A 144,179-nucleotide genomic window follows, 5' to 3' on the forward strand; every position below is an offset into this window, starting at 1 on the left:
CCAGGACAGGACAGAGCCTCCAGCATCCACTTAACTGTTGTGCGAAACTCATGTCCCCAGCATTTTCACCATGATCCAGGCTCTGATGGATCTCTTCAATGATGATGAAGACCTCATTTTCTATTAAGAGGCTACAAAACCAAATGGAATAGCCATATTACTCATGTTAGACAATGGAAGTTTTCCTCAAAGCTGCTTGCTTTTTTTTTTTTAAGATGTATTTTCCTTGAAAAGCCATATACAGAGAGAGGAGACAGAGAGAAAGATCTTCCATCGCTGCTTCATCCCCCAAGTGGCTGCAACAGCTGGAGCTGGGCCAATCCAAAGCCAGCAGCTAGGAGCTTCTTCCAGGTCTCCCACGCTGGTGTAGGGTGTCAAAGCTTTGAGCCATCCAAGACTGCTTTCCCAGGCCATAAGCAGGGAGCTGGGTGGGAAGTGGAGCAGCTGGGACACAAATAGGTGCCCACATACAATCCCAATGCATGTAATGCAGAACTTTAGCCACTAGGCTACTGCACTGAGCCCTTCATTTTTTTTTAACTCAGATTGTAAATGCATGAAAAATCATATGGTGATTCTTCATTTCTGTGAACATAAGGCTTTAATAAATGACTATGGACACAGTGGTTGAAAACAACCCCACATCTGTCGTTTCAGGGCACACCTGAAGTACAGGCTTGCGTATTTACATATTAAGAAGGCTGAATGTGGGCCATGAATAGAATGTTAAGTTCTTAAAACTAGCCACATGAGAGAAGGGAGCTATGTGAAGCCAAACATTCTTCTTCCTTTTCCACGCCTGCCTGTACTGCATGCAAAAACAAACAAGGAAATCTGGGATGTAGCTAGGCGTTCAGGCTGTAATGTTTATTCAACACTCTGCTGGTCTTGCTCTTGCTGTTTCAGGATGCCCTCGACCACAGCGCAAGCCGTATGCTTTCCAAGCAGGTATTCTGAGCTAGTCAAAGCCTCTTTGATCTCCACAAAGCTGACCCCAGATCACTGGGAACTGGGCGGTTCTAATGCTGGTGCCTGCAAGAATCTCCTAATCTGCCTGCATCCATCCACGGGCCTGCACAGCAATGAGGCCTTCTGGGTTTCTAGTCTACAGACTGTTCCATGGGAACTAGATGGACAGTGTTAAGGCTGGAGTAAATTTATGCACATGTACACGAAACAGAGCACTTCAACCATCTTAACTGGGCGCTGACGAAAGATGCTTAATTATTTTAAGCATCAAGAGGGATTTCATTATACCCCCAATACACGTCCCAGGCCATCAGTGTGACAAGTGTTAGGCAGTGACCCCCGGTCCAAATGATCTCTCCTGCCCACAGGATTATTTGCTTCCGGGTGTCTCTCTGGCTTATCTTGCTGCATCAGCCTGTACAGCACCCAGTGCTCTTGATTTAAATGTTCTGCTCAAAATTCACAGGTAAGACAACTCTGATTCATCCCATCCAACCCAGCCTGGACTTCTGCCCTGTATCTGTCCAGCTCCAATGAGAATGCGTACCGAGGCTGCATCCCTGTCGGTTGCTTGTTGTGCCTGAACAGGTGCCTGTTTTATGGAGGGGTGTATTTTCATTCCGTATGAGAAAATACTGTGACTTGTAGAAAGCAAAAACATTTTTCTATCAGATTTGGTATCAAACAGAGACATTTGCTTATCTTCACCTTTCTGTCTTAAAAAATCAGATTCATTTCCTATCTGGCAAACCCTCTAATTCCAGCGCTGCGGACCATGCTTTCAAAATATTTGCTGATGACAATCCTGCCATGTTCGTGGTCATACCTAACAGCTGAAGAATAAAGAACAATGCTGGTTGCTGTCAGTGGATGCCATGATTCTTAACAATTTTCAGGATGTTTTGTAAAAACAACAAAAAACACGTGAAGGAGTGGGAGCTGTGCGCAGTGGTTAAGCTTCTGCTTGAGACTCCTGCATCCCTTACTGGGATGTCCTCGCTATTCCACTTCAGACGCAGCTTCCCGCTTATGCGTACATTGAGTGGTAGCTGATGGCGTGACTAGCCGATTCCCTGCCACCCACGTGGGGAATCCCAGATGGAGTGCCAGCCTCCTGGCTGCAGTGTGTACTCGCCTCTGCTGTTCTGAGCATTTGGGGAATGAACCAGCAAACGAGAGAATTGTCTCTTTACTTCTCAGATAAATGCAAGCATTAAAAAATAAAATAAAATCTTCCAAGAAAACTCAGCATTCTGGATAAGTAGGTCAATGATGCAAATCATTGAATCAGCTGTGATCTCCACCTCATATCAAGCTGTTGCAACCCCATTTATTGGTCATGTATCTTCTGACCAAGTCATTCATCTGTTAAGTCCATTTGTTTTCCATTCTAACCATTTCCTCCAATTAGTAACCAAAGAAATTAAAAATATGAAACCAGATCACATGGAAAAGATTTAATAGCGATGCAGGGATGCCAGACTTTAGCAGTGGACTTGATCTCTAAATCAAATGTCAATGTCGTTTTCGTCTTTCATACTGCAGCAGGTGTCTCACCCAGTAAAGGCTCTTGGCCGCCGCCAGACCGCCCTGGCTGGAGTTCGTTTGCTTCAGAGGGAACCGCTGTGTAAGACGATCAGGCTGTGGAGCATCAGTGCCCAATAAGCTGCAAGTTCACACACGGAGCAGCCAATAACCGTCTTCCTTCTACAGCTTCCTGCTCCAGAGCACATAAACATTACTGGGATGCTTGGATTTGATCTTTCCCCTTCATGCTAGGATATCCAATCAACTATTGGTGGATTTTCGTTACAAGTGATTTCTTATTATCCAAAAAATATGAAGATGGCTGATTACTGACAGAACAAATGGTTCCACCCTCTGCAGCAATGGCTGTCACATGACCCAGGAGCCGTGATTTGAATCACTGAGAATCTGACAGAATGTCTCATTAAACAGTTGTAGGCCAGTAAGCCCGCACCTTGAGCAGAAACACCAATTATATACTACATGCCGTTTTACTTTACGTATCCATCAACTGCTGTTACACTTTTTCTGACTTCACTGAGGTGTAATGCACACCACTTGAATTAAGGTATAAAATATTTGCATCACTCTAAAATGTCTTTTTTTCATGTGTTTTTTAAGTGGGGCCAACACAATGGCACAACTGGCTAATCCTCTACCCACAAGCACTGGCATCCCCTATGGACTCTGGTTCATGTCCCAGCTGTTCCACTTCCCATCCAGCTCCCTGCTTCTGGCCTTGGAAAGCAGCGACGATGGCCCAAAGCTTTGGGACCCTGTGCCCACATGGGAGACCTGGAAGCTCCTGGTTCCTGATCAGCTCAGCTCAAGTTGTTACAGCCTTTTGGGAAGTGAACCAGAGGATAGAAGATCTTTCTCTGTCCCTCCTTCTCTCTGTAAATCTGCTTTTCCAATAAAAATAAATCTTTAAAATACATTTAAAAATATATTTTTAATTTTTATTTAAAAGGGCAGAGTTATGGAAAGAATCTTCCCTCTGCTGTTGGTTCACTCCCCAAATGACCGCAGCAGCTGGAGCTGAGGAACTTCTTTTGGGTCTCCCACAGGGAATCAAGAACTGCAGCCATCCCCCACTGCTTTCCTGGAATCAGAAGTGGAAAAGCCACTTCTCAAATGGGATGCTGGTGCGGGGGGAGGCTTAATGTATTATGCCATGGTGATGATCCGTTATTGTTATTTTAATTACTTTATAATCTGCTTACATTTATTATTTCTATTTATTTATTTTATTCATATGTACTCAAGGACTCAGGTGGTTCTTCGTTGCCTTTCCAGTCTTCACAGGGAGCTGGATTGGAAGTGGGCACTGGGACTGCTGCAGATTTGTTGCAATCTTCTATCTCCAAGTATCACAGATAGAGGACATGTTCCTTCACATACTGTAAATACTTGCGTCATAGCTTTTTCTTTCCCTTTAAAATGACTTCAAAATTGATAACTGTTAGACCATTACTGATTTTTTTATTTGAAAGGCAGAGACACATACAGAGAGAACTCCCATCCACTGATTCAGTTCACAAACATGGATGAAAGCTAGGGCTGGACCAGGTGGGATGCAGGAACGATGTTTGGGTCTCCAATGTGGGTGTGGCAGGATCTCAGATCCTTGAACCTCCCAGGGTGCATGACAGCAGGGAGCTGGGACTGAGAGTGGAGCTAGGGCTGGACCAGGCGCTCCAATGTGGGATATGAGCATCCCCAGCAGCAACTTAAGTGCTTCCAAAGGTTTTCTAAAAATGCTCTTTTCTTGGTTTGCCCAAATGAAAATATGTTAGATGTGGAGAATACAGCTGAAAACCTTAGTTGCATCACACTCGACTGATGGATACTCCAAGTATCTTGTTTCATCCTGCAGTACGCACAGGCTTCCATGTGAAGTTCTGAGCTGAGGGGCCCAATGACACTGTACCCTGCAGCGTGTTCCTCTGTCCCTCCCTAGGGCTTTGGCTCAACAATGCAGATGCACACACACAGATAGCCCAATAGTAGGCTGCATTTGCCAACTTCACACAGGGAGAGGGGATCTGCCCAGGGAGCCAGACAACACCTTTATTTTCTCAAACATTAAAGCACAAACAGGTGTTCCCAATGGAGGGACTGGGGAGGAAAAGCGACAATCACAACGGATAGCATCCTCACAAAAAGGGCTCAATATTGATTTCCAGGGAGCAGCAGGGCATCATCAACTCAAACTTGGTGATAACATCAGGATGAAGGACCCCAAGCTTCCCGATGCTTTGACCCTTGGCAAAAATCTCAGCACATCGCCCAGGGAAGAAGGCAGGACCTGAAAAACAGAGAGAAAAATCAGCACATCTTCTGGCAAAACTGTCAGACATTTAACCCTGAAAGTCCCCTAGACCACTTTTAAAAGGACTGCCATTCTTTAAACCGCTGGCTATGAAAACAGAGTGCTTCCTCAACTCTGTGAGAAACACAACATTAGTATTAGAAACATGATTAGAAACAAAAATAGTGGCGAATATGAAAGTAAGGCCCTGTGTCTTTTTAAAATATTTATTTAAAGGCAAAGTTACAGAGACAAAGGAAAAGCCACAGACAGAAAGGGAGAGAGAGCAAGACTAAGAGGTAGAGCTCTTATATTCACTGGCTAACTCCGCAAATGACTGCAGTGGTCAGGGCTGGGCCAGGCAGGAACCAGAAGCCAGGAACTGCATTTGGGTCTCCCAAGTGGGTGGCAGGGACCTGAGCCATCCTCCACTGCTCTCGCAAGCACATCAGTAGGACAATGAACTGGAAACAAAGCAGCACAATTTCAAGCAGTACTGTCTAATGTCACAGACAATGGCTTAACTCACTATGATGCTATCCTGGCCTCAAACCCTTTTGTCAATAATTTTATATATATACATATCCTGGCCTCAAACCCTTTTGTCAATAATTTTATATATATATATATATATATATATATTTATTTATTTATTTATTTATTTTAAAGGTTCAGTTAGAGAGACAGACAGAGAGACAAAGCCAGGAACCTGGAGCTCCATCCAGATCTATGGGGAGGCAAGGGTTCAAGTACTTAAGCCATCTTCTGTTGGCCTTCCCAGAACAACTGGGACTCAAATAAGTACTCATGGGATGCCAGAGGTGAAAGAGGTGGCTTACTCCACTGAGCCACAATACTGGCTCAATCCTGGCTATATTTTTGAGTAGGGAGGATAAAATAAAGGGGAATGATGAAATTTGGAGAACTCCTTGGGAAACTCAGCCTCCTCTTGGCACCAGTCCTAAGAAAGGCAAAGAGGAGAACAGAATGTAAAACTGATGAACTTGTACGGGAAGAACCTGTTTGGAAACAGGTTTCTCCATAGTGATACTTGCTGGTCAAGTTGAAATTCCATCTATTCACTATCCACATCACTCAGTTTCCCCTTTTTATATATAAAACGCAGGCAGAATGCCTTAGGCTGGCTATGGGGACCACAGGTCTGAAGAGAGGCCATCCATGTTACCAGAACACGACTCCGTGTCCCTGTATGAAAAGGGTGTGGAAAACCGTTCGGGAGCATCCACTGTGAAGCCACAGCAAAGACCAGTCCGAAGTAACTCGGGTTGGATCCCTGATTTACTCCACCACAGGCACAAAGTTCTCTCTGCATCTGGATGCCAATGTGCTGATCTGAACTTACCAAACTAGCAATAGTTCCTGAGGCTTAAATAAAACAAATATAGCCCTCCTCCCATATCTGCTAAATTAACCAGCTCCTTAGGAGTTTCTCAGTGCTGTATACTGACATCAGAAAAGATACTGACTCATTTCTTTCTCCAACAACTTGAAAAGGGACCAGGCCCACAGCTCCTTATTCACCAGAAATGCTTCCGGACACCGACCCAGTGGGGCAGAGCCACAGCCAAGCCTGCCACTTTAGACAGCAAACTGCTGAGTCAGCTAGGCTTCATGGTCAGCATAATTAAGGAAGACAGAATCAAGCTGGGGAGGAGGGAACCAGCAGCTGTCCCAATAGCATCACAGAGACACAGAACTACAAACAGCACATGGCTACCTGTTTATGCTTCTGCATCAAGACCTGACATTTTTAATCATTATTCTGATAGAATCCCAAAGTACTGATTAAAATATGAGGTAACACATTCTACATAGCCCTGCAGATTATCTATTAAAGCCAAAATCTCAATGAACCGTACTGAAGCGTAGTGTCTGGTTCCATGACATAATTCACACTTGGGGAGAGGTACAGGAAAGGAAATCAAATAAAATAATGAAAAAAACAAACAGGACTGATAAAGCACAACCTTAGAGAGACAGGAATACTAGTGGATCTGATAAAAATTATGAAAACAAAAACCTAAACCTGACTATTAAATGTTAAAACTATGATCCTCCCCCCAAGATAAAAATGGAAATGTTCAATCAATAAAATATGTGTGGAAGATAAGCAATATAATCAAGAAAAATGGAAATCGTGAGGGTGGGCCTGGTGCCATGGCTCAACTGGCTAATCCTTTGTCTAAAAGTGCTGGCATCCCATATAGCCGCTGGTTCGGGTCCCAGCTGCCTCATTTCCCATTCAGCTCCCTGCTTGTAGTCTCAAAAAACCGTACATGATGGCCCAGAGCCTTGGGACCCTGTAGCTATAAGGGAAATCAGGAAAAAGCTCCTGGCTTTGGATTGGCTCAGTTCAAGCTGTTACAGTGATTTGGGAAGTGAACCAGAGGAATAGCTTTCTCTCTGTCCTCTTTGTAAACCTACCTTTCCAATAAAAATAAACAAATCTTTAAAAAAAAAAAAACGAAAGAAAGAAATGTAGGGGCTAAGGATGTTTGACACTACTCAAGTCACCCACATCCCGCAATGGATTGTCTGGGTTTAACTTCCAACTCAGGCATTCCTGCTAATGCACACCCTGGGAGGTCGTGGACAGCTTAAGTACTTGGGTCCCTGCCACCTTGTGGGAGATGTAAATGAGGCTCTAGAATCCTGGATTTGGCCTGGCCCATCCCTGACTTTTGCAGGCATTCCGGATGTGAACCAGTGGATGAAAGATGGCTGTCTGTCTCTATGTCTCTGCTTTCTAAGGAAAACAGGTGGGGGAGAGGGGGCAGAAATCACAGACGTGGGAGAGGAAGGCTTCCCGACAGTCATCACTCCATCGCTACACATGGCACCTGTTCATACACCATTGTATGTGAATGCATCTACCATATCTGGAAAACACAATATCCTAGGAGAGAGAGAGAGAGACAAACACAAGGGCCGTGCATCTGCTGCTTCACTTCCTAGACAGCCACAACAGCTGGCAGCTGGGGCTGGGCCAGGTTGGATCCAGGAGACTAGACCTCAATCCTGCTGTGTCCCACATGTGTGGAAGGACCTAGGTACTGAGGTACTTGGTCACCTGCTGGCTCCCAGGTCGCATGTCAACAAAAAGATGGAATGGGAAGTGGAGCTGGCACCTGAACCCAGGCACTCTAATAGAGCGCAAACATCACAAACTGTGCCTTAATAGTCGAGCTAATGCCCACCCTGAAAACAGCCTACTTTCAAAGGCCACTGAGAAAGAAAATGTCCTAGTCCTTCCCTGAGAACCCTGTTACACTTAAGAATGCTTCTTTTTATCTAACCTCAACTCCAATTTGATTGAATTAATTTTACTGAAGCATAAGATTGAACTATTTTTCAATCTAAGCCAGCTGTGCTAATTCTAGCAATGTTAGCAAAATAAAGCCTAAGAGATAAGAACTTAGAATTTTTACTTCATAAAGTAACTTTTTGATTCAGCATTTTTTAAAGCAAATTATTGCATATGTAGGGTCTTGGAAAAGCTCACGGAAAATGCATTCTATGAAAAAAGTGATTAAAAAAATTTTTTTGCACCAAAATAAACTTATCTTTTAGTTCTGCTTTCCCACAAAATCTGGAAACATCCTGTTACTCTTTGGTACCTGTTCTATTTCTCTCCAGGAGTTTGGAGCAAACTTCACTTCTAGTTCAGTAGCTGTTAACTACCTGGTTGAACAAAAATACTTGTAACATTAAATACAAAGGTCCTCTTTTCAAAAGAATAAAAAGCAAAGAGAATGGAAATTCATACCATGTGCTGTTTAAAAATCCCAATGAGTATTTGCAATAGGATGTCAAAAGCATGCTTAGCACATGAACCCACTTGAGTCACTAAGGCACACTGCACCTGAGTGAGATGCCCTCACTGCATCGGAATGAAAACAGGCAAAGGGCCCTCTGCCTCTCATTCCATATTCATCCTTCCCTCCCCTCATTACCATGGTGTCCCAGCGTAGGGCTTCCACATAAATGAAACCTTGCTGAAAACTGCACTTTTTGATAATCTTAAACTAGTTAACTGGGCTTCCCATTTTTCATCTTTCTTTTCCTTCCAAGTAAGACTATGACATAAACACCTCTAATGATTTTCTTATTGACTATTGTGTTCAGAATGTCAAAAAAAGAAGGCAGCTCTGTCCTTCACATATCCAACTGAGAGGAATGCAAAAGGACCCACCAATCAGAAGTGCACAAGGGAACCTGCAAGATGTGCCGTCTGAGTCCATGTAAGGCACACACCTCAAGTACTACAAGAGCAGCTGGCTCTGTGGTACAGCTGATCAAGCTCTCAGTGCTGGTACCCAACATTGCAGTACTGGTTCAAGTTTTAGCTGTTCCCCTTCTGATTCACCACCCTGCCAATGAGCCTAGGAGGGTAGTACATAATGCCCAAGAATTCAGGTCACTGCCAACCATATGGGATACTCAGATGGAATTCTGAGCTCCTAACTATGGCCTGGCCCAGTCTTGATCACTGTGGTCATTTGGGGAGTGAACCAGTGAACAGGAGATCTCTGTCTCTCTCTCTCTTTCTCTGTCTTTCAAATAAATACATAAACCTAAAGACACCAAAAGAAAATATGCAATTACTAATGCACAACAGTTCCTAGTACTGTTTTTTTAAAAAGATTTAACTTTATTCATTTGAAAGAAAGAGAGAAAAAGAGAGATCTTCCATCTGCTGGCTCAATCCAAAAGGGCTGCAATGGCTGTGGCTGGGCCGGGCAGAAGCCAGGAGCTGCTTCTGTGTCTCTCAGGTGGGTGCAGGGGTCTGAGCAGTTGGGACATTTGCCACTGCTTTCCTCTGTGCATTAGGAGGGAGCTGCAGCTGGGACTCCAACACATGTCCCTATGAGATGACACTGTTGCAGGTAGCAACTTAACCCACTACTGCACAACATAAGGCCACCTAGTAATTTAAAACCTTCATGGTTCAAACCAAATTTTGCAGGCACTTGCTTCACTAGCCAAAGAGGACACACCCCGAGGCAGCAAGAAAGCCCAGGAGTTGCAGCAGAAGAGTGCCTCCCTGCAGACAAAGTAGGGTAGCACAGCTTAACACAGACAGGCGGCTGTAATCTCTAGGTGAGGTTAAATGCACCTTCGGTGGAGGAACTGAACTAAGTGTGCATCTTGGTTTGTAAAAGGTCAGATCTGGAGGGTAGCTAAAGCCTGCTTTGATCACGTCAGAGAGTAACATTTTTGGAGACACAGCAGCATGCTGTTCCAAGGAGGAGCATGTCGCCTTGTGAGGAGGATTCCTATAACCTGAATTCTGTTTGTGTATTTAAGTGCACAGTTTTTGGTTTACTGGTATATCAAGCAGAGACAACTTCCACATAAGAACTTCAATTTCCCACCCCAGCCCCAAATGCTGCACCATCGAGGCTCTCAGATCACTTTCCCTCATTCCTTACTGATTACTCTCCCCTCTCCCCGTGACCCATCACAGTAAGATGGCTTCCAGGAGAAAACAGGTTTGGAAAAAACAGTGTTCTCTGTTGAAATATATGTGGAAACTCAGACCAAAGAAAAACCAGTTAAGCACAAATAAGAATTTAATTTCCAAAACTTAGTGGGGTGTAAATAAATCTCTTAATTAAAGCTTTTGTAGCATCTCCCTGAGGTCTATAATTGTGTCTGTGCTCAAAGAGCAGGACCACTCTGAGGACTCCGGGGGTAATTCCTGGGCCCATAATCCAGCACAGCACCCAGTCGTTAGCACATTTTCTGGTTAATTGACCATCAAAGAGTTGGTGAGGTCCCTTTCTTGCTCGTTGCCAAACACCTTTCACAGTTTCTTTTTTTAGAGTAATATTATAGGCCCATAGTTTGGATAAGCAGTGCATAGAGTCATCCCTATAATTTTATGAAGCATCGGAAGCAGGTGGTAACTGAGCAGACCCCTAACCTGAAAGCACTGGGCAGTGTCATCAAGCACGAGGCTCTTTAGTTCTCACCCAGCATTCTGCCAGCGACCACCATCAGCTCACGCAGTGGGTACTTTCTGTGACCCATCTCATTGTATGTACTCACACAATTTACTTTTCCCTTCTTCACACCACTTGTACATAACATTAAGAGTTTACAACCATCATTCTAATTTTCTACAATGAAAAGGTAAGAAATAAATAGGGAATAAAGAACGCTGGAAAAGGACTTACCTCATGTGTTACAGCATTGAAAGAAAAGTATCACTTGTGAGCTTTCAGAAACAAAACACAAAACATAGAACTACCTAGGTACTGTGAGTCACTGGGGCTGAATGGAGGTATTTTAAATGTGTTCTAAACAGCTGATTATGTCATGTGGAATGCAGGGAGAAAATACTCATTTATTCTGGGCTTGGTTTGTCCCCAAAGCATTTCGTTCTACTTAGGACACACAGGAAACACTCTCCATGTTCCATTCTGGAGTAAAATTGACAGAGTGGACAATAGGGAAAGGAGTGGAGTGGGGCTGACCCCGTCTTTCCTGTGTGTCTGAGACTTCCTCCAGTGTCCTAACCGCTTCCTGAGAATGCACTAACAGTAATTGTCTACCTTGACTGCCAGCTCATCAACATCACATTCCTTTTCTAAACAATGCTGATTTAAAAGGAAGACAATGAGAGCTAGAGGGTTAATGAAACCAAGCATGCACATACCAAGCATGTGAACATGGCATCATTCTGAAAGGTATTGCTTCTCAAACTTATGATCAGCAGTTTTTTGAGGGCAACAGTGAAATTACACAAATGAAGTCATACACATTCCTGAGTAGGGAAAGCAAGCCACATAGGGAAGATATTAACTTTAAAAAGGCTTAGGAATGCAGGACAAAAAGCATCACTACCAAGACACAAACACAAAAACTTCCATTTCAGATATTACTACATACACCAGGTTGAGAGAAAATGACTCTGCAAAGATCATTTAACTTGTAAGTGGAGAGTGAATAACTTCCAACTGGTAATATAAAACACCCGTCTCCCCCCAGATGTATACAATTCTTCTCCCTGCATCTGAAGTGAAATATTTATGGTACCTCAAGTCTGTAAAGAGTGGAGACCTAATCCCTTAAATTTAATGGTCATCTTTCATCCCCTTCTAAAGATCAAAAGAAAGAAAACTCCCTCATACAACTTTACAGTGCTAATCCCAACACACCTGCAGACATCATTAACTCTTGAAGCAAAAGGCCATGAGTGCTGAGAGAACAAGCACCTACTTAACCCCACAGCACCGAACTCCGACAGGGAGCCGTGTCACAGGAACACTCCAGCCAGGCAGGGCATGGCAAACTCTGACCTGCAAATGAGGACAGAAACCACGGGACCCATTCCTCCAAACACACCAACCAGGCCTGGACAATCTAGTCTTCTAGCTACTGGAGAAATGTCTCCAATAAAGAATCTTCTCTTACAAAAATCACCATAATCTCCTAAAACTAAATATTTTGATATAATAAATTTCTCAGTCTTAATTTGCACAGAGGAATGCATTACTTTTTTTTTTTATGGCTGTCACTTTCTAGCATTTCTTATAAAAAAGGATTAGCAGGGAAAATACTAAATGACTAAACAGAAAATGTAGGACAACGTAAAACCTTTTTTTTTTTTTTAAGTATTTGTCTGTCTGTTTTGGAGTGGCAGATCAGATTTACAGAGAGAAGAGAAAGATCCTCCCCCTGCTGGCTCACTCCCCAAATGGCTACCACGGCCAGAGCTGAGCTGATCTGATCCAAAGCCAGACGCCTTTTCTGGGTCTCCCGTGGGGGTGCAGGGTCCCAAGGCTTTGAATCATCCTCCACTGCTTTCCCAGGCCATAAGCAGGTAGCAGGAAAGGAAATACAGCAGCCTGGACATGATTCAGCAATCATATGGTATCCCAGCATTTAAAAGGTGAGGATTGGGTCTGGCATGGTGGCCTAGTGGCTAAAGTCCTCGCCTTGAATGCACCAGGATCCCATATGGACGCCGGTTCTAATCCCGGCAGCTCAACTTTCCATCCAGCTCCCTGCTTGTGGCGTGGGAAAGCAATCGAAGACAGCCCAAAGCCTTGGGACCCTGCACCCAAGCCTTGGGACCATGTGTACCTGCATGGGAGACCTGGAGGAAGTTCCTGGTTCCTGGCTTCGGATAGGCGCAGCACCGGCTATTGCAGCCACTTTGCGGAGTGAATCATCAGAGGGAAGTCCTTCCTCTCTGTCTCTCCTCTCTGTATATCTGACTTTGCAATAAAAATAAAATAAATCTTAATAAATACATACATAAATGGTGAGAATTTAGCCAATGAACCATCGCACCAGGCCCTAAAATCTAGTCTTAACGTCTTATGTCTCTCTCGCACATTCAAAATGTGAAATAGGTTAGGAATGGTGAAGAGCTTACAGATGACCCAGCTAAAACTTTACTTTTAAATCAGTGTCTAATGATTTACCCCAAATTTTCACATTTCTTAACTACATACAAGGAAATCTTTAGCAAACAAATGACTCTATGTAGTCCCTCATTTAAGAAGTCTTAAAGGAAACTTTGTCAAGCAATACATGCATAAAATTGCTTCCTCCATAATCTCAAAATGATGATGATGATGATGATGATGAACACGGCACAGGATTAGCTACGGGAAGAATGCAAATGAGACTATGTCCAGGGACTTTAACTCACTCAATTGAGACTTTTGGCTAACCTGAAGTAAAAGTAACTTGAAACCTGGAATCATAATACACGTGTTTGAGCTTCAGAATTAAATTTTAGTTGACAAGGAGGGTGGGAAGGTAAAAATGAAACTCTGAAAACACACCACCTTGCTTTCAACTCCCACCTGCAGAAAAAGCTGAAAATTGTGTCAGAGCAGCCCTGGCCGGGTCCTCAGTGGGACAGCCAGGCTGCAGATGGGAGAAGCGAAACACAGGATTAGGACGCTTGCCTGGGGGAGCAACAGGATAGGCTGTAGAGTAAGCTGGAGGGGAAAGGGGGCCGCTGAAACACCCTCCCTGGGTGTGGCCCACAGGCACTTAAGGCTGACAGCAAATGTTCTAAGCTTTTGGCCAAGCTGTCCACTTTATGTGTGCAAACTTCTTCTAATTTAAAATTAAGTCAACTAGGACAAAACATGTTCCCTCTGGTCTTCCAGGAATATTTCACCCTAAAGGGCCTGGGCAGGGCAGAGGTTCTGATCCAGGGGATGACCGAGACGGTGACTCCACAAGTCTCATATCAGGGAGAGAGAGAGAGCTCGGGCTCTCTGGCCAAGGGAGCAGGGTGTCCACAGGGCACAGCCCCACGGACAGTTCTATTCCCACAGAAGAATGCAGGAGGAAAGCAGGTCACAGCAAGCAAACAGGAGTGATGGCGGCCTGGGTTTCTCACTATTAATGAAGAGCGGAACAAGCACGGACCAGGAGAACACAGGGATGAATACTGCGGTGTCTGACTGGAACTGAGGACTTCACCTTTACAGACATCGTTGGCCTTACCCATCCACAGATTCTGTATCTGTGGATCCAACCAACTGCAGACTGAAAATATGTCCTTTTTCCCCCCAAAAAAATTGCATCTGCACTGAACAAGTAGATTTTGTTGAAATCCAAGTGTTTGTGTGTGTGTGTATGTGTGTAGTGCCACATTCTTTAGCTCAGAGCTTTCAGATGGACTTGAAATAATGTCTCCCCACCCCCACAGTAATGGCTAAAACAAGACAGAAATTTCTCTTAGTCAAAGCCATTGTAAATGCTCCAGGGAAACAGAGCCTTGCCTCTGAGTGGCCATGTGCTTAGCAGACTCCACATCCTTACCTAGGGATTTATTCAATACATTTATTTTTCTATCTATCCTGCTAAGCATGCTGGGAGAAAGCTAGTTTGTCCACTTAACACATTTAGTTTATCAGAACACATATAATTTTCTAGGAATTCCCAGGCCAAAGACTCTTACCCAATATGGTACACAAATGTACCAAAGCCTGGTACTGCTAAATTACAGCAATGTGTAAAGCTTGCTGCTGAGGAAGGTGAAAACAGTCCTATATGCAGAAGATTTAAAAAAAAAATGAGTAGGAAAAATCACCATCAAAATCTTTTAGGACACAGAAGGATTCTAAGGTAAAAAATGAGCTTCTTCATCTCTGTATTTGGGCCACAACATCCTTTTCTCTGGAGGAGTAGAGGGCAATGTCCAGTTTGGAGGCTGGAAAAAAGAGAGTGCAATCTGGGAAATTAAGAAAATCTTTCCTGCAGGTGGCATTGAGGCATAACAGGTTTCAGCTGCCACTGGTGACGCCAGAATCCCATGTGCGTGCCAGCTGGAAGCCTGCAAATGCTCCTGGCAAGGCAGCAGGAGATGTCTCAAGCCCTTGGGCTCCTTGTAGCCACATGGGAGACCCGTAAGACGATCCTGGCTCTAACCATGTGCAGAGTGAATTGGCAGATGGAAGATACCTGTATAACTCCATCTTTCAAATAAATCTTAAAATCTCTTGCTCTTTTGTTTTTTTTTTGTTTTTTTTTTTTTTTGGATCAGTACATATAGTTGAATTTAAATAACCCTAAAGTATGCATTACGTTGTAGCATAAATTTTCAGTAGGAGTGAAATCCCACCTCGGGCTAAAAGGGGATATGAAAACAATTTAAATATTATAACAGTTTGGGGGTCCTCCAAAGCTGAACTTTACTCGACTGAAGTCTTGCTCCTCAGTATTTAACTATTCTCACAGGACTTTCCTGCTTCACACACAGCAGTGCAGATTAAAAATTAAAATACAGAAAACACGTGCAAGCACGGTGCTGTGGAACTGTGACAGCCGCGGCCTGCATCGTAGTACATCCATTCAGCTGTGGCTCTAACGGTGCCGTTCCACACGGGCGTCAGTCTGTGTCCCAGCTGCTCCACTTCCAATCCAGTTCCTTGCTAATGCACCAGGGAAAGCAGCAGAGGCTGGCCCAAACACCTGGGCCCCAAGAGCCACACGGGAGACTAGAAGTTTCTGGATCCTATCTGGACTGGCCATTGCAACCATTTCGGAAATGAACCAGTTGATAGCAGATTTATCTGCTTCTCTATCTAACCTTGACTTTCAAATAAATAAATAAATTTTAAATTAAAAAAAAAAAAAGACAACCAATGACTATCAAAATATTTCGTGAAGGAAGATTACCAATTGCTGGAAGCTGAAGTCACACCCGGGTGGTGGTCTGCCAAGCCCCAGGACCACGCGGCTGCCTTGCGGACACTGTTTATGTGTAATCTTGAGAACTCAGCTGTGAGGCTGAGGCTTTGAGAATAAAAATTTTTATCATTTAATCCAAAATGTATTTTTTTTTTAAAGATTTATTAATTTTTATTGGTAAGGCATATCAGATTAACAAAGAGAAGGAGAGAGAAACCCTTCCATCCACTGCTTCACTCCTCAAAAGGCTGCAGAGCCAGAGCTGAGCTGATCCTAAGCCACGAGCCAGGAGCTGCTTGAGTCCTGCCAACTGAATCCCCTGACCTATGTAACAAATGCTAAAAACAAAGCTACTATTTTAAAATATATATATAAAATAGATTCCAAAAGAAAGAAAAAAGTTTTAGTCATTGTTACTTTTACACTGAACTGCAAATAAGGTCTGTATTTATTTCTATGTATGCAGAATAGCTAATTATATAGTATTTGATAGAGACACAGTGTCTATGTGGTATTAAAACTTCGTGGAGGGACGATCAGCAATGCCCTAAAAATGTTCTTAAGGGAGAGAAAATTCAAAAACGTTGACCAGCATTGTTATCAGATGCAATGTGGAGATGAGCTGATCAAGCTCATTCGCTGTGGCATCTGGTAGATGGTATTCTAAAATTTGCCATGGGCGCTGACAAGCCAAAACACACACACACACACACACACACACACACACACACACACACACACACTGAAGTGGATGTAAATGAAGAGAACTTTGGCCTATGCACAATAAAGAGAGTGAGGCCAGGACAACCCGTGCACTCACAGAGCTGACGGGGTTAAGTGAGTCCTGGGGTGACTAACGAAGCCCTCATGAAGGCTGCACCCCATGTTTCCAATGTTCCAACTGTGTGGTCACCACCACTCACTGTTGTTCTGGATCTTTCGATTCCTCCCAAGAAGTTTATAGACAAGGCAGTATTTAAAAGTTTGTCTCAAACACAAAAAGAGGAGAGGAATACCTATTTTACTCACACAGTAATAAGGCCAGAAGTTTAAGAACTTCAGAAGCTTTTTAAAGCCGATGCCAAAAATAGGGATATGTCTTGGTTAAAGGTCACTAAATGCTAACACACAACACAGTTCTCTTGTTAATACAGTCCCATATTTGTGTAAATCAAACTGTTGAAAAGTTATTCAATTGACGTTTTCCTTGGATATTTCCAAATTTATACTACACTAAAAACCAGTGTGACGACCATGGAAACATCACAATTTCACTCATATTTTTTAGTGTCTCAAATCTTTCGCAGGTGCCCTGAAAGGGGGATAGGTCACAACCTTCAGGTCAAGCCAATGATGCTTAGCTGTCACTGTTACAACAGCAGGCACCTAGAGAACGACGCTGTGTACATATGGCATAGGATTAAATGTGCTCACTACTTTCAAGGTTATTTTCCATTTTAAAAATTAGTTCTGAGCACCATGAAAACTAAATTGTCAAAACTAAAATTTTAAAACTCCTGTCTCTCCATCATGGATATTATCTGAAGTTAAATTGACATTTTCGGTAGAATTGTAAATAATCAGAACTGAAATAGGCAGCAAAGTAAAGAGGGGGAAACCACATGCCCCAATAAACACGGCCAATGACATACAAAGCTTGCTGCATTCGACAAGAAATTATTTTCGCCACTGATTTGCCCAGCAACCACATAACTGCTCTAAGCACAAAAAATGTCAAGAATTTTCTTTGCCCAGAAGTGGTTTTTGAAAAGGATAAATGCATCTTAACATACATAATTTAGTTTGCAACAAACCACAAAGAATGAAAGAGAAGAAGGCAAAAAAAAAAAAAGAGAGAGAAGAAAAGCATGCTACAATGTACACATGCTACAATAATCTGATCAAATGCCACTGGAACATTCTGAGCTGAACCCTTCGGGAATCCTTCAAATACTTGGCAGTTGGCTAAGATGTTAAGGGTCCCCTTTCACTCAACAACCTTATTCTATCCTCAGCATTTTACCCTCTTTCACGGTTTTTAAATTGCAAAGATGCTCAGCACCTGAAAAATACGTAAGAGCATGGTTTTCTCTGCTGCCGCAGTCCTGGGCTTTCCTACGCACTTGTGCAGACACCCAACATGCCACAAGGGCTGGAGCCTGCAGAACAAGCAGCATCACGCTGCCGTGTCAACACAGCACGCTGAGATCAACACAATTACCAACCAAATGAGCCTCCGGATTTCTCCTACAACAGACAATGTTTCTCAAAAGGGAATCAAGTTCCGTTCCAATCAATCCATAACAATAAAAAGAAAAGGCAGCATAAAAGCAAAGCTGGTGTTAAAGATTAAAAAGAATGGAAAGAGGTTTATTTGCCAATGTAACTGACATGAGCAGGACTCTGTAATTGCAAAGCTACCACCGATTGTTAGATATGTTCAATATTAACTGATCCAGGCCAAACGAAGCTTCTATAATTCATAAGTCTTGGCTATTTCATAGATGTAAAAACTTGAAAACATTACAATATTCTATTACAAGACCCTACATAGATGCAAAAGGAAACACAAACCTGACCTGCAAGCAGTCACACAAAATCAAAACCCAAATAACAATTTAGTCCTACAAAACTGAATATAAATGTCTATAACCACACCACGGCTGCAGCAGCTCAGAAATGATTTTTATCATGAAACTACATATACTATGGGGCAGACCAGACCAGGCAGGGCTGCAACACCTGTGGGCTTCATGTGAGCTAGATCAGGGAAAAGCCAGGCTGGTGCAAGCATAGTTTAGAGTGGGTGAGGGTTGGTTGGGTTGTGCCGCAGCATCAGCTGGCAGAGACTGGCTCTGGGGGCTAAATCTCTCAAGTTAAACTCTTGAACCACCTGGAGAGTGCATAATTGGGGAGTGGGAGTGGCCTAAGAGGGAAATAGTGGGCACATCCCTCTTGGGGTACCACTGCCACTGAACAGCAGGACAACCAAGATTGGGGCAGGGGTGGCTAGTCAGAAAGGCATCTGTCAGTGTGTGTGTGTGGGCTGGATAATAGGGCAGGTTGGGTTGAACTAGGCTTCAATGTGCATTGACATGTGCAAGAGCTAAATGGGATGTGGGACAGACTGAACAAGTCGGTGGTACATACTGGCAAGCATGGGAACCAGGGTAGAGGGCAGGCCTGGTAGGGGTTATGTGGAGTCGCCCCAGCTACGCTGCAGCTCCCACTGGTTTGTGTGAGGGCTGAGTATGAAATGGGCAGGATTGGGCTGGACTGCAACACTCGCTGCTTCGCGTGGAAGACAGGGCTGGAAAGAGAACCGACCCAGCAACTGCCACGAACAGCATGTGCATAAGTTGATTGGGGCGACGGACGGACGGTGCCAGACCCTGTACTGGCAAGCACATACAAGAATCAGGTCTGGGATCACCTCAGATGAAGTTTCTGTGGAGAACCCTCCAACTGAACTGCTGATCTCAGAACCCCAACCATGAAGAGACTATGTCAGCCAGTGGATTCTGAAGAGAATTCATTGTGCTTGTAGCGGCGATACTGGCAGCAATTCAAAACTGTTGAACTATCAAAACTGCTTGAGCAGGACCCTCAGAGCATGCCCAACGTTGGGGACTTGGGATGGATGGGAAGCTGGATGGGGCTTCTCCTTTTGTTTCTCCTCTGACCCCAGAAACAGAAAAAAAAAAAAATTAGTGTGGAAACAATGGTCTTACCCACTTTCCTGTAACCCTTGACCCTTTGTGCCCTGATCAACTATGTAAGATTATCAAAATAAATAAATAAATATATATATATAAAAACAATGAAAGTACATATACTTACATATATTCTACACCACAATAGACATCTACTCACTCTACTTGAGTGCTTATATATGCCTAACATAATATCAGAAGTTTAGGGCCCCGGCAGCGTGGCCGAGCGGATAAAGTCCTTACCTTGAACGCACCCCAGGATCCCACATGGGCGCCGGTTCTAATCCCGGCAGCTCCACTTCCCATCCAGCTCCCTGCTTGTGGCCTAGGAAAGCAGTCAGGACGGCCCAATGCTTTGGGACCCTGCACCTGCGTGGGATACCTGGAAGAAGTTCCTGGCTCCTGGCTTCGGATAGACATAGCATCGGCCATTGCGCTCACTTGGGGAGTGAATCACTGGACGGAAGATCTTCCTCTGTCTCTCCTCCTCTCTGTATATCTGACTTTCCAATAAATAAATAAATCTTTAAAAATATATATATATGTACCTATATATATCAGAAGTTTAGAATTAACAAAAGTCTGACTTGTAAAACAGAGATCAAAACGTATTAGCCAGATCATATAGGAAAAGTTCCAAGTGGAACATCCCATAACATCTCGCATACAGTGAGTGCTGGACCACCTCCTCCCCTAGATCCTAAAATCAGTCTCTTCCTTAGCTAGCTACTGCTGCTGCATCACTCACTGCTTTGAAATACAGTATAATGCCTTCTATTTTTCTATGCTTTCTATTTTCTATGTAACTGAATCTACAAACTGCTGCCACATTAATCCCTCTACTATACAAATCCACCATCACTTGCCGGCTTTAAAAAAAAAAAAAAGACAAAGAAAGCTCAATTTATCTCTCCTAATTAGTTGAAAAATCTAGCATTTAAGAATTGGTACACTGCAGCTCCCACTGGTGTATGCGAGGGCTGAGTATGCGCTGGGCAGAACCAGATTGGAGTGCAACACCTATTGGTTCCAGTGGAAGTCGGGACTGAAAATAGAACCAATCCAGCAATTGCAACCACCAGCTGATCAGGGCGATGAACTGTGCCGGGCCCTATACTTGCTAGGACATACAAGAATCTGGTTTGAGAACACCTCAGACAAAGTTTCTTTAGAGATCTCCCCAATCAAAATGCTGGACTCAGAACCCTAACCAAGAAAAGAGAAAAGGCAGAACAGGTCAATCAACCATCTCAGCTATATCTTAGCAGCGAAATACGGGGCAAACAGAGACTGTATGATGGACTATGTCAACCAGTGGATTCTTCAAAGACCTCATAGTGCTTGGAGTGGCAAGAATGGCAGCAATTCATAACTGTTGAAATATCAAGCCACCTTAGCAAGAACCTCAGAGCATACCATACATGCGGGACCTGGGGAAGGTGGGAAATTGGGTGGACCTTCTCCCTTAATACCCCCTTTAAACATGAAGGAAACAACATGGGAGAAAAAAAATGTGTTACACAGAAAAAAAAAAAAAATGAGACCATTCCAAAAACAAAGAATCAATACAATGTCCGAGGTCCTTAAGAGTACACACCAACTGCTCCTGCGTTACATGCACAGCCCGCATGTCCCATTGTTTTCAGACCTGAGCAGGTGCTCGTTCTGGCATCCTGTGTCCACCCGCAAAGGACCAGCTCGCTGTGCAGAACATGGCATTTTTCTGCACATCCTAAGTTATACTGTCTCCTTTCGAAACCCCAAGGCACTCTTCTCAGCAGCGTGGTCTGAGATGCAGGCCGTGGAGTGTCTCCCTGACAGGTTCCTTGACAGCAGGGCCTGTGGTCTTATTTCTTTTAATCTTTTTGAAGTCGGCCTCATGATTGGGAACTCAGATTGTTCTAAAACACGAATATCTAAGGGACACATTGAGGCAGGAGGTCACAGCACTGAGATGTTAGTTTATATTGATGTTATTCATGCAAATACGGAGGAGGGCATTATGCTGGAATTGATCAGTTCAGTACTTTGTAACCTTTCAAGTAGGCAAGAAACCAGACCTCACTTACATGGCACAGCCTGCTTCTAGAAACCCAATCAACACATTGATAAGGTAAGATTTCTGAGAAAAGAATTTGCGTAAAAGAACAAATGCTTCACATTAGCTTACACATTTCCACTAACTTAGATGACCAGGTCTCAACCCAGAGCTCTAGAATGGTAACCCAGAGTACAAGTGCAAAAAGGCACAAGGAAGACAGACAAGGTGGTAATGGGAGAGGACCCTTGCTTCCAAGGCTGACACGACTTAACTCAGTTAATATGCCTCACTTTAGCTTCCCACTGGATAAGTGCTACGGTCCACTGGGTTATTCCTAATGAGAAAGAGTGAAAGATACCAATTATCTATATTATTTTTTTAAAGTTTTATTTATTCCTTATTGCAATGTCAGATATAGAGAGGAAGAGAGACAGATCTTCTATCTGCTGATTCACTCCCCAAGCAGCTGCAATGGCTGGATCTAAGGTGATCCAAAGCCAGGAGCCAGGAGCCTCCTATGGGCTTCCCACACAGGTGCAAGGTCCCAAGGTTTGGGCTGTCCTTGACCGCTTTCCAGGCCACAAGCAGGGAGCTGGATGGGAAAGCAGGCCCACCTGGATCAGAACTGGTGCCTATATGGGATCCTGGTGTGTTCTACAGCGCCAGGCCATCCCAATTTTATAAAAAAAAAAAAAAAAAATTTAATCCCATACACCTGCATACAAGAAAAGACTCATATTCCAGGGTTATTTTCAAAGTTTCAGAATAATAATGAAAACAGTAATGAAAACAAACCTTCAACGAGAAAATCTGGAAGGATGAAGAAAAGTAAATAGAAGCAGAGGCAGAAAAACACCCTTTCCCATGAAGCATCACTGCTCTGCGAATCACTGACCTAACACTTCAAATCCAAATAGAGTTGTAAAAAAAGCACCGCAGTAAACAGTAAGAAAAAGACCAGTACATTTTTCTCCAAGTTGTGTCTGGGTCTCTTGTCTAACAAAATTAATGTAAAATTCAAGCAGCGGGGATATGAATAGCAAAAATCTGTACAACTTTTGACAGTGAGAAACCAGTAAATCAGGAGTACAGACATCCTTCTGGTAGTTGACCTAACCTCCTGTGGGGATTTTACTGCACACGGGCTTTTCTCCAGGAGCACCCACCCTTGCGTCATGACCTTTCAAGGTCCCTTCTTGGACAGGTGACTTTGGAAAGCAAACCATCACTTTAGTTCTTCTTAGCTTCCTGCTCAGATCTGGATTCACCACACCATGGTGTTGGTGGCTTGAAGGTAACTAGTTATCGTAGCTCATTTGGACCATATCGTGCAGCAACTGTGAGAATTCTAAAAGTGTTTGCTAAATTTGCAGGAGGGAAAGTGGATATTTCTGAGAAATACTAACAACTAATTCAGATGAAGTTCTCTTTCTCCTCTGTACCCTTCGCAGCAGGGACAGCTCAGGAGGGCTCAGTGTCACCACCGTGTGACTCAGGACAGAGTCCACGTGTCTTACCTGCTGACGCTTTGATCACATATCCTCCCCTGTCCTCCCCAGCAGGCACCGCGAGCAGCTGCATCACTCTGTCCAGCAAGCCGTGGATGATCTCAAAGCCGGGGTTCTTGTTGTAATAAACAGCACAGAGATGCCTGCAGTTCCGTGCGCCTACGTCTGAAAAGATAAAATAACCGCTTACCAAACCCCCTTAAACTTCAACATTTGAGGCGCTTTAATAAACCCTGAAGACCGCAGCTCTAACACTTTCTAATGAAAGCATGTTGGCTCATTTTGCTTTGGAAATGAGGAAATGGCAAAGAAGGAACTGCTGTCTATCCCGGGCAAGGAGCTGGACAGAGAGCTGCTTCATGTCACACATGCTGAGCACAAGCTCTGCTTTCCTAAGATAGACCAGTGGTTTTTTTTTTTTTTAAATCATACTTAAGATTTTCATTTAAGCTTAATGAAATTAATTTATAAGTCATTTAAGTTCCAGTCACCAAAAGTATTCTAACTTATGGAACGTGACCAGCTGAACTTGTGACTGAGCAGACATGGAAGAAGTAACTCGCTCTTGGCATTCACAATGTTCGAGGTCCTTCTGTAACAGACATCCCTGGATCATGGAAGCCATCCACAGCACAAGACTCCCATAGACTAAGACCTAAATTATTTACTGAATAATTGCCAACAGCACTGTAAAGGAGTCGAGCACGCACAAGCAGCCAGTCCCAGGGCCAGGAGCAGACAGCAGGGCATATTCCAAGGGAGCGTAAGAGCCAGCGGAGCTAAGAAAGTTAGCACCGTACTGCTATCTCTCTCCATCTGAAAGCTACAATCAAAGGTGTGAGAACAAAAATCCACTGAAAACGAGGCAGGCATAAAATCCATTTAGTCAATCACAGGCATAAGCTAAAATGGGGGCCTGATTCCACTGTAAGAAAACAAACTCTCATTTTCTCCACCCCAACCTCCACCTCTCTCCCCCCCAAAGGGAAAAAAAAAATCTAAATGAAACAGAACTAAATTATCCCTTTCATACTACTGACTTGCTTCTGGGTATTTTGACCATGTGGTACCCATTTGTTGGTGTCACATGCTTCCACTTTGACACACAGGCACACACTGAAACTACTTTGTAGTTCTGCTTGGCTGTGAGAGAGCCCAACAGCGGGGCCACCACTCGGTGAGCTTACACACGTACACTTAGAGCTTTATTTTTGTAACCTTTGTCTGGAAATCCTTTTTCTTGATCTCTAAATTATGTAAAACTTATCTTTCTGACAAGAGTGACAGCATGTGGATTATAACCTTAGGATTTTAAAATGCAGTTAAGAGATTTTAGTGATAAGAGTTTAAAAACAAATCTTGAAAAAGTTCATCAAAATGTGTATTATTCATAGTCTTATTTTTTGCATCAAAAACTCAACTTTAGATTCCATTTCTCACAAGCTTTTTGAAGCACCTCACCCTACAAAAAAAATACAAGACTTTAAATAAATTCTGCTCAACTTCATGTAAGAAATGTTTCAAGGCATTTGCATTATGTAACAATGAACTACACAGCTCTTTTTTTTTCCAATTTTATAATATATTTTTTTAAAAAGCCACTAACTTAGGGTGTGATTTAAACCTACCGTAAGGATCAATCCCACCTCTTTATGTCTGTGTCCCTTCCCAACTCCACTGACTAGATAACTTTTCACATTTCCCGAGGACTACTGCTTCCTCAGGTCTACTGTTAACTCCCTCTCCTATAGCTGAACTGAATTAAAGGAGTAAGTAACCATCCATCCATTTCCACCTACTCCTCTCTGGAGAAACTGTTAGGTACAGTAAAAATCCCATTGCCTAGGATTTTGCACTGAGAGAGCATATTACATCACAGGAAGTTCAAGGACTGCACACCACAGAAAAGAACTATTTAAATTTCATGCCAAAGCTAGGGTTTGTTGGAAACGCCTCAGTTCTTTATAACTCAGTTAACAGACCTCTTGTGTCATGCCATCAAACAATTCTGCTTTTTCAATGGGCCTGCCAAGTATGTCAGCCTAAATTATCTATATATTCCACAGACTTCAAAGTACTGCCTGGAGAGGGCTGATGTAAACCACCCCAACAGAGGGCTCATCTAAACCCCCCCAGTGGAGAGCTGATCTAAACCCCCCCAAAAGAGGAGTGACCTGAATCCCAGCCCCCAGCAGAGAGCTGATCTAAGCCCCCAACAGAGGAGTGAACTGAACCCCCCAACTAGCTATGACTGTAAGCTGAAAGAACATGCCCAATGCTTTTGAAAAGAGAAAAAAAGCAAAGCATGGCATAATGTTCCCTAGTAGATGACTACTGCATACAACTAGTTTTGGATTTGGCTCCTGCTTGCTGTAGATTTTCTTTCATTGAACTACTAATGACCAGAAGCCAGGAAAAGATGATTAGTTAAAACATCTGACACAGTGTAAAACGGCCGAGTCTTCAAGACCCCAGGATTCCAGTTCTGTAGTTACCTGAGAATCCAAACAAAGATGCTGCGAGAATTCCTGGAAGACCAAAACCCTTTCTGAGTAATCAGAATCGATATTAGGGACTGATTTTGGAATCTAATAATCAGATACTGATCGTGAACTTGAGATTCACAGTCTAGCCAAGCTCTAAAAATACAACAAATCACCTTGTTTTTTAGATCTATTTCATATAATGAAGTTACTCTGGTACTTAGAAAATTGCAACTTACATTGCAAATTATGCTTAACTCTTAAAAATTTCAACACAAGCCTAAATGATTCACAAAAACTACACAGACTGAATGAGTGTTGCGGGGTGAGTCACAGCACTGGAGTCCTGGTTCCAGCCTGAGCCGGCATCTCTGACCCAGCTCCCTGTTAGTGCACCTGCAAGCAGCACAGGATGCTTCATCACTGGACTCCCTGCCGCCAACGCGGGATACCAGAATGGACTTGCTAGTTCTTGGCTTTGAGTCTGAAAAGAAGCTACAAAAAATCCCTTTGTAAAAGAATTTGACAAGTTGCCAGATATTTAGATGTGTACATCGATGGACTGATTCATTTTACTTCCAAAAATACATATTTGCACAAAGGTACAAAGATTTTCACTGCAACATTTCGCAAGAACCTGGTAAAAATCTAAATACTCATCAACAGTCTGAGTAAATAAATAACAGAGCATGTTGCATGTCTACAGCAGAACGCTATGCAGACATTTAAAGGAGTATAAGGGGGCAGAATGAGCTCAGAGATAAAAACAAGGTGCAGCACAGGATGGGGAAAGTGAAGTTCCATTTGTGTAAAACGAGAGAACTCGCCTCTAGCTGCACGTACACACACATACACTAAGCATACAGTGGCACATGCATAGGAGAGTCTGGAAACTAATTTTAAACACAAGATTAATGACTTTTTTAAGATAGAAAAAGAATAGAATTACTTGAAAATCAAAAATACACTGTCATGGAAGTTTTTGAAGATATTACAAGCATATTTTCAATTTTGACAGCTTTCAATTTTCTTTAAAATGCTTCTAGATTATACTATCAAAGTACAGATTTTTCTTTAAAAAAATGCTAAAAATTCAAGAAACAAATGTGAGGGGGAAAAAAAAAATCAATGACCTTTTCAATGCAAGAGGAAAAAAGTTAGGTCCTTGTAGGTTGGCTTTTATTTAGTTACCATAAACCTGGAATGAATTTTTATCTATTAAAAAAAATACAATATTCAACGCATGACAGAGCACATTATACTCACGTTAACAGATCTTAACTATGTGGAACCAAACATACTAAAATAACTTTCTCTATTAAAAATGATGTATTTACACAGCTAAGATGCCATCGCATATGCGAATGATGCTACTTCAAAAACTGTTCATGTCAATGCTGCTTACATCCATATTTTTTAAATTATTAATTGGAAAATCTACGTGCCAGAAATATGAAATAGTGAAATTAAATTAATCCAGACTGATGACATAAGCTCTCTTCAAAAAAAACCCCATTCCACATGTGGATGCTAGATAATCTTGCATTATTTGAGGGTTCCAGAATTATTGGACAATTTCTTAGAACTGAGGTATTCCATAAGCCCATAATAAGAACGCTTTTTATCAAGCACGGAGTTACACAAAAAACTGTAACGATCGGATCCTATGTTTTCATAGCTCAACAGACAGCTACATGAGCACTGACACACATGTAAGAACAAACCGATGATAACAGTGCAAGCAGTGTATGCTCTGCGGTGGCCGTGGCGCTCGAGGAGGAAAAAGGAGAGAGAATCTTAAATATACATTGCGAGTAAAGTTGTTTTCTTTTTCTTTCTTTTTTTAAATTCCAGATTTCCACATCCAAACTAGGCAGGGTAATGAAATCTATGTCGTTCTTTCCTTCAGGAAAGCTTCAAGGAGAATGTGAAACTTTGGAAAGTGATGAGTGGTGAGGAGTGGGGCAGAGAGAAAACTGGAGCTAGGACTGCAGCTGGAGGAGGCAGGAATGGGCAGGACAGAGCAGCAGGGAAGGCGCGGGGCGCGGGTGTGGGGCGTGGGGCCTGGGGTGTGGGCCTGGAGCCCTGGGCGTGGGGCCTGGGGCATGGGCCATGGGGCCTGTCTGAGGACCTGCAAGAGTCTCCACCAGAGGAGGACCATCTGCGGTAAAAAGCAACACACTGCATTTTTTTAATGTGACGGCTGATCAGACTTCTCCAAAGAAGTGTCAGACTGTTTCCTGCAAAACCAAAGTGGCCTTGGTACTTCACAACACCAACTTCATCCTTCTCAGGCTCTTGTTCCTTTAAAACTTCAACCCACCCAACCCAGTAAGGGGTTTTCTCTTGCTGCCTTGGTGGGATTCTAAGCACAGTGCAAACTCTGGCATTGTGATTGCAGAACTCAAGCTGTTTTTTATATATTTTTTTTAAAAAAAGAATATTGGCATTGCAGAATACATTTGTTTTTCTGACTGCAAAGATTAGTTAACACAATGAGGTCCTTAGCGGCCCCGAACTTTTTTTTACTGCTCTGTTATGATTTAGTTATTTTTGACACTGAACAGAAAAAAACAAAAAGTCTTGACTATTATAAAGCTAAAATATTTATCCCACGGCAGAGTCTGCATTCAACTTCTCATTCCAAACACACATGCCACTCTGCCCAACAAAGGGCAGACATCAGCTTTAGTTCCTTGAGTCATGACTAATTGTTGAAAATGTTGCAGTGGCTTCAGAGCCTGTGACTCAATAAATGCAGTGGCTGGCTCGGCCTCAAAGAACCTGAATGTGCCTGATTTAGAGTAGAAATCTTAATGTTTGAAAAGTGTGCCTTCCTCAGTCTCTCTGAACTGACAGACTGACAATCTCACACGACACACAGAGTTAAAAGAGCCATGAAAAGATAAGAAACTGTCCTATCAGGGCAGTCATGAAAACAAAGGCTGGCAGTGCTCTGGCTGCTCCTACAAGGAAGCAAGTTAGACAGCAGATTCAAATTCAGTCCAGCAACCATCTGCATTTCCACGTTACCAGGTATGCTTGCCAAGCGAGCCCAGACAGATGGGAGGGTGGAAGTTTGGGGCTGTTCCTTAGTACAACAAAACAAGCGATGGGGCACCATGTTATAGCAGGTAAAGTCACAGGGACCCCACACAGGTGCCAACTAAAGGATGTCCGATTTCTGCTCCAGTTCCTCGCCAATGGTTAGAGGGGAAAGCAGCAGAAAATTGTTCACGTGTCTGGAACCCTGATACCCACATGAGATACTCCTAAGAAGCCCTCAGCTCCTGGCCTCAGCTGCCATCTGAGGAGTGAACCAGTGGATGGAGAGCCACCCCTTCCCCCATCTCCCGTCTCTCCTCCTCTCACTGTAACGCTGACTTTCAAAATAAACAAAAAGATCTTAAAACTAGTAAGAGTAGCAGCTCCTCCACTCTCTGTTAAACAGGACACCATCACATACCCTGAACACAAACTCCAAGAATTTGCTTGTGTCTCCTCTCATACATTGCCAAGGTGACCCTAGCAAAGAGGAACTCAAAGGATACTTTGTAGCAATGTGCTAGACAAAACTGGCTGGCTTCACTGTCCATGGCGGCAATGATGGACATATGACAGCGTATGAAGAACTATCCTATAGTAATGATACAGGGAACTCAGTGAGGGAGAAGAGAATTGGGGAGGGGATAAGGGAAATCCCCAGGGCCTATGGAACTGTATCTTAAAATGATGATAATAATAAAAAGAAGTAAAAAAAAAAATGGAAAAAAAAAAAAGGACTGGCTGACTCCCTCCTGCCTCACACATCCACACATCCACCACTGCTCCAGCTGTGAAAACCAGACGTGCGCAGGACTCGGCACACTCCTCCATCACTTCTCTTCTGAAGCCTCGGGTTTTCTTCTCCAAAAACGTTCCACTGTTTCAGAGGAAATGGCTCAGGTAACTTCAACAGGGAAGTGGCTCTTGGTTTTAGAGACACTAGAAACATGTCAATTCATTGAGGAGTGAGTGATGCATTACTCAAAAAATAGCATTCCTAGGTTCTTAAGTAGACTCCAACATTACTATGTTTTCATTTTCTTACTGTAAATAATGATGATGATGATAAAGCACAGCAGGGGAAAAAAAAGTTAATTCAGAGTTTAAGGCAAAAATCAGCACCCAGATCCTTAGCAAGGTGAAACTAACACCTCACTGGTTAGCTGAGACTTTCACACCATTCTATCAGAAAAATTCTCATTCCAGAAGTTCTGGCCTTACAGACTGCTAACACCCTAAAAATAAGAGCTAATATCAAACAGTGCTCCTTGTAGGGCTAGATGTTTTCAAAATGTAATTTCATTTCCTCCTTGCAACAAATCTAAGAAGTAAGTGCTATCATTAACGCCACTGGATATATAACAAACTAGAAACGGAAAAATCAGATCAGATCAACACTGCCTGTTAGCCGTGTCAGCTGACAGGACCAGGACCCAACGAGCCACGCGGGTCACAGAGTCCACAGAGCCACGGCGCTGCCTCTCCTATAGAGCCTTCTACGCATGCCAGATGACGGGCAGGGAATCCACATGGACATGTTTAAAACAGTCCTTCAGAAAAACTCCGTTTGTTATGAAATAAAATCCAGGCCTATCTAAACAGAAAACATACTCCTATAAGTTAAAGCAAATCTAAGTTTTCAAGATGGTAGACTTACTGAGCACATTAGCCTCCCTTCATTCTTGAAATTCCACTGATATGATAGAAAATTTCAAAGCAAAAGTGTAAACCAGTACAAGACAGCAGGCGGCAATCCTATCCTACGGAAATGAATCAAGGGGGAAACGGAGTGCAGCAACGGGAAGAGCAGAGAGAGAAGAGGCTTGTTACAGACAAGAATGATTCTGCCTGATGAAGCAAAGTACCACACAGATGCACATCTTCCAGCCCGGAAGTGTACGGGCTGCACTTGCGCAGTGATCACTCAGAACAGCCACCAGCACCAGTCTGCAGGAACAGCATGTCTCAGCAGGGACGTCAACTCCAAGCAAGGCGTTGGGGACGGCTGAGGAGCAGGGTCCTAGCCCTTCTCAACACACAGGCACCTCTGCCCAGGACGAAGGACATCTACCCTACCACCGGCCTCCTCCTCCTGCAGATTCGAAGCCGCCTGCCTGTGAGCAAGCCCAGGCCTGCAGAGCTCTCAGGCTGCTAAGGAAAGAAGCCAACTGCTGAAACCATTTTATAAAATTCTTGAGGAAACCTATACAGTTAATCTAATCCTGTATTATAAACATTAGCATATCACCGGGGATCAAAATAATACAGAACTCAAAGAACTAAGACTAAATGAAATAACTTAAGGTTAACAGAAAAATTACACATTGGAATTGTGACAAATTCTCCGTTCTCTTGTAACAGTGATGATAATCCGAGTCACCTTAACACTGGGAACTATTCACAGCCGGCACCAAAACAGCCTTGCTTCTATCACAGCAGATGCACCACCAAAGAGAACTGCACACAGACTGACTTGGAATGAACTTCTCAGCTTGGTTCCACTTATGGCTCCTCTGCTTCCAATCCAGCGTTTTGCTAATTTGTACTCCGGGAGGAGCAGGCGACGGATCACAGATGTGGGGCGCTGCACCCTGGGTGGAGGCCCGTGTGGAGTTTGGGGATCCTGGCCTGAGCCAGGGCCAGCCCCAGCAGCTGCAGGTATCTGGGGGGAACCTGTGCAGGGAAGAGTACGCTCCCTCGCTCCCTCGCTCCCTCTCTCCCTCTCTCCCCCTTCCCTCCTTTTCTGCTACTAAGGCTTCCAGAAAAATAAAAGTAAATATTTTTAAAAGGAACTCAATGAACTTTTTTCTCTAAGGACACGTTACTGAGCTCCAATTCCAATCTTATGCAGTCCTGGGCAAACAGCCATTTTCCAATCTTCATTTCCCAATATGCTAATTAGAACAATGTTGGCAAACAGATCCAGCTTTGGATGAGAAATTTGCTACCGAGCCACATGACGGGCAAAGTGGTCCTCATCACATCTATTTCCTAGGATGGTCTCACAGTTGCTGCCTACTCTGGGTGGCTAAGAATGCCTAGTACTCTCTTCAGAAGAAATCAAGAGAAAGTCTTTCAAGACACTTTGAATTGCAAAATCACTGAATAAACGGTTAGGAATTGATTTGTACACTCCATGGAACCAAAGAAGCTTTCAGAAAAAGGATTTATTATTTTTATTAGAAAGTCAGATTTACACAGAAGGGAACAGAGAGAAAGATCTTCCATCCACTGGTCCACTCCCCAAGTGGCTGCAACGGCCGGAGCTGAGCTGACAAGCCAGGAGCTTCTTCCAGCTCTCCCATGCGGTGCAGGGTCTCAAGGCTTTGGGCCATCCCAGGCCACAAGCAGGGAGCTAGATGGGAAACAGAGCAGCTAGGATAACAACTGGCACCCATATGGGATCCCAGCGCATGCAAAGTGAGGACTTTAACCACTAGGCCTCAGCGCTGGGCCCCAAAGACACTTTGCCAGCAATTCAGTCAATTGACCTCCTGATTACCAAAGGACTGGTGCAGATATAACTCAGAAGAGGCTGGCTCCAGAAATGGAGTTCAAGATAGACTTTCCTGGCAACTCAGCTTAGGTACTTTAAATAACCACCATGTTCCAAGTGCTGCACCAAGCAATCTGCTGTATTAGTAAGTGCAAAGTATACTCAAAAGGAATAAAAACTAGTCAAATGTACCCATCATCCCTGGGACACCCACTATACCGGGCCGTGTGCCACTAACACAGAATGGCAAGATACTAGTACATTACAGTGATATGAATAAGGGGCTGGCACTGTGGTGTACTAGGGTAAACCTCAGCCTGTGGTGCCAGCACACCATACAGGCACTGGTTCGCATCCCAACTGTTCCCTTTCCCATCCAGCAACCTGCTTATGGTCTGGGAAAGCAGCAGAGGTTGGCTCAAGTCTTCAGGATCCTGCACCCGTGTGGGAGACCTGAAGGAAGCCCTGGCTCTGGCCGTGGCAGCCATCTGTGGAGTGAGCCAATGGATGGAAGACCTCCGTCTTTCCTGCTCTCTGTAACTCTGCCTTTCTAATAAAACCAGAGAACCCAACAACACAACATGAATATCACCTGTGATGAAGGAAAAGCACTTTCCGCGGAGACCTTTAGTAGGACTCTTCATAAACAGTATCAAACCTTTGTTCAACTGTGCTTGCCGTTTAAAGAAATGAGACACACGGTAATCAAATCTATGAGCACATAAATTAAATTAATCATAAAAAGCAATTTTATGAAAGAACTGGGAAAATGTAAACACTTTGTAGATATCTGATGAAAAGAAGGTTATCTAAAGCAACCAGGACAGGTGTTGGTGCAGCTGCCAGCCATCCATCTCCTGGGGCACCTCTGTCCCCTGTCAGAGTACCTGGGCTTACTGCCAGCTCTGCTGCCCTCTCCACCCTCCGGTTAATGCGTACCCTGGAAACCAGCAGGCATCGGTAACCGGGTCCCCAGGCTCCTCACTCCCAGCCTCAGCCCGACCCACTCCCAGCTGCTGCCAGTGGAAGGTGAGCCAGCAGAGAGGAGATTCCTCTGTGCTTCTTTCTCTTTCTTTCAGATAAAGTGCGTAAATATCAAGGAAAAAAAGAACCCAAGCTCCTATTTCAGAAATATAAGCCTGCACCATGGCTTAGTAGGCTGAGTCCACGTGTGGTGCAGGCATCCCATATGGGTGCTAGTTCAAGTCCCACCTCCATCATTTCCAATCTAGCTCTCCTGCTAACATGCCTGGGAAAAATACTGGAAGATGCCCTAAGTCCTGAGCCCCTGCAACCATGTGAGAGACCTGAAAGAAGCTCCTGCCTTCTGGTTTCGAACTGGTGCAGCTCTAGCTGTTGTAGCCATTTGGGGAGTGAATCTGCGGACAGAAGGTGCCAGGTGCTGGTAACTGCTGAAGCTGGGTGCTGGATCACAGTGGGAGAGACTTACGCTTCTCTACTTCTGTAGACTGTTAAAACTGTATGAATTAAAAAATAAACGCTTGCAGTACACAAACCAAAGATGACTCATTCTTACCTTTAGTAGAGTCTTTTATCACAATGTCAGAAATTTCAAAGAGTTTCAGAGGCAGAGGCATTTTGCGATTCGCTGCTATGGTCTTCAGGAGGCCAGGAAGAAGGGTAGTGCGCGCCACCTAGAGGAAAACACAGGAAATCGCACCAAGCAATCGCAAACCGGGCCTGGGTGAAGACGCAAGGCGGGCCGGCCTCCAGGCAGGCAGCGCAATGAATGCCCCACAAGACACCAGACTCCATGAAAACACTCCGCTCCAAGGCACCGAAAGGGTTAAAATACACTAACTTCCAAATTTATTAAATTAAAGATCAAATCTGATTTTTAAAATGTGCAAAGCGAAAAGAATCTAAATAAGACTACTCTTACCAGGATTGGCTAATTTTTCATTATTTTAAAACCAAAATTGTCTCCACAAAGATGTTAAACACATAAATTCTCAAGTTCTGTCTCGTTTCACAAAGTTATTGAACTTTGCTATGACAAGCACAAGCATTTAAAAAACTAAGAACAGAAAAAATTACAAAAGCAACTCAAATATGGAACACAAGATATTAGTGCGTTAGGTGCTCAGGACACCACCCAGCCGTGAGGGGCAGACTACAGCTACCGAAACACAACAGACTGCTATGCTTCATAATAAAGGTGTCTCTCAGCTCTTAAAAGGAAAGCTTCCTGTCTTAGAAACAATGGTCTCACTTTCAGCTGGATCACAGCTTTGCACACATCTCACAGCAAGGCTTTACAGGAAGCGACAGGACACTAATGTCAGGCTCGGCTGGCAGATTTCAAGCACCATTTTCTTTGGTCGGGACTACTGAACAATTGTAGGCTAGCTTCTGAGCCCAGTAGACATCTTCCATTCTCTTCTCAGAATGGTACTCTAAGACTAAAATCTCATCATGCAGCCCCCTACTCAAAAATCAACAGGGGCCTGGTGCGACAGCCTAGTGGCTAAATCCTCACATTGCACGTGCCAGGATCCCACAAGGGTGTCAGTTCACGTCCCGGCTGCTCCACTTCCCATCCAGCTCCCTGCTTGTGGTTGGGAAAGCAGTTGAGGATGGCCCAGAGCCTGAAGCTGAACCACAGTGCCAGTCCCTTCATATTGTCATCTATAACATAACTTATTTAACATTTACTATTAAAGAATTATTCACATTTTAATCTTCCTAAGCTCTGCGTGTAATTGCAAATAAATTTATACAATTATGAACAATGCATGAGCAACAGATTGAGAACTGATGAAATGGCTAATTGGAACAGGAATGACTTTTAGAAGTACTGGGAACAGGTTTTGATTCATTCATTCGAAATGAATGAAAAACAGATGAAATCTGAAAATACGATTTTATAAATCAATTATAAATACAAAGTTTAGTCAGAAAAGATTGGCCACATGGCATAAATGTTAAAAACCAACTTAATTGAGAAAAAACTTATAAAACAAGAGTTCACAACTTTTTCAGAACATTTTAAGAACCAACCATAAACTTATCCCAGAAGGAATTACACAAACATTCTAGGGCCAAGGGGAACAGCACTGTGGCACATGAACTAAGCCACCACCTGTGACACCGGTATGAGTGAGTTCTGGCCGCCCAACTCCTCATCCAGCTCCCTGCTCATGCGCCTGAGAAAGCAGCAAAGAAAAGACTCAATATCTGGGCTCCTGCCACCCACCTGTGAGACCCAGATTCTAGATCCCTGACTGTCAGCTTGGACCAAGACCTATCTGTAGTAGCCATGTGGAGCGCGAAGCAGTGGATGCAAGAGTTGTCTCACGCTCTAAGTCTGCTTTTCAAATCCCTTTTTAAGAGACAAACAACGTTCTAGGGGCAGACGTTTTGGGTAGCAATTAGGACATCACTTGGGATGTCCATCACCTGGGTTGAAGTGCTGCCTCCGCTCCCAGGCCCAGGTTCCTGCAATGTGCATCCCAGGCGGCAGCAGGCGACAGGCCAAGGTAACTGTCCCCATCACCACCCATGGTGGAGACCTGCGGCCAGGCGACGGGCCAAGGTAACTGTCCCCATCACCACCCACGGTGGAGACCTGCGCTGAGTTCAGCACTGGCTCCTGCAGGCATCTGCAGAGTGAACACCTGTCTGCCTCTCAAAAATAAATAAATAAAAATATTAATGCATACACTTCTATTAACATTTTTAAGTTGCTCTAATTTACAATCTGAGGTATAACTCAAGTGACTTTTCCTAACTCAGTCTGATGTACTCAGACTCTTCATTTTTTCCGAAATTCTGACTTGAAGTACTTACCTGAAACTCAGCTGTTTTGGGATTGCTGATGTGGACCGCCTGTGTGGCAGAGATGTCCAGACCCAGCTTCTCCGCAATGTCTTCCTGGGAGCACTGAGGGCGGGCAGACCGAACAGAGCAATGTAGAAAAGGAATGACTACATTCAACACAAAAAGCAAGTTCTTGACCAACTTAGCATGACATGACACCAACACAGACTCTGTATGAATTAGCAAGCTAAGACTAAACTAAGAATGAACATGTATTAAATTCAAGCCCACAGCAAGTTAACATTAGCGCTTCTTTTATGATCCGTCCTAATTATGAATCTTTCACTGACAGGAGGTGATACAAGCTGTTCCTAAGCTAGCCTCCTTCCCACCCACCCTTCCAGTCTAGTTTCCTCCAATCCCCCTAACTTTACCTAGCACACCCTCACAGCTCCCTGGGCTGCTCTTCCCATAAGCACATTCAACTGACATCTACCACTTACATTAAAAACACGTAAGAAGCTTCGTTTCCCTCTCCTATTCCCATGGCCTTCCACTGTGACCCATGGTCATTCCTGAGCAACTGTGTTAGAACGGTAGGACCTCGAGTAGAAATCAAGTGGTCTGAATTCTGCACAATACTCTTTCTATTCTGCCGTTTCATTTCTGTGTACATGCTTAATGAGGCTCCTAGTGATAACCCCCCAGAAAGGCAGATGTGGACACCCTGAAGAACTCAGACGTGTGGGACGAGGGAGTCAATGCATGAAATCTGAGACTGCCACCTGAGCCTCTGCTGTGACGCCGGTATCCCATCTGAGCGCCAGTTCAAGCCCCAGCTGCTCCACTTCCTGTCCAGTTCCCTTTTAATGCGCCTGGGAAAGCAGAAGATGGTCCACGTACTTGGGCCTCTGCATCCCCATGGGAGACCTAGATGAAGTTCCTGCCTCCTGGCTACAGACTGGCTCAGCTCTGGACACTGCAGCCATTTGGGGAGTGAACACCAGTCACTGGAAGATCTCTACCTGCCTCTCCCTCTCTCTCTCCTTTTGCCTTTCAGAAACAATAAATAGATAAATAGATATAGATAGATAGATAGGGCCCAGCAGCATGGCCTAGTGGCTAAAGTCCTTGCCTTGAACGCGCCGGGATCCCAAGGCCAGGGTTCCAGCATCAGAACAGTATATGCTGTTTAGCCTCCTACTCTGACTTCTGTACAGGGGGAAGGATCTTGTCCACCTGCACATGAAAAGAACACTCAGCCTGCCCCTGTGGACCAGATGAGCCCCTCGGATGCTGCTCCAAGGCAGAAAAGGCCAGTGGCAACGAAGATGTGGCGGGCACAGCCACAAGCACCAGCTACATTTCCATGGTTCGGGAGATGGGACCCTTGGAAGAGATAGGGTGAGATTTTTGAACCCAGGACATGCAAGGCCTACACCCTTCATCAGCAGGAAGTAGCGACAAGAGATGAGATGTAATTACAAGCTTCAACAACCCTTACGATCAGGGGTTGGAAATCTCAGGAGTGGGCCAGGCAGGTAGAAATGGAAGCCCTACCTCCCCTGCTCTATGGAACACACTCTACCCACTTGCCAATCAACTGGCCCCTCCCCTGCAGGACTGGCCCTCGCCGAGGCCTGGAGGGCGACATCACTAACCATTCCCCGTCTGACTTCATCAGAAGCCAGGCAGCAGGAAGGAGAGTCCTCTCCCTCCCCGTGGACACAAGACGAACGCACAAAGATCTCTCTCCCATCTTTCCATTCTCTGCCGGCTCTCTCTCTCAATGTGTTTCAGTGATTTCCTCACCTCTAAATAAACTCGATCAAAACTAAATTTGCACATAAAATTATTTTTTAAAAGGTCAGCCAGTTTCAAAGAAATTATAGCCAGGGACAGCATGGTAGCATAGCAGTCCAAGCCTCTGCCTGCAGCAACTGGCATCCCATATAAGCTGGCTACTGCCCATCCAGTTCCCTACTACCAGCCTGAGGAGGTTGGCCTAGATCCTTGAGTCCCAGGTCATCCTCCACTCCTGGCCCCCAGGTCACAAGCAAGAAGCTGGACAAAGTAGAGCAGCCAGAACATGAGCCAGTGCTCATAAGGGATCTGGGCACTTGCAAGGTGAGGATTTAGCCACTGAGCCATCACGCCAGGACTGTCTACTAACATATTAAACAAATACAAATACACTTCTCAGGGCCTGGCGCCATGGCTTAGCAGCTAACGTCCTCACCTTGAACGTGCCGAATCCCATATGGGAGCTGGTTCTAATCCTGGCAGCTCCACTTCCCACCCAGCTCCCTGATTGTGTCGAGGACAGCTAAAGCCTTGGGACCCTGCACCCATGTGGGAGACCTGGAGGAAGTTCCAGGCTCCTGGCTCAGGATCGGCACAGCACCGGCCGTTGCAGTCACTTGGGGAGTGAATCATCGAACGGAAGATCTTCCTCTCTCTCTCCTCTCTGTATATCTGACTTTCCAATAAAAATAAACTAAATCTTTAAAAAAAAATACACTTCTCAAAATCCCTTTTTTTAATTCAGCTTGCATGAACTTACAGAAGCGTGGTACTACACAGCTACGTGGGTGTGCATAGCATGCAGCACAGACTGAGAATCCACAGATGGGATGATGGAGAAGCAAAGCCCCTGGTCCCACAGGCCTCTGCTGGCTGTGGGCAATTGGTTACACAGCTACCCCTGTCGGCCGAGGCTTCATCAAACAGATGGCCAACAAACACCAAAAGAATGATGAATCAGAAAACTGGAAGATCTGCAGTCTCTAGATTCTCAAGACAACTGAGAGCTTCCAGGCTGGGCTTGACTGGGGAAGACACAACTCTAAATCACAAATCAGCTCACAGACCTGCACTGAGACTTCCCTGAACACTCCAGAACAGCACCGTAGGCACCACGGGAACTCGGCAAGAGGAAACAAAGGAACTACAAATTGCACACACATTGTATCCCTTCACATGGTCAGTCTGGCAGGGGAGGGAAGAGTGCTTTCTGATTTTGTAATAAAAGTCATTTCCTGATTTAGGCCTTTTATGTCAGCTTCTCAACTCAAAGCAAATGTCTGTGAATATGTTCAAAGACAAAGAAATAAGTGGAACAGTCTGCAAGCCCTTAACCAGGGCGGCATCTAGTGGGCACAGCCACAACCAAATTAAGACCAAAAACTCTAACTTAATAGATTGGGTTATGAAATTCACTGTGAACCCTTAACACTTACATGAAACTATTAAATACTTCATCTTTTGTTATTTAGACATTTTTTCTAAGACTTCATATTCTGCCTATGAAAAGAAAAGCTTAAAAACTTCTTTAGAACACATTGTATAGTCGCAAACAACAGTTTTTTTCCACAATCTGGAAATGTTGGTAGTCTAGGCTTTTTACATTCTCACAAGGACTCCAACAGTGATTCAAGGTCAAAGCAAGCAATCCACGGGCAGAGCGGTGTGGGACCTACCAGAGCGAAGGTAAGGGCTTCGGTGAATCCGGCAGCTGCCATATCGTGTCGGAGAAGTTCAGTGAGCTTATTAAGGGGAAACTGACAAAAAAGGAAATTCACTTATTTCACCCGTAAGATCTTTTTTTGACCAAAAAAAAAAAAAAAATGGATACAAGTCATGTCATGAAAAGGCACTTGCCCTGTTTCCCACACAATTAGCACCCCATCTTCCACCACCTTGTTACCACTCCACGTTTACATGGATGTACACCCCTTCTCCCTCCCAGCTTCTGACTTCAGCCCTAAGTTTAAAAATTGGATTCTGCAGTCGGACAGCCAACACGGGCTGCAAACTCAAAACCTGTCTTTCCTCAAAGACCTAGTCAGCGCAGGTTTTCAACTAACTCTAATCATTTGGGCATCTGTTTTGTATCCTTTCCACAGCAAATGCCTCCCAAAGCAAAGCATGCCCAAACACTGCTTAATTCCTATGTTCTGTTCTTCTCGAAGCCTTCCTGGCATTCAATAATCAGTTTCTAACAATAAGGAATGTTTATTTAAGGGTGCAATCTTACTTGATTAGCTATGGTGTATGTTTTCGGAAGAGCCATCTGAATGTTGTTATATCCGTAAGCAATGGCTGCATCTTCTACAATATCGCATGCGTGGATGACGTCAGCTCGGGTTGGAGGGATTTCAATCTCAATCTGATTCCCGTCGCCTATGACTTCTGACTTTAGATGCATCCTGGTCAGGAGCTTGGCAAGATTCTCTGGAGTTTCTCTGAAATGGGAATGTACAAGCAGTGACTTCCTCTGGACAATGAAAATGTTTACACTGGTTTAAAATATGCTACTCATGACCTGCAATAGCATTTCTTTTTGAATTCCAGAAAACCCCTGATGCCCAAACTGATGCTCTCACTCCTTGAGTTAATCTGAGAGGATATCAAACACCCATCCTAGCATTGTTTCAGGAAAAATTACTTTTGTTTGTATTTTGTTCTTCAATTCCCTCCAACAATAAGTAAATAAATGAAGCGAGAGCATACCTGATTCCAACTTTCTTGTTAATCAGATCAGCTCTTACTATCTCCTTGCGGTAAGCCAGTTCCTTAAGGAAAGAAACAATTGCAACAGTCAAAATCATTCCCAATCCCATATAGCTTTAGACTTTTTTTTAAGATTTATTTTATTTTTATTGGAAAGTCAGATACACAGAGAGGAGGAGAGATAGAGAGGAAGATCTTCCATCCAATGATTCACTCCCCAAGTGTCCACAACGGCCGGTGCTGTGCCAATCCGAAGCCATGAGCCTGGAACTTCCTCCACACGGGTGCAGGGTCCCAAAGCATTGGGCCGTCCTCAACTGCTTTCCCAGGCCACAAGCAGGGAGCTGGATGGGAAGTGGAGCCGCCGGGATTAGAACTGGCGTCCATATGGGATCCCAGAGCATTCAAGGCGAGGACTTTAGCAGCTAGGCCACACCGCCAGAGTCCCAGCCTTTCCTAATTCAGTGAGTTGTTGCATTCTTATTACTCACCCAACACATGGTCCTGAGAACCACAGACTGAACATAAGCTTGGGATTTCAAAATGTTCTTATGGAAGAACAATCTGATCAACTAGCTTCACATACACTTGTTAGACAATCTGTGCTTAGAAACAAAACAAGATCTTTTTTTCTCTTAGATGCTCAACTCCCATTCCCTACAGTGCAACACTGCTACATTAGATCATTACAAAGACATTTATACAACTTGCTCAAGATTTCTAAGTCTTGGGCCCGGTGGCATGGCCTAACAGCTAAAGTCCTCGCCTTGAACGCACCGGGATCACACATGGGCGCCAGTTCTAGTCCTGGCAGCTCCACTTCCCATCCAGCTCCCTGCTTGTGGCCTGGGAAAGCAGTTGAGGACGGCCCAAGGCTTTGGGACACTGCACCCATGTGGGTTACCAGAAGAAGTTCCTGGATCCTGGCTTCAGATCAGCATAGCATCGGCCGTTGTGGTCACTTGGGGAGTGAATCATCGGACAGAAGATCTTCCTCTCTGTCTCTCCTCCTCTCTGTATATCTGACTTTCCAATAAATAAATAAATCTTTAAAAAAAAAAAAGATTTCCAAGTCTTATCTCATGCAAGTAAGGGAGTGTGACCAAGCTCAGGTGCCTTGACCCAGCTCATTGAGTCTAAGAGTTCTAGAAAAGCATTCTTTTTCTCTCTTTTCTATCCTCTCCCAGGGGAAATGCAAGGCTGCTCCAAGTCCCATCACTCTGCTGCAGGAATCAGCAGAGACACAGCATCTTATAAATTGGTCCTCGTTCTTCCTCAAAGGGACCAGACGTGGAAAAGGAACACACTCAATACCTTTCTCACTAAATGACTCTCAAAAGCACAACTGCCACTAGCAAAGATCAAAACTGCAAAAGCCTGCTATGATCCAAGGCAGAGGAACAGTCAGAACACTGCTACTTAAAACGTGGTCCCCAGAAGAGAAGCACCAGTGTCATCCTCTGAGCTTGACAGCAAGGCGGACTCCAGGTCTGCAGAGCCGGCAGCTCCAGCTGCGCAGAGCCCAGTCCCAGGTCACAAGGCCTGCAGATGCAGTGAGCACTGAGAACCATGGCAGGCAGTGGGCAGTCACTATGAGCTGACCGACACAAGACACACACCCCATCTTCACAACTGAATGCTCTCACTTTACATTTTACAAGTCTAAGTACAGGTCACCGCCATGGCAAAGGCAAGAACTGCTGTATTCCCAGTGCTTAGACAAACACGTGTTAGATGATAAACATTTGGTATACATTTAAAGAGCAAATGTATGCATGCATGAAGTAACTCAGGAATAAACTAATGAATCAGTAAACAAATTCAGACAGCCACATTCCAAAGCACAGACCATCAACCATTAGTCTCTCGGCCCTGGTCCCTCTTCCAACCCCTTGTTCTTTCATTTCAAAACTTTATTCTTTTCTATCAATAACAAAAACTAGAACAGAATTTCCAAAGTGTTTGGGGAGAATCAGCTACTCTGTGTGAGGAAGACTAAGGCTCCCTGAGTGGACCCTTCCCTTCTTGCAGGACCCTTGAAAGGCTATTCCAGCTGAAGCTTAGCAGAAAATAAATAAAATGGCAAAACACTAGTGTGGAAGCCTACTGTTTGAAGATTCTGAAACTTCATCTTCTTACAAATACATGACTTGAGGGAACTGTCTCCACAAGACTGAGCCAAACTTTAAAACATATTCCCATTTTTTAACACTTGACAATTCTTCATATAAACAAAGTCCTCTCAAGCCATTTTAAAACAGACTTAAAACCTATCTCTGGCTACCCAAAATACTACCATGGTAAGTTCTAACAACCACAGCTGCTCCCCTGTCCAGTGGCCGCGGCCCTGCATGGGATGCTGCAGGCCCTCCTACAGGAGACAGCCTTCGTTCCTCCACCCCTCACCCTGTCCACAGCTCAGCAAGCCTCAATGCCCGAGCTCTGGGCTCGCTCTCCTGCTGCCAGGAACTCTGCCATCATGTAAAAGTATGCACCCCAGTCTGCCAGTTGACAAGGGACAGTTGCCCCACCGATTCCACTGCCAAGAAGACAGGTGGGGGAGGTCAGCCCAGCCCACTCAGCTGCTGGCCAAGCAGCCAGCTGATTTCTCATATTAAAGAACCCGGCAGAGATGAGCTAAACTGGCTCAGCCTACAAGAACCACTCACAACCAAGAGAGCCAAGAAGCAAAGAAAGGAGTTGGGTCCAACACAGCAGCCTCGAGGCTAAAGTCCTTGCCTTGCACGTGCTGGAATCCCATATGGATACCAGTTCTAATCCCAGCGGCTCCACTTCCCATCCAGCTCCCTGCTTGTGGCCTGGGAAAGTAGTTGAGGCCAGTCCAAAGCCTTGGGACCCTGCATCTGTGTGGGAGACCTGAGACAAGCTCTGCATTCCTGGCTTCGGATCGGCACAGCACCAGCCATTGTGGCCTCTAAAGGAGTGAATCATTGGATGGGAAGATCTTCCTCTCTGTCTCGCCTCCCCTCTGTATATCTAATTTTCCAATAAAAATAAAATAATCTTAAAAAAAAAAAACAAGTAAATAAAGGGGTGTTATTTTAAACCAGAGTCTTGAGGTAGTTTGTAACACACACACAAAATCCAAAGGAAAAAAATGCTCATCAAAGAATGGCCCCACTGAACAAAAATCACAATTAAATGATTATAATTCCACCATGATTTAAAATGGACATGATTATACCAACTGACACTGGGAGGAGAAACATCCAGTCAATTAAGAGTTAAGATTCAATTACTAAATGATTTTTATTAATAATTTGGAGTTATTCACTACAGTGATGGCCAAGAGCAAAAGTCCAAGCAGACTGGTCAGATGTCGAGAGCCGAGCAACGCTCTCAGGTGTCAAATCATACATTATCCAACTAACTATTCAATGAGAGAATAAGCCACAGCAGATATGGTCCTATTTGTTGATTATGGCACTTTGGCGCCTGAAATCAGATCGCTTCAACTTTAATCCTAGCCTCCCAATTAACAGTTACCAGGTAGGCTGAGTTGCACCTCAAGGTCTCTGGATCTCAGGAAAAAATACAATACTGCCACCTATGCTCACAGGGTTATTGTAAAGACGGCACCCACGTAATCAGAGCCTAGTGCCCAGTAAGCTAGGAGATATAAAGAGTAAGAGTTTGGCTTGCAGCCTAAGGGTGGAAGAGACTCACAGACAGGGAGCACAAGCCCTTGAGCCAGAAGCAGTACTGCCACTATCGTTATCATCATTAAGTTGTTTTTCAAATACTTACTGGAAAGATGTGAGATTTTCGATTAGGAAAAACGACCTCAGCAGCTTCAACCCTGGGGGTAGAAAAGCCAGAAATAAGATACTTTAGGAAAAAAAAAAAATAGTGCCTTCAATTCTAGAAATGTGTCTGCTTAGCAAATCTGCCATCTGGCACCCCAATGAGTCACTTTCTCACTTGCCAACCGTGCGGTTTGGAACGACCTTCCTATACCTCACTGCGACCAGTGCACCTTCCCTGACTGCCTCGGCCATCAGACATCGTTCCCTGGCACCATTCATCTCCCAGCACAACAAGCATGTTTCCCACATGTGCTCCTGCCAGTGTGACAGCACACTCTAAGCTTTATCAACGCAGTGTGCTATACAACAAAAGCTAACTGATACTCACTGAAATGCGAACCAATTCACAAACCCCAAATGATAGTGCCCATATAGCTTTTTACACCATATGCTTGTGACACTAACACATTTATTCTGACTCACCATGAACAGGCCAGCATAAACCACTCTGATGATCACACACACTAAGAAGCCATAGTGATTCGCTGAATAAATCTTTTAATTAAAAATATGCTTTGACGCACTTTCCTTTAAAAAAAATACACTTTGGGAAAAAATATCATCCAAACCTAAGGGATTCATGCCTTGCTCTCAACATGAAAATGTACTTCTCTTTGGCTGGTTGCTCCTTTTGCTGGTCCTCCGACTTCACGGTCTCAGACACAGCTTGAACTGCACCGCCTCCCGGCGGTCCACACTACCTCTGCTGGCAGGCATTTGCCCTTTCAGCGGGCCAGGGTATTAACAAAACACTATAGTTTGTATATATTATTTGTGCATGTTTATTGTACACATGTTTATCTCCCAAAACAGATACTATGCCTATTCTAGTTACAGGAAACTCTGTATTTTGTACAAAGCCTTAACACCTTCACAACAGCAGGTCATCAAGAAAAATGATGAGAGAACTTACGTAAATTGATTCTCACAATATTCACTGAACATGGTGACAAGAGTATCAAGAACTATTTTCGCCTGGGAAAGAAAAAATATATATTAATCTGTAAATATATTATCTTCTCTAAGTTGGAAATGCATTAGTATTTATATAATTTAGTCATCAAATGCTTAAAGGTAGGCCTTGTCCCATATATTTAAGTAAGAAAACTTGAGTAGGTCTTTAAAAGATCCTCAATCATCAGCAGTGGTATCAGTGGAGGCATGGGTCTGTCTGCACTCAGATCAGCAGTGGTATCAGTGGAGGCATGGGTCTGTCTGCATCATCAGTCACTCTGCATTTATGCAGTTCCGAGTCACAACCCATGACTGAAGTCACTTTGTCTCCTCTCTTCCAATCAGTCCACCAGCTTCAAGGAGACAAACAGCTAATTGTTGCAGCAAACCTCATCGGTCTCTCAGACTCTGAAGTTGCTTCACTTGAATGCTACTTACCCTCTTTGTATCTCAGTTTTTTTTTATCTGTTAAGTAGAGATAATTCCTATGGAGCTGGATCTGTGGCCTAGTAGGCTAAGCCTCCATCTGCCAGCATCCCATATAGACTCCGGTTCCAGTCCTGGCTGCTCCACTTGAGATCTAGCCCCGTGGTTATGTATGGCCTGGGACAGTGGTAGAGGAAGCCCACTTGGAAGAGGCACCTGGTTCCTGACTGCAGATCAGCTTAGCTCCAGGTGTGGCAGCCACTTGGGGAGGGAGCCAGCAGATGGAAGACCATCTTTCTGCCTCTCCTTTTCACTCTGTAAGTCTGTCTTTCAAATAAAAATGGGTAAATCTTTCCAAAAAAATTGCTACTTTTTTGATTATGAGGATTCAATAGACTTAAACATAAAACATGTAGATTGTACCTTGTAAGTGCTTAAGGGCCATATTAAGTTTGTTAGATTTAACTGAAAAACACATTCCTAGCAATAAAAGCCAGCAGCCTACAGAGACAGGTGCACTCCTTGGCTCATGTGCAAGTTCAGTGAAATAACTGTACAAGGCCTCATAAACATAAATTTAAATTTTCTAAAGGGTTGAATTACCCTATTTCTGAAAATAAATGTTACCATATCCAAGTTATCAATGAAAAATTCTCTCTCATTCTCCCAATAATCTAAGCTGCACACGAATGGCATTCATCTGACTGCTACATCCCAGCCTTCTCCTGCCATCTGAGTTTGCCCTTCTTAATCTGTTTAAATGCCAATTCACTCAATGCTCTACTTATCACGCATGAAGAACTCATGTGCCATAGAAAAAGCAATCATAAGAAGCCAAGCACCACAGCTAGTGAGTAAGAATGAGCCAGCATTCTACATACCTGGATACTGTGGACATTAATCCTTTATCAAAGTGCTAACAAAAAATTCACTACACTCAGTTCATTAAAATTCAAAGACACAAAGGTACCAAGTTATTTTTCATTTAAAAACAAGTCAACCAAGATAAGCAATTTTTACAGATCTCATTTCAGTACTTTCTGTTTGATAGTTGTGTCAATGACTCACTCTGGCATTTCTGTCATTCACTCAGGATGCCTGGAAGTAAGAAACCTGCAATTCACTATTAAGCCCTGGCACTGGAAAGGCATAGGGTGTTCATTCAACATCTGTCAAAAGCACCATAACCAAAGTACAAAATAACTACATCTTTTTAGTCTTCTAAATTTCTGAACCATGCTCGCACCTACAAAATGAACATATCTTAAATATTAATTGCATAGTCATGGCTGGGAAGTAAAATCTAATCCTGCCTTATAGTACAATAATAAAATAAAAGTTTCAATTACCTTAGTAAAGTCAGTTCCTGTACATTCGATAAACACATTTTTAGTATTTACGGTTAATTTGGAATGTTCCCCTGCAACAAACATGAAATATACAGTGTTCAATAAAACAAACTACATTTTAAATTCAAAACACATTATACAAGCTTTTTTATCCACTGCAAGTTGAAACCATAAAAACTAGCCTTCACTAAGTACATACAACACATTAGCTGCCATGCCAAACACCTAGTGCAGACTGCCTCAGTTAAGTGCAGTACAGCACTACGCTATGATCGCAGGCAGGACTGCTGAACTTCAGAGATGAAGCTGTTTGATCATGATTCCACACTATTAAATAGGAAGGCCAAGTAAGATCTGTGTCCAGGTCTCAATAACTCTGTGGCCGGAGTTCTTGCACAGTGAGAAGCAGAATCCGTGACGTCATGGACAGGACACTCCTCCCGCCATGAACCAAGCCAAACCTCCTTCCCACCTCCCTGGCTTGGTGCCGTTATACTCTGAGAGCGGATTCAAATGGCCTCATAGAAATAGTCATCCGAAAGGAATGAACAAGGTAAAATTTAGATGAAAAGTTTTGCTATAAACTACAGGCAACACAGATCTTGCTTTTGAGTTAACCAATTTGCTAAAACTAAAGTATTAATACTTTCTAGAGAAATATACAGAACCTAGAAATTGCAATAAGAAACATTTGTATATTGCAAAGAATAACAACTTTATAAATTACATAAAAACCCAGTAATGATGTTGAAAAATGAACAAGTGAACTACTCAAATGAAATCTACCAAACGTGGGAGATCTTGAGATTGAGTTCACGGACTGGATTGAGCCGAGGTCACTGGGAATGCTACAGGAGCTGACGGGCAAGGACCGACAGCCCAAGGCAGCTCACCGTTGATGATCGGAGGCATCGACAGAACCACGCCGTTGCTGTCGTAGATCACAGGGTACAGGGGCTTGTTTTCAATGATGTGTAAGTAATGCTTAAGGTGGTTGTCAGTCTGAAAAAATTCAGTTACAAACCTAGTTTACTGTCACTCCAATTAGCTTACATGTCAACCTAATACAAGGAAAAAAACCGAAAGAAGCAGGAAAACTTAAAACAACCCCAAATTGCAGTCAGCAGTTAATTCATAAGATGGTCTGATATAAATGAATAACTCAACGTGCCTAGACAACCTGAAATTCTACTGGGAAGATAAGAACACAGAATCACTTCTCAGGAGAGAAAACACATTTACACTGCTTTGCCCAATCACCTGAAACAAAACACAAGCTGTCAGGAAACCTGTTTACAAATACTAAGAAATCTGTTGGAACTCTGGCCAAGGACACAGCTGTTTTTTTCCAAACAATACCTACTATTTCTTTTTGTTATCTGTACTTGGTTTAAAGTGACTGCTAAATCCACTGTTTCTTAGGAATCTAAGACTAACATTTCAATTCCGTAATTCCAAGGCTTGTCTTAAAGTTTCACAACCCAAGCAAAAACATTACGTAAGCATTTACCTTGTATATGTTCATCAGTTCACAAGCTGTATATTCCTTCGTCTTATTGAGAGGCTTGAATTTGATACATGAAGGACGCTGCGCGGTGTAGGTGAACGGGCCTGCTAAAGTGTCCAAATCATGGGCGCCAATAGCAACCAACGCTCTTTTCCTAATCATTGACAGAATGACGGAAGTGAAGCAGACACAGAGGCATGAATATTTCAAAACAAAATTCTGAAGAAAACACAGACTACATGTTCAAGGTAATTATTTTAGACATTCCCCTAAAACTACAGCTACTACCAGGCATCTTCGGTGGAATACAATGAAAACATTTTCACAACGAAAAGTAACCAGAAGTTATAAACTCCTTGGAACACATCATTTCAGCAGCTGGCGCGGATCCTTGCCACCACCCCTTCCCAAGCACCAGTACCAGGACACCTTCCACATCAGCACTCCTCTCATCTTTTAATCTAGTTCTTCTTGGTTTATGAGAATAAACCATCAAAATTCTGTGTGGTTTGGCTGTGGTATATCCTAACTTACACATAGCTGTATTGTAATAGGGATTTTTCTGAAATAAACAAAAAACGAAGACCTATCTTGGGAAGGCACTGGCAGTAACGCCTTGCTCAGGACAGCTGGCACACCTGCCTGTCAGCACGACACTGCTCTGTCAGCCAGCCAAGGAGGAGTTCGCTACATGGTGTGGGCAATAACTGACCTCTTTAAGGAAAGCCAACATTAGCAGTAGCTGTGTGTGCCTGCGTAACCTAGCCACCAAGCAGCAGCAAACATCCAATCAAAACCATGCAAGGAAGTCAAAGAAGCTAAATGGGATAAAGGAGTGTCCCCTGTGGCTCAGTGTTTTGGATATGAATTAAACCGAGCCTCACGCTGCCATGAAAAAAGCTGCTTCCTACTAAACCCTTGGTTTCTCTTCTTCCTGTTCAAGCACCCCTATCGTATGGAAAAACTGATTGTTAAGAGCTGTGAAGGGCACTTCAAATTTAACATGGAAGAAAAGTTCAAAGGTTATTAATTTTAGTCCCACAGTTAATCCACATGGGATTTCCAGGCATTTTAGGAATTTGTATATTTATTATATTTATTTATTTAAATATATTTATTTAAATATATATTTATTTTATATAAATATATAAATTTTATATTATATAAATATATATAATTATATATATTATATAATATATTTATATATAATTATATATTGATATATTAATATATTAATATTTATATTTATAAATATTATATAATATATAATATAAATAAGTATATTATATGATATATAAATATATATTATAGATAATATATTATATATTAATATATAATTATATAAATATATAATAATTATATATTTATATAAATATATAAATTTTATTTTATATAAATATATAAATTTATATATTTAAATATATATTTATTATATTTATATAATTATTATATTTATATATAAATATATATATACACACACACACACGCATATCTGTGCCAGGAAATTTTAATATTAAATCAGAATTTAAAGGATCTAAGTCTAATGGCTACAGATACAAATTTGGTTCTCAGTTTTCTAGCAGTCATTTCAAAGAAAGAAATTTAATCAAAATTTGTGTTTTTAAGATTCCTGAGAACTGGTTTCAAAATGTTATGCACACATACATGTCTGACTAGTTATGCATAGTAACACATTCATGAAGTAGACAAAATGCATACTAAACTTGGGTCAGCCTCCAATACTAGTAAACTAGAACAGAATTACTGAGAAGTAAAAGGGAAGTGTTACCTTACAGAGTAACCTGTTTACGGAAGCTAACAGACCAGAACTAACGAGACGCAATATGAAGCTAAATAGGTTTTGATAAATTAACAATTCAAACATGTACAAGTAAGAAATCACATGTTTTCAGATATTAATACTATTCCTTCAATTGTAAAAGAGTATCTCAAAAAAAACCCACTAAGCTTTCAACCTTAAAGCAGTCACAAAGAAATAAACTCCAGATGAATCAGGGTTTTATTTGGGAAAAAAAAATGCACACACACACCTACACATACATAAAAGATACTACCAATTTATCCCAAAAACTACAGATGAATGTGATTAAATCTACTGATTCAGTAAATCACAAAACATAATAAAAATCACATAAGATTGACAACCTATATTCAAACTGAAAACCTTACAATTCAAAAGGCTTCAAATGTTAAAGACATAAAAAATTCCAGTGATAAAAGATTTTTTCCTTATGTATAGAAAAGGATTAATATGCTAAACACACAAAAATACAGAAAACATAAAAATAAACTAGTCTGATGCCAAGACGTTATCCATCACACTGGGAAAAACGTTCAAGGTCTGCTCTAACAGGCAGCAGGGTAAGCGGAAAGGCAGCGACCTGGGCGGCTGCCAGCTGTAGAGCTCTGGTGTGGACAGGCCCAGCGCCTGCAGAGTCCGAGTGGAGCTCAGCATTCCAGAGTTAGCCTGCACAGACAAAAGCTGCTCTTCAGGGAAGACAGAAGCAAGAGCCACTTCCATCCTACAATATTCTAGATGCAATTAAACGATCTGAGATGAAACATGGCAGTAAGACTCATATTCCAGTGCTCACTTCGGCAGCACATATACTAAAATTGGAAGATTAGCATGGCCCCTGCGCAAGGATGACACGCAAATTCGTGAAGTGTTCCATATTTTTGCAAGCATGGGAACCAGGACAGGAGTGGGCTGGTGGGGTTATTGTGGGTCGCTCCGACTAGGCTGCTGCTCCCACTGGCTTATGTGAAGGCTGAGTATGAAATGGGCAGGATCGGGCTGGACATTTTTTTTTTCCAGTGGAAGACAGAGTTGGAAACAGAACCAACCCAGTAACTGCAACCACCAGCTGATTGGGGCGATGGACTGTGCTAGGCCCTGTACTTGCTAGTGGACACAAGAATCTGGTCTGGGTTCACCTCAAAGTCTCTTTGGGGATCTTCTCAATCAAACTGCCAGACTCAGATCCCTAACCATGAAAAAACAGGGGACAGAACAAGTCAACCAAACACCTCAGCCAAATGTTGGCAGTGGAAAGCAGCAAATGGAGACCCTAACATGGACTGTGTCAAGCAGTGGATTCTGCAGTGACTTCTTCATGCTTGGAATGGTGAGATTGGCAGCAATTCAGAACTGTTGAACTATCAAAACCACTTCAGCAAGACCCTCAGAGCATGCCCCACATCCGGGACCTGGGATGGGTGGGCGGGTGGGTGGGGCTTCTCCCTTTACCTCCCTCTTTGCCCCAGATATAGAACCCCTTGAACCCCTTGTACCCCTTGTACCCCTTGAACCTTTTTACCCTAATTTAAAAAATAAAAAGACTCACATTCCATATAAAACCAGTCCATAAAAAAAACCCTAACATGGCCCAGATTGTGACACTGCAACATAGATTTTAAATGTTAAAATAAAGATTTGAGAATAATAAGAAAATACGCATAAGTAGATAATTTAATGTCTGCAGAGAGGAACTGCAGTCATTCCTCAGCAGATACCAGAGTCACAGATATTCAAGTTCCTTACTGAAGCGGGTCTAACTAGCTGCATAAAACCTAAGCACAGGCTCCCTTGTAATTTAAAATAGCCCCTAGACTGTTTATGCTACCTAACACAACGGAAATGCTACATGAATGTCACGTTCGTGTGGCAATGGGTAGAGAAGCCAAAGGTACTTCTCCCTCAAAAGCAGCAACTACTTGGACCTGCAGAGCATTGCTTATCAATGGAAAACAAGAAAATAAAGGGAAAAGAACAGAGAAAAATCAATGAAGCCAAAAGCTGATCAATAATCCTCATAATCCTTTAAATACAATGATCAAGGAGAAAGACAAGTGATATAGGAATGAAACAGGTGACATCACCAGAGTTTATATTTAAACTCTAAGCATTTTGTTTCATCCACACGTCCCATTGTTCTACATATAAAACACATACAATCACTCTCTGATGAAACCCTTGAAATAACCATAAAACCCTGGGACTTACTGGGTTAATATTAACATAGTAACAAAATAACACCCAGAAATACAATTTCTTTGTAAATTAAGAAAGTGAATAAATGCTGAGTTTCTGAAAAAAAAAATCACTTCTAGCATGTTAACACAGATGTTTCAGGACAAGGCTACTATTTTTTTTTAATTATTTAAGTGATCTTTGTTTTTAAAGATTTATTTATTTTTATCAGAAAGGCAGATTTACAGAAAGGAGACAGGAAGATCCTCCATCTGCCGGTTCACTCCCCAAACAGGGACACGTAAGCTAGGGGTTGAAGTTTCTCACCACTAGTTATCATCAGGGTTTCGAAAACATGGTGCTGGGCCCGACGGCGTGGCCTAGAGGCTTAAGTCCTCGCCTTGAACACACCAGGATCCCATATGGGCGCCGGTTCTAATCCCAGCAGCTCCACTTCCCATCCAGCTCCCTGCTTGTGGCTTGGGAAAGCAGTCGAGGACGGCCCAAAGCCTTGGAACTCTGCACCCGTGTGAGAGACCCAGAAGAAGTTCCAGGATCCTGGCTTCGGATTGGCATAGCATCGGCCGTTGTGGTCACTTGGGGAGTGAATCATCGGACAGAAGATCTTCCTCTCTTTCTCTCCCCCTCTCTGTATATCTGACTTTCCAATAAATAAAAATAAATCTTAAAAAAAAAGAAGAAAAGAAAAGAAAACATGGTGCTGGTGTAAGGATTTCCGCTGTTGCTTTCCTTAACCATCACGAGTTAACACAGATGCTGCAGGACAAACAGACTAGCATGCTAAATTACAAAGTGTACCAAGTTCAAGAATTTTATGAGTTTGAGAATCAAACATTAACAAAAGCCATGCATGAAATGATATACAGTAACGCAAAGACAGAGTAATTCAGTGACTTAAAGTCATTTTTGTCAATTTATAATTACACTCGTTTAAAAAGTGGCACTAAGCCAAAAAAACATCTTTCCATTTTTCAAACAGTATTCAAATTATTATGGATTACACTTAGTGTAATTCTGATACTATCAACAACAACAACAACAACAAAAACCACTAGACAATTCTTCTCTATGTAGTATTCAAAATATAGCTAGTGCTTAACCACGTATATACCATTTATAAGACTCTCCAGCAAACTTTCACTTTCATATATTAGTAGTTTAGAAATGCTTTGAGAAAATTTGCAAAGAAGAAAAGGAGAGATGGACAGAGAATGGAAAGGCAGAAGCAAGAAGAGGGAGAAGCCAGACAGGAAGAGGCTGGATGGAAAGAGTAAAGGAAGGGAGAGGGCAAGGAACGAAACAAGACTACAAACCTGCAAATGTTCTGATGTAACTTCTCCTGCAGTTCAATGAAGCTGTCATAGCGATCTTTAGTGAACTTTATATTTCGGAGAACTGCTGCCACTGCGTAGGGGCGTACTTTAGCTGTCTGAAACATTGTTAGAGGCCATAAAATTACTAAAGAGAGTAAAGAACAAGGCCCTTTGTAGTCACATAACAAAAGAATAGCTGGCGTCTTGGCAGTCGCAAGTTTTGATTCCAACGAGTATACCCATTTATCTACAATAAAGTAAATATAAAAGGCAATGTCCTCAAAGAATCTACATTTCAAAAAGTTTCTGAAAGCTTGCTAAGTAAACGAGAAAAACAAAACCCTATTTTTCAAATACCTTACTCATACTTCATTTGTATCAAAATAATCTCTTCCAAAATTTTATTATTACGGTGCCAGAGCTGTGGCGTGTCAGCCGCCAGCATCCATATGGCTGCGGGTTCATGTCCTCGATGCTCCACTTCTGACCCAGCTCCTGCGAATGTGCCTGGGAAGGCTGTGGAGGGTGCCCAAGTGCTTTGGCCCCTGCACCCACACGGAAGGCCCAGGAGCTCTGGGCTTCTGACTTCAGCCCAGTGCAGCCCTGGCTACTGTGATCATTTGGGGAATGAACCAGCAGATAGAAGACATTCTCTTTTTCTCTCCCTCTCCTTCTCTGTGAAACTGGGCCTTTTTGAATAAATAAGTAAAACTTTTTAAAAATGCTTATTAATATATCGCAATTTACACAACTGTATCTCAGATGCATGCATCTTAAATACACATTTGAATAATTCCCAAGAAAATTTACAAAAACAGATACCCTGTTCTTTTCATTATCAATAAAAACAAATTGACTTAAGAGCTAGACACTATGTATGCATCCATTTTAGCAAATAAGAGACATTTTGTAAGAACAGTCAGTTAATATCTTTTTCCACCCTCCCTTGCGTGTATGTACACACACACATACACACACAATCTTTGGAAAGGCAAAAATAAAATTACCTCTTCTGTGCAAATCAATTTTTGGATTTCTCCTTTAGGCATTACACGTTTATAAACTGGAGCTTTTATCCTAAAACATTATTAAAACAAAATTATTCAAAATTTTCTTAACATAAATTCTATGCTTACAAATAATAGACAAAAATCAATAGGACAGTGGGATGAGTTACAACAAATCAAATTTTGGCTAACTATCCAAAATAATTCTAATATTTAATGTTATCAGAAATAACAGGATGCCTAACGATGCAGTTTCCTATTAAGAGTCTGAGCAGAGGTTACAAAATCAGTAAGTAACACCACGTAAGGGGCTAAGTATTACTACAACCACAAAATTCTGAACTTGTATAAAGAAGAGAGTTTATTAAAAACACACATTCCCTTGCTCTATCTGAACCTACTTAACCAGGTAAGAGAAAGCCTTGGTAACTGGCACATTTTAGAGGTATCGCAAAAACAGTTTTTTTTTAGAAAGCGCTTCTCAAATTTCCCTGTGCTTAGAGAGTTGGTTAAACTTGAGGTTCTAACTCGACACACCGGCATTTTAGATGCAGGTGCTGTCATGAGCAGGAAGGCTTTACAGCACCTTCCTGATCCCGCGTGGGTACCATGGGCGCCCACCACACACACTGTGAATAGGCACACTTTGGGAAACATTTCCACAAAGACTATCCTTTCCTCCAAAAGCATCTACCTGCCATGAAGGGAACCAACTGGATCAACCTCAAACTTCTAATCATACTAATAAAATGCCTAATCATGATTCCACCAATATCTATCATTCATGTGACACTTTGACAAGTTCAAAAACTAGTCCAGTAGCCAGAGGCTTTAATTCTTTTGCCACTGATACAATAAACATATGTAATCAAAGACAAAAAACAGTAATTCTTGATACACAATATTTTTCACTTTAGATATTCATTACAGTCTTTATCTACTACATATAGAGTTAGATTTGTTATTGATCAGGAAATTAAAACTAAGGATGCCTATTAACTTACAAGAGATCTCAGACCCATATATATGAGATTTCTAGTCAGGCACTCGACTCCTCAGCTTCCCTAGAATTTTTTTCCCCAAGATTTATTTATTTTACTTAATAGAATTAAGGAGCGAGAGGGAGAGACAGAGAAAGAGATCTTCCATTCACTGGATCACTCTCAAAAGAGTAAAAGAGTAGCAACAGTCAGATCTGTGCCAATCCAAAGCCAGGAGCCAGGAGTTTTTTCTAGGTCTCCCATGTGTGTGCAGGCACCCAAGGACTTGGACCATTATTCACTGCTTTTCCAGGCCAGGAGCAGGGAGCTGGACTGGAAATGGAGCATCTGGGACATGAACCAATGGGATGCCAGCACCACAGGTTGGGGATTAGCCACTGGCCCCTAGAATTCTTAAAGTAAAGGGATCTAAAGTCGTGGCATCTCTCTTTCCTCCCAAACTTGAACAAATTCAATGACCTGTTCATTCCAATAAGATTACTTAAGGAAACAACAAACATTTGCTGAAGAATTTCCTAAAAAGCCATGGTATTGCTTCCAGTTTAAAAAAAAAGTTTTCCAGAGGATGGCCTTACGGCACAGTGCAGGAACTCGGCACCTCCAACAGCTGCATTCCATACACGCACTGGTTCAGGCGGACTCCACTTTTGCTCCGGCTCCCTGAGGGCCTGGGCAAAGCAGTGGGGGACAGCCCAGGTGCTTATGTCACTGCCACCCATAGGCTTCGGCCAGGCACCCATCTGGGGAGTGAATCAGCATATGGAATAACTTCTTCCTTCTCTCCCTGTAACTCTTTCATGTAAATAAATAAATCTTTAAAACAGATAAAATACTTTTTCAATGTTTGATAAATTTTCAAAATCTCCATTCCTCCAAGTGAAAAGTCACATATACATATAACAAATCTTTTGTTGTTTTCCCCAGAAACTTAAACCTGACTACAGATAAGAACAGGACAGGAAAGGAAGAGATCCGATGTGGTCAAGCATTTAGTGACCCTTACTTTTCTTTGAAGACCTGCAGACTCCGAACCAAACCTTCCAGACACAGCAGATCATATCGATTGGCAGGGACGTCGATTTTGTAAAGAACAACATCAGAGGCTCCCTTTGCCTTTATGTTTCCTTGCTCTTTACTTATTATTTCCTTCTCAGAAGTCTAAAATAAGCCAAAACAATTCAATGATATTAAATAAATCAAAATTACTTTTTATAAGAACAAGTCATCAGTCCTGTAAGGCAGTTACGTTATAAGCTATTTCCTACTGCAAAACAAACATGGGCTTACTGAATGTTACAAGTTTTAATCACAGTAAACAAAACAAACAAAAAATACTCTTGATCTATAGGCTCCAGCTACCTGGACCCTCACTCATTCCGCAGCAGTGCAAGTGCATCTAAATTAAATTTCAACAAACTATGGCTCATAACTGGCAGCTGCTTTTGTAAACAAAGTTTCATGAAACACTGCCAAATGCATTCATTTGCATATCATGTACTGTAACTTGCACACTGCCATCGGTGAGTTTTAACAGAAGCCAAGATCTACAGAGCCTAAAAGATTCGCCATCCTTACAAAAAGGTTTAACCATTCCAATCTAAAAAGAAAATAAAAACATCCCCCAAGAACATAGAATACCAACACCAAAAGAGCCCAAGAGGTCAAAAAACAATTAAGAAAAAAAAATATATAAATCCTAACCTAGAACCTGACACCAAACCTAGAAACAATATGAGAAAGTCAGTAACACAAGAACACACTGCAAACATTCAGGGAAATCACCATAAGTTAGGTTGAGAATCTGAAGGGCCTGTGAGTACAACAGGAGGTGCTCCAGCGACAGTAATGGCAGTATGCAGCAGAGTGAAGCCAGCCAGGAGGAAACCATCGAGAAGGAAACATGGGGTCTCATACCTGGATCCCACAAGCCCGCCATCATGTGCACGTGGTGAGCCGGGCCTGGGCCTGCCTGGGCTCCAGGGCTGCTCCCTTCAGGGTGAGTACACTGACCGAGGGGGGAGGTCTCTAGAGCGGGGCTAGGCAGGCCCACCCACTGCTCTCATTGGGTGGCAGACGGGGATCAGGGTGGGGTGCGACTTTGGGCCAGGGAGTTTACACTTCCTGCCGCCTCTCGGCTGTGGGTGGGTCCTGGGACAGGGCATCTCATGCCTGGATCCCACAAGCCTGCCACCATGTGCACGTAGTGAGCTGGGCCTGGGTGGCCAGTGTGCCATTTGGCGCCAGATTTCTTTGCTGGCTGCCCGGCAGGGGAGCTCTGGGATTTTGGTGGTTTGAATTGCTGCTTATGTAGCTCCACGTTAAACCCAGTGTTTCTGTGAGGTGAATATATGCTAATGATTTCTAATGACAGTTACTCTTCCTTTAAAGAATGTGTTATCACTTAGCAATGCTGACCACCAAATACCAGTTCATGCTAAAGCTATGGCACAGGCCTTGTCCAGCAGATGAACATGTGGGCTGGAATGGGGGCTACATTCTGATCAGGTAACAGTTGAAATCTCCCTTGGCACAAGTGTGGACTGGGACTGGACACACCAGGCTGGGCCAGACCCCAGCACTGTCTGGTGTTCCAGGAGACCAGGATAGACGTCGGACGGACTAGGCAAGGTCGCAACCCCTACTGAAACATGTGTGAGCCGTATGTGGGAATGGACTGGACGAGCCATGGCTAGGCTGAAACATCCAACAGCAAGGACCAGATTGGGTCAAAGGCCAGTCAGGAAAAGCCACTGTTCCTGCTAGGACAGGAGGTGAACTGAGTAGGGCTGGCTCTTGGACCCCCTGGTATGCGCGAAGTCTGGCATTGGGAGAGGTTCTGATGGAGGAGCCTGGGCAACTCCTCTGGCAGGACACAGACTCTGCGGGTAAGCGCAAGAAGCATGAATGGAAACAGCCCGGAGCAGGCCACAAGAAGTTTCCCACTGGCATACATTAGGCATGGATCGGGGGCAGACCAGGCTGAATCAGTTAATGTCATCACTGGCAACTCCGAGTACCAGAACAGATCAAGGGTCAAGCCAGGTTTGGTTGCGATAAAAACCAGCCCACACTACAGAATGCCAGGATTAGGTTGCAGTGCCCATCCAGCACACGTGAGAAACAGGAAGGGAGAGGACAGAGCCAGCAGGGGATTAAGGGGTGGTTCCCCTGCTGGACAGCTACTCCCACTGGAGAGCATGAACTGGGATGGGAGCAGACCAAACTAAGCAGTGCTACAACACCTGTACGCCTCATGTGGACTAGATCAGGAAAAAGCCACGCTGGGTTGATTATTCTTATGAGTGCAACCTACAATTAGAGTGGGCGAGGGTTGTTTGGGCTTAGCCACAGCATCAGCTGGCAGAAACTGGCACTGGGGGCTAATCCTGTCAAGTTAAACTGCAGAACCACCTGGAAAGTGCACAATCCAGGAGAGACCTGGGAGTGAAATAGTGGGTTCCCCCCTCTTGGGTTATCACTCCCACGGGTTGGCACAAAAACTAGGACAGGGGCTGGGGTGGCTAGACAGAGAGGCACTCACCAATGCCCGTGAGGGCTTAGCTGTTGAGTTGCTTAGATGGATCTAAGCTTCAATGCCATTTGCCGTGTACGAGAGCCAAGGGGGATGTGGGACAGACTGAACTGGTCTGCTACACATACTGGCAAACCAGGGCAGGGGTGGGACTGGTGGGGGTTATTGCGGGTCGCTCCAACTAGGCTGCAGCTCCCACTGGTTTATGCAAGGGCGAGTATGTGCTGTGCAGAACCAGGCTGGACTGCAACACCCATTGCTTCCAGTGGAAGGCAGGGCTGAAAACAGAACCAACCCAGCAATTGCAACCACCAGCTGACCAGGGTGATGGACTGTGCCAGGCCCTGTACTTGCTGGTGCATACAAGAAACTGGCCTGGGAACACCTCAGACGAAGTTTCTTTGGCAATCTCCCCAATTGAAATGCCAGATTCAGAACCCTAACCATGAAAGGACAGAAGATGGAACAAGTTAATCAACCACCTCAGCTATAGGTTGGCAGCAAAATACCAGGCAAATGGAGATGCTATGATGGACCATGTCAAGTGTCAATCAGTGGATTTTTCAACAACCTCATCGTGTTTGGAGAGGCAAGTTTCGCAGCAATTCATAACTGGTGAACCACTGAAACCACTTGAGCGAATATCTCAGAGCATGCCCCACATGCAGGACTTGGGGTGGGTGGGAAACCTGGTGGGGCTTCTCCCTCAATATCCCCCTTTACCTCAGATACATGAAGGAAACAATATGGAAGTAATAGTCTTACCCACTTTCCTGTAGCCCTTGACCCTTTTTACCCAAACTATGTTAAGATTGTCAAAATAAAAAAAAAAAGGGGGGGGGGGGAAATGTGGCATGCCGTGGCAGAGCTTTAGGATGCTAGAGCCACAGCCTCAGAGCATGGAGTAACAGATTTTCTCAAAAATACTCATTGCTAACCAAAGAAGTCACACCCCCCCACCAGACAGCTGATATTTCAATCACACACAATCTCTGAGGACGAGCTGAGGGTGCAGGGCCCTCCAGACTCTGGAGGCAACACCTCTACAGCTCAACAGATCCCTTCTTTAAAAGCAGCTGCCTGCTGGGGGGCTCACACTCCCACTGTGACAGACTTGTTAAACCCATCACCACCTTAGCCTCATAGCTGAAGAGATTGTATGTAAACGAGGCAGGAACGCCTTTTGACATTTGAGTCAAAGTGATAGATTCTTTTAGAAATGGAGTTTAATCCCCTGAAGAGAGAACATACAAATCTCCATGGCCCACTATGTCCAGCTATAATGTAGCAGAGACAATAACAGCAAACTCCTGAAAAAATGAGTTTATACACAGGACATGAGATAAACAAGTATCTTATACATACAATTTCATCGAGCTCCAGGCCAAATTCAAAACATAGTTCATCAAATTCTTCATCAGCTAGGAGAGAAAAGAGTTCATTAGTTCTTATCTATTCACCCTAAATTAAAATCATATGTAACCTGCACTTTCTTATTTATTTTTTATGCATTACATCTCATTAACTGCTTTACATCACAAATTAAATACTGGACTCTAGACATTATCATTCAAAAGCAAGTAAACAAATGAGCTTAGTCAAAACAGTAAAACAGGAAAGAAAAGTAAAATCACTGATTAAACTACCAGTATCAACATATGTTACCCATACCAGGAAGTTTGCAGATCCTTAGAGGGAAAAAGCCCGTTAAGTAGGGATGAAATACAAAGTAGGCCTCAAATCAGATCCGAAACAATGCAATGTCATAGAAACTCCATCTCTGAAAACTATCCGAAGTAGCCTGGTACCGGGTCTTGGGGCCAAGCCAGCTGGACTCCTACCCTACTCGGGCCAAGCCAGCTGGACTCCTACCCTACTCGCTTCTCAGAAGTGAGGACCCCACGGAACCCGTCTTTACAAACGCTTCATCTTCACAGGGGCATTTCACAGTCATCCACAGCATGGGATTGTGGGGAAGATTTAAATGAAGCCATTCTGGTTACACAGAAGCTATAGTACCTTGAAACACAGCAAGCCTGCAATAATTAACAGCTTTCTTCCATGTTTTAAGATTATAGTCTGCTTCCTGGCGTAGAATGTTCAGGATTTTTTTCACTTTCAAAAACTATCATAACCAGTATATTTTGGTGGATCCCATACGAGTGCCAATTTGTGTCCCGGATGTTCTATTTCCCATCCAACTCCCTGCATGTGGCCTGGGAAAGCAGTGGAGAATGGCCCAAACACTTGAGACCCTGCACCCATGTGGGTGACCCAGAGGAAGCTCCTGGCTTCGGATCAGCTCAGCTTAGGCTGTCGCGATCACTTGAGGAGTGAGCCAGTGGATGGAAGATCTTCCTCTAGGGAAGCATCTGGGATGACTTCCGGGTCTCTGGTTTGAGGGCACAAGTGAGGGAGGTGTCATTTACTAGGGCAATACAACAGGGGTGCCAGCCTTCCAGGTACCACCCAGTGATCCCGCATGGAACAATGCCTGAGTGAGCTGGGATGCAGAGTCTCCAACTCAAGCAAGCCTGGACCAGCTGACAGCCTGATGCGACAGGCCAGACAGTGGGAAACTGCGACAGCAAGGCTAGGTCTTCTGAAACCGTTCCAGAACATTTCCATAACCTGTCCTTTACCATAACCTGGGAATCAAGCCTGTGTGTGATTTCCCAAGCCCAGTCCACCAACACACCACGCCAGCATGCCAATCTGGGGTCCCACCTCCCACCCCTGCCTTCCCAGAACCCTACCCAGCTGACCGGCGCCCGGTCACTACGCGGGTCCCGCCGGCACTGCCCTCAGGGCACGGCGCGGGCAGCGGGCAGCGGGCACCCGGCAACAGGCACCTGGACCAGGCACCCGGCAGGGCGAGCCCGGAGCGGGCACCCGGCAGAGAGCACCCGGACCAGGAACCCAGCAGAGGGAACCTGGGGCAGGCACCCGGCTGAGGGAACCCGAGGCGGCAGGAACCCGGCAGCAGGCACCCAGGGAAGGCACCCGGCTGAGGGAACCCGGCGGCAGGCACCCGGGGCAGACACCCGGGAGGGGGCACCCAGCAGGGCGAGCCCGAAGCGGACACCCGGCCGAGGGAACCCGGAGCAGGCACCCGGAGCAGGCACCCGTTAGCAGGCACCCGGGGAAGGCACCCAGCAGTAGGCACCCGGGGCAGACACCCGGCAGGGCGAGCCCGAGACGGGCACCCGGCAGAGAAACCCGGACCAGGAACGCGCACTCACTGTAGGTCCGGCCCAGGGCTCGGAACAGCAGGTCCCGCTTCACGCTGACGGTCGGCATGGCGAGTCGGCTCTGTGCGCCTGCGCGGGGAGTCGGCGAGGACCCGGGAGCGACGTGAAGGACCCAGACTCCGGGCTGCGGGCTGTCTTCAACGGCGCCGGGTGCGTCTCTACCGTTTCTCCTCTCGGCTTTTCTTCAAAGGAACACGAGGAACGTATCGCTGTCTTCCTAACGAAATCTAAATCTATTTGGTGAATAAGACAAAGTCTGCTAAAAGTGACTGGTTGGCTAGAAGTTGGTAGAACTGAATAGGCAGGAAGAAGGAACAGACCCAAATAAACCGGGAACGAGCGACGTCACGCGGAGTGGGCGGGACGACAGAGGAGTGGGCGGGGAGGGTGGGAGGAGACTGGAGCTCCAGCTGGAAAGCAGCTAGCGTCGGGGCGGTGAAATTCGCGGCTTCTTGGAGAGTAGGCGATGTAAACCCAAGGTGAGGGGGAAGAAATAAGGACAGTTCTCCCCCTGTATGGGCTTTGATTTAGGCCCAGGGACCGAGGGCATTCCTTTGTGTCTCAAGTCAGCAGGGTTTTGGAATCGAGTGTGCGCACTTAGGTCCCTGTGTTGCAGCTGATGGAGCTGAGGCACGCGCTGGCAGCCACCTGGGGAGCCCTGGCCTCGGCCGTTCTGCGCAGTGAGTGAAGACCCCTGCCTAGGTTTGACGACCCCGACAGTTAATCACTCTGCACTGTTTCATTTGCCACCGTGGCTGTCAGCAGCCCCTTCCCACTGCATCCTTTGTATACCTGACGGGATCTCATTTGTATAAGAACAGTTGAGTGGACTTCATGTGTGTGAGAACACTTGGTGGAATATACAAGACAAAAGGAGTTCCAAACAAAAGCATAGAAACAATTGATGGGTTTGTTGATGAGCTAAATACCCTCCACCCTCATCCTATATGACCCTCAGTGTATATAAGTCCATCACTGCAGGACAGCTACAGAGCCAATGCAAAGCCAGGCACCTGGAGCTTCTTCCACGTCTCCCGCACAGGTATGAGGTCCCAAGGCTCTGGGCCATTCTCTACTACCTTCCCAGGCCACAGCAGGAAGCTGGATGGGAAGTGGAGCAACAGGGACACGAACCTGCACCCGTATAGATCCCAGTGCACGGAAGGCTAGGATTTAGCCACTAGACTATCACGCCAGACCCTAAAAGTGTTATGATTTTTAAAGATATTTATATGAAACAGAATTACAGAAGGAGGAAAGACAGAGTTCTCCATCTACTGGGTCACTCCCCAAATAGTTGCAATGGCCAGGGTTGTGCCAGGCTGAGGCCAGGAATCTCCCACATGGATGGAGGGGCCCAAACGCTTGAGCCATCCCCCACAGCTTTCCTGGCGCATTAGGTAGCTGAATGGAAAGTGGAGCAGCTGGATCCCTGTGGAGTGCAGCGCCCCAGGCAGAGGCTTCACCCGTTCTGCCACGAGGCCAGTTCTTTATCAGAGAAAGCTGGAAACAAAGGTCTGTCAGTACTAACATGAGTAAGCAATGAGGGGAGTCCTACAATAAAGTAACATAGCTGTGAAAATAAATGGATGGACCAAAAACTGTAATATTGAGGGGAAAACAGATCAGTCATATAGATGGTATATTTTACAGAAAAAAGAGGACACGAATCGAGAGAGTTTGTTGGTAGACATACATAAATGAAATGGTAAGATTGAAAGAAAGGGCAGTGATAAAAGATCGGAGAAGTTATTTGTGAGTGGAATGGAAGCAGTGGCCTGGGGAGTTGGGCCGCCTGTGCTTGTCAGGGAGGTGGCAGTGGGGGTTAGTGCCATGGTGTGCACGTTGAGTTTCCACCTGTATGGCAGACCTGGTGTCCTGGACTGCTGCTGTTGAGGGATGGGGGAACCTTACAGAGGCAGAGCCAGGGAGGGCGGCCTTCGGCCACTGGGGGCGTACCCTCTGAGGCCAGTTCCTGCGAGAGCTCTTGAGCTTTTGGGAGAGGATTGTTGCAGAAGCTTGAGTTGGGCTCACTAGAAAGAAAGCTTTTCCTTTTCCTGAGTTTCTCTCAGATGTTTGTCAGGTCACCACCAGAAAGGGCTGTCCAACATATGCATCTATAAAATGGGACCGTAGGCGAATGTTAAAGTAATGTATTCACCATCTACGGTTTTTAAAACTCAGAGAAAAGACCAGAACAGATGATATGAATATGAAATTAACAGGGCCCAGCCAAGTAGCCTAGTGGCTAAAATCCTCACCTTGCACACACCAGGATCCCATATGCATACCGGTTCTAATCCCAGCAGACCTGCTTCCCATCCAGCCCCCTGCTACTGGCCATGGAAAGCAGTGGAGGATGACCCAAAGCCTGGACCTCAATCTGTGTGGGAGTCCTGGAAAAAGCTCCAGGCTCCTGGCTTTAGCTCAGCTCCAGGCGTAGCAGCCACTTGGGGAATAAATCATTGGACAGAAGGTATTCCTCTGTCTCTCCTCCTCTCTCTATATCTGACTGTCCAATAAAAATAAATCTTTTTAAAAAAAGAAAAGGCCAAAACAGATGATATGAAAATGAAATTAATAGGGCCCAGTGCAGTAGCCTAGTGGCTAAAGTACCCACCTTGCACATGCCAGGATCCCATATGGACACCAGTTCTAATCCCAGCAGCCCCACTTCCCATCCAGCTCCCTGCTTGTGGCCTGGGAAAGCAGTTGAGAACGGCTCAAAGCCTTGGGACCCTGCACCCATGTAGGAAACCTGGAGGAAGTTCTTGGCTCCTGGCTTTGGAATGACTGGGCTCCAGCCATTGAGGCCACTTGGGGATTGAGTCAATGGACGGAACATTCTTTTTTCTGTTTCTCCTTCTTTTTGGCAACACCCGCTTCACCTCCTACCCCGAACCTAGCAGAGGGACTAGGGTTACAAAAAAGACAACATACAGTGGGTCATTCTTGTAAAGAGAATGCCATTTATTTGTGGTTAACCTGCCTCTTTTACAGTCTGCCTGCTTCCTCCTAGTATTTTCCCAATGCTCAAGCATCTCCTGAGCTCTCCTGAGGGCATCTTAAAAGGGGGAAGCAGGGAAGAGGGAATTTGCGGTCAAGCCAGGGGCTAAATGTATCAGGCCAAGATTGCCCATCCTGTTACACCTTGAGAAACAAGCTAAGCTGTGGCGTTAACCCTTGGGAGACCAGGGCCTACGCCTTCTCTCTGTAAATCTGCCTTTCCAATGAAAATAATTAAACCTTTTTAAAAAAGAAATTAATAATTTATATACTTTATCAAATTTTGTTTTCAAAAGGTGTGTATGTGTACAACAACTGTGAACAAAAATGAAATAGCTAGCATGGTATACACTCAAGCCTTGTTGGTACCTGTCTTTGGGTGGTGAGCTCATTGTCTTCCTTGAACGTTTTGTGGTGTGAGTAACCGGCGGGGTAGGAATTTGGCACGGCAGGTCCAGTGCTCCCTCAGATGCCCACATCCCGTATGGGAGCGCCTGGATCTGTCTGGCAGCTCCGCTCCCTGCTCCAGCTGCCAGCTAACGTGCAACCCAGGAGGCAGCTGAAATACGTGGGCCCAGTGGGTACTGCCACTGGGATGGGTGGGCAGCCACACTCTTGGCCGTGGCCTGCGGAATAAACCAGTGGGCAAGAGAGATTCATGCCTTCTCTCTCTCTCTCTCTCTCTCTTTGTCCCGTAAATAAAACAAATTTTAAAAATTCTAATCAACAAGTGTTATTTTTGAGAGAGAAACAAAATCGCCCAACACAAACCCGTTCGCGTCCCTGCCTAAGGAGACCCTGCTGGAAGACTGCATGGCTGCTGGGCTTTGCACAGTGCGCAATGATTCCCAGAAATGTTTCTGAAGTGATTGTGCCACTTTCCTGTAAAGCTTGTGGTCAGGCACTCAGTCATTTGGAAATAGAGGCTAACCGGTTCCAAAATGCAGTATGATGGCAGAAGAACTTTTCAACCAGAGTGGCAGGTGGTTGGCAGTGGTAGGCTGAGTTTTTGTTGTTTTTTCCTTTCCAAAAGCTGACACCGTGGCGCCCAGTAGCACTTTCTCCATCCATAAATACAGGAAGTGCTTGTCAGAAGGTTGTGAAGATGGAGTGTGTGGAAACTACTGGAAACCTATTGCCACTGAAATATTAGATGCTATAGGTAACAAGGCAAGCAAATATGAGGCTATACATCGTGTTTGGTGTCTGGCTTAGAAAAACTTAAGTTATTTCCTAGACAGTGAGCCAGGTCTCTCGGTGTGGACAGCAGATGACTCCAATCATTCGAAGTGGCCGTGTTTTGAACTTTCTCTATATTGACCTTTCTAGCCCAAATCCTGTAAGCCTTTCCCACACATTCCTGTGTACTCAAAACTCTCTGTAAATCTTCTTGGGACTTTGGGAACATGCCCTGCCTCTTTTTTCTTGAATTCCTGATGATGAACCCATCTGGAGGGAAGGCGGGTCAGGCTACCAAGAATCAGGTGGATCAGCACTAAACACTAATCAGACTTGGATCCTTATCTTAAGGAAACAGTTAATGGGTTTTGTTGATAAGCTCAATACCTCCTCCCTTATCCCATATGACCCTCAGTGTATAAAGTCTGATGCCACTAATAAACTTCTGCTTTGACCATCAGTCAGGGTTCACGCATATTATTATCGGCTCCGTGTACCAAGTCCATTGCTGAGGGACAGTGACAGAAAGTCAGACATATAGAGAGGAGGAGAGACAAAGAGGAAGATCTTCTGTCAGGTGGTTCACTCCCCAAGTGGCCGCAACGGCCAGTGCTGCGCCGATCCAGAGCCAGAACCCAGGAACTTCTTTCTGGGTTTCCCACGTAGGTGGAGAGTCCCAAGGCTTTGGGCCGTCCTCGACTGCATTCCCAGGCCACTAGCAGGGAGCTGAATGGGAAGTGGGGCTGCCGGAATTAGAACCAGCGCCCATGTGGGATTCCGGCACGTTCAAGGCGAGGACTTTAGCTGCTAGGCCACCACGCCGGGCCCTTAACCCTGACTTGTTTGCCCCATTTGCTTCTATTCTTTTAATGACACCACGATTCACTGAGTTATCTGAGTCAGAAATATGAAATGGACCTAAATCTTCCTCCCTCATTTCTCCCTTCCAACACATTTTGATTGTGGAAGCTTGACATACGTTCCCAGAGGTTTCCCTTTCAGCCACAAGGTGAACTTGAGAGTTATCCTCACAGAGCAGTGCATCATAGCTCATTCCAGTGTACCGATCAAGGAATGGAAGCCTGACATGAGCTGGAGGTCCATTTTGTGTCATGCAATGGCAGAATCTGTCAGACACAAGTTCCGACTAGCAGTAGCAAATTGCCGATCCCGTGGAGAACACAAATTCATGATGAGACAGAATGACAAGAGAAAAGAAAGTGGAAAGACGCAGAGGCATTTAAATCAGCGCTGGTTGTTGAGTCCTAGCGCTTTCGCTCCTCTTGCTGAAACTTGGCTTTCAATGGACAGAACCATTAAAACTTGAGAATGAGGGTTGGGATATTACAGTCAAGGCCTGTAGAGGATCTATAACGCAGGATCCAAAGCATATTGAAGAGTTCAGTCTTAATTTTGAGAGCAAAGGGAAGGAATTCGGGATTTTTAAGAAGAAAAAAATGGCATGGTTGATATTTTGGAAAGATCCCATTGGGTACATTGAAGAAAACAAATGAGATTGTTGAGGGCAGAACTCAGAACAGGGAAACATCTAGAATGTTGCAATACTCCTGGGGAGATGCAGCAGCAGCCAGGAAATAACACCTGTCAAAAAACAATGCATGCATAGAACCAGGGTAATCAACGGAACAATGCCAGGTGCCCATAAACAACCAGGAAGATCCAAACACATTTCAAGTCCATCTACTTTGATTGCATGTAATTTATTTGGGATACTGTAACAAAATAGTAGATGTGGCTTCCAAGCAGCAGAAATTTACTTGTCACAGTTCTGGATACTACAAAACAAAACATTAGAGTGCTAACATGTGAAGGCCATGTGAGTTGCAGACAACCTCTTCCACCTTCACATAGCAGGAGAAAGCAAGTTCCCTTTGGCCCCCTGGGGTCACTCACCCATTCTGGGGTCTCTCTTCTCACCACCTAATCATCTCCCCAAGTCTCCACTTCTGAACCCATCATCTTGCTGGTTAGGACTTCAACATCTGAATTTTAGGGGGACATAAACATTCAAACAGTTAACATTTTTTTTTTCTAGAAACTGACAATGAAGTGGTAGAGTTTGCTGTGCCACATACTGTTACTTAAACTCCTGACTGTCTCTGTTAGAGCCTTCCCTGGACGGAGGTCAGCTTACAGGTGGCCTTTCCAGTCTCTTCTGAATTGTTCTTCCTATGCTTGGGCTCCCACCACCCCAAGTAGATGTCCAAGCCAAATGTAAATGACTGTGGTGGTGAGGGTCGTGGGGACAGGACCGCCAGCTCATACATCCTAATGATTACTGTAATAGTTTCTAAGTGTAATTGTTATTTATTTTGTAATGATTTAAAATGTAGGGAAGCGTGTGTTTTACAATGCAAGCATTTATTAATATAAACTAAGGAGAAGACAACAACTGTACCTTGGTTAAGGCAGGGATGGAGCCTAGGATCCGAGACGATGCCCGTGCCTGCAGCAAGAGGAGAAGATGGAAGACGTTCACTTGTCCCACAGTACTGGTGGATACCAAGCCTCGTTTCTCAAAGAAGCCCCTGAACTGTCTAGAACAAATGTAACAGAGCCCCCTCAGAGTGATCAAATGGCTCATTGAGAAAGTAATAAGGAAACATGTGGGCCAGAGCAAATTCTTGAACAAAATTCAAGAATTTGAGAATAGAGCTTCTTGAATGTCACTTTCATTGAAACCACTGTTGTGATGGCCTTCTATTTAACTAAACCAGAGCTAGTCATTCTTACAAATTATGGTGAGCATGTTAGTTGGATTCTGTGTGAGTGTGTCTGTGTGAAAGAGAGAGAGAAAGAATAGAAATAAAGAATATTTACTTTTATGATTAATGTATTTTATGAATTTTAATGTATTTTATGAATTTCCAAACTGTGACCTTTGTCCTAAATTGTCCCTTATAAGGATTGTCAATCTAGGAAAAGTACTATTTAATGCTTCTTTTCTTTTTTAAGATTTTAATTTTATTTCAAAGTCAGATATACAGAGAGGAGGAGAGACAGAGAGGAAGATCTTCTGTCCTATGATTCACTCCCCAAGCAGCTGCAATGGCTGGATGGAGCTGAGCCAATCTGAAGCCAGGAGCCAGGAGCATCTTTCAGGTCGCCATGCAGGAGCGGGGTCCCAAGGCTTTGAGTCTTCAACTGCTTTCCCAGGACACAAGGAGGGAGCTGGATGGGAAGTGGGGCTGCTGGGATTAGAACCGGTGCCCATGTGGGATCCCGGTGCTTTCAAGGTGGTGACTTTAACCGCTAGGCCACCGTGACGGGCCCACTATTTGCTTTTTAACTTATAAATAGTAATAATTTGTAGTAAATGTCATCTTAAATAGAAAAACATTGACACCATCTTACTAAGGGAAATTAGCTGTCATAAACTTTACAGGAAAAAGAGACAAAACGAAGGTATTTGTAATTTCGCATTTCTAAGAGTAGGCTTTCGTATTCTGAGGGGCAACCTGAATCAGCAGTGTTTTATTCCTTACGGTTTAGAGGAGCGAGGACCCGTTGCCATCTGGTGAGATCGCAGTTCATCAGGGAGAGCTCGTTTCCTACCGCCATGCCCTCCCCTCTCCAGGACGTGTGCTACTGTGAACACACGCAGTTATTCACTCGTGCAGTCAACGCAGAGCACACAGAATGTGACTGTGCAGTATTTGTTAACTGAATGGAAAACTAACCCCAATTCAAATGATAAGAACTTGATCTTCACTGCTCCTTGCCCTATCACTCAGAGATTGGACTTGATTTTTTTTTTAGATTTATTTTTATTATTATTATTTTTTATTGGAAAGGCGGATATACAGAGAGGAGAGACAGAGAGGAAGATCTTCCATCCAATGATTCACTCCCCAAGTGAGCGCAACGGGCCGATACTATGCCAATCCGAAGCCAGGAGCCTCTTCCAGGTCTCCCATGCGGGTGCAGGGTTCCAAGGCTTTGGGCTGTTCTCTGCTGCTTTCCCGGGCCACAGGCAGGGAGCTGGAAGGGAAGCGGGGCTGCTGGGATAGAACCGGCTCCCATATGGGATCCCGGGCGTGCAAGGCGAGGACCTTAAGCACTGCGCCACCGCGCCGGGCCCAGATTCAACTTGATTTTAACAACACGCCCTTCCTTCCCTCATGATATTATCTGAGAAAGCTAGTGTGGCTCAGAAACAAATAAAACTTGGGCTCTATAAACGTATGTGTTTCCAAAAAGCAGTAACCTGGTCCCAATTTTTACCAAGTGAATACTTCGACCTCTACTCATTGGTAAAAGGCATGATAGTGCCTGTAGTGGGGAGTCCTTGTGGGCCTCAAGTCAGGCATGGTAACACAAAGCTCACAGCTGGGAGGTGGCTTGCACTCAGTAGTGGTAATATTGATGGGTTGTAACTGCAGCCCTCATTCACACTCTGTTTATTCAAATGTTGAGGACAGAGGGAAGGGAAGAGAAGAGAAGAGAAGAGGAGGAGAGGGGAAGGGAGGGGAGGGGAGGGGAGGGGAGGGAAAGGAAGGGAAGGCATTGGTATTTTTTGAAGATTTCAAAAAATCTTCTAAAAGAAAAATTTGAAACCATTCTTTTACTCCATATTAATGTCCCCTGTTTGTTGTGGTTGTTAGTGTCAAGACATGGTTGTATGGCTCTAAAGAGTGGTACATTTGCTCCAGGCCAGTACTTGGCTGTGTGGTTCCAAGCAAGTCACTTTATTTCAATTTCCTGTTCCACGAAATGTGTAGTTTGGAAAGATAATGTCTAAAGTTCCTACTTCCCTGTTTGAATTTTTTTTAAGGTATGTTTTTATTTTAAAGGCAAATTTACGAATAGAAGGGGAGACAGAGAGGCAAAGAGAACTTCCATCTGCTGGCCTGCTCTTCAGGTGGCCACAATGGCCAGAACTGAGATCAGAAGTCAGAAGCTTCTTCCGAATCTCTCACATGGGTTCAGGGGCCCAAGGACTTGAGCTATCCTCTGCTGCTTTTCCAGTCCCTAAGCATGAAGCTGGATCACAAGTAAAGCAGGCAGGTCACAAATTGATGCCATTATAGGACACTGGCACTGCAGGAGGAGGGTTGACCTGTTGAGCCACTGTGCCGGCCCCTCTAAAAACAGATTTGGAGTTATTTTATATTTCCCATTTTAAATCATTTATTTGTTTGAGAGAAACAGAGACAGAAGGACAGGAAAAATCTGTTAGCACTCCAAATACCTGTTGTAGTCAGGGCTGGGACTTGCTGAAGCCCTGAGTCAGAAACCCAGTCCAGGTCTCCCCCATGGCTGGCAGCGACCATCACCTGCTGTGGCTCAAGGCACACATTAGCCGGAAGCCAGAATCAGGCACAGAACCAGGACTCCAGCCTGGCACCCTGATGTGGAATCCAAGCATCACCAGGCCAGATGTCCACCCGTGGCCTGCCCATTTTAATTCTGGAGACCAAGAAGATTCATACAGAGTAATCTTCTAAATAACTTGATGAACTGCTTTTACTATTTCAATCCAAAAATATTTCATTCCAATAACATTGCACATAATGTGTATGCAAATAAATACATGGTGAATGTCAAAATTACCACATGTTCTAATTGCTGCTGGAAATGGTGACAGATTATTGCGTTGGCTGGACAGCACAGCTTCCTGCTTTGCTCCTTAGACTGTGAGAGGACACAGTGTGTCCTGGCAGGGGAACAAAAACTACAGAACACTCCAAGTTATTGGGATAGCTGGGTGATTTGCCTTTATATTAATGGAAATATGAATCCAATTAGTCTGCAGATCCTACCAAATTACATTGCTCATGCAAATCTCCAGTCCTTCCCTATCCTCCCTCACATAGGCTATGATGAAGCCTCTTCCTGGTTCTTGCAGCCTGCATTCTTGCTACACATTATGTTCTTTTGGTTTTTTTTTTTTTAAAGATTTATTTATTTATTAGAAAGTCAGATGTAGAGAGGAGGAGAGACAGTGAGGAAGATCTTCCATCCGATGATTCACTCCCCAAGTGAGCACAACGGCCGATGCTATGCCGGTCCGAAGCCAGAAGCCAGGAACTTTCTTCTGGGTCTCCCACACGGGTGCACGGTCCCAAAGCTTTGGGCTGTCCTCGACTGCTTTCCCAGGCCACAAGCAGGAAGCTGGATGGGAAGTGGAGCTACCGGGATTAGAACCGGCACCCATATGGGATCCCGGCACGTTCAAGGCAAGGACTTTAGCCGCTAGGCCGTGGTGCTGGGCCCTACGTATTATGTTCTAAGTAGATCCCACTATTGCTTCGTCACTGCAGCCTACACCTGTCTTTCAGCGCTCTGCACATATCTGATTGCAAACAAGTATAGTCACTATCTTTCTCCCACTAGCCCGTGTGTCCCTGAAGAGCAGAGACATATCTTAGTCACTATTATAGCTCATCCTCAATCCTCACTTCCTACCATGGCCCAGCACTCACAAACCTTTCTGTAAATGCTTAGGAATGAATTGGTGTGAATCCTCAGAGGCACAGAGACTGACGTCTTAATTCACTTTTGGACCATTCACACCAAGAACAATGCTCAATGCGAAGCAATGTGAAGCACGTGTATTGCATATTTATAACATGTTTGTTGCATATTTGACCTGATTGATGAAGGGATGACTCATTTTCAGAAACCGGCATGATAATCTCCTCCACTGTGCTGTTGTGACTCAGAGCTTTGATCTCCTTAGGCAAAGCTGGAGCTAATGAATGCCTGTCCTGAGGGGGCTGTTATAGGGAGAGGTCAGGCTTAGGAAGGACCCTGTACAACTCCCATACTCTTCCAGCTCCTAGCAGCCCCACAATTTGGCCACACTCACCCCGGATTACTGCTTGAGCTCCTGCTGTATCAGTCTTTTTGTATTTGAGTCACAGGACCTTTGCACATGTTTTTGTTGTTGTTGTTTTTTCCTAAAGAGTCCTCTCCGCAAATTAAATTCCTTGTGATAAGTCAAGAACATTTCTTGAGATAACATCCCTAACCCTCCAGGCCAAGTCCTAACATGGGCCAGTTATGCAGAATCGCATTATAGCTGTTTAGTTACATTGTTAATATTTGTTTCTCTTTATAATCTGTACCCTCAAGGAAAGGATGGATGACTTGGTTACACTGTATCCCCAGCTCCCAGAATGGTGCCCCGGGTGCGATGGATGCACCAACTGTGGGCTGAGTGAAAAGTAAATGAAAACTCTCCAAGACTCAGGCCGGGATCTTTAGCCCCAGGAGCTAGGAAGCCAGAGACCCCGGCTCTCAGCTCAGAATTTGGGGGCACTTTGAAGACACAGACCAATAAATTAAGAAGGGAAATCCCTCCAGCTGGTGTTGGAGCCCTGGAAGTCACAGGGGGTTTGGAGGAAGGGGTGGGTTTAACGGCGGATGCTGAAGCCAGGAGCAACGGTGGTCCATCAACCTAACAATGATCAGGTCCCAGTGAAGAGCCCTTGGCAAGGCAGCAGGAGCCTTGGCTGTCCCACTCCAACCTGCCAGCTGTGCCTGGTTGCCGCCCTGGGCGCGTTCCCGCTCTCCGCCGGGGCGCTCAGGGCCTCCGCCTGCGGGCGGCGCGCGTGATTGGCAGACCCCAGCCTCAGCCCAGGAGCGCGTTTCCACCCAAGGCGAAGTCCAGTCTCCGCCTGTTCCCGGGCCACCACCTCCTCTGAGCCCAGCCAGTGTCCGGCGTCGCTCTCCGATCCCGCCGCGCGCTTCCCGCAGGCGCCGCAAGGCAGCGAGGGTTCCGGCGCCATCCTAGCCAGTCCAAACCATGAAGGTGGAGTTTGCGCCGCTCAACATCCCCCTGGCGCGGCGGTTGCAGACGGCGGCGGTGCTGCAATGGGTCCTGTCCTTCCTGCTGCTGGGTAAGGACCCCGCGCGGGCTGCGGAAGATCAGGCAAAACGCCGCAGCGCCGGGACTGCGGTTCCGCGCTCGCAGGCGCTCGCTCTCCAAGGCCGTCCTTGCGGGACAGTCCAACCCTGTGCCCCTGTCGGCCGGAGCGGGCAGGTTGAAGAGGGTGCCTAGCGCTGACGCGGGGCCACCCTCTGGTTTTCTTCCCCACGTGTAGCTTGACTGTTTACTGGCTGTGTTTTTCCCTGTGCGATTTTAAGCATTGCCTGTGGCCATCCGGCCCAGGTTATAAACAAACAGTTGCGCTCCCAGGTTATAACCGTGACCCGTGGCGCTTTGCAACAATACACTTTAGTTCCTTAAAAGTTGATAAACGCGTTTCTTCAACGGCGATTCTCAAATGCTGAAACAGTAATGCCAAAGTGTTGAGCGCCTGAGTCTCGCGTCGCCACTGACATGATTTACAGCCCTGAGAACGCTGCCCCGTTTCCCTTCGCCCAAATGCGAAAGGTGCCTTTCTTCAGTCTGCACCAAACGCTGGGCTGGGTTGAACAAGTGGCTTCCATCCGGATATGATAAGGACAGAGAGAGTCTTGACCGATTCCCAAATTAAATCCAGGAAGAAAGACACACGAACGAGACACGATCCCTAGATGGACAGGTTGACTTTTTGTTTTCTTCAAGTTTTTTCTGCTCTTAGAATAAATTGGGTGGGGGTGGGGAGATACTAGGGGAATGAGCGGAATCATGGGGAACTCCTTCTGTGAGAACTTAAACATTTTTGGAAGCAAAAAAATCATTTCTATATGCTTAAGGTTGTATATGTTGGTGAGGTGATGAGAATAAACTTTCCTTTAAGATTCGTTTATTTTCATTGGGGAGGCAGATAAGATTTATGGAGAGAGGGAGAGACAGAGAGAAAGCTCTTCCATCCCTGGTTTCGCTCCCCAAGTGGCTGCAGTGGCCAGAGCTGAGTCCAAAGTTGGGAGCCAGGAGCTTCTTCCAGGTCGCCCCCGCAGGTGTAGGGTCCAAAGGCTTTGGGTCATTCTTCACTGCTTTCCCAGGCCAAAGCTGGGTGCTGGAAGGGAAGTGGAGCAACTGGGACACGAATTGGTGCCCATGTGGAATCCTGGCACTTGCAAGGTGAGCATTTAGCCACTGAGCTATCGTACTGGACCCGAATAAAACTCTCTGCATTGTAGATGTGTCCACTTTTTGGATTTTTAACACTTCGTGTTTTCACCACCTTCATCGGTGGCTCCCCACGCCGGCGGCATCCAGGAATCCCTGGAGGAGCTCCTGAGGAATGCAGATGACCAGGGGCCATCTGTTGCATCAGGACTTTTTTTTTTTTTTTAAGAACTTTGAGTGATACTGGTGTGCAAGCAGGCCTTACAAGAAAAGCAACTCAAACAGTAACTCATTCTGTCCACACAGAGCAAGCATGAGGAGAGCTGATAACATTCCACTCCGTTTTGCTCTGGACCAAAGGACCATCAAGATAATGGGAGACAACCTTCTCCAGGGCTTGGCGTGTTCCGAGTGCTGTTCTAAGCACCTTCCACTTGCAAGCATGTGATCCTCATACACCCTCCCACCGCCGAGGTAGATACCAGTCCTACTCTCCTTGTAGAGATGAAAGAAACACCTCTCAAAGTCACACAGCTGGCAGGAGGTGAAAGCACTGGGCGCAAACCCAAGTGTTCTAGTCAAAGACTGCTTTAAGGCTGGGACTCCCATCTTCGAAACCTCATGTCCTAACGCTGACCGAAGTCCAGGTCCTGTGCAGGGAACGTGCGGTTGGTTGTAGTTGTATATGTCTGCACGGTTCTGAGAAACAGCGGCTTGACCGTGCTAGCCTACAGATTTGCTGAGGGGGCACCTGGCATCTGCCCGGCTCAAGGAGGTGTGCAAGAAGACATGTGGTGTGATGGCTTCCACGCTATCAGCTGGAATGCCACCAAGGGCATTCCTGGATATAAATCCTTGTAGCCACCCTGAGGAAGGGATTGCCCCCAGTCCTCGTGTTAGACATGAGGAAGCTTACAGCTGCACTGAATTGCTCAAGGTTGCATAGCTCAGTAGCCAGTGACGGAAACACGTGAGTGGATTAGTGACTAGGAAGTGACAGCACCCCCAATAAGCCTTGCCTAATTCGAACTAAACCACAGTGACTCCAAAAAAAATTTTTTTTAAAAATTGTTTATGGGGCCAGCATTGTGGCATAGCCATTTAAGCCATCACCTGCAGGCACTGTGACACTGGTTCCAATCTAGGTTGCTCCACTTTCAGTCTAGCTCCCTGCAGTTGAGTGCCTGGGAAAGCAGTAGGGTGGCCCAAGTGTGGGGGGCCCTGCATCCATGTGGGAGGGCTGCAGGATCTTCAGGCTCCTGGCTCAGGCCTGGCCCAGCTCACCAGTTGCAGCTATCTGGGCAGTGAATTAACAAATGGACTCTCTCTCTGTGTCTCCATCTGGTCTGTTGCCCTACTTGTGTGTAACTTTGCATAAATATTTCAAGGTAAATTATTTTATAATGTTTCCATCCTAAATAATGTGCGTATTTCAAAAGTATTTCATATATATAACCACAGTACCATTGTCATTAGTATAACTTGCTTAAAATCGTCTAAGCTTAGTTCAGACTCATATCTCCTCAATCCTGCCAAAATACACTCTTACTATTTGAACATGGATGCAAACAGGACCATTGTGGGTTTTATGTATTTTTTCCTCTAGAACATTGCTGTCACATCTGTTTACTTGTCAGTGAAATCCTGAAGAAGCTAGAACGTCATGCATCCTGCAGGATGTGACCTTGTGGATTTGATTGTTCCTGCATAGCATCAATGTGTTCCTTTATCTGCTCTATTTCTTCTTAAATGGAAGGAGCTACAGGCTTGCTTAGGCATCAGTAAGACCTCTGGCATGACTGCCTTCTGCAGACAGCTGTGTGCTTCTCCTCTGTGTAAGTCAGTACCCAAGGCAGGCTGCTTGAAAAGTAACAGAGGTTTAGTTCTCCTGGTTCCCAGAGTCAAAGTCCAGACAACACTGCTCAGGCTCTTGCAAGAGCCTCGTTTCATACGTCACACCGTGGTAGGGCCAGGTGTGTCTGTGTTTGATGCTCGCTCTCCTATCCTCAGAAAGCCACCAGGCTTCAACCTTGGAAGCTCGGCCCTAATGATGTAATCACTGTATCTAGTCCCCGCCTGCAAGCATCATCAAACATCATGCTCAGATCGCGTTTCCGACCTCTTAGTACCATTAACGTAAAATTTAGGGGATGAACATTGCCTGAATTTCTAGGAGACGGATATTCAGGCTGTAACATTGCAAGATGCACGCGAGGTCAGGTTGTGCAGCTGTTAATGCCTCAGGCCGGTTAGGCCCAGGAAGGACGTAATCTGAGAAGCGGTAGCTGACATGTTGTAAAAAAATGTCCTTGTCTTTGACCACTGACCTATCACCTAGTAATTCATGTCATGATCTTTCCCTAAATTGTTTTATTTGTGTGTCTTTCACTACTGACCTTTCACCTAGTGCCTTATGTCATCATTGCTTCCTAGATGGGTGTATTTGTACTGCAAAATGATAGTTGGTTTATTCTTTTATTTCCCATATTCAAGTGAACTTCTAGAAGTTCTTCGAATAAATGAATTAAATGATCAATCTATTTTGGTGCAAAAAGTGAAATCTATGCATGATTTTTTTGTATTATAAAGTATCTATGAACTTTCAAAATAGCTAGAATTTCTGAAGGAAAATTTTGCCCATATTTTTTTCCCTGATCATCCAGGGCCGATTAACCACTATGCAATTCAATTCTGACAGAAAAGGAAAAGTAAATGCCAACTTATTTCAATTGAATTCTAAATTTTTAAGTAAGGAGCTAATGCAAGTGCTTATTTCCAGTGGTGACAAGATACGCTTTATTAAGTGTGAACAATTTTAATATGTAAATCACACTGTTGAAATACATTTTTCTTTCTACCACCAGAAAACTATTTCCGTGATTACCACTTCCGAGTTATTTAAAAATAGCCAGCTGTTTCATTTACTCATGAATATGAACATTGTTCCCTTGAGATGAATGTTAAATACTCATCATTTATTACTACTGAATTATCGAAGAAACTGAAACATTGCTTACTAGGTTGCATTCCACTAAACTGCTAGCTAAATTATTTGTAGACAACTAAATACAGGGCCTAGTGCAGTGATTCAATTGGCTAAATCCTCAAGTTGCAAAGAGCAAGATTCCGTATGGGCACCAGTCATGTCCTGGCTGGTCCACTTCCCATCCAGCTCCCTGATTGTGGCCTGGGCATGACCCAAAGCCTTGGCACCCTGCACCTATGTGGCAGACCTGGAAGAAGCTCCTGGCTCCTGACTGGATCGGCTCAGCTCTGGTCATTGCAGCCACTTGGGGAGTGACCCAGTGGATGGAAGATTTTTCTGTCTCTTCTCTCTGTAAACCTGATCTGATTTTTCAATAAAAATAAGTAAATCTTTAAAGCAAACACACAAAACTCAATATAGGGCCCAACATGGTAGCTTACCAATCCTTCTGGGCACTGGGTCTAGTCCCAGTTGCTCCACTTCTCATCTAGCTGCTTGCTTAAAGCCTGGGAAAGCAGTGGAGGTTGCAAGGGGGCCTTGCCTCCCGGCTCCAGACCAGCTTAGCTCTGGCCAGCAAATGGAAGATCTCCGTCTCTCCTCTCCTCTTTTTCTCTGTAACTCTGGCTTTCAACTAAAAACTTTTTAAATAAACCTTAAAAATACAAGTTAAATAAGAAAAGGATACATTTGTTGATGTGCTATCTACTACTCCATGACAGAGATTGTTAAATGAAAGAAAAGTAAAATTTAGAACACTAAATATTTTGCCCATGATTGCATGTGAGTTAATGATGAAATCAAGATCCTTTACTGAATATTTACTTAATTAAGCAATTTATTGAGATACACAACAAATTGCATGTGTTTGGATAAGAAACTGTGGCCACACGCAGCCCTCATCCCCAGAGAGTTCTCATTTTCTTTGCTAATCTCATTTTCTCAATCCCTCTCTGTCCCTGATCTGTTTTTAGCCATTACAGATTAATTTGTATTTCTAGAAATTTCTTTTACTTATTTTACTTTATGTGTTGATAGTGCTTTGCTTTTGGTCTTTGAATAGGATTCTATTCAGTGAAGTTATTATTGCCTGTCCATGCCTCTGGATGGATGATTGGGTGGTAGCTATTATGAATATTTATGAGAGCTTCCACTTTGTGTGAAGATGTTCCTTCTTTATTCTTAGACAAACCTGAGAATTGAGTGGCTGGATCAGATAATAGGTGCAATCTTAACTTTTTAAGAAATTGCCAAGATTTTCTCCTAATTACATTAGCACTTAAATATTCATGAGAATGCTAGATGTTCTATATCTTTGTGATCATTTGATGTAGTTAGTGCTTTTATTTTATAGTTTTAGTAAATAAGCAATGGTGTCTCATTGTAGCTTTAATTTGTATTTCACCTATAACTAACAATGTAGAGTCTTTTTGTCGAAAATGTTTTTCATATCTTTTTAAAAAAGATTTATTTATTTATTCTTTATTTGAAAGGCAGAGTTAGAGAGACAGGAGGAAAAGACGGAGAGAGATTTTCCATCTGCTGGCTCTTTGTCGAAATGCTCATAATGGCCAGATTTAGGCTGATTCAGAGCTGGGAGCCAGGAAGTTCTTGGGGTCTCCCATAGGGGCACAGGGTCCCAAGCACGAGGTCCCTCCCTCCCCTCCTTTCCCAGGTGCAGGGAACTGGACTGGATGGGAAGCAATGAGGACTCTAATGAGCACCCATATGGGATGCCAGCTGTGCAGGTGGAGGTCTAACTTGCTATGCTATAGTGCCTGTTCCTTGGTTCCTTCGTCATTTGTTATTTGTTGAAGTATTCATTTAAACCCTCTTGACTGGATGGTTCCTCTTTCTGCTGTGAGAGTTCTTTATGTATTCTGGGTATAAGTCCTTCCTTAGATGTAGGCTTTGTGTAGATCTCCTTTCAATATGTGGGTTATTTTTTTCCTATTCTTGTTAGGGTCTTTTTTTTTTTCTTTTTAAGATTTATTAATTTATTGGAAAGTCAGATATACAGAGAGGAGGAGAGACAGAGAGGAAGATCTTCTGTCCTATGATTCACTTCCCAAGTGACCACAACAGCACATGCTGCACTGGTCTGAAGCCAGGATCCAGGAACTTCTTCCAGGTCTCCCATACGGGTGCAGAGTCCCAAGGCTTTGGGCTGTCTTCGACTGCTTTCCCAGGCCACAAGCAGGGAGCTGGATGGGAAGTGGAGCTGCCGGGATTAGAACCGGTGCCCATATCGGGATCCTGGCGTGTTCAAGGCGAGGACTTTAGCCGCTAGGCCATGCTGCCGGGCCTGTTAGGGTCTTTTGAAGAGTGGTTTAATTCTGATGGAGTCCAACTTATTCTTACTTTTTAATAGATTGTGTTTGGGAAGTCCTATTGAAGAAATTTTTGTTTGAACTGAGGATGCCTATGTCACAGCAGCAGCTTAACTCACTGTACTACAGCTTTGGCTCTATCTGTAGAAATGTAATAGGTCGATATTTTTTTTTTAAATTTTTTAACGATTTATTTGTTTTTATTGGAAAGGCAGGTACACAGAGAGGAGGAGAGACTGAGAGGAAGATTTTCCCTCTGATGGTTCACTCCCCAAACGGCCACAATGGCTGGAGCTGAGCCAATCCAAAACCAGGAGCCAGGAGCTCTTCCAGGTCTCCCACGGCCTGAAGGTGGGAGTTCGTCCAGGTCTCCACGGAAGCTTTTAGGCTTCCAAGGCCTTGGGCCATCCTTGACTGCGTTTCCAGGCCACAGGCAGGGAGCAGGATGGGCAGCAGGGCTGCTGGGATTAGAACCAGCACTCATAGGGGATCCTGGCACATTCAAGGCAACATCTTTAGCTGCTAGGCCACCATGTCGGGCCTAGAACCCCATTTTTGTCTCTAATATAGATGGCAGGTGCCCTAGTACTTGGGTCACTTCTCAGGTTGTGTATTGGCAAGAAGGTGAATAGGAAGCAGATGTGAGACAACACCCTAAGCACTCTGACGTGGGATACGAACATCCCCATGAGCAAGCTAACCCTGCGCCACAGTGCCTGTCCCCTGCGTCACAGTGCCTGTCCGCTGTGTCACAGTGCCTGTCCCCTGCGCCACAGTGCCTGTCCCCTGCCCACAGTGCCTGTCCCCTGCCCACAGTGCCTGTCCCCTGCGCCACAGTGCCTGTCCCCTGCGTCACAGTGCCTGTCCCCTGCCCACAGTGCCTGTCCCCTGCGTCACAGTGCCTGTCCCCTGCGCCACAGTGCCTGTCCCCTGCCCACAGTGCCTGTCCCCTGCGCCACAGTGCCTGTCCCCTGCGTCACAGTGCCTGTCCCCTGCACCATTTTTTTGTTGTTGAATTTAACACTTTGTTGTGTATTTCAGTTAGAATTTGTATCAGATACATCTTTTTTTTTTTTTTTTACAAATATTCTCTCCCAGATTACTCTTAATTTTTCTTTTTGTTGACAGTGTCATTTACAAACACTTTTTATGAAGTCTGGTTGATCAGTTCTTTCTTTCATGGACGGGCCCGTTGATATCTCATCTGAAAAGTCATTGACAAGCTGAAGGACATCTAGATTTTCATCCTGGTGTGCCCTGGGAGTTTTACAGATTTTCACTTTACACTTTGGACTGTGATCCATTTTGAACTAATTTTCGTGGAAAGTGTGTAAGTTCTTTTCAGAGCCTGGCATAGTAGCTAAACAGGCTAATCCTCCTCCTTGTGACACCGCCATCCCATATCGGCGCTGGCTCATGTTCTAGCTGCGCCATTTCTGATACGGCTTTCTGAGTATAGCCTGGAAAAGCAGCAGAGGATGGCCCAAGCCCTTGGACCTGCACTCACATGGGTGACTTGGAAGAAGCTTCTGGCTACTGGCTTCAGATCATCTCAACATTGGCCATTTCTGCCATTTCGGAAGTGAGCTGGAAGATGGAAGACCTTCTCTATCTCTCCCTATAATATCTGTCTTTCAAGTAAAAATAACTAAATCTTTTTTAAAAAAGTTCTTGTACCCGATACCAATGGTTTATCCAATTCTCTAGACAACAACTGAGTATGCGCTGTAACTTGATTCTGACACTATGTCCCTGGAGTGAACTATAGTTGATACACGCTAAGGGATCACCCCACCAGATTGTCTGCTTCCGTTGCAGACTGCAAGTCCTGCGTTTCTAAACTAACAGCTTTTCAGGGTTCCCACAGCACCGCCTCAGGTTCAAACATTTGTTGTGATGACTCACAGGATTCAAGGGAATGCTGCTTACCAGCTGACTGCAGTGAGGGTGATTAGAGCTGTGGATGGACAGCTAGAGGAGGAGGCACACAGGATCACAGCGCTGCGACTGCTGCTTCCCTGGAGTTAGGATGCAGGGCGATCACAACAGGTACATGCATTCACCATCCTGGGTACTCGCTGGACGCTGCACTATGGGGACTTGTGTGGAAGCTTCATCATGTACACGTGATTGGCTGTTAACTTCATTCCTATTCCCTTGCCTGTCTTTAGCAAGTAGGGGATGAGAGAGGGTGCTGAAGGTTCCAAGTTTCCAATAATGTCTTGGACTTTCTGGTAGCTGCTGTCCTTCTGGGAGCCTACCAAAGGATGCTCCATTAGGAAAAATAACATTCCTACCTCCCAGGACTCCCAGGGCATTAGGAACTCTCTGTCGGGGATCTGTTCAGAGACCAAATCATAGAGCAAAATGTGCACCTAGCACCGCCAGTGATCCCTAGTGATCTGGAAACTGCAATGATTTTAGGAGTTCTGTGCAAGCAATTGGAGGTAGAGACCGAACACACACACACACCGTGTCACATTGTACGTGTTAACAGTAGTATATTGATTCCTTTGAACTTTGTTCAAATGGTAACTCTCCTTTTATGTGCTTTTACCACATTAAAGTAAAAATAAAAGTATTCTATTTTTTTTTAACCTACATTTGCCATCTTTTTAGCATTTGGTGCGTGTGTGCCCCCATCACCTTCTTCTCCATCCCTACTTTGTTGTTGCTGATGAGTCATTTAAAAGAAAAAAAATTAGGAGTTTAACAGGCTAATCCTCTACCTAGTAAGTGCTGACATCCCATTTGGGCACCAGTTTGCGTGCTCCACTTACCTGCTTGTGGCCTGGGAAGGTAGTGGAGGATGCACCAATGCCTTGGGACCCTGCATCTTGTGGGAGACTCAGATGAGGCGCCTGGCTCCTGGCTTTAGATCGGCTCAGCTCTGGCCCTTTAGGGAGAGATTCAGCAGGTGGAAGGTCTTTCTCTGCTCCAGCTGGTGGGCATGAGCTCTGGGACTGTCCTGTACCTACTCTGGCTCTTGCGAGCTCCAGAAGTTGCTGGAACCTAACTTAGTTTGGCATATATCAGACCTAGTTCACACCCATGCTGAGGGATTCTACAGCCTGTCTAGCCCAGTTTGCCAACCCTGTTCTAGCTTTTGCACTCAGTAGTCAAACTAACCCAGCTGGGGCATCCTCTTAGCTCCCCGACCAGGCCCACTTCCAACCACAGATCTCATGCATTCCAGTGGTTGCTCTGACCCGGTCCAGCATTGCCCATTCTTTGTCTCACCAGTGTGTGCTACGGCCCACCAGGGAAGTTCCTCAAGTTACACCACCAGGCCCACTTCCAGACCCAGCTCTCACATATGCGAGTGGGTATTAGGCCCTTACCCTGCACACTGTGCCCCCCAGTTGGATGTTGTGGCCCAGCCCACCCTATACTCAATTTTTGGGTGTACCTGCGGGTACTGCAGTCTAGACCTGCCTGGCCTCTTCCCAATCTCAACACCTATGAATGTTGGTAAATTCCATAGTCATGCCTAGCTAGGCTTATCACCATTCCCAGCCCTTAAGCAAACTACCTGGTGTGGCAGTCGCACAGTGGTGAGCCTATAACCCCTACAGAATGTGCTCCTGGACCTGGCTCTCTCGCATGCTAGCTAGTGTCATGGCCCAGCCTGATGTGGTCCACCCCTATTCTGGCAAGTGGTGTGGCCAAGCAGGCCAGGCAGACCCTGTAGCCCTAGTTTTCATGTGTGCAGGTATGTGGTGGTTGATACCAAAATGCCCAACTCAGGATTTCTACGTGGGCAGGTGTATTGCTTTGGCCTTGAAATTAACTTGGGTTTTCCTCCTCCACACCACTTGATCTCAGCCCCCTCATTTACCTGCTAGTCTGATTGGCGGAAGTCCCCAGAAGTCATTCCTCACCTGTCACATCCTCTCTCAGCATGCTCCCTCCCATGTATCCCTAGACCCACTTCCTGAGCAATCCATAGCCGCCAACACCCGCAAGCATGCGTATCCCCAAGCTCAGTCCTCCAGCAATGTGTCATGCCACCCTGGGGCCTCGCCTGTCTGTCCAGGTCCCACTCACACCTGGGTGTGGGTCCCTAGACCCCCTTTGTTGGTATCTGGCTTCAGCTCCCCACATATCTTTAAAAAATAAAATAAAATAAAATAGGCAACTACGCTGGCACACTGGTATCGTTAGCACAAATTTGTTATTAACCAGGCTCAGGATGCCTGCCAGCTATTAGCTGCTTTTCTCCCAGCAGTGTAACATTTGCCTGGGTACAATGCAGCTGGGGGTCATTTTGTCCCTTTAAGGTGATGTTAAATTTCACGACAGCACATTTGGTATGGATGAGCTTTGTTTGCTAGAACTTTAGTACTGTTGAAGTGACTGGAACATTGCGCACAGTAGCCAAACAGTGGAAACTATCCAATTCCCGGCAATAGATGGATAAATAAGCAAATTGTGGCATACGCATACAAGGATATATATATTTTTTAGCCATAGAAAGGATTAAATGCTGATTCACGCCTTGATATAGAAGAACTTAAAAAACTTGATATGATATTAAGCAGATATCTATAAAGGAAATATCCAGAATAGGAAAAGCAAAGACACAATGCCGCTTGGTGAACGCCAGGTGCACAGGGGAAAGGGCACGCGGAATACTTGCTTAATGGGTGCAGATTTTCATTTTGAAATAATCAAGTGTTTGGGAACAAGACCGAGGTACACATTAAGCAATAGTAATCTGAAAATCTGAAATCCAAAATACTCGCAGATGCAAAACTTTTGGAGTGCTGGTGTAACAGCACAAGATGAAAGCTGCACACCCCGTCTTCTGTGACAGATTGCAATCAAAATACAAGTGGTCCAAACAACTTGTGTAAATTACCTTCAGCCTGGGATACAAGGTAGATATGAGCAGGATATGTTCTGTGTTTACATTCAAGACCCATTACCAGGATTATTCATTATGCACAAAAAAAATTTACCTCCAAAAAAAAATTACCTCCCAAACACTTCTAGTCCCAAGCGTAAGGGACATGCAACCTGGCAGTAGCTGTAAATGTTATTAGTACATTAGGTGCCACTGGATTGTTCATTCAAATGGATAATTTTATGTTATGTGAATTTTAACTCAAAAAAAAGTGAGTGGGAGGGCAACTTTCTTAACAAGCAGAAAAAATAGAAATTATTGGAACAGTTAAGTAAAGCTAGGTTATCAGCAATAGGGCACTGACCTGTAGCTTTTAATTCAAAATTATATCCAATATGATTCAATTCAATTTGATTTGTGAGGCTAGCCACAAATAAGTTTGTACTTCTGGGCATCACCACCAGTATTGGAGTGGAATTTTGTCTCTTTGGCCTCTGCTTTAGCAGAATCGAGTTACCTAGAATTGCTTAATGAGGTAAAAATAGAAAACAGAGGTTATCTAGCCACCAACTTATGTTGTCTTCTTCTTTCAATCCAATTAGGACTAAGGGATTAAAAATCTATTTTGGTTCTGTTTATGGATGTGAAACTTAAAAAATGCAAGTAGCGTATGAAGTAGAAGTTTAAAATAGAACAACTTCTTTGGAAAGCAAAGCACCAGAGTGATCAAGCAACAAAGACGTTTCTGTTTAGTGATCCAGTAATTCAATTATTGTCCTGTGGAAGCAAGTCAGAATGTGGGGAAACTCTTCAAGATGATTTTTATAAAGAAAAGTGTGTCAGAAGACCAAACATTCAACACGAAGAGAATGTTTAAATCAGCACTGACAACCAATGGGATGTTGGTCAGCTGTTAAATCTGACATTTATAAACTTATGATGTCTAATTTATAGTACTCACCAGTGAATATGAGGCAATAATAATCTATAATGATTTGGAATTTTAAAAATATGACAACTGTGTGGTAGAAGCATAACCTGTTCACTGTGGAGAGGGAGACAGGAGAAAAGCATGCTAGTGTTTCTTGAGTGGCAGCAAAGTAGCTGATACTCTATTTCTACCTTTCTCACATTCTAAATATACAATAGTTAACAAAATTATTATCACGGACTCTGTACCAAGCTGTGTGCACTCTAATAACATTTCTCCCCTCAGCAGCCTTTGGAGAAAGGTACCGTCCTCGGCTCATTTCAAAAGTAAAGGAGGGCCCAGCGGCGTGGCCTAGAGGCAAAGTCCTCGCCTTGAACGCGCTGGGATCCCACATGGGTGCCGGTTCTAATCCCAGCAGCTCCACTTCCCATCCAGCTCCCTGCTTGTGGCTTAGGAAGGCGGTCGAGGACGGCCCAATGCTTTGGGACCCTGCACTCATGTGGGATACCCGGAAGAAGTTCCTGGATCCTGGCTTTGGATCGGCATAGCATTGGCCGTTGCGCTCACTTGGGGAGTGAATCATCAGATGGAAGATCTTCCTCTCTGTCTCTCCTCCTCTCTGTATATCTGACTTTCCAATAAATAAATAAATCTTAAAAAAAAAAAAAAGTAAAGGAGGTGAGATGTGAGTGTTGTCAGGGCAGGTGAAGGAGTTTGTCCCACTCAGTGACATATTTCCCTGTAAAGCATGTACTGGACGCAGAGTTAGGAATTCGACTGCAGTACATACTGTTGAGTGAGTAGAGTATGGAATGAGCAGCATGGAGTTGTGAACCTGTTATTTTCTCACTCTGTGACTGAGTTTACATTGCCATGTCTTTTCCATCTTTGCACTAAGAAAACAGAACCTCCCACTTGCCTGATTGTGAACCTCTCTATATACCTGTAGTTCATGCATGTAAGCCTACAGTGTAACTACCATGAGCTAGAGACTAGTGTGGCTTTGTGAACAAAAGCACCTGGGCTTACAAATTAAACAGATCCAGTTAAAAAAAAAAATGGTGGATTTTCTTAAAAAAAATTAGTTATCTGTTTGAAAGGCAGAGCTGCACAGCTGGAGGTAACAAGGGAGAGGGAGCGAGATCTTCATCCTCTGGTTCACTCCCCAAATGGCTGCAATGGGCAGAGCTGGGCAATCTGAAGCCATGGGTCTCCAGCTCCTTCCGTGTCTCTCACATGGATGCAGGGGCCCAGGGACTTGGGCCATCCTCTGTTGCTTTTCCAGATGCATTGGCAGGGAGCCAGATCGGTAGTAGAACAGCTGGGACTTGAACCAGTGCTCACATGGAATGCTGGCAGCACAGGTAGCAGCTTTACTAGCTCTGCCACTGTGCTAGCCCCGAGACCCGGGTTTAACTTCCCTGGGCACTCAACCTTCCTGAGCCTCAGTATGGGAATATGAAATGAGAACAGAATGTGAGCGTTGGGAGGAGTTCATGAGATTCTTCAAATAAGAGCAAGAGTGAAGTAACATTCAGTAAATGTTCTTTCTCTTTCTGCTGCACCTTAGCTCACCTGACTTAGCTAAAAAAATATTTTGTTTGTTTGAGAGACAGAAAGAGAAAGAAAGCTCCCATCTGCTGGCCTGCTCAATGCCTGCAATGGCCAGGTGTGGCCCAAGCGTTGGGAACTCAATCCAGTTGCCCTTGTAGGTGGCAAGAACTCACTTAGTTGAATCATTACCCATTTCTAGGGTGTGAATTAACAGGAAGCTGCACACAGGAACCAGAGCTGGCACTTGGGTTCATGCATTCCCCATACAGGATGCAAACCTCTTACCTGGCATCTTAACTGTTAGACCAAATCCCCCTGATCTAGCTTTGCGTGCAAACTAAGATCAGGGTGGGAAGGGCCTTCAAAAACTTAATCAAAAATACATCTGGCCTGGAGCAGTAGCCTAGTGGCTAAAGTCTTCGCCTTGCACATGCCGGGATCCCATATGGGCACTGGTTCTAATCCCAGCAGCCCTGCTGCCCATCCAGCTCCTTGCTTATGGCCTGGGAAAGCAGTAGAGGACGGCCCAATGCCTTGGGATCCTGCACTCTCGTGGGAGACCTGGAAGAAGCTCTGGCTCCTGGCTTCGGATCACCTCAGCTCTGGCCGTTGTGGTCACTTGGGGAGTGAATCAGCAGACAGAAGATCTTCTTCTCTGTCTCTCCTCCTTTCTGTATCTGACTTTCCAATAAAAATAAAATAAATCTTTTAAAAAAAAAGATAATATATCTTATGAAAAAACTGTGTGTGGACTTAAAAACCCTAGCTAAACATATTTATCTTTGGCTACTTTTCCTGAACTTTTGAAGTATCCTCATTTATTTCGTATAAAATAAATATTTACTAAGTGAAGTCTTATAAAGAGTAAAATAAAACTAACCCAGGGCGATGCAGTGTTACTCAAATCTCTGTGGAGGGAAAAGGATGACGCAAAGAGAGATAATTCTGGGAGAAATGAGGGCAAAGGATAGAGAACCCTTTTGCCTGGCTTTGCATTCCTAGAAACTTTCTTGACATTTCCAGGATACAGCCAAACACCTCGCAGTGGCATGGAGGACACAGAACTTCTTCTTCTTCTTCTTCCTTTTTTTTTTTTTTAAGATTTATTTATTTTATTGGAAAGGCAGATGTACAAAGAGGAGGAGAGACAGAGGAAGATCTTCCGTCCAATGATTCACTCCCTTAGTGGCCGCAACAGCTGGTGCTGCGCCGATCCGATGCCAGGAGCCAGGAACTTCTTTCCGGTTCTCTCACGCGGGTGCAGAGTCCCAAGGCTTTGGGCCATCCTCGACTACTTTCCCAGGCCACAAGCAGGGAGCTGGATGGGAAGTGGAGCTGCTGGGATTAGAACCAGTGCCCTTATGGGATCCTGGTGTGTTCAAGGCGACGACCTTAACCATTACGTTATCGTGTCAGGCCCAAGAACTTCTTAACCTTTCATCCTCTCTGTTGTCTTTGAGCCCACCCTGGAAAGAGCAGCAGGTGAAGCCTCTGACAAGGCTCAATGATATATTTTGGTTAAATCTGTCCTAGGAAATGTGTCGTGTAATGTAATGCAAATACATGTTCTTTCCTTAGCTTGACATGAGTTTCTGCTGTTGTCTGTTTTGTGTTGTAATAAAATACTCGAGTGTGGATAGATCCCAAGTGAAGCAGAATCATGTGGCTGGTGGTACAGGTGACTGAGACCCGAAGAGCATGGCGCTGGCACTGGCATCCTGTCAAAGGGCACCCTGATTGCATCACAAAACAGCGAAAAAATACAAAGGATACCAGCTGTGTGCACAAGGGCACAGGAGGGGACATGACCGCAGTACCTGGGAGAGATCTGTGTCACTCCTTTCATACCAAGATGCTCTCAGAAACAAATCCACTTCTTCCAGACCTGAACCACTCTCTGCTGAGGTAACATGAATGCATTCAAGAGGGAGAAGATTTCGTAGTCGAATTGCCTGCCTCTAAGATGAAATTCTGGCACTTGGACCCTTGCGGACCCCACACTCCAACCACATCGGCACCACAGCAACATCTTACTCCCCATGCATATGCATCAGTCTCATGCAATAGATCAAACTCGGTACCTCCATGGGTGATTTTGGGGAAAAGTCTTGAGAAAGTTGATCTGGAATGGATGGAATCTACAGACTGAAGTGAGCGCTAGATTGAAGACTGCAGTGTAGGGAAGTGAAATGGGTCATTGTTGGTTTGTGACCACTTCCAATGCATCAATCCTTTCTTTTTTTTTTTAACTCATTTACTTGAAAAATCTGAGTTACAGAAGCAGAGATGGCAGGGAGTCAGGGGGAGCGGGGAGGGAGAGAGACAGAATCGTTCACCCACCGATTGTTTCCTGCGTGGCTGCCATGGCAGAGCTGGGCTGGGTCAAAGCCAGGGGCTTCATCTGGGTCTTCCATCTGGTTAGCAGGGGCCCAAAACACTTGAGCCTTTCCTGATGCTCCTCCAAGACCATGATCAAGGGAGCTGCATCAGCAGTGAGGCAACGGGGGCATGAAGCAGCACCCATTCGGGGTTCTGGCATTGCACGTGGGATCTCTGCCTGTTGTTCCATTAGAATGGTCACTCTATTGGTATTTTGGCTTAATGAAGATTAAGAGAAAATATCCATACATAATACACAATGCAATGTGTGGCAACAACAAAAATCCAGTAACTATTAAATAAGTCTGTTATACCTGTCTTATATTCATGATCTCATCTGAACTGAAGCTTTGTTTACCGTGCTTTGTGAAATGCCCTGATTGTAGGCCATTGCTTGTAGGCCAATGCCTGATCCTGATTCCCTTTGTTACAGCACAGGTGTGTGTTGGAATCATCATAGTACTGATCATACACAACTACTGGTTCCTCTACATCCCCTATTTGACATGGCTTTACTTTGACTGGCAAACCCCCGAGCAAGGAGGCAGAAGGATCGAATGGGTCAGAAGTTGGAAGGTCTGGAAGTACTTTAGGGACTATTTTCCAATTCATGTGAGTAAAATTGTTTTTGTATTGCTTTCAATAGGGGGAAAAGAGTGGGTATTTGTTTTCAACACTTTGTCCCGTTCAGTGGGCGCATCTCAGTTTGGATTTTGCTATTCTAACAGAGTATCAGAGGCTGGTTAATTTATAAAGAAAGGAAATCTGTCACAGTGCTGAGGCAGGACAATCCAATGTCAACGTGCCAGCAACCAGCAAAGGCCTTCTTGCTGCAATATCCCATAGCATAAGCAGAAGAGGGGACCAAATGTATCCTTTAACAGTAGGGAGCCCACCCCCACAGTAATGAACTTGATCTGCTCATCCTGCCTTCATAGTTGGATTACCTTTCATTAGGACACACCTCCCAATGCTACTGCATCAGATACTGTTTGTAACATAGCACAGGGAGAAGGAAGCCTCAAGTTTGGCCTGAGTTGCTAAATGAACTCTAAGCTAAATTGATAAAATGTAGAAGACTGTGTATGAAGGGCTCTGGGCTTAGAAATTTGGAAACAGCTCCAGAGCAGAGAATTAAAATAAGTCATGCTCTGTTTCCTGGCTCATCATGAATCCTCTTGTTTCTCATTGGAACCTAATCAGGGGATATTTAACTTATTTTTTTATCTCAACATGAATGTGCCCCAGCTCATCAAAACTCAGGGTTTGGATCCAAGTCGCAACTATATATTTGGCTTTCACCCCCATGGAGTTCTTGTGGTTGGAGCCTTTGGAAATTTTTGTACAAATTACTCGGAGTTCAAGGAGCTGTTCCCCGGCTTCACCGCGTATCTTCACGTGCTCCCATTTTGGTTCCGGTGCCCTCTCTTCCGAGAATATCTGATGAGTTGTGGTAAGTGATGGCACGTCACTCTCTTCAAGCTCTGGGCTGGCGCGAGCACACAGAACTTCCCCTCGAAGCCCAGCCGGACACACAGTGTCTTAGAGGAATATGCATGCTTGCCTCTGTCCCTGCTGGCCCCGCACAGGGTCCTGGACGGGAAGTGTGAGCGTCACAGACACTCTGAGGTCAGCATCGCATAGACTGTACCTTTCTTTCTGTCCTATATCAGGTACCTGGCGTGGTACCTGACATTTAGAAATGCAATGAAAGAACAAATGCGTGCATTTTGTTTACTTGGGTGCAGGACAAAAAGTCACAGATCAAACCGAGATAAGTCATACTCCTGGAGTAGTGCTCTACATGTTTTTGTGAATAGAAAGTGCCTTCTGTGTGTCTTGGTGGTGGCATAAACTAAGCATGTTAAGTGAACTTATTCCTCCCAGATTAAACACAGCTTGATTGAAACATCAGTCCATTTTACCCTGCCACTCTGAACCAAAGGAAGACTCTGGTTAATTAAACTGTATTTCTACCAATTCTGAGGATAAACTTAATATTAAATGCTGTAAATATGTTATATAAATGTGTACAGAAGGCTAAGCTGATGTTAATAGTTCTCCTTTCAACTGAAGAGGTTCAATGTATTTGGTTTTCCAACTTGAACTAATTGTTGACTAACCATGATGCAGTAACCTAAGAAGTACCTTACATTTATGAAGGCTCTGTGAGTTATTTATTACCATTTTTGCTTTTCTTGGATATAAAGAGAAGTGAATGTTCCGTTTATGGAATATTTTAATTTCAGGATCAGTAAATGACATTTGGGGACAGAGTTTTCCATAATTTTTCAGATTTTCATTACTTCCTTTTCATTACTCAGGTCACTGCTATGATTATGTGTCTGGCAGAAAAACCACTGAGTAGCAAGGGGCCAGGGGCCACAGCTGGGCATTCAAGTTCTGTTTATTAACTCACAAGCAACTGCTTGCAATCTGGATTAGACAGAGGGTGTGCTAGAGGCAACAATTTACATCCCAAACGCCCAAAAAGTCCTGCATCTGGCCTCTAGAGGGCGCACTAGCTTCCTCAAACTGCCAAAGTCCGGGTGGGAGGGACGAGTCCTCCCTGGTTTGTGTATGTCAGATTTGGGTTTGATAAAAGGAGGAAAATTCAAGAGAAATGTTAAAAATTTCAAAACAGCGTGGAAATATTACAGAAAAGTCTTTGCCACCACAGGTGAGTTGGAGGATTAGAATTGACAGCAGGTGAATCAGATCCATGTACAGGAGGTTTAGGTGGGCTCTTCTCCATGGCCTGTCACAAAGAAACTTGGTGACTCCCAGCACCTGTCTCCATGATCATCGTCATTTACTGTATCTGACGTTTGAGATGAAACTTGTTGACCATCACTGACTTACCACATTATTAAATCCTTCCCTTTGCTATAGCCTATTTTTAAAGATTTTATTTATTTTTATTGGAAAGTCAGGTATACAGACAGGAGGAGAGACAGAGAGGAAGATCTTCCATCCAATGATTCACTCCCCTAGTGGCTGCAACGGCTGGTGCGGTGCCGATCCGAAGCCAGGAGCCAGGAACTTCTTTCCAGGTCTCCCACATGGATGCAGTATCCCAAGGCCCTGGGCCATCCTTGACTGCTTTCCCAGGCCACAAGCAGGGAGCTGGATGGGAAGTGGAGCTGCTGGGATTAGAACTGGCACCCATATCAGGTTCTGGCGCTTGCAAGGTGAGGACTTTAGCCACTAGGTTACTGCTCCGGGCCCTGTCATTATTTTATTTATTATTTATTTTTAATTTATTTGAAAGGTAGATTTACAGAAAGAGAGACTTTTCCATCCATCAGTACACTCCTTAAACAGCCATAATGCCCAGAACCCAGCTGATCTGAAGCTGGGAGCCAAGAGCCTCCTCTGGGTCCCCCATATGGGTACAGGAGCCCTAGGCTTTGAGTCATTCTTAAGGCTGCTTTCCAAGGCCACAGCAGGAAGCTGAATTGAACTGGAGCAGCTGGGACACAAACCAGCACCCATCTGGGACACTGGCACCACTAGGTAGCCTGTTGAACTGGCACACTGACCCCAGCAATACCAACATTTTTAATCAGCCTCTAGAGCGGTAACTGGCATCCAATAGGTGCTTATTTAATAAATACATCTGGATTAGAGAATGAGTGCCTGGTCAGCATGGTGGCTAAGAGGGGAGCACATCTGGGAGACGTTGATGTTTCTAATTTGAGTGACTGGATAGGTGACTTTGTTTACCTCTATAGGTAATGTGGCAAAGGTACCACTTTGAGGGAGAATTTGATGCACTGTGTTTGGAGACATGCAATTCGAGGTGCCTTTGATCTGTCAAGGTAGAAATTCTTTAGGATCATTGAAAATGTAGGCCCAAAAGTTGAAGAGGAATATCTCCCAAGACATGGAATTGGAAGAATTCAACACACACTGGTGACAGTTGAGTCTTTGGCATGTATCAGGTTAGAAGACAGGATAAGGAAGGTGAAACCGCAGTGTCCAGGGGTGAAGTGGCCAGAGGCAAGCTTGGAGAAGATGTGTCTGGAAACCAGGGGGGCTTCTTTTGGGGGGCAGAGATGGTGCCTCTCAGCTCCCACCCCAGACATGCAGAGCAGAGCGGCATGCCTCACTTAAGTCAGTGAAGTTCAGACGAGGCCGGCTCAGGCCCCCACAGTGCAGCACCCTCTGCTCCTTGGAGAGTAGTCGTCCTAAATGATTCTAAATAATCCTGAATCATGCTATGATTCCACAATGATAACAACACGTCGTGAAATTCACATGCCGTTTCCTTTGGAAGAGGAAATGTGCTGGGCTTTATAAAGCGTAACACATTCTGTTACGACTTTAAGAAACTGGACAGACGTCAGAATCGGAGGAAACACACAAGATGTTAAAAAGCAATTATCAGCAAAATGTGGGCCGTTTGCAGTTTCTATTTTTGTCTTTGTTCTGTGTTCTTCCTCCAAGAGTCTATACTTGATAGAAATTTTGTAGTCTTTAGAGCTATTTTCACATGCAAAAGGCCTGATATACAAACTGACCAAGAATATGACTATTTAAAACGGATAATTCATCAAACTCAGATGATACATTTTGGAACTGTGAGGAAATCTGGCAAATGATCTATGTTATTTATCAAGTGTCTGAGTTTTTGAGACCATTATAAATCCTGGTATTCCTGGTGTGATAAACAGAAATCCACATGGGACTCTGAAAACTGGCTGTTACATGTTTGAAGCATCCTAAAACCTCTTGGAGGACACATTTGTGGTTCTAACAAGGCTCTGCCAGGATAATACTTGTGCCCACCACCTACAGCTGTGTAGACGCTGTGCAGAACAACCCCACGCTGGGCAATGCGAACCATTTACTTCCTGTGCAATACGAGTGGAACCTTAATGCTCAGCAGTGCAAAGCCAACCAACTAATGAGTGGTAGACTAGTTAAGATGAAGCAATGTTTTAAACACCTAACACATCACCTACCAAAATGTCAGCGCTTAATAATGAAGATTTGGCTGCGCAAAAACTGTAAACTTGCAACGTGCTCCAAACGTGAGAAGTATAGAGAAAGTATAGAGAAATTTGTGAAATTTTCGTTGTTATTGTAGAATATTGTGATTCATGTTTTAATGTTTAAAGGGAGATAGATGGTCAGTTACATTGTTCTGTTCACGAAGGACCAGTGTCTGTTTCCAAGAAAAGTGTGTCCTACGTGCTGAGCAGGCAGGGAGGTGGGAACATATCGGTCATCGTCCTCGGGGGAGCCGAAGAGTCGCTGGATGCCCACCCTGGGAAATTCACGCTGTTCATTCGCCAACGGAAAGGCTTCATTAAAATTGCTTTGACCCACGGGTAGGTGGATTTTCATTTCGGAGTGACTGGGTTGGGAAAACGAAGACATTATCAAATGAACAAAAAGAAATATTGCAAATTTTCTAGCCCTATAGACAGACACCCTGTAATCAGATCCTATAATAAAATTAGGAGTGGGCATTCCCGGGGAATGAAATTCCCTACAAATGGAGCTCAATGCCACAACATCCAGCAGTTAGATTTAACTTCAACAAAGAGGCCAACATAGAGCAGTAAGAGACAAAATCTTATGCATGCAATGTTGATTTCCAGCCAAACGAACAATGACCAAACCTCCGGTTGAATACGTCCTAGAATCTGCAGAATAAAATCCATCAGTTCCTTGCTGCGTGAGATTCCTCCCCCAAAGGATTTCAGTTATGATGCAGTTTCAATGTGCGGAGCATGAAGTTAGCAATACAGGAATTTGGGATTTTTTTTTTTTAAAGAATTTATTGCAAATGTCGGTTGAGCACAATCAATTATTTCAATCCTTTTTATTTAAAATTCCTGTTCTTCACCTTTGTTACTTGTAGGGCCTATTTAGTCCCTGTGTTTTCTTTTGGTGAAAATGAACTGTTTAAACAAGTTAGCAACCCTGAAGGCTCGTGGCTTCGAAGTGTTCAGGAGAAACTGCAGAAGATCATGGGGTTTGCTTTGCCACTGTTTCACGCCAGAGGAGTTTTCCAGTACAGCTTCGGTATAATACCCTATAGGAAGCCCATCAACACTGTCGGTATGTACATAGAATGGATAAAAACCGTTCCCTTAACAATGTCGATTATTATTGACTGAGATCATACAAAAGAAGTGGCTTGCAAATGATAATCCTGTTGATGCTGTTTGAGCTGCATTTATAGCATGCCTTTTGTTTATGAAATAATAAATATTTTCCATTTGAATAGCAATTGATTACTTTCTGGAACACCACTATTGAATTACAGGTACAATCCAATCATGTTTCTAGGATGAATATTTCTTTGTGCAGAAAATTAGAGCATAGTAATTTCTTGATGAACAGGTTACTTTAGAGTATATTAACACATGAAAACTTCTCCATCGTAGGGGTCTTCATCATGGCCAGTTCATGTAAGCAGCAGTTTCTATAGCAAAAGCATTTTTTGCTGTTGTTGCAACTTGCTATATTAGTGCACATTGTGATATCTAATATTTTTAAAAGTTGCATGTTTGGAAGATTGAGACGCGGAGAGTTTGGTGAACGTCATGTTGATAAAAGGACAGAAGAGAGAATAATTGGCTTCACAGATTGTAAAGAGTCAGAGAGCTAAAAATGAGGAAATATGGAGCTGCAGCAGAATAACCAAAAGTGTGTAATTTGTATGGAGCTGGAAGTCATTTTTCCTATGTGTACTCATTAAGTGAGGGTTTAGTGCAGTCCAAAACACTGTAAGGTCCCTCTCCGTAGGATACGATTTTACTACTGTCGGTTTATAAGAGCTTTCCATTTCACACACAGTCAACTGCTGTATTTCTAATGTTGTATCTAACTTACATGGAATGTTTGAAACCTGTTGTATTAGTTAGTATAGCAAGAATATTGATATTTAGTTTTCAGTTGTATTTTTCAAAATTAACTAGCTACATTCCCTTGATAGAGTGTTACTTAATAACTTTTGGTATCCTAGGTACGAATTTCTATTGTTGATTTTTGGGGGGCAGTATATAAAGGAATGTGAGTTATTATTCTGGGAACTGAAAGTTCAGCTAAGTACTGTCATGAAATAGCTTATAATTGTTGAATGCAAGTATATTTTGTAGTGTTTAAGGATTACAGTTATCACCTGATTGGGCTAAGGGGTTTTTGTTTTGTTTTGGTCAATCAAGTCCTTTGCCATTGGATAGATTCAGAGTTAGCTTCACTGACAAAATAGTAAAATGGTAAGGTCAGATGGAATTATTGAGTATGTGTAATTGGAACAATTTAAAGACTGTTTTCATTACTGCCTTTCCAATGTTTCTCTTACAAAGACTCAGAACGAAGGGCAATTTCTCTAACTACACTTCCACCACAGGCAACTAAGGCAGATCCTAATGTGTGTCCCACTATCATTTGTAAGATTTAAAAGTCAGGTTTATGCATGTGCATTTTTCAAAGATGCAGCTGTCATGATCTTAAGGTTGGTTTAGCCGTAGGAGTCACGTGTGGTTGCCCAGCCCCATTTGTGAAGCAAAATGATGTGTATTTAAGGGTTTTTGTTTACTTGAAATCACATGAGGCAAGAATATTCGGAGCTATACAGCAAAGTAAAGCTATGTTGCAGTCAGATGTCACAAGAGAACAAACCCCAAGCGATACTGAAACACTGTTCGGAGCCCTGAACAATTTCTCTTTTGAAGCACTTGAAACCTCAAGTTCTTTGATGGCTTTGGGTTCCCCCTCTCCCACCCTAGGAAGGACTCAGCACCTTCCAGAATAGCAGGTTATTTTGCAGCCCCTCTGCTCTCTCCTTAACTACAACTTCGTTGAAGTCACTGACAGCATTAGTCTGGTTCCCCGTAAGTTATCACTTCAGCTGTCACTCAGCATTCAGAGGAGCCCAGGGTCTACATTCCGTCTGCTGTTTCCCTCACATTCAGAGCTTTCACTCTTCAACAGTGAACTCAACCAGAATTGTCACGTACATGTCTGCACACCACTTTTCTAGACCCGACATTTGCTATGTTTTTGTGACAGCTTTTTCCTCTTCTCTCTTGTTCTCTTGCTCTTTGTCTCTCTGCATCGCTCCATCTGTCCTTCCCTCCCTCCATCTCACTCTCTCTGGCTCTCTTGGTGCCCGTCTTCTGTGTGTGTGTGTGTGTGTGTGTGTGTAATAAACACACTTCTATGTTATCTCAGAAGTGTTCGGTGAGTGCACACATCATGGTCTTTGGTGATTACAAAAGTCTGATTACTTTTGTATATGTATCTTAAGAGGTGTTTCGTTCGGCAATGTCAGTACCGTTAAGGAAAAGTAACACTGATGGCTGTGATGTAGCAGAGAAGAAACCAGTCAGGACGTCCACATCCTGTGTCAAGAGAGCCTGGGATCAAGTCCCAGCTTCACTTGCAAGGCCAGCTTCCTGCTAGTCACGTCCTGGGAGGCAGCAGGTGCTTAGCCACCTGGCCTGCAGGTGGGAGACAAACGCTGAGTTCTCCTGGCTGTGGGTTTGGCCCCGATCCTGAATGTGACCCTGAATGTGTTTGCTTCACTTTGATTCTGATAGCAGCTGAGAAATACAAAACAAAACAAAAAGCAGTGCCATCAAAAGATTCTTTCCATAAGTCGTCTGCCATGAGACTGACAGCAGATTTGTACTCATGTTAAATAAGCATTGATCACACCTCTGCAGGGTGTGCGGAAGGAGCTCCTGTGGCTTGTGGTCTCTGGGTGGCTTTAATGTTTCATTCATGTTCCCTAAGCCTCGGCTTTATGAACCACAAAAGAGAAGCTAAGTGTAATTGTTTTATCTTCTCTCATGTTATTCTGAGGATTAAGTTTCCTGATCCGTGGGAGAGCCTGTTGTCCCAGGTGCTGGGATGATGCGGGTCGGCCCACAGAGCTGGAGCCTTCCTGCCTAGCTGCTTGGGAGCTTTTTTCTCCATCCAAAATATTAGTCTAAATAAGATCATGGGCACATAATCAGGCAAACGCAGATTATAGGACATTGTACCAAACAACTGCCTGGACTCTAAAAACAACCCACAATGTCGTCAAAGACAAAAATGAGGTTGAATTCAGAGACGCACAGCTACTGTAGACTGAGGAAAAACATAAATGGAATTATTGAGATAATTGATCCAGTTTCAATGTGCATTGAGCTCACAATAATACTCTGTAGAAGTTAGTATCACAATGGTGTCGTCACACAGGATGCTGTTTTTGGGCAATGTGAAAATATTTAGGGATGATTCGCTTGATCGAATCTTTGCATAACTTAATTTAAAATGGTTCTGCGGAAGTATGATTAATAATGGATATGCTGGGCTAGCAAACTAATCCTGGCTCAACAAACTGACCCTCCACTTGGTAGAGCCAGCATCCCATACGGGTGCAGATTCCAGTCCCTTTGGTCCGTTTCAGACACAGCTCTCTGCTTACGGCGTGGGAAAGTAGTGGAGGATGTGGGAGACCTGGGGGAGGTGCCTGTTTCCTGGCTGTGGATTGGCTCGGCTCCAGCTGTTGCAGAGATTTGGGAAATGAACCAGTGGCTGGAAGATCTCTCTTTCTCTTTCTCTCTCCCTCTCTCTTTGTCTCTTCTCTCTATAAGTCTACCTTGATAAATGAAAAAAAGAAGAAATGAACATGCTATATGTGCATATATACAAAATGTTAAGAGATTGATGAGCCTTGAAGTGGGCATGCAAATGCTCATTGCCTTGCTCTGTCTAAATATGAAGTTTTGAAAAAAAAAATTTAATTTGAGAGACAGTGAGAGTGAGTGAGATAAGAAAAAATGCCCATCCACCAGCTCACTCCCAAATGCCTGTAACAAATGGAGCTGCACCAAGACAAAGCTGACAGCGAGGAACCCAATCCAGATCTCCCCCCTAGAGCCAGGGACCTGACTGCCAGTGCCTCCACCTGCTGCTCCCGTGGAGGAAGTCAGGATGGAGACTGGAACTGAGACTGGAACCCAGGCACTCTGACGTGGAGTATGGCATCCCAAGGACAGCTCGACTGCTAAGCACATCAAGGCTGCTCTCCTGATGCCTTTGAAATTTAAAAAGCAGGGAAAGGGGATTGATTTTATTTAGATAAAACTGACTTTAAACCACAAGAGATCAAAGTTGTCCATTATATATATATATATATTTTAAGATTTATTTATTTTTATTGGAAAAGCAGATATACAGAGAAAGGGAGAGACAGAGAGGAAGATCCGTCCACTGATTCACTCCCCAAGCAGGCACAATGGCCGGTGCTTTGCCAATCCAAATCCAGGAGCCTCTTTCAGATCTCCACATGGGTGCAGGGTCCCAAGACCTTGGGCCGTCCTCAACTGCCTTCCCAGGCCACAAGCAGGGAGCTGGATGAGCTGCTGGGATTAGAACTGGCACCTATATAGGGTGCTGGTGCTTGCAAAGCGAGGGCTTTAGCCACTAGGCTACCACACTGGGCCTGTTATATTTTAAGTCATTGTTTCCTGTTGGGGAAAAAAACAGACTAAGGAATGTTTGGAAATTATGAAAAAAGAAGGGAGACTTAATTCGAGTTTTAATTGTAAAATTAAAGAGATTTTGAAATGATAATCATGTTAAGGGAATTAGGACAGTGTTGTAGGGGAGACAAAATTCTACTTCTGTGATCTCAAAGTCTCTGGCGAGACCTGAGCCTTTCCATTGCCTGGACTCAGGAGCCTCAGGAAAACACACTGGGTGTCCCAGTTCATGGAGGGAGCCTCCACGGCCTGGCTCAGTCCCACCTGCTGAGGCACTTGGGGGAGTGAAGCAGCGGATGCGTAATCTGTCTTTCTCTCTGTGTGGCTGTCTCACTCTCTGCCTTCCACACAATCAGATGGTGCGGCCTAAGAGTCTGTATGCCACGTGAGACAAGGAAAGGCAGGTGTGGACAAGAGAATTACGTGGGGAGAGTAAGGGAGGGTCAGTGAGTTCAAGGGCTGAAGTGGCTTCTCTCAGCTTGACTGTCCTTTTCTGGCTTTGCTAAGAATGTTTCTTCCCGGGACAGAGAGGGCGTCTTCTATATAGGAGTTACACATTCTGTTTCAGGAAGGAGAGAGAATTTAGAATGCCCTTCTTGCATTGCAAAAGGACCCCCTATGGCATCTTTTAAGCTCAACCTGCGACTGTTGGCAGTTTTGGGGCAGCTCCATGCAAGCAGCACTTCAGCACATGGTACCAGCACTCCATGGATGTTCATGAGTGTGTGTGTAATTCTATATGGCGTACAGGTGCAACACACACACTGAACCCTGGGTATCTTTTGAGTCTTCCCTTGGGTTTCATCTGGGTCCAGTGGGTCTGCTCTTCACAAACTCGCGCAGCCACGTGCTGCTGTGTGTGGGAAATCCTGAGAATGAAGGATCTGAGTGGAGAAGCCGTGGCCTCTGGTGCCACGGAGACACCATATACAGCGGAGTCATTTTTGTTCTGAAAGGTCTACTGTTTGCCTCCATGAAAAGAAATGAATACCCGTTTCCAAGCTCTTTCTTTCCAGGTATCCCAGGGCTCATGAAAGCAGCTCTTCCCTCATCTGAACTGGGGTGACTGCTATGTAAGGCAATAAACACATCACTGATCTGGAACTTTTGGGTGGAGTGGAAAAATAGAACAGTGGAGCACAGCAGCTATAAAAAGCAGCAAAGCATAAACAAAGGCTCTGACTCCTGACTGTGCTGCAAGTGGGTGCTGGCTGATTTTTTCCAGGACAAGGCGTTTTACTAAGGCAGTGTTATGCAGCTGCCTTTTTCCCCTTTGTGTTCTAAAATGAGTATTTTTGCAGCAGTTTGAAGGGTCCGGGGACCTTTTCAACTACTTCCAATTTGCAGTAAGTAGGTACAGAACAATTTCAGATGGCTCTTTTTGCCTCATCCTGGAAGCCCTGGAAGTGGGTACGGCAGGAATGCTGCTAGCCTGGCTGAATGAATGAGGACCTTGAATTTTACTGATGGGTACAGCTGGAATGCGATGGAGCTTGTAGCACACCGGTCTGTGGTGTGAACTGAGGGCTCAGGGCTAGGCTGCGGGAGGCCTGGGGCTGGGCGCAGGGCTAGGCTGCGGCAGGCCTGGGATTGGAAAGGAGAGGGACCACAGTCCTGATCGGACCCTCCTCTGGTGGTGCAGCATGAGGAATGTGCCTGCCTCAGCATCCTTAGCCCACAGCTTTTGTTAAAAAGCCATTTCTCAACTTCCCCATTTCTTTCTTTCTTTTTTTTTTAAATGTATTTATTTATTTATTATCAGAAAGGCCAATTTACAGAGAAATGAGAAATGAGAGAAAGATTTTCCATCTACTGGTTCATTCCCCAGATGGCCACAGTGGCCACTGCTGAGCCGATCCAAAGCCAGAAGCCAGGAGTTTGTTCTGGGTGTCTCATGCGGGTGCAAGACCCAAGGACTTGGGCCATCTTCTGCTGCCTTCCCAGGCCACGAAAGGGAGCTGGAGCGGAAATGGAGTAGTCAGGCCGTGAACTAGTGCCTACATGGAATCCCGGTGGGGATTTAGCCGCTGAATCATCGCACCAGGCTCAGTTTGACATTTCTGATACTTGCTCTTCAGGCTCACAGCATTTTGTCTTGACTTACTCATTTGCTTTTCTATGGCCCATTATTCTCAATGTTTAAAAGACAGTGTGGCTGCTTTGTTAGAGGGTTCCAACGATTCAGTTTAATGACATCTAGCGGACCCTTTGTAAATAAGCGTGTCATATCAAATCTAAATGCAGTGTAGCCTCATGACGGCTGTATTGGACCTGAGCTTACAGCTGGAGCGTGTTATCCCATGCTGAGAACCGAGGGGCCTGCAACCTTACTTCTTCAAGGTAGGCTTCCTTGAGTTCTCAAGTAGAAGTGTGTTCAGGGTGAGGGATCATACGTGTCTACGTTTCTCTCCCCTCTGCTTATGGAGTGTCCCGAACTCCAAAGCTCCATGTTAATGACTGGATCCCATCCTGGTGACTTCTCCAAAGCCTCTACTCACCTCGGGGTGCAGACTCAGCTGTCACCGTGGAATTTCAGCACCTGACGCCTTCAACACCCAAGTGCCAGGTCTGAGCACTCTACAGAACCATCTGGAACGTAAGAAAGCTGCTAGCAATCAGAGACCAGGCAGGAAGACCAGGACGCCTCCCGAGGAAGGAGGTCCACTCCTTCCTGAGGCCTCTGGAGACAGCAGACTCCTGCTTAGATCCATGTCTCTAGTTCAGTCCCAGCCTGAGTGTTTACACAGACCTGGCTCAAATATTCTCCTTGAGAAAGCAGAAACTACTTATGTAACCCCACGGATTTGGAGATCTAGCCTTTTATCACATGCATGTGAAAATTAAGGCCAGAAAGAAAGCTACCTGACCAGTGCACCTGCTGTGGCGCGCGCACTAGACTACGTCGCTGTGTGAGCGTCTGAGTGCCGTATGTCTGACCACAACCCACAGTGGCAAGGTTATGTTTCTAGTTCTTCGTGTTGATGACTCCCGTGTATAAACTGCCATCCAGGCTCCCAAGGAAAAGCATCTGCATGAATAATTAGCAGTGTGAGAATCCTCATGCTGCAGTAAAGAGGCGCGTGTACGCTCGTGCACTGCTCCTCCGCATCTCCTCGTCTTCCGTACTGGTGTGATTTAGTATTTCCTTCCTTCTTTATGACTTAATGTTTGTTCTGCTTTCTGTGAACGCCATTTCTAATTGATGTGGGGCTGGTAGGTGTCACACAGTAATTCAGGAACGGACATAGAAGTCCTGTCTACAGCTAGTTCCTTATCCTAGCCCAGAGGGTCAAAGGTCAGAAGTATTTTGCTGGGGGGCAGGGGGTGGCAGTAGGTGGACTCTGTAATATAACAAGACCACCAGCAGGGGGTGCCGTGAGGGTACGAGCCAAAGCCTTGGGATTTGTTTTTATCTTGTTAAATGTATTTTTTATTGGAAAAGCAGATATAGAGAGAAAAGGGAGAGACAGAGCTTATATCCATTGATTCACTACCCAAGTGGCTTCAACGGCCGGAGCTAGGCTGATGCAAAGCCAGGAGCTAGGAGCTCTTCAAGGGTCTCCCATACAGGTGCAGGGTCCCAAGGCTTTGGGCCGTCCTTGACTGCTTTCCCAGGTCACAAGCAGGGAGCTGGAGGGAAAGCGAGGGTGTGGGGATTAGAACCGGCGCCCATATGGGATCCTGGTGGGGATACTAAGCAAGGACTTTAGTTACTATGCTGTCCTGCCGGACCCACCTTATATGGTTTTGTGTTCTCTTAAAAAGCTGAGACAGTGAAATACTGTTTATTGCGTAAACACCTCTTAAAATATGTAAACTTGCCAGATTTATTTTTAATAAATTACTATATTGGTAATGTGTCTCCTACAAATGCTTTCTCCTTAGTAGAAAATACAGTTAAAACAGAGAGAAAGTGATGGATTCCCCGTCTCCACCTCCTTCTTTAGTGAAAGCTATTTCTCTTTCAATATTTTTATGCAAAAGACTCTATGCACCTATAAATATAAATATTTCTTGTACCTAGGATCATGCCAAGTTATTCTACTTTTCCCCCTTAATACATTTTAATACAATAATACAACATGCTTAATACAAGAGCATGTGCTCATCTTCACATGTTTTTTATTTTATGAAAAAGATCAATGAACATTGCATGCCTTCTTATTTTTTCGACTGAGACTTACAGATTATCACAAGGAATCGTTGTAATTGGGCATTCTCCAATACAGATACCGCATTGCAAAACCTATCAGTGCATTCATTGTTCAGCAGGACAGCGAGGAGAGGAGGGATGCTCGTGGCTCACAGATTCAGCTGGTCCTAACGAGGGCGCTGTGCCAGGGCCAGCGTGCCAGGGACGTGACCACAGAGCGGTGCGCTCTCGGCTCGCAGCCGCAGTCAGCGCAGGAACGCCTTTGACTCCAAGGCAAAACCACAGGGTATCACACGGCAGTATCTGCTGAGAAGGCAAGCTCCTCATTGGTTAAGAAGAGGGATGGGGTGACCGCCGCAGGCGGCCAGTGAAGTGAGAAAAAGGATTGGGAGTCAGCAGGCTGGAAGGATTCTGATTTTGTGATTGGCAGTCGGTCGGAGGCAGAAGCCCGCGGTGCGCTCCTCGCTCCTCCCGGTTCCCGTGCCTGACGCGTTCTCTGTTTTTCCAGTTGGCCGCCCAATCCCTGTTGCTCAGACTCCACACCCGACCTCGGAGCAGATCGAGCAACTGCATCAGACCTACATGGAGGAACTAAGAAAACTATTCGACGAGCACAAAGGAAAGTACGGCATCCCAGAGCATGAAACTCTGGTTTTCAAATGATTGTCATTCTCTAAAGGCTCAAATGATGAGGGAACATCGCAGTGATAGCAAAGCCATTTTAAATAACTTTTTCTCTTTTGACTATGAAATCAAATTACCTGGAAAGTATTATTTAAGGTGACAGATGTTGTTGTTTTCTCAGAAAATAAAAAATATATATGATAGATGAATGTAGGGTAAGAATGGAGATAACCTTAGAACTGTTAATAATATCCCTTGTTTAAAAGGTATAAATCATTTTATAGGTTATAAACAGGTTCAGATTTACTCACCGGGTGCAAAAAAAAAAAAAATGACATCTTCAAAAAGTAATTAGACCCTTTCAGTAGGCGTAGGAATCATTGTACCTAATGTTTTCACCCAGTGTGACAGCTGTGGTTTAGCACAGCTGGGACATGCAGAAGATGGGCCACATAATTTGCACATAGAGCTGGAGTGAGGGGACTCTTGGTTTGTTTGGACCAGGTGCAACAGAGGGAATAATTCAGCCCTTTCGCCCATGTCAACCAACGCATTTTTATACAATAGTGTAGAATGTTTGTGTCATCTTGAAAGCAGAACGAGTCTGTCACGTGGAAATCCACGTGAGCCAAAGCCCGTCTGTTCATTTCTCCCCGTGCTTAGAGAGGCATCCTTCTGATACAGCAAGGAAGCCCACGGCAAGACTGAGCTTTGCAGGTGCTTTAGACGGTGGAAATTCCAAAAGGTTTTCATGGCAACACAAATGGTTTCCATTTCCTTCCCAAATGGCCTTTGCGTTGTAAGCCAGGCCCTGAAGCAGAGTTGTTCTGGGGAGATGTGTCCAATTCCCGGTGAGCTGGGCTTGAGTCTCCTCTGAAGCTGAATGAGCGGAGCCTTGTCCTTGCTTCTGCTGATGTCTCCACGGAGTTGGAGCTAAAGGGTCCACGGAACTCAGGAAGTACGTACCTGATTAATGAGTGTGTTCAAGAATATGCCAGATTTTGCCATAACATGAGGAATTTTAAAGCTGCTAGAATGAAATGTAAGACCTGCCTTAAGAAGGAGGTCGTTTGCTCCATGTGGCTGTCCTGGTGTCAGCTGTGCTGCAGACTGGCTCCCAGCAGGCAAGCTGGAGAGCACCCGGTGCTAGGAACTAGTCGGGCAGGAAGCACACCTGGTTTCCAGAGGATCTCCAGGGCTCGTTGCTCGTTTCTGTGCCTCCTCTGTCCCAGGTATTTGTGGACAGTGTCACAGCTTGTTGGCAATATGTCTAATGTTTAAGCATAAAAACTGGGGCTGGAGCCTGGCTTGAGTAGAGCAACAGCTCTACAAAATCATGCTGGGCAAGACCTTGAGTAAGACTACGGGTTCCATGTGAGAAAGTTCAGCTTTCTGTATTGTTCTGTATGAAGGTGTTGGGCCTAAATCCCTTTGATGGCACACTAACTGAGCAATCCAGAACCTGGGTTATTTTGTTTTGTTTTATTTGTTTTTGGTCGAAATGAGACTCTATGTTATTTCAAACCCCATAGATTTCATTCCCTCAGAGAAGTTTATGCTTGAACTTTCATGACTTTGTAGAGATGAATTTCAATGTCATTATTGGTAATGACTGGCCAAGATCAGCTGAATTGTCTGGCAAGTGATTAAATGTACATGTTTAGTAAAGCAAGAAGACTGAAAAAAAAAAGGAGAAAGAGAAAATTTTCACTCATAAATTATCTGGATTTTACCATTAGGAATTAAAAAATCTAATTAGGAATTATTTACCTTTAGGAATTTTAAAAAATCCTAGCAGATGGCATACATGAAATGAGATTTTTTTGGTATAGTTTATGGGAGAAGAAAGATGATCTCAGCTTGTTTTGGGGGTCTTCAAAGGCCTTGATCCAGCCACACCAGAAATATTTTCTTAGACCCAAGTCATGCTTGCAAATCCCAAAAAATTTTGCAGATTCGAAATGAATTCTTTGATACCAAGTTTGGCTTCCCACTTATGTGTGGCATAGAGGGATTTGTCAGGGATCTCCCCTATTACCAAGAATCCCGTCTAGTATGGAATTGTGTCGCTGTCCTGCAGCGGTGGGCTTGGTGCACAGAGCCGATAATAACACGCGTAGACCCTGACTGATGGTCAAAGCCAAAGTTTATTCATGGCATCAGGCTTTAAAGACTGAGGGTCATATGGGATAAGGGAGGAGGTATTGAGCTTATCCACAAAACCCTTTTGTTTTGTATGTCCCACCAAGTGTTCTTATTTACATGCTGTCCACTCAGCTGTTCTCATACAAATGATACCCATTTAGTTATATGAATGGTACACACTCAGTTATTCTCATACAAGTGATGCCCAGGCAGTTGTACAAAAGGTATCCATTCGGTTGTTCTCATACAGAGGACATCCAATCAGTCACACAAATGGCATCCATCCAGTTGTTCTCATACAAATATTATCCTATCAATTGTAATCCTGTGCTCCTTGACCTTTTAGGGTCACAAGGTCCTTCTACAGAATTGCATGTAAATTTTAAACTACAAATCAAAACAATAACAATGCCAAAACTATCTCTAGAGCCACGTGGGAGAAAGTGGACCCAGTGCCTTGGCAAAATGTGCATGTATGTTACGTAACTTAAAACATTTCTTTCCCTTGCACGCCTGGTATAGACTGAGTCATTGTCTTGCAGCTACAAGTTTATGAAATTGCTGATAACCAGGTAAATCTGGTTACGCTCAGACTGAAGGCTAACTCTTCAGATATGTGTAAGAGCTGGCCAGCGTGGCCTTTTTACACCTGGAAACCACAGGAAGGGGTGCTAGAGGCTGTGTGTGAGTCCTTTGCTGCTGCTTGGGAGGAGTTGACATGGCTGTCCTGCAGAGCTGCTGGGTGAGATCTCACCCCTGTCATGAGAAGCATAGAGGCGGCACCTAGCCACACCCCTGTGACTTGACATCTGTCCCATACTACCTCGCTGATGCAGACTGCCAGCTCCATGCTCAATGAGAGACAGTGTATTAGTTCTGTTTTCCTCTGGCAAGAAACACTTGATGGAATTTGTTGAATTGCTCAATAACTTCCCTCACCCCCAAACAGCCCAACAAGGGATGATTCTCTTGTTTGTGTTGTTTAATCAAAGTGACGACATGTCACTTTTTTTGGCAATGGAGGAATTATGACACATAGAATTTGTAGATCTTTCCACTTCTAAACCAGTTTCTCTGGTTTTTCCAGGATGCAGATACAGAAGCAGTTCTTCCTCTAGAAGGATTTCTCTAGTACTTCATATGTTGGTCATTGTAATTTATCCTTCCAAACACCTGTGCCTTTGTGCCTTAATCTCTCGTAATGACAAAGAGAATGTTTATCGCAACCTACAGTTAACCTGGAGATGATGAGTTCTTTAACAGAAGAACCTGTGTCTTGTTTGCATCTGGGTCCCAACCCCACAGACCAGGCCCGACACAGACTCTGTGAATACCGGTGGCACCAAACCGGAAAACAACAAATTTGGTATTGTGTCAAAGAAGTCAAGTCTTAAGCCAAAAGCTATTTAACAACCTGAGTTCCTTCTGCACATTCCTTCTGTATAGTGGTTGGACCCTACTGAGGTTTGGTAAAGATTAGAAGCTACTCTCTCTCTTTTCCAAAGTTGTTAGATTCAGATTAAGAATTATGTTAAGTTGTTTTGGTCTCCCCATGTTCCCAGGGACTACCTAGCTGTCCTGCAAACCATTTCCAGGCTAACTGGGAACATAGCTCTTCCTGGTTAGATTCCAGGCTCTGTAGTGCAGACATGCAGTGATGCTGGGAGAATCTAACTGCCCTGCTCCTTTCCAGTCTCTGAGCTTCTGTCCCACACAGACTTTAGCCTCTGGCTTCCAGTCACTGATTGGAGGGTCCTGACTCAATTCCTTCCGACATAAGCAGAGGTAGGAGTGAGTGTTGCCCATGGCACCTTCTGCCTCTGCCCTTGCCCGCTTTTATCTGTCATGGTAATAACATTTCTTTGGGAGTGTTTCACCGGGTAATTGTCTTTTCCTCTGCCACCCCCTCACTTCCCTCTATCCCTGCAGAAGTTCAGAAATCATCTTCTCACTTTCTTCGTGTACATGGGACACAGGTTGACACTGCAGTGTCTCCAGGACCACAGTTCCCTTTTGTTGTGCGATTCTAAGAAGTGAATTCAGTAAATAAGAGAAATGTAGTTTAAGAACCCGCTTCCTTTATAACATTCAAAAAGGTTATTACATTTATAGGAGGCTGTGAATTTATATATTTTCTATATGGTACATGTTGCTGTTGTATTTTTTTAAACTTCTCCATTTTAAAAAGTTTTGACCAATAAATGTGCTTTTCTGCCCAGAGTGATAAATGAGTTTGTGTGTGTTTGTGTGTATTTTGTTTTTCAACTTGGAGGGGGATGCTTTCCTTCCCCCAGCCCCTTGTAAGGTTGAAATAGTTTAGAGTTGGCCTGAAAATTGTAGCAAAGTCAGGAGTATTTGCAAATTCTCATAATGAAGAGTCAGTGCTTTAAATCCTCTTGACAGGGACCCGTGATGCAGAGGCAGGAGTACTGAAAACTTCAGGCGGGATTGAACCTGGAATAGGGACAGTAAGAGGAAGCCGAACGAGAGCCTGTGTGAGCCAGACACGCTCGGTCTTGGAACACTTGTAGGAACACGTGTGGCTGACAGGTGAAGCTGGTGCTGCTGATGAGCGCGCCTGATGTTAGTGACGGTTCACAATGCTGTCAGTATACTAAAAACCTGCACCTCACCATTGCTTACGGTTGGGTGTTAGAGTATGTGAATTATATCTCAAAACTTCTATAACAATCAAGTCAATCATTTCATTACCAAAATGATGGTAGAAAATCAAAATCTTTTAATTTTAGAACACGTCAGGATAGGTGTAAGGAGTTATTAGAATACCCCACCCTGGGTCCAGCGCCATTTCCTCTTCCTCACAGCTTACGGAATTCACGCCAGACTAGCCGTCCACCAATCAGATGTAACCTGGCATTCCACCTGAGAATCCCACCCCCAATCTTCCAGCCCCTTCCCCAACTCTGCCCACTTACCAATCATTCTTAGGCAATCACCTCTGACAGGCTCAGGCACCAATCCCCTGGGGCCTGCCTTCAATCCCCCCCCAATTCCTGCCCCCAAACCGTGCAGGCTCACCTGAGTGACAAAAAGACCCCCAGGTGGGCTCTGTCTCTCTTTTTTCCTTCTGTCTCCCCCATCCACCTCTTCTTCCCCTTTCCCCCTTGCCTGCCCACCACCCTGTCCCGTTCCTGTCCCGCTGGAATAAACCTCCTGAGATACCTCGTTGCGTCTGGTGTTTTCAGCTCACCGTTGCAGGAATTAGGTGCGTGTAATAATATCCTAATAATATTGTAATAACTAGAACTTTAGCTGTTTTAAAATAACTAACAGTAGGCATTTAGCCTTGATGTCTGAGGTCCCTGTCAGAGTACCTAGGTCTAATATCTCACTGTAACTTCTGTTCATGGAGATCCAGAGAGGCAACAATGATCTCAAAAACTAGAGAAGCCTGGACTGAGTTCTCAGCCAGCCTGGTCCAACCTGATGGACCAGCAGCTAGGAGTGTTGTCTGTCCATCTAGCTCTCTGCTTCTCAAATAAATAAATACAAAATTTAAAATGTGTCAAAAATGAAATTCATTTTAGAAGCCAGCACTTCGTATGCCAAACCATGTGCCTTGATGTCTGAAACCTACTAAGTGTTTTTTGGAGTCCATCACCCATTTTTACTGGCCAGAGCATTTTACTGACTAAAGAACATTTGTTCTTATTGTAAGTACTCTTTGACTTTAATGTTTTTAAAACAGATTTAATTAATTATTTGGAAGAGATAGAACACTTCACTCACTGGTTAACTACCTAAGTGGCTGCAAAAGTTAGGACTGGGCCAGTCCAAAGCCAGAATCCAAGAATTCCACCCCGGTCTCCTGTGGGGAGCCGTGTGCCAGGAGATGACCCCATGTGTCTGATAGGTGGTCACAAGATGGCGGCTGGTTGAGGGCCAGGAGGTGGGGTTGGTCCCGCCAGTAGGCAAACAGGAAGTCACGGGGATAGGCTGATGCCCCTGCTGCGATTATGTTATTGCTACTGGCCTATCAGGTAGCGCCCAGTGGACCCACGGGGAGAAGTGATTGGTGGAGAGCTGTATATAAGCAGACTGCTTTCGGCAATATACGTTTTTCGTTCGCCTTTCCGTTTCGTTCGCTCCTTTTTCGGTTCGGCTTTTCGCTCGTTCATTCGTTTGTTCCTCCGTGTGTTTGTGTGTGTGTTCGTTGTGTGTTCCTGTTGCAGTGGCGGTTCTTATTTTTCCAGACCCTCGAAAGTTTTAGTGTCGCTGCTGGACGGCGACAGTCTCCCACACGAGTAGCAAGACTTCAAGAACTTGACCATCTTTGTGTGTGTGTATGTGTTTTAAATTTTCTTTTTTCTATTTCTTTTTTAAAAATAGTTTTTAAATAGTCTTACTTAGTTGATTAGGGTATGAAGGGTCAAGGGTTACAGGAAAGTGGGTAAGACCATTGTTTCCACACTAATTTTTTTTTCTGTTTCTGGGGTCAGAGGAGAAACAAAAGGAGAAGCCCCATCCAGCCTCCCATCCATCCCAAGTCCCCAACGTGGGGCATGCTCTGAGGGTCCTGCTCAAGCAGTTTTGATAGTTCAACAGTTCTGAATTGCTGCCAATCTCGCTGCTCCAAGCACAATGAAATCTCTTCAGAATCCACTGGCTGACATAGTCTCTTCATGGTTGGGGTTCTGAGATCAGCAGTTCAGTTGGAGGAATCTCCAAAGAAACTTCATTTGAGGTGATCCCAGACCTGATTCTTGTATGTGCTTGCCAGTACAGGGTCCAGCACCGTCCACTTGCCCATCTTTTGCTGCCTTACCAGCTGCATGAACAGCAACCTGGATCAGAGTGGGCCAGGATTAAAAGCAGGACTCCCCATTGGGATGCCAGCATCACAGATGGGGGCTTAACCCACTGCATCACAACACTGAAACTTCTTTTTTTTTTTTTAATAGAATGTATCTTAAGAAAAAAAGATTTATTTTTATTGGAAAGGCAGATAAATAGATAGGAGGAGAGAGAGAGAGGAAGATCTTCCATCTGTTAATTCACTCCCCAAGTAGCCACAACAGCCAGAGCTGCACCAATCCGAAGTTAGGAGCCCAGAGCCTCTGGACTTTGACATGGGTGCTGGATCTCAAGGCTTCGGGCTGTCCTTGAGTGCTTTCCCAGACCATAAGCAGGGAGCTGGATGGGAAGCAGGGCTGCCAGGATTAGAACTTGTGCCCATATGGGACCCGGTGCATTCAAGGTGAAGACTTTATGTGCTAGGTTACTGCTCCGGACCCAACACTGAAACTTTGTTTAAATTAGCTTATTAACTCCACAACCTACTAAATAATCATTGCCATATAAGATAGGCAACACTTGTCAGCTACCTGCAATATGCCATATAGAGTTAAATTCTTTTACTATATTATGGCAGTTAATTTTTAAAATATCCCCATCTCGTAGGTGTTATTTTTATCTTATAGGAAGTTGGGGCTCAGTAAGGTATAGAACTGTGGCCGGATGGTGGGAGGTGCAACTGAGAAAAGGTGCCACACCTCTAAGCTGAGCCTGTTCTCTGTGGCTCACCCTGAGCAAACACATGCCAGTGAGCAAGCACACAGCACAGGGTCGGCAAACACACCATTCACCGAGGAACTGATGGGGCTGCTGTCTCTAGCTGGGACTGTGTCTATAGCTGCTTCTGACCTACCCTGGCTTCAGACCCAGCAGTCCCCGTGGCCACCCTCAGCACACAAGACAGCATTGAGGACCCTGTATGTGCTGACGATATGTTATGTTCGCCACTAAACAGCACACATTACCTTCCCCAACAGATGAGTATTTGTCGAACAGATTTAAAGATGGGAGAGGACAATCTGTTTGACTCAATGTCTTGCCATTTTTGGTGTGTGTGGCTGTGACTACATAGAACATTAACTCAGGAACAATCGCTTTCCAAACTATTTTGAGATTCATTTTACTTCTCCCATGTTTACAGCTTCTGTGTGTGTCTCTAAGAATCTTTTGATGTTTTTCTCCGTAAGATGTTTGCCACATGTTCTAAATTTAAGAAAAAAAAAAATGTTTGCAGTTGACAGCTCCTTCCCTGCTTTCTCCAGCTTTCCTGGAATATCTTAAGAAGATTCTAGATGTGAAAGGAATTTGACTTTTAACATAACCTGGCCTGGACCTTTTATGACAGAATGCTGTGATTTCACTTAGATTAGTTGATGATACAAGAGGAAGATCAGACCATTTGTAATTTCAAATTGACCTAGCCTTAAAATAATGTTGAATCCATGAATATAGAATTTTGGATTATATTAAAGTTTTTTTTATCAAAATCTACAGGAGAATTTTATACATGTAATATGGTTTTACATTATATAAAAACATGTATACTATGATACATTGCATATAACAATAGACACAGGTATAGATGCAGATAAAGATGTATGATATTCCTTAATATAATTGAAATAACCCTCTCAACAAAGGAAATTTTAAATCACTGGAACCAAAAGCAAATGTCATTCCTTTGGGAACTAATCATAGTGTTAAAGCCGAATTTGACCTGCGTTGTGAATAATATGAGGGTTCTTCAAAAGGCTAACAGAAAATGGAATTAAAAGATAAATTTATTCAGGAGCAAAGAAGTTTTTGAAATTCATGCATAAGAGAGGCCTTCAAAAAGTTCATAAGTGTACATATTATTTCTGTTATTTATTTGCACCCAAATAAGCTTACCTTGCAAATCCATTTTTCCATGAGCATTTCATTTACTGTCGATTGAACTTAGTACCAGGATTACAAGTGAACAAGGGTTGTAACCCAGCAGAAGTAATTCCTTGTGCTGTATTGACCCGGGACAGAGCTGCACACGTGCCTTCAAAGCACTTGACTCTGACAGTGGAGGCTCTCTCTCTCTTTTTTAAAAAAGATTTATTTATTTTTTGTTGCAAAGGCAGGTACACAGAGAGGAGGAGAGACAGAGGGCAAGATCCTCCATCTGATGGTTCATTCCCCAAGCAGCTGCAACCAATTGGAGCTGAGCCAATCCAAAGCCAGGAGCCAGGAGCATCTTCCTGGCCTCTCACACAGGTGCAAGATCCCAAGGCTTTGGGCCGTCCTCGACTGCTTTCCCAGGCCACAGGTAGGGAGCTGGATGGGAAGTGGAGCTACTGGGATTAGAACAAGCACCCATATGAGATCCTGGCACGTTTAAGGCGAGGACTTCAGCCACTAGGCCACCACGCCAGGCCAGAGGGTTTATGTCTGAGTCAAGAGAAAGTGATGAGATAACCCCTTATGAGTCCCCCCACCCCCTTTCTACCTTCTTCGATGACTTTTCTCCCTTGCCTCTGCTTTGTCTAACAATCCAGGAGAAGGAAAAAAAAAAAACAAGGGAAGAGGAGGGGCAAGGAGGGGAAAGTTGAATTACAGGAAGAGGAAAGGGCCAAAGACTGTCAACGTTGGAAAGAGTTGAGAAGGAAGGGATGAGTCTCTGCAAAGAGAAGAGGAGGGTCCCTCATGATGGACATTTTGCAGTAAACAGTATACGTTCCATAGTCACTAAAGACCCTTTCGCATCCCATTCCCAGTTGTCACATTCACGGTACACCCGGAAGGAAGGTGAGGTTTACTGACCCCTTCTTGGTAACCTAAAAGAGTGATTTCTACAGCAAAAACTTAAATTCTCTTAATCCTACCAGGTCTCTGTGAAGGATCTTGGCAATTTTCCTGATGACTTTTGAGAATCTACAATTGCTAACTTCAATCATTAGACAGCTAAAGGTCTTAGATGGAAGCTCTGGAAGACTCAGAGCCCATTTTTTTTTTCCTCCAGTACCATGCCAAGTTGACAGGTGATATGATCACAAGTCCAAAGAGCACATACTCCCGTGAACACAGAATAGTCAATTGTATTTGTTCAATTGCACACATGCAAGGCGACCTTTAGAACTATGTATTTGCACAGTTGCTTTTCAGAGTTCTAGAAAATAAAGCAAGGTGATTTGATTACAGCTGCTGAGTCTGGAGGCTGAGATGATGGAATTTTTGCAAAGTTGTGTGCTTTCCTGGTGGCCAGAGAAAACACATTTCACAAGGTCCCACTGACGCTGAACTTCAAAAGTCCTCTGAAGTGCTTCCTGCAACCTGTCTTTAGGCAGGGGCTATTTCCCTTTCCCCATCTTGATAGGCCCGGAACCTACCCACGGCCAGGATTTCAAAGGGGACATTTCTCTTCCACTTTGCCTGTGGTTCCGCTTTGCTATGGGCTCTTGCTTATTTATTATTTACTTTTTTTTTTTTTTGCAAAATGATCCCCTTTCTGGGATGTGTAACTTGTTTTCTGCTAATTCTCTAAGTTCCATAGGACTATTTTCCTGCGAGAATTATTTGGCAAGAATCTGCAGAAGAATTACTTTTAGCTTTGTTTGTAGTTATCAGATGTAATTGGAGTTTCCTGCCTCTCCCGGAAATTCAGTTTCTCACGGAGGTACCTGAGCCCAAGCCATTAGGTGCATTTCTTCCAACAGGTGCAAGCGATGTACACGTGTCATGGAGAAAGATGGTTCTGCCAACCGTGCCCCCAGGGACCTCTCGGCTGCAAAAAGGTGGTTAAGCAATGGCTCAGCCAAGAGAAGCAATGCTGGGGGAATGTGCACTGCCTTGTGGAGTGCCACCTGCCAGAATGAAGTTGCATCCCACACCTGGAGCACCAGAGCTCTGGTCAGATGGAGAGATGCATTCTGGCTGGACGATCTGGCAGGGAGTCATAAAGAGACTGGAATCCACTGGGACTTGCTAGGATGAGGCAGGTGCAAGAGAACATGAAGAAAAAGGGCAGGCAAATGTGAGTCAAGGTGACCAGCTTGACTCAGGTTTCCTGAAATGGTCCTGGATTTGCAGTAAAGGAAGCGGAGATCTTCTCTACCCCAGGCAGAGTTGGTCACCCCGGGGTTTCAGTGCAGTGCTGGCCGTAGTCTCTACCTTTGGGAGGGAAGGTATGCTGTTTTCAAGGTTGCAGAGAGGAGCTTTTAAACCAACTTATGGCAAATGAATAATTCTAATTTAGCCATGTAACCCCATGATAGCCTGCCATTTTCCACTTCCTGGGAATTCCATGTGAATGATGGACCTAAGGCTGGGAGAGATCTCTGTGTTTGGGTGAGAGTTGGTTCTGAGTCTTCCTCCCTGCACTGGTCAGTTGCAATGACGTAGACACACTTCAGGGTCCTAAGCCATGAGAATCTGAACCCCAGGATGAGGAGAGAGACTTTCAGACGGTGTGATGCTTTCTTTCTGGGATTCAGTTTCTATTCATACCTGGAGAAAATACCTCTTCTAATGGATTTCTAATGTGTTTCTAATGATCAAGTGCCCATATCTGATGACATTTGAATCTCAGCACATACTTGAAGACCTGAGGTAGACTGAGAAATCCTTTAGAACATTTACTGAACATTTTGTTTTGTTTTCTTCTGCCTTCAAGAGTTTAATACATTTACAACATATGATTACAAAAGCACCAAAGATATAATAGGTTTATCAGCCATTTCATTATCTAATTTACCACTTAAGAAGCTTAGGAAAAGCTCAAGTTCCAATTGAGTACTGACAGTAATGAAATTATCTGTTCTGTACAGAAGTTCATTGGGTCATAGGGACTAGCAATCACTGTTATCTGTACACTTTGGCCATGTTCAACATTTAGTCTTGAAACACAACTCATATAGCTTATTTTTATATCCCACCTTCTCTGAGTACGTTAACAGATTTAGGCTGTGCGAAAGTTGAACTCTTCAACTGAAACCCTGGGATTACATGACCACAACCAAAATCTTAGAGAAACAAAGTTTCCCAGGAGGAGGAACTGTCTAGTTGATTCTCTCCCAAGTAACCATGGTTAAGTCTCTAGCTCAAATAGATACCAGCTCTAGAGACAAGAAAGCATTGGCTCTTTAGCCAACATAGCCAGTGACGTATTGGCTATAATGCATCAACCTCATGCTTGTTTCATTGTGGTGGCAAAAATTGTCACCATAGCTCCAGACATCACAATCTGTGTTTAAGCCACGAAGAAGAAAGGAGTCCCCTTTTGGTGAGAACTGTGGTGCAGTGGGATACACTGCTGCATGCCACACCAGCGTCCAGGATAGGACACTGCTTTGAGTCATAGCTTCTCCCCTGCTGACCCAGCTCCCTGTTAATGTGGCTGGAATGGAAAGAATGTATGGAGTCCCATAGCTCAGAGATGAAAAGCCTAGGCATTCATGTGAATCCAGATCCCCAAATGGTATCATCCCAGTGTGTCTTGTACCCTTCTCTCCACTGTGTGGGTTTCACCCCTGGATTCACTCTATGGAACTAAAATGCCAGCAGCAGGGCCGGTGTTTGGCACAGCAGTTAAGACATTGGTGTTCCATCTTGAAGTGCCCAACTCTGTGACCAGTTGTAGTTTCCTGTTAATGCACACCCCGTGGCGGGGAGGAAGGGGCTCTGCAGGTGATGTGCGAGGTAGTTGGTTCCATGCCAGCCAACCGAGAGATCCAGACTGAGTGCTGGTAAGCGAACCAGCAACGGGAGATCTCGCTCTGTCTCTTTCTGTTTCTAGCTTTGCCTTTCAGATAAATGAAAATAAATTTTTAAATGTACATCAAAAAAAAAAAAAAAACAACCCCACAGCAGCTACAAGTATATATGCTGTCAATTTAGCATAAAGGAAGAATGGCTTCCATTTTCTGTGAGATAGAGTTGCACTGAACAGACTTGGCGCCTGCTTCTCCAGCCCTTAACGTGGTGAGGAGGCTGCCGTCTGCTGACCGTCCTGGCTGAGTGGTGTGGCCGTGAGTACTCACGCTGGGCTAGGGTTGGGCCACTGCTTTATGTGAATTCCATGGGCTGAGTGTAGAAAAGCAGTTCTTCAAAGACAGAAGCTATTGTCTAAGGCAATAAATTTCTTTGAAATATATATATTTTAATTTTTATTGGAAAGGCAGATATAAAGAGAGACTAAGACAGATAGGAAGATCTTCCATCTGTTAGTTCACTCCCCAAATGGCCACAATGGCTGGAGCTGAGCCAGTCTAAACCCAGGAGCCAGGAACTTCCTTTGGGTCTTCCACACAGGTGAAGGGTCCTAAAGTTTTGGGCTGTCCTTGACTGCTTTCCCAGGCCACAAGCAGAGTGCTGGATGGGAAGTGAGGCAACCAGGACGTGGACCGGTGCCCATATGGGATTCTAGCATATGCAAAGCAAGGGTTTAGCCATTAGGCTATTGCACCAGGTCCCTGCACTAACATTTACACTTGAGTTTAGGAAGAAGGAAAATATGGAGACTCAAACATAATGAAGAAAGAGAATGGGATTAGAAAGAAGGTGTCATACAAAAAGTTGGCCAAGGTGGGTGGTTCATAATTTTGGCAAACTATCAAAGAAATCTAGTTAATTAAAAAAGCAACTTCGACACTGCAGCCCTAGACTACTTGATTAAGGTAACTGAATGCAAGGGCTCAGATTCTGTATATTTTTAAATCCCATGATAATAGAAATGCAAATTCACTGTAGAAATCAATGAATGGAGTTGCAGGAGGGGCTAGGCCGTAAAGAGACCCCAGACTACAGAGGCCTAACCGAGAGGCTGATTTCTTTCTCCCACAGCATTTGAGAATGTGCAGTCAGTGATGGCGTGTTTGTTCGAAGACCCAAGTTCTTTCCGGCTTGTTGCTCCACCAACCCCCTGGAGTTACCTCCGTCTGCATCCTTGGTGCTGGAGGCAGCCGCATTCACACATCATATTCCAGTCTAAGGGAAATCAGAGAAAGACAGGATGAGAGAAGCACGGAAGTGCATATGAAGTAGCACATGTCAATTTCACTTTCGTTACATTGGCTGAGACATGATCACGTGGTACAGCAAGCTTCAGTGGAAGGTGGAAAGTGTACTTTTTCTCACCTAAGTTATACAACTTTGTTTTTTTCTCCTCCCTAAACACCCACGCACCGCTAAGTGGGCACGACATTTAGACATGGCTCAAATTAGACATCAAGAAATGGATGCTTATTAAATCCAGTTCAGCATCATAAACTGAATGCTTTCATATGGGCTCCATTTTGTGTCTGGTTGCTGCACTTCCAGCTCCCTGTTAGTGGCCTGAGAAAAGCAACAGAAGGCAGCCCACGTGTACGGACAGCTGTTGCCCACGTGGGAGACTCAGATGAAGCTCCTGGCTCTGGGCTCCAGGCTGGCACAGCACTGGGGGTTGTAGTTATCTGGGGAGTGAACCAGTTGATGAATGATTATCTCCCTGCCTCTCTTGCTCTCTGTAACTACGACTTTTGGAATCAGTAATAAAACTTTTTTAAAAAGCTAAAACAAAATTCCTGCGTGAAACTTCACCTAAGCGAAAATGAAAGAATAGAAATGGTCAAAAGTCAGAAAAAAAAAGAGGAGAAAAGTAAGATGGGAAAGTGATGTCAACACCGTTGGGGAAAATGGAAAGCAGATGGAGCTCTAAAAGAAGAAGTTACCAGAAGGAACTGAGGAGGAAGAAGCTCCAGCCGGAAGTATCTGAATCTCGGAAGACTGAGCTGAAAGGCCCCGAGTGTCTCTTGAGGACAGCAGAGGCTGGAGAGAACCAAAAACAGCAGAGCCAAGTCTTACAGTGGCCAACAGGATTGTCCATTTCCTTCCCCAACTTCTGCAGATTGCCAGTCCACTACCTATTCAGTTCTAGAAAATTCTAGAACCTATGAATTCTAAGACAACAGGTTCTTTAAAAGGGGATGGAAAGGGTGATGCCTTTATAGTGGTGAGTAAATTATCTTCTTAATGGATAGCATGTTCCGTAGTCCTGTTCCACCACTAGGTTCCTATAATCTGAGCACTTAGATTTATATTTCCCCAAAGTGAAGCAGAGTATTCCTCTCTGGGGAAAGTGACTTGCTCAAGAGAGATGGCCCACCCACGTTCTGATCCTGTGGGTCCCCGTTTGCCATGCTGTAGTAGCCCACCAGGAAGAAACCCCAGCTATTTACATGGCCGCCTCCTGAATGCTGGTGATGGACACAGAAGAATCTTCAGCTGTTTCCGGAAAGGCTTCACCAGGAGGCACTCTACTCAGCAAGGGAGTTAGGAAATACAAAGACAGATCAAAGAAATCTCAGAGAACGGTTATTTATATTCTTTGGTAGAGAAAATTGGGAGACATCAAAATGAGAGCAGAATAGCACATGAAAAGGAGCATGTGGAACAAGATATAAACGTGGGAGTGATGACTGGATGTAGCTATATGGAGAGGCAAATGGACGCCGGCCGTGTGAGACCAAAGCCCCTGTGCACAGGCGAGAGAAAACATGTGGTGGCTATGTTAAGAAGCTATGAAATAGTAATGTATGCATACAGTATAGAAATGCACGTGTGAATACATAAAAAATTACAGGAGCTGACAATGACTGACTCTAGAAATGAGAATTTTGGGGGAGACAGAATAGTATTTTCGTGATAAGCCAACACCATTTGGCTTACTAAGCCATGTCCATAAGAAAACTAAAACATATTTCAACATTTTTATTGGTTTAATATTTAAGATAGCTTTTTGACTTCAAAAATAATAAAGATATTAGCATCTCAGAGCCTACTTTCCAGGAAGAGGTTGAGACGTGAATGGGGCATGAAAGGAGTACCAGTAATGAACCAAGAACAGGAAGCAATTTACAGGTTCCGTCACAGGAACCTATGGACGCAAGCTCTGAGAGCATTGTGCAAATCCTGGAGTTTTCAGAAGGGAAAATGGGAATTTGTGTTTTAAGAAACATGAGCAAACCATTACAGACCAAACTGCCATGTGTTGTGGAAATTGCCGATACTCTATTTTTGCTAGGCTTTACATAGCTTAACCATAGAAAAGTAATTTACTTAGATAGTGTTGGGAAATGAAGAGTTACTTTTCCCTTTAACCAGAATGCTTTGCTTAAATCAGAGCCTGCTAACGAGTTCCTCAGAACTTCATCTCCCCAGGTGGTGTGCCTTTGAACAGGTTGCTCAGCTGAGTGTGCACCTGCGATCCAGTTCAGGCTAACAAGGTGTAAGGTGGTCCACAGGGCCTTTTTGGTAGTTTTTTCCTTCTCCAATTAGAGTTTGACACACAGGCAGAGAAACTGGGTACCCTGCTTTTAAAAGTATGATGATGTCATCTTGGTGCCCTCTGTTGCCATCTTGGGGCAATTCTGAAGCGATTACTGAGACATCAGCCCCAAACCTGGCATTGGTACATTTCAAACCAGTACCAGTACCCATCTGCCTTGCGTCCTGGTAAGCAAGAACAAACAGATCAATCTGGTTTTCTGTTTCTTTTTTTTTTCCCAAAACATTCTGTTGTCGCTATTGGTTCCAATACGTTATTGTATTTTTTTTAGTACTTCTTTTGTTTTAAGATGATTTATTTTTATTTTATTTTCAAAGCAGACACATACACGCATACAAATGCGCACCCAGAGAATGAGGCAAGAAAGCTATCTTTCATCTGCTGGCTCATTTCTCAACTGTCTTCAGCAAATACAGCTGGGTCAGACTGCAGCTGGAAGTTGAGTTTTTTTTTTTTTTTTTTTTTTTTAAGATTTATTTTATTTTTATTGCAAAGTCAGATATACAGAGAGGAGGAGGAGAGACAGAGACAAAGATCTTCCATCCGATGTTTCACTCCCCAAGTGACTGCAATGGCCGATGCTGTGCCAATCCGAAGTCAGGATCCAGGAGCCTCTTCCTGGTGTCCCACACGGGTGCAGGGTCCCAAGGCTTTGGGCTGTCCTTGACGGCTTTCCCAAGCCACAAACAGGGAGCTGGATGGGAAGTGGGGCCGCCGGGAACAGAACCAACGCCCACATGGGATCCCCGCGCGTTCAAGACTAGGACCTTAGGTGCTAGGCCATAGCGCTGGGCCCTGGAAGTTGGGATTTTAATCCAGGTTTCTCATGTGGGTGATAGGGACCCAAGTACTTGAGCCACCACCTGCTGTCTCTCAGAATATGCATAAATAGGATGCTGGAATCAGGAACGGAACTCGGATATGAACCCTGGACTCCAATATGGGATACAGGCATCCCCTCATCACACCTGGGCCACCATCCACTCCCACTGTGATGTTTTTATCAATGAGTGTTGTGATCTCAGGAATGAGGCAGTGTCGTCTAGAGCAGCAAGAGAAAGTTAAGCGTCGGACTCCCGGGAAAGTGACCGTTCCATTCCACGCCACATGTGTGTGGAAAGCTGAGACTGAATTTCCCAAGGGATGTGCTTTGGCAAAGATGCGGCGAGGGTGATGAATTGTTGATCCCCTCACCAGGAAGGGACGTGGGTGGCAGGTGTCGTGAGGTCGACTGGGCCCTCTAGGTCAGAGAAAGCTCCCTTTGGCTTCTCTGCCTGTTTACCTGCAATACAAAACCTATTTTGCTGAGTGCCGCGCAAGGAAATGTGCCAGAAAACCCTGCTCTGGGCTTTGCTCATGTATTGATGTGCATTCTCTTTCCTGGTCTTCAAGGCGTATTCTGATTTCATTGTGTGTTCCACCTTCCAAAAGTAGACGCTGAGCCGTAACTAAGAAAACATTCAGATTTCCACAGCCCCTTGGTGGCAGGATCAGAATTTGGAAATTGGTTTCCAGGCTCAGGGTACTCGACTGCCTCAAATAGACTAGATACACACGCTGTCTATTCTCCCTTGTCATTGTACACCGCCCTATGAGTCCACTTGACAATAGCGGGCTTTCACAGCTGCGCGAGGGTGTGGGAGGAGGAAGTGAGTGGGGTGATGTGATGTAAGCTGAGAGCACAAGGGTGGCTTGGCCAAGTCAATTCCCTTTGTCCCCGGCCTGTGGAGATGTGTCAAGCCCACAAAAGCCAGAACAGGAGACAGCTTTGTTCTGCGAGACTGAAGCCGATCATGCTTCCTCACCACTGGTTTCTCTAGCCTCCCCAACTCCATTGGAAGGCGTTGTAATTGTCCCCTGGGCCATCTGCGTGTGATGGGGGAGGATTTGCAGAGTTCACGCTGGAGCAGGGTGGGTTTCCTGCATGTGTGCCTGGCATTTGCATGCACTTGTGTAACGTCTGGGGCTGTTTTCCATTTAATAGCTAATTCAGAACACAATATTTAAAATGTATGCATTAGAAAGGCTGAGATCTTTCATCATTGGTTCACTCCAGAAATGGTTCCAGCTCTGGGCTGGGCCAAAGCTAGGAACAGTGGAAATCCATGCTGCTCTCCAGTGTGAGTGTCCGGGACCTAAGTACCTGGGTCATCGACTTGAACCAGCACTCTGAAAGGAGATGCTATGACCACAAGCAGTGGCTTGACCTGCTGTGCCACACAGCGGTGGAGCTGTTCCTGAGAACACAGCTTCAGGATGACTGCTGACCCGATGTTTCATTTCTGCTTGTAAATCCAGATTTGGGGTTACTGGTACAAAACTGAGGGCAGCCTGCTGCTTATATGGGGCTGGAAAGGGAAGCCCTACCTGGATGAGTGAATTTCTTCAAATCACAAAGCTAGTCAATGACCTTGGCCGAGAAGCTTCACTCAGCCAAGCTGGAGTTTCCTCCTCTGCACGATGGGCGTTTCCTCCTCTGTAAATGTGCTCTTTCTATAGAAATGGGAGATGCGATTGGAATCATTCAGGCCGAGGAAGAACTCTGTTCCCTGGCCAGGCAGGACGCAGGACTCACTGACGCGTTTGCTCTGTATCATGACTAGCCCCTAGCCTGTTTCACTCCCGTCTCCACCCCTCTAGTGTGCCGGTAGCTGACTTTGGGTATCATAATGAAGAATATTCTCTTTGTCAAAAACTCTTAGCCTGGAAAGTGTGGATTTTACTGGATGTAAGTAGTTCTTTAATGAACATGAGTTGAGGGGGAAGGGCATTTAAAGCACTGATTCCACAGTCGACTGTTAATCCTCCTTAAAAGAAATAAAACAATGTGGGGGAAGGGCTGGTGCTGTGGCATGGTATGCTAAACCTCCGTCTGTGGTGGCAACATCCTATATGGGTGGTAACTTGAGTTTCAGCTACTCCACATTCCACCTCCCTGCTCCTGGCCTAGGAGAGCAATAGAGGTTGACCCAAATCCTTAGGACACTGCATCCACATGGGAGATTCAGAAGAAGCTCCTGGCTCCTGGTTTTGGATTGGCTCAGCCCTAGCTGTTGTGGCCATTTGCGGATGAAGATCTGCGGATGTGAGCCAGCAGATGGAAGATCTCTCTGTCTCTTCCTTCTCTCTGTAATATTGCCTTTCCAGAACAGATAAATATATAAGTCTTTCAAAAATTACAAAATAAAACAACACAACATTGTCACTTAGATCCATGCACAAGGCTAGCTTCCAGCCTCAGATATCAGGGCCAGCTCTATTGGCTTAGAGAGAACTGAACTTTTGAACATTTAACCTGTTCTAAATCCAGGTGTCACCAAGGGCAACCGGGGTGAAATTACAGATATCTGCCCAGAGCTTGGTTAAAGATTCTAAACATATCAGCAACTCATTTGAAATACGTTCCCTGTGCTTAGATAAGGTTCATCGGTTTGGGCGCTTCTGAAGGAGGTTACGGATCTTTCCCTTGCTTGTTCGCTTTGAGCAGTTTCTCTCAACCACAGACACTGGCTTCTCTGAGGCTTTGTGAAGTTAGACTTTTCTGCTTTTCTGTTCCTACAAGCAAACCTGCTCACACTCCAGCGGTGTCACCCAGATCTAATCCACGTCGCAGGAAAGCGGGAGCAGGTTTTGTTTCCTCCTCGGGATTTTTAGCTCTTTAAGTTGAAAGATTGTACCTCTCTCTGATGTTTTTGTTCCTAATGGGTCTTAGGACAGTGCTGAATGAGTGGGGAAATCAGTGAATTTGAGTGCACTGATAAGACAGCACTAAGAAGGGATCTATTGTTCCATCCAGAACTCAAATGGTAAAATGATAATGAAGTAAAAACCAACAGCCAAATTGTTGTGTCATGGTCGTTAGTGGGCAGAGGCAGAATGAAGTAACATACTGCTCTAGGGAGCCAGGTCCTTTCTGCCACGTGTACTTTAGCTACTTAATTTAACAAGTAGATTTTCTTGCATTAGCATATCAATTCTTTTCAATCAAATGCCTGCGAGCAAATGCGAAGTGGGGGTCACCTGGACCCTGCTCCCAGACTAGCCCGCAGTGGAAACCTGGCTGAGTGGCTTGGGCTTCTGCGGATCAGCTTCCCCTGTGTACAATGGAGAGACTGAAGGCCTGATTAGATGACTGCCAAGGTTCCGTCCAACGCTCCATCCGCCGACTGCCCCCTCTCAGGCCTGACCTCAGTGTGTTAGGCTCAGCAGGCCGTCAGGAAATGCCTGTCACGTCACGGAGAGAGATAAGTGGATTGAGTTCAACACGATGTGTTCTGCAGATTTTTTTTTTTTATTGTTAAAAATAAAACTAAATCTCAGCCAAGTCTCTCTTTACGTTAGCACAAATTCCAAACATGCAGGTTCCAAATGACTGACACTTCTTTTTCTTTCTTTCTTTCTTTCTTTTTTTTTTTTTTTTTACAAGATACACTTTTTGAAAGAAAGAGAGGGGGCAGGGAGAAAGAGACATAGAAATAAAGAGAGACAGAGCTAGAACTACCATTCCTGTGTCATTCTCCATCAGCTAGGGCCGGGCAAGATTGAACCAGGAGCCAGGGGATTCGTCTGGGTCTCCCTTGTGGGTGCAGTGGAACAAGCACTTGTGCTATCTTCAGCTGCTTTTTCCAGGCCATTAGCAGGCAGTGGTGTAGGCCCCAGTTTCCCAAAGGTTAACTCCACAGCTTAGCTTGTTTCTCAAGGTGTAACAGGATGGGCAATCTAGGCCTGATACATTTAGCCCTGGCTTGACCGCAAATTCCCTCTTCCCTGCTTCCCCCTTTTTAAAGATGCCCTCAGGGGAGTTTAGGAGTTGCTTGAGCATTGGGATAACACTGGGAGGAACTAGGCAGACTATAAAAGAGGCAGGCTAACCTCAAATAAACGGCATTTTCTTTACAAGAATGACCCACTGTGTGTTGTCTTTTGTGTAACCCTAGTCGCTCCGCTCGGCTTGGAGTAAGTGGTGACATGGGCATTGCCGACACAGTGGAGCAGCTGCAAACTGAGCCAGCACCCATATGAGATGCTGGCTTTGCAAGTAGCAGACTTACTCACTATGTCACAGCATCAGCCCCCTGATGGACACTTTATATTGCTTATTTTTAATTTGAGGTGCTTGTTATCTCCCATACCTGTTTCATGAATTACAGACTTCCCCCCTTAGATTAAAGGAAAGTTTAGAGATTGTTTTTTCAAGAATTCTGAACATGAGGTTTCCAAATGTCAAACACAGAATTCATCACTCCATAAGGTTTTTCTCTACCTTTTCAAACTGAAACCACGTTTCACCACATGACACTTTCTTAGGTATTCATTTCATCAAGTCTTTACTGGGACAGATACACATGCAGTGGCTGAGATATTTGGAAATTGACTAACCTCCAAAAGACTCCTACATCAAAGGCTTGGATCCCAGGAAGGAGTGGAACCCCAAGGAGGTGAGGCCCAGTGTTGCGGGGGAGGGGATCCTTCAGTCATTGGGATAGACTCAGGGAGGCAGTTCTCACAAGAGGATTGCTAGTGCAGCCTGAATTGGGGTCCGTCTCCCTCCTGCGTGGATTGCCACGTGATCCTTTATTACCGCCTGGCACGCTCCCAAGGGGTCAAACCCGTGGGACCACCAGATCTTGGACCCGAATGCTCAAAATTGTGAACTAAACAGACCGTTCTTTACTTCGCAAGTAGCTTGCCGTGAGTATTTCATTGTAGTAATGACAAACAGTGCCCTTAGGGCTGCATCTCATCCTGTCCTGTTCCTCACTACACTCCAGTGTGTACACTCCACAGAAGGAGGCTTGACGTGCAGCAGATGCTCAGTGAACTTGTTTGTTGATTTATTAAATGTAGAAAGCAAAGTATGTTCCAGCTCAACATCAGATTTTCCTGACTCACAACTCCACAAATCTGCAAGCTTTGCAGAATAAATAACAAAAGCAAATCGGAGTCTATCCTGACTATACATCAAACTTTGTGAAATTCCTTTTTGCTCATCTATCCCTTCCGTACTCCTTACAACAAGGCAGATGCCCTGAACTCCCTTCTCTTATTTTTTTCAAACACTTCGGGCTGTCTCCACTGCCCTTCCTGTATCTTCTCTCTCTCACTCCTGGCACTGTAATGCCTCCATCTCTGTTCTCATTCTCTCTCTCTCTTTTTTTTAGTTGATATAGAACCAGTGCACTATAAAATCACCTTTTTAGAGGACATAATTCAATCACATTAGTATATTGACGAAAATATGCATCTACCACCACTAATTGCACATTTCCAACACGAAGTAAAACCGAAACCCATCACAACGCCTCCATAATTCCCCTCTCCCTGTGCTCTCGCCCCAGGAAAGGAAACTTTTGCATATCTGTGGATTTGACTATTCTAGACATTTCACATAAATGGAATGATACAATTCGTGACATATTACGCCTGCATTTTTCCCCCTTAGCATGGTGTTTTCAAGGTCTGTCCTTGTAGCATGTATCAATACTTCATTCCTTTTTTTTATAAAGATTTATTTTTTTTAAAGATTTATTTTTTTATTTTTTTATTGGAAAGGCGGATATTCAGAGAGGAGGAGAGGCAGAGAGGAAGATCTTCTGTCCAATGGTTCATTCCCCAAGTGGTCTCAATGGCTGGAGCTGAGCCAATCCGAAACCAGGAGCCAGGAACTTCCTCCAGGTCTCAAGGCTTGGGTGCAGGGTCCCAAAGCTTTGGGCCGTCCTTGACTGCTTTCCCAGGCCACAAGCAGGGAGCTGGATGGGAAGTGGAGCTGCCGGGATTAGAACCGGCACTTATATGGATCCTGGCACGTTTAAGGTGAGGACTTTAACTGCTATGCTATCGTGCTGGGCTCCCATACTTCATTGCTTTTTGTGACTGATTACTATTCCATTATATGGGTAGATCACATTTTGTTTGCTCATGAACACATGAATTCTTCCTACTTTGTGGCTATCATGAATAATATTGCTATGAATACTTGCATGTCAGTTTTCCATGATTCCTTATTTTCATTTGTCTTTGGTATACTTGAATGCCTGGGAATGAAATTATTGGGTCATATGATAATTCTGCTTAACCTTTTGAGAAACTATCAAACCATTTTCCCAAAAAGTGAAACCATTTCAAATTTCTACTAGTGATGTTTGAGGGCCCCAATTTCTCCAGAAAATCATCAACACTTGTTATTATTGATCTTCTTCTCTTTCTTTTCTTTTGCTGCTTCTTCTCCCTCCCTTCCTTCTCCTCCTTCTCCCTAGGATTCATTTATGTATGTGAGAGGCAGGGTTTCAGAGATGGAGAAACAGACATCCTCCACTCATGAATTCACTCCCCAAATGGACACAAAGGGTCTGGGCCAGTCTGGAGTCAGGAACCAGCAGCTTCTTCTGGGTCTCCCACATGGGCGCAGCGATCCAAGAACATGGGCCATCTTCTGCTGTTTTCTCAGGCATGTGAGCAGGAAACTGTATTGGAAATGGAGCAGTCTGGACTCAAACCGGTGTCCTTGTAGGAATTTGGCGCCCATATGGAATGCCAGTATTTCAGGTGGCAGCTTAACTGTCTGTGCCACAATGTTAGCCCCTTTTTTCCCTATTTGCTAATTGAGTTCTTTGTGTTTTTATTGTTAGGTAGATAAAAAGTTCTTCATATATTCTGAAGAATATCATATGCAGGTTCCTTAGCCGATAAACCAGGTTTGTGGCAGGCTGGGTTGGGCTGGGCTGTAGCACCCATCAGTTTGCATAGGACATGGGGCTGGGGACAGAACTGACTAGGCAACTATACTCACCAGTGGGTGCTTAGGCTGATGCAGGTGACGACTGAACTGACCCTGCACTGGCTTGGCACATGAAAGTCAGGTCAGAGATCACCCCAGGTGAGGTTTCTTGGGGTAATCCGTAACTAGACTGCTGGTCTCAAAACTCCAGCCACAGAGAAGATCATAGAATTTGTGGTTCAACCTTGGACCACACACATATATGTCGCGGTTGGGCCTCCTCAATTGCTGACACCTGGGCAGTGGACAGCATACTGAGGTGCATATGAGGGACAAGATGTCCAGCTAATTTAGGTCCGCAGAGAATGTCAAGTGCTGTGTCAGAAGATGGAGCACAGTGTTCTGGACAACTCTCCTGGCTGAGCTGTGGCAGCAAGTGTCTGGGTGAGTGAACGTGCTGGGTGGATTCTATCAGCCAATGGACCTTGGAAGGATTTTGTCAGCCTTGGAGTGACAGTGTCTCATAACTATCAAATTACTCAAGCAATACCCTTGGAGCATTCTCCTCTACATCGGGTTCCTACAATGACATCAAGTGGACATCCTCCATCCCCGAGTACTAATGTAGTGTGGCAGCTGGGAGCAGCACCCTCTATCTCCTTCCCCATCCTTCGTCACCGACATAGGAGAAAGGGAAGAAGAGGGAAATCAGAAGCATTTATCCACCTGCCTTTCCCCTAGCCTGAACCCTCCCCATCCACATCAGTGGTCCTCATGAGTATGCATCCTTTTCAACTTCGTAAACAACACAAAAAATGAAATTATTTTTTAAAGAATGAATGGCCTGTTTCCAGAATGACCTGTTATTTTATTACATGGCTTTTTAAATTTTTATTTCTTTTGTAAAATTCTAACTTATTTTCACCGATTTGAAAGGTAGAGATCTTCTGGTTTACTCCCCAAATGCCTGCTCTAGCCAGAGCTGGGCTAGACCGAAGCAGGAGCCTGGAGTTTAATCCAGGGCTGCCACATGGTGGTAGGGATCTAAGCATTTGAGTCATCACCAGTTGCCTCTCAGGATACGTATTAGCAGGAAACAGAGCTGGGGCTTGAGTCAGACACTGCAATATGGAATACAGGCATTCCTAACAGTGCCTTTAAATACACATAGATGCATGTGTGTGTACATGTATATATTTGAAAGGCAGTTTTATAGAGAGGAGAGATGGGAGAGATTTTTCCACCTGCTGACTCACTGTGACCCAAATGGTCATAATGGGTGGAGCTGGGCTAGTCTGAAGACAGGATCCTGGAGCTTCCTCTGGATCCCCAGTATGGGTCCAGGTGCCCACGTTCTTGGCCCGTATTTTGCTGCACTCCTCGAGGCGCATCAGTGGGGAGCCAGAGCAGAGGTGGAGCGGGCAGGACCCAAACCAAATACGGAATGTGGGCACCACAGGAGGAGGAGGAGGTTTAGTCCATGATGCCATGAAGCTGGTCCCTAAGTGGTGTATTAATCATGCACTAAATGCCCTCCCTTCTTAATATTCTTAAATCTAGGGCTGGTGTATTGGTTTAGCAAGCTGATCCTATGCCTGCAGCCTCAGCATCCTGTATGAGTGCCAGTTCATTCCCTGGCTGCTCTACTTCCCACCCCGCTCCCTGCTATGAGCTGGGAAAGCAGTGGAAGATGGCCTAAGTGCAGGGCCCCTGCGCCCACATGGGAGACCTGGAGGAAGCTCCTGACTCCTGGTTTTGAATTGGCTCAGCTCAAATTGTTGTGGCTATTTGGGGAGTGAACCAGTGGATGAAGATCTCTCTCTCTCTCCTCTCTGTAAGGCTGCCTTTCAAATGAAAACAAATACATTTTAGAAGATATTTGTTAACCTAGTCCATGGCCAGGAAAACATCTTGTGTTTCAATCAGTAAGGCACAAATGATAGATGCTGTTGTAGAAAATTCTGCCCACTTTTTTTTTAAAAACTAAGCTCTTTTCATTTTAATGTAGAAGTGGACAGGACCATTTCTTTTCTTCCTTCTTTCCTTTCTTCATTTTCCTTTTTACAATCCTAATAATTCCTTTTCATACTCATTAAACTAGTTGCTTTGACATTGGAAGCAGGTCTGGTCATGCAGCCATGCATCAGTCATCTGTTACAGCAGTTCCTCCAATTACCAGTGAAAGGCAGTTGGGAAAACAGCAGCTATTGGCTGACCCCGAGACAACCAGAACTGGCTGGAATTTGCAGCTGTCTCTGCAATATGAATTGCTGTCATAAGTCGGCTTCAAGGAGAATTAGGTCAGATCATCAGGGAGAGTTAGGTGGAGAATCCATTTCTGTTCCTTGGCTAAAGAGTTTCTGTGTTTGTCATCTCTCTGGTTTAACAAGGGAGTCCATTTGCTGGATAGAAGACACCACACTTACGCGGAACTGTGTAAGAAGGATACATCGCCCAAGGTTGTAACACCAAATCTGAGTTTCCACACGTATGCTTAAAATACAAATTAAACTTGTGTGAAAAACATTGTTAATTCCAGTTTAGCACCCTCTTTTCTTTCTTTTTAATTTTTATTGGAAAGGCAGATTTACAGAGAGGAGGGAGAGACAGCAAGATCTTCTCTCTGCTGATTCACCCCCAAGTGGCCACCACAGCTGAAGCTGAGCCAATCCGAAGCCAGGAGCAGAAGCCAGGAGCTTCTTCTGGGTCTCCCATTTAGGTACAGGGTCCCAAGGCTTTGGGTCATCTACTACTGCTTTTCCGGTCCACAAGCAGGGAGTGGTTGCAGCTGGGACACAAACTGGCACCCACATGAGATCCTGGTACATTTCAAGGCAAGTATTTAACCACTGAGCCATTGCACCGGGCTCCAACACCTTCTTGAGAAACAGAATTCAGCCCACAATATTTGCATAGAAAATCTGGTCCACCACTGGGGGTATCATGGTGACAGGTATTGATTCTTGAGTTTAGCTTCTATATACCTCCCACAGAGATTGAGTTAGATTGTAGTTTCTGATTATGTTAGCCAGGGGTGAGTGGCTGAGATTCTAGTGACGTACATTAAAAAAGAGCAAGGATCACCTAACTGGTGTTGTCCAATACCAAGTGACTCACTAGTGGTGATGATTTAAGATTAAATAGATAGAAATGAAATAAACAAATTGTGGCTTCACAGCACTTGCCACATTACAACTGCTCAATAGATACATATGGCTATGGGCTACTGTACTGGATGGTGCAGGTGCAAGTACATACCATCTCCATCCTTTTGTCTACAGGGAGTACCGCTTTGGGGCCATGGTTCTCCAAGGCGATCCCGCCCCAGCTGCATGAGCACCACCTGGGAACCTGCTGTACGCGCTTATCCTCAGGACGACTGGGTCAGAAATTTGAGTTAGGACCTACTGCCTAGGTTGGCAAGCCCTCCAGCTGACCCCAATACTTTCTCAAGTTTGGGAAGCAGTTCTTGTTAGGTAACTATTGTGTTAGTTATTTTAAAAGGTTAGAGTTATTTGAAACAGTTTGAGTTCTAGTTCATATGATATTATGATATTATTACATGCAGCTAATTCCCGCAACCTGGTTCTTTACCGTGAGCTGAAAACACCGGACGCAACGAAGTATCTTAGGAGGTTTATTCCAGCAGGGAAGGAACTGGGTGGAGGTAGCGCAGAGAAAAGGTACAAAAGGAAACACCTGAGGCCTTTTTGTCTGCAAGGTGTGGGGGGCGGGGATTGGGAGCGATTGAGGGCAGGCCCCAGAGGATTGGTGCGTGGAGATGATTGGTGAGTGGGCAGGATTGGGAAGGGGCTGGAAGATTGGGGGTGGGATTCTCAGGTGGAATGCCACGTTACATCTGATTGGTGGAAGGCTAGGCCAATGTGAATTTCGTGAGCTGTGAGGAAGAGGAAATGGCGCCGGGTCCAGGGTGGGATATTCGAATAACTCCTTACGTATTGTCCTTTTCACGTGGCCATAATAGCAATGCAAAAGCCTGTACCACGACGGCAAAAACATCAGTTAGTTGAGTCTTCAAGGTGCTCCTGGCGCGTAACTGCCCCCTTTAAAATCATCTGTGAATAAGAACTAGGAGGGGTGACCCTATTTTAGTCTCCCCTGCCGGAGTCCAGCTCCAGCCGAGTTCGGAACTCGAGAAGGGTGCATAGAATAGGCATAAAGAGGAAAGAAATGGACCACTACGATTTTATGATCATAATGGACAATACAAGAAAGCTGTCGTCTATTTATAGAGAAGCAGTCACAAGCTCTGGCACAGACTTGTCATGGTCAAGGGGGTGTTTCCGAGGATAATTCTGCCATTTGTTTCACCTAAAAACTCTCAATAGAAACTCTCAATAGACATGCATATCAATCAGTAACACATTGGTACTACAATTCTCATTCCACAACTCAATCTTGAATCAGTTAAGGGAAGAAATGTATCACCAAAAAAGGGTACCCTAAAGACCAAGGAAAGAATGAAAGAAACCCTAAACGTGGATCCCTTGATTAGCATAAGGTCAGTGGGGACAGCCCAGACAGCATGAATAATAAAAAGGCCCTTTTGCAAGACATTATTAGCCAAGCTCACATTGATAGTAAAAAAAAAACCAACTCAACAGCGGCTAACAATGCCTGAAAAGATTATAGAACTCTCAGTGGGGTGGCCTGGTATCCATGCAAAGGAAGGTGGAACTTCCTTCAGGTGGTTTCAGAGACCAAGGGCCCTGCAACGCCGTGGGAAATTCCTTGCGGCCCTGCCTACAATGGAACAGTTCTCTTCACACCTTTGATGTCCCCCAGATCCAGTGCATGGACCCCAACACTCCCCCATAACAGATCCTGAGGCAGAACTAGCTTTTAGTTCATCTTGGGATGTGGCCCCAGGAAAAAAAAAAAAAAAAGACTGTGATGTCAGAAAGAATGAAGTAGGAGGAGGACAATTACCGCAGGGATGCAGCAGGAACAGGTGCCCCATGGAGTGGGTTTTGCTGCATCCGACTTGGCTCACTCGCCAATGTAACAGGCTGGGCCTCTGCCTTGTCTGCCTGACACAGGCAAAGGTCCTGGGTCTCACTTGGTAAAAGTCTGTCCCATAAATTGGTAGCACCACACCCTTTCAATTTTGTTTATGCACCAAAATTCTTGAGTGGGCTCAAGGGAGGTCCTGCAGCACTGGAGGAGAGAAAGCAGGGTAGTCAGCAAGAATGGCACAGCTGGATGAAGCTAGCAGGGAGTTGTAATAACAGTAAAGAAAAAATGCACACTAAGATGAGTTGGGAAATAAAAGACAGCGAATCCTCTCCCTGCAAATGAGATCCCTGGAGTGCATTGTAAAAAAACTATTAAAACACAGGAAAGCTGAGTTTAAAAAAATCCATTTCCATTGCTGTAATTAGTCAAGAATAGCTTATAAAGTCAGGAAGAAAATTGTTTGCAAAGTATCTAACAATGCTGGCACACAGCAGGCAGTCAAATGATATAGTTACTGCCTCCCATTTTTCCCCTTCTTTGATTCTGAGGACTCTAGCATGAAGCAATTAAAATTGTCGCTTTTTGTGCGTAATGTGATCACATTTCAATATCCTAGTATGTCTCTTGGCAGAAGTAATTTTACTGTGCATGCACCGTGCGCGGTGTTGTTCCACACTCCTGACCATGGCTCTGCCCTGCTATGGAATCCTAGGAGCTGTGTGAAACCAGCGCCCATGTGCCATGTTCTTTGCAGTTTTGTGTAGATATATTATCTTAATCTATCATGCATCCATTAGTGGACACTTAGCTGGTTTCCACCTTTTCACTACTGTGATTAAGGTTGCTATAAGCACAGGTGTGTAAACACCCGGATGCATCTTTGCTGTCTTTTTTTTTTTTTTTTTTAAGATTTATTTATTTTTTTATTGGAAAGGCAGATACACAGGGAGGAGGAGAGACAGAAAGATCTTCCGCCTGATGATTCACTCCTCAAGTGGCCGGAACTGCTGGAGCTGAGCCAATCTGAAGCAAGAACCCAGGAGTTTCTTCTAGGTTTCCCATGTGGGTGTAGGGTAGCAAGGCTTTGACCCATCCTAGACTGCTTTTCCAGGCCACAGGCAGGGAGCTAGATAGGAAGTGGAGCATCCAGGATACAAACTGGCGCCCATATGGGATCCCAGTGCACATAAGGTAAGGACTTAAGCACTAGGCTACTGGCCAGGCCTGCATCTTTGCTTTCAATCTGTGGGGCATGCAATTAGTAGTGGAGTGGCTGGATCCTATGATGTTTCTAAGGTCTGCTTTTGAGAAACTGCAAACTATTTCTCATATGGTTGTACTGATCTGTCTTGCAAATCTAGGCTTTAAATAACCAATTAAGCCTTCCTGAGAGACCCACACTTACATTTTGATTTTCACCTTTTTTAAAAAAAACATTTATTTATTTTTATTGGAAAGTCAGATTTGCAGAGAGGAGAGACAGAAAGATCTTCCATCTGTTGATTCACTCCTCAAGTGGCATCAATGGCTGAAGTTGAGCCAAGTTGAAACCAGAAGCCAGGAGCCTCTTCTGGATCTCCCATGTGGTTGCAGGGTCCCAAGACTTTGGGCTGTCCTTGGCTGCTTTCCCAGGTCACAGGTATGGAGCTGGATGGGAAGTGGAGGAGCCTCGACACAAACTATTGCCCATATGGGATCCTGGCATATGCAAGGCTAGGACTTTAGCCGGTCCTGATACCCCCCTTTTAAAAGAAGTGAATGTCACTGTTGGTTTCTCAAAGTATCACCGAAGAAACCTATTGGTTTATTGCAGAGTATGGGCGAGATCATGCCAGAAAAGTCTAGGGTTTATTAATGATTCTTTATTAACCAATCTTGGTGATAACAGGGCCCACTAGAAATTAGCAAATGACAAGTCCAGTGATAATCTAGTCTGAAGCAAAACCCCGAGAGGAGCAAACGGTCATTACCCTGAAGTCCATCCGTTACTCTAAAGACCTATGTCTCAGCTTCCCCAGCAATGTAAGTTATCCTAGCAGACATACAACGAACAGCCTGGGCACACATAAAAAGCTGCAAGCATTCACCTTTCCCTGGCTTCTCTGCCCACACTTCATTACTGCCAGGCCTCACCTCTCCTGGAACTCTTGAAAGTACACAAATTAGAAATACAGAGCATCAGAGTATCAGCCCAATCAATTAAAAGCCCCGACATTACATCAGTAACAATTTATAACGTAATGGAATTAGTTGACAAGGTATTGTGTAACCAGCATGTTAAAAGAGAGAGAGAAAAAAAAAAAGAGTGCAAGTTCTGAACCACATCCTATGACTTCTACATTGACATTACAATTAGTAGTTTATATACAGCTGGGTTCTATACACCTTAAAACGGCTATAGATTACTATTCACACCTATTTTAATTTTAGTATTTAGCAGTTCATAGCGTTGAAGCATGATTTTGCAGAACCTGATACTCTGTTGGCTCTACCTTCAGACCAGAGACGGTCTCCCCATGAAACTGTTGAACTTATATGGACAATAAGATGCTGGATGGACTCTATGCTTTGTAGATGCTTGCAAGGAAAGAATCTCAGCTGAATTTGACCTGCGGTAATGCAAAAAAATGGAAGAATCCACCATGGGGGGGGGGCGGGTTTTGGAGAGGGGAGGGGGAAATCCCAGTGCCTGTAGAACTGTGTCACATAGTGCAATGTAATCAATAAAAAAAAAAATACAGAGCATCTTAACATTAACATCTTTACCGTCCCGCCCAAGCAGTGAACAGAGGGTATGGAATACAGACACACAGGGACCATGCTCAGTGGCTACCTGTCTTTAGAGTCTGTCTGTGGGAAGCCAAAGAGAAGCAGGTACTGGGGAGGCTAAGAGTCAGAGTGCTAGGTGATGGAAGCATGCGACTGAGAGAGTGAGCCGCTTGCTATCATGGACCTTTCTGGGGGCTTGTGAGGGGAGTGATTATACAACAATGCAATACTGCCCCTTCCCAGGTTCCAGATGATGACAGGTGAACATCACAGGTGAGCAGAAGGGACCACATAAGTGCTGGGAGGAGTGGCTTTCAAGCTCATGACCCTGAACTAGAGCTACCTACCCCGCACCAGGTCAAGCCAAATAAAACTTACTACACTTACTGTAGAAAGACAAGCTACACCTTTAGAAGTCTTACTGGAGTCTCAGAGAAGTCAGGAGAAGATACTTCCGAGTTTCAGGGACAAGCTTTGTGATTTTAAGGCGGGCCTTGGGAGCTGAGTGACCAGTTGGCATGGGGCAGCGTTTATTATGTAATAACCTTGGATTGGTGGGTAACAAAGAGGCAGGGTCTTATGCTCTGTGCGAGCAACTTGTCAGCCTTTTCTTGTCCCAGAGTCTCACCTTTCAGACACAAGTATATATGTGGAACAAGAAGATAAGATACGTAAATAACACAATTCGTTTGTTATTTATGTAAGAAAGCATGCCTAATCCCGTTATTGTTCAGCAGAGACCGGAAGTTGCACGGCTTTCCCTTTCTGTAGGTGTTAGGTGCACTGTAATCCCGCATACTCAGTGGGATGAGAGCTACAAGATAAACCAGAGTAGCGGACCATGACCATCGTAAGGACCATCCATAACTGTAGCCCTTCAGGCCAGTCCTCTGAACCCAGATCCATCCGAACTTCTCTTTCAAGTACCAACCAGGCTGGACCTTACTTAGCTTGTTAGATCAGACAAGATGAGGCTCATTTAGGGTGATATGGCCATAGATAATCCAAACTTTGGAACTCTATATTTAAATTTCAACTTGTGGATATTTTTAAAAAATATTACATGCTAGGGAGCTTGCCATTGTTTTCAGTGTTGTTCGACAGCATCATGAACGCATGCATCAGATTAAATACACACACACACACACACACACACACACACACACACACACACACACACACTATGTAATACAACCTCCACTTAGTCAAAACCTGTCAAAGAGCTCTGAGTAAAACCAGGCCTGCCTTATCACAACACCACACTGTTTGGGGAAGCAGGACCAAACAACACACTGGTTACCTTTAATCTCATGTGTATTTGTCTGTGTGTTGCTGTTGCAGGTCTCACAATATCAGCCATGTAATAAAATTGCTACATTTCTAAATCATAAAGTCAGAATTCATCTTGGCGTATGACAAACATCCGCAGTAAGGTGCTGGATTTTTGTCTGTCAGCTTACATTTCAAGTTTACCACAATCAGTTGCCAAGCCAGTAAAAAGTTAGAGGAAGTTTGATTCACCAGAACTCTTCTTGGGAAAGCCCGTTGTTTTTATTGGAAAGCAGTATTGTGGTAAGTCACCGAAGCTGGGTGGGTAGACTCTGAAGGACATGATGAGGCAATAACAGTACTAGTGAAGTGCCCCTGGGGACCCTCTGTCCTGTTCACAGGAGCCCATTTGTCCTGCTGAGGCAGGTTGTGTGTGGATCTGTCTGGGAGGAGCAGCCAGGAGGGGACCAGAATGTCTCTGCATAACGAAGACAGGGGAGCCAGCTGGCCTGACACTGCTAGAAGGAGAGGGGAAGGGATGATAATCAGTCATCTGAAAGCAAAAAGAATAGTAATACCTAAGATTCTGTTCTTGGATGTGCAAATCGGAACCTGGTGCTGTCAATATTGTAAGCCTGTGGGAACTGCTCAGTACGTTGTAGAATGTTTAGCAGCATGCCTGGACCTTACCCAGTGGATGGAAATAGCATCTCCCACCCCTTTTCCAGAGAAGACAACTCAAATCATCTCCAGACATGGCCGCATTTCCTAGAGGGAAAAGTCACAGCTAGTGAAGATGCCCAGTGTTATGCTCCTAGTGAAATCCATTTTATTTTTAAGAAAGAATGTCAGCAGCCAAAAATAATACTGACATAATAGAAAACAGGAAGCAACTATAGGCTTATTATACTAGGCTGTAACTCCTGTCCAAATGTTCTAGAACAAACTATGGCCTACACACATTCAAGTTTCTAATAATCCTCTGCTAAGACAAGAAGAGCTGGGTTAGCTATGGTGATGTTCCTAGCTTCTCTGAGCTCCTGTCAACTTGAACTTACTACCTTGTGGCACTTCACTTTAACACCTATAATACGTGCTTTCTTTGTAGCCTGAACACTCTTATAGCATCTACTGCATAACTCTGTTTTATTTAGTCGCACTAAACCTTGAGAAAGTTCACATTAAAACATAGAGTTATGGGTTTGTGCTACGGCACAGTGGCTTGGACCTCCGGCATCCCGTGTGGGCAGCAGTCCGAGTTCTGGCTGCTCTGCTTCCTATCTGGCCCTCTGTTGCTGTGCCTGGGAGCGCAACGGACGACGGCCACATGGGAGGCATCCACATGAGAGGCCTGGGTGAGGCTCCTGCTTCCTGGCTTCAGACCAGTGCAGCTCTGGCCATTGTGGGCATTTGAGTACACCAGCAGATGGAGGATTTTTCCCTCTCCATTCCTCCTCTCTCTGTGACTCTGCCTTTCAAATAAAAATCGACCTTCAAAAAACTTATATAGATTTAAGGAGCAGCAGGTAGCCTAAGGGATTCACGTGTGGCTTCCGTGACAGTGTCTGTATTTGAGTCCCATGCCTCACTTGGGACTCCAGGATTTTATCAGTGTAGACTCTAGGCGGGGTTGCTAAGGACTCAATGTGCCTGCCACCCACCAGCACGTTTGGATTGAGTTCTGGCTCCTGCCTTGGACACTCTCAGTCTAGGACGCTGTGGGCATCTGGGCAGTGAATACATAAATGGAAGGCCCCTCTCAATAGGTTCTCTTTCCCTGTCTCTGCCTCTCAAAGAAATAAACACAATTTTAAGCAAAAAGCAATTTTACAACTTTTCTGAAAGAATGATGTTTCAACGGATGACTCGCTGGCCACGTTCACAATCTCTCTCCCGGGGGAGGAACCTCCCTCCCAGTTTGCAGAGTTCAATATCCTCTCTTACTCCTTCCTTGCCTTGTACCCGTGTCCTGCCTGGTCCCTGAGGGCATGTGAACTTTCAATTTCTGTTGTAAGTACTTCTAATGCATTTATAATAATTGGGTCTGGATTTCATGGTAGGCATTCTGTAATTGTGTGGCATAGAGAGAAAGGCGGGCTGCCTCATAGCAATCTGAAAGAAACTTGAATGTGTTTGCCTGACAAGGGAGAGCTGCAACTCTCAGTCAGAAATCAAGCAGGTCTTCATTCCTGAGACTTTCTGGGGAACAGAAAGTACATCCAGCATGTACTGTATGTCAGTCTGATGAAAATAAACTTCCCTGGCACTTGGCAATTGCACTGACTTTGGGCACAAAACAGGAAGTCGGTTCTTAGAGAGAACTACCCCCATGGGTTATGTGAAATGTGGAGCCTCGATACCCATGCCTGAGGAAGAGAGAAGGTTTTTAAAGAGACTTTTATGAGAGCAGCGCCACGATGTTGTAGGTTAAGCCTCAACCTGCAGTGTCAGTATCCCAGATGGCACCAGTTCATGTCCTGGCTGATCCATTTTCCATCCTGCTCCCTGCCTGTGTCCTGGGAAAGCAGTGGAGGACGGCCCAAAACCTTTGGACCCTACATCTGTGAGGGAAACCTGAAAGAAGCTTCTGGTTCTTGGCTTTGGACTGGCTCAGCTCTGGCAGTTCCGGCCACTTGGGGAATGAATCATCTGATGAAAGATCTTTCTATATCTCCTCTGTTTATATCTGCTTTTCCAATAAAAAAAATCTTTTTAAAAATCTTAAGAGAGAGATGAATAATAATAATATCAATACTTAGACAACCAGGGAGGTATCTGCAGGGTTGATGTACAAGCTCTCCTTGTGTGGATTTTGCTTTGTTTTTATCTTGCTGTTCAGTGGCACTTTCCTTCAAGGAAATATCTGCCTTACATTATTTGTGCTTGTCTTCGCCTGCAATTCTAAGCTGCCACCAGGTGGTGGTGAGCCAATTTGCATGTGTAGACTACAATAGCATTCTTGTTTTCTAGTTAAAAACAAAACAAAATTAAAACATGAATTCTGTATGGGTGATTGAAATACAACTATTGATAATTTAAGAAAGTTTTAATTTACATGAAACTCAGAGACAGAAGGAGAGACACGGATCTTTCATTCGCTGGGTCATTCCTCCAAATGGCTTCAATAATTGGAGCTAAGCTGATCTGAAGCCAAGAACTAAGAGTTTCTTCAGGGTCTTCCATGTGGGTGCAAGGGCCCAAGGCCTTGAGTGATCCTCTGCTGCTTTCCCCGGCCTTAAGCAGGGAGCTGGGTGGGAATTGGAACATCCAGAACGTAAACCAACAATCTGCAATGCTGACCACAGGCTGAGGATTACATGCTAGGTCACTACGCTGGGCCTAATAAAGGTTTTTGTTTGGTTATTGAAAGAGCTACTAAGGCCAGCATCCTCCTCACTCCCTCATTGTCTCACCCATCAATTCTGTCCGCTAGGGACAGTTTCTCAACTCGAGGAAGGGAACTCCCTTTGCTTTTTTTCCAGGTTTGTTTTGTTTTTTCCCCCTCTACTTTGGAAGATGCTTGTTCTCTGCTCTGTGTACTCTGAGATGCCTGCAGAATGCCCGGGAGAGTGAGCCCTGCTGGTCCCCGAAAGCAGAAGATACAAGCTCCCAGCTGGCCTTTCTCCCTACTCCTCCTCCTTTCCCCAACCCTGCCGTGCACACCGTCACCTTTCCCCAAAACACTATAGCAACTCACGTTGTCTCAGGAACTTCAAGTGGGACAGTACCAGAGTTTAGCTGTCACCTTTTCAGCTTTTTAAAAAAGAGAGAAAAAGAAGGGATCTTGTGCCTGTTTGAGACCCTGTAGGCTCCATGTCTGGCTAAACAGGAACAGCAGCTGACTTCCAAGCTTTTACTGACTTGTTAATTGCTATGCCCAATTTGAACTTTCAGCTGATAGATTTCTCAACAACTTTTTTTTTATTATTAAGTCTCATGGATTAAAAACATAAAAGAACTAAATTGCACACAATAATATGGTGGATATTGTAAATATAACTCTATGTTTATAGTGTGACCGTCTTCCTGAGCCGTGCCGAAGGGTCTTCTGCTCCATTTAAGCAAGAATCATTTTTCAGAGCTGCTTTAGGTTTGCGGCAAACTGGACAGGAAATAGAGAGTTCCCTGTGTTCCCCTGCTCCTTCCTCTTCGAAACCTCAGGCTATTACTTATGCCATGTTCTTTTAAAAAGTGACACTCTTGTTTTTCGCCTTTTTGAGTTTTAAACATTTAGTAAGACCATTTATTTTAAAAGTCATAATGTAGCGATTTCCTGACACTGTTGTCTTTGATCTTTCTCTTCATTTCTTTCCATTCTCAGACTTACATTTCAAAACACTTGCCGGATAAATATTGAATATATTCAAGGCGCACAGCATGACGGCGAGGCGCATGTGCTGTTACAGTTGCCACGGTAGATTGATCAACACATCCCTCACCAGCAGAACGTTTAACCAAAAATCTCTTTTCCTTCCATCCTTGAGCCCTTGGTAACCCGCGTGCTGCTTGTTGGTGTCTGTGAGTTAGACACCTGTGGGTCCCACATTGCGAGTGCATCTGTCCATCTCTCTGTGCTCGACTCCCTTCGCCACGTGCAATGTTCTTTTTTTTTTAAAGATTTATTTTTATTATTTTTTTATTGGAAAGGCGGATATACAGAGAGGAGAGACAGAGAGGAAGATCTTCCGTCCGATGATTCACTCCCTAAGTGAGCGCAATGGCCGATACTATGCCGATCCGAACCCAGGAGCCTCTTCTGGGTCTCCCACGCAGGTGCAGGGTCCCAAAGCTTTGGGCTGTCCTGGACTGCTTTCCCGGGCCACAGGCAGGGAGCTGGAAGGGAAGCGGGGCTGCCGGGATAGAACCGGTGCCCATATGGGATCCCGGGCGTGCAAGGCGAGGACCTTAACCACTGCGCCACCGCGCCGGGCCCACGTGTAATGTTCTTTACATTCATCTATATTGAAGGAAGCAACA

The 144,179-nt window shown here is 44.5% G+C and overlaps 2 protein-coding genes and 1 pseudogene across 2 annotated transcripts; 2 read left to right on the plus strand and 1 right to left on the minus strand.

The window, feature by feature from the left end:
* Nucleotides 1–4,503: 4,503 nt before the first annotated feature.
* FARSB (phenylalanyl-tRNA synthetase subunit beta) lies at nt 4,504–62,835 on the minus strand. The gene is made up of 17 exons (XM_040982801.1): nt 62,746–62,835; nt 60,869–60,924; nt 56,975–57,129; nt 54,971–55,040; nt 53,964–54,079; nt 48,639–48,789; nt 48,022–48,130; nt 47,129–47,199; nt 45,313–45,374; nt 44,341–44,392; nt 40,573–40,634; nt 40,097–40,304; nt 39,540–39,620; nt 36,091–36,183; nt 33,818–33,935; nt 23,266–23,421; nt 4,504–4,804 (listed from the first exon to the last, which is right to left on the minus strand). Exons 1-17 carry the CDS (start codon nt 62,801–62,803, stop codon nt 4,653–4,655), a joined length of 1,770 nt encoding a protein of 589 aa, XP_040838735.1. The 5' UTR covers nt 62,804–62,835; the 3' UTR covers nt 4,504–4,652.
* On the plus strand, nt 51,243–51,337 carry LOC121158207 (annotated as a pseudogene).
* An 11,728-nt stretch (nt 62,836–74,563) lies between the features above and the next one.
* Nucleotides 74,564–109,445, plus strand: MOGAT1 (monoacylglycerol O-acyltransferase 1). Its single transcript, XM_040982802.1, has 6 exons — nt 74,564–74,804; nt 91,379–91,557; nt 92,194–92,398; nt 96,107–96,281; nt 96,818–97,017; nt 106,103–109,445. The coding sequence occupies exons 1-6, from the start codon at nt 74,711–74,713 to the stop codon at nt 106,255–106,257; spliced, it is 1,008 nt and encodes a 335-aa protein (XP_040838736.1). The 5' UTR covers nt 74,564–74,710; the 3' UTR covers nt 106,258–109,445.
* Nucleotides 109,446–144,179: the final 34,734 nt, after the last annotated feature.

The sequence above is a fragment of the Ochotona curzoniae genome, unplaced genomic scaffold (assembly GCF_017591425.1).
Source record: "Ochotona curzoniae isolate NIBS_2020 unplaced genomic scaffold, NIBS_Ocur_1.0 contig_3643, whole genome shotgun sequence".
In the NCBI taxonomy this organism is placed as follows: domain Eukaryota; kingdom Metazoa; phylum Chordata; class Mammalia; order Lagomorpha; family Ochotonidae; genus Ochotona; species Ochotona curzoniae.

Excerpts from the sequence above, each read along its gene's own strand:
- MOGAT1 (XM_040982802.1), top strand. The coding sequence starts at position 74,711 with ATGAAGGTGGAGTTTGCGCCGCTCAACATCCCCCTGGCGCGGCGGTTG. Across the intron at positions 92,399-96,106 it reads AGAATATCTGATGAGTTGTG|GACCAGTGTCTGTTTCCAAG; the intron begins GTAAGTGATGGC and ends CTGTTCACGAAG. Across the intron at positions 97,018-106,102 it reads GAAGCCCATCAACACTGTCG|TTGGCCGCCCAATCCCTGTT; the intron begins GTATGTACATAG and ends CTGTTTTTCCAG.
- FARSB (XM_040982801.1), bottom strand. The coding sequence starts at position 62,803 with ATGCCGACCGTCAGCGTGAAGCGGGACCTGCTGTTCCGAGCCCTGGGC. Across the intron at positions 40,305-40,572 it reads AACAAGAAAGTTGGAATCAG|AGAAACTCCAGAGAATCTTG; the intron begins GTATGCTCTCGC and ends TTCCCATTTCAG. Across the intron at positions 23,422-33,817 it reads GATAAAAGACTCTACTAAAG|ACGTAGGCGCACGGAACTGC; the intron begins GTAAGAATGAGT and ends TTATCTTTTCAG.